At 38.7% G+C, this 144,179-nt stretch overlaps 4 protein-coding genes across 9 annotated transcripts; 1 reads left to right on the top strand and 3 right to left on the bottom strand.

Moving 5' to 3' along the window:
* Positions 1 to 53,655: 53,655 nt before the first annotated feature.
* Positions 53,656 to 121,667, bottom strand: LOC106050938 (uncharacterized). 4 transcript variants are annotated; one of them, XM_056032715.1, is made up of 22 exons: positions 121,483 to 121,667; positions 111,280 to 111,434; positions 110,599 to 110,734; positions 109,798 to 109,910; positions 108,959 to 109,118; positions 107,473 to 107,677; positions 105,557 to 105,747; positions 104,170 to 104,348; positions 103,876 to 104,065; positions 103,282 to 103,436; positions 96,031 to 96,210; positions 94,185 to 94,624; positions 92,621 to 92,883; positions 90,494 to 90,703; positions 84,604 to 84,758; positions 83,945 to 84,124; positions 62,972 to 63,065; positions 62,486 to 62,598; positions 59,758 to 60,030; positions 59,217 to 59,348; positions 58,081 to 58,505; positions 53,656 to 53,872 (listed from the first exon to the last, which is right to left on the bottom strand). In XM_056032715.1, exons 1-21 carry the CDS (start codon positions 121,487 to 121,489, stop codon positions 58,272 to 58,274), a joined length of 3,765 nt encoding a protein of 1,254 aa, XP_055888690.1. In that variant the 5' UTR covers positions 121,490 to 121,667; the 3' UTR covers positions 53,656 to 53,872; positions 58,081 to 58,271. The 4 variants fall into 4 exon arrangements, with proteins under 4 accessions (XP_055888690.1, XP_055888689.1, XP_055888692.1 ...); XM_056032714.1 differs by having other exon boundaries at positions 62,486 to 62,608; positions 62,973 to 63,065; XM_056032717.1 differs by lacking the exon at positions 58,081 to 58,505 and adding an exon at positions 57,418 to 57,434 and having other exon boundaries at positions 62,486 to 62,608; positions 62,973 to 63,065.
* On the top strand, positions 68,623 to 80,915 carry LOC129926786 (muscarinic acetylcholine receptor M2-like). Its single transcript, XM_056032718.1, has 2 exons — positions 68,623 to 68,775; positions 78,752 to 80,915. The coding sequence occupies exon 2, from the start codon at positions 79,017 to 79,019 to the stop codon at positions 80,322 to 80,324; it is 1,308 nt and encodes a 435-aa protein (XP_055888693.1). The 5' UTR covers positions 68,623 to 68,775; positions 78,752 to 79,016; the 3' UTR covers positions 80,325 to 80,915.
* A 1,430-nt stretch (positions 121,668 to 123,097) lies between the features above and the next one.
* Positions 123,098 to 143,801, bottom strand: LOC106050922 (organic cation transporter protein-like). Of its 3 annotated transcripts, XM_056034003.1 has the most exons (10): positions 143,454 to 143,797; positions 140,361 to 140,583; positions 138,945 to 139,048; positions 138,423 to 138,577; positions 132,211 to 132,379; positions 131,537 to 131,752; positions 130,272 to 130,498; positions 128,102 to 128,283; positions 125,957 to 126,108; positions 123,098 to 125,272 (listed from the first exon to the last, which is right to left on the bottom strand). In XM_056034003.1, the coding sequence occupies exons 1-10, from the start codon at positions 143,618 to 143,620 to the stop codon at positions 125,155 to 125,157; spliced, it is 1,713 nt and encodes a 570-aa protein (XP_055889978.1). In that variant the 5' UTR covers positions 143,621 to 143,797; the 3' UTR covers positions 123,098 to 125,154. The 3 variants fall into 3 exon arrangements, with proteins under 3 accessions (XP_055889978.1, XP_055889980.1, XP_055889979.1); XM_056034005.1 differs by lacking the exon at positions 131,537 to 131,752 and having other exon boundaries at positions 143,454 to 143,798; XM_056034004.1 differs by lacking the exons at positions 123,098 to 125,272; positions 125,957 to 126,108 and adding an exon at positions 127,400 to 127,475 and having other exon boundaries at positions 143,454 to 143,801.
* On the bottom strand, positions 133,499 to 137,225 carry LOC129926991 (uncharacterized). The gene is made up of 2 exons (XM_056034006.1): positions 134,096 to 137,225; positions 133,499 to 133,772 (listed from the first exon to the last, which is right to left on the bottom strand). The coding sequence occupies exon 1, from the start codon at positions 136,410 to 136,412 to the stop codon at positions 135,117 to 135,119; it is 1,296 nt and encodes a 431-aa protein (XP_055889981.1). The 5' UTR covers positions 136,413 to 137,225; the 3' UTR covers positions 133,499 to 133,772; positions 134,096 to 135,116.
* Positions 143,802 to 144,179: the final 378 nt, after the last annotated feature.

Raw genomic sequence — 144,179 nt, 5'->3', positions numbered from 1 at the left:
TACGACACTCAGTCCCAGCTCTACAAAAAAGTGTACGACATTCAGTCCCTGCTCTACAAAAAAGTGTACGACATTCAGTCCCAGCTGTACAAAAAAGTGTACGACACTCAGTCCCTGCTCTACAAAAAAGTGTACGACATTCAGTCCCAGCTGTACAAAAAAGTGTACGACATTCAGTCCCAGCTGTACAAAAAAGTGTACGACATTCAGTCCCAGCTGTACAAAAAAGTGTACGACACTCAGTCCCTGCTCTACAAAAAAGTGTACGACACTCAGTCCCTGCTCTACAAAAAAGTGTACGACACTCAGTCCCTGCTCTACAAAAAAGTGTACGACATTCAGTCCCTGCTCTACAAAAAAGTGTACGACACTCAGTCCCTGCTCTACAAAAAAGTGTACGACACTCAGTCCCTGCTCTACAAAAAAGTGTACGACATTCAGTCCCTACTCTACACAAAAGTGTACGACATTCAGTCCCTGCTCTACAAAAAAGTGTACGACACTCAGTCCCTGCTCTACACAAAAGTGTACGACACTCAGTCCCTGCTCTACAAAAAAGTGTACGACACTCAGTCCCAGCTCTACAAAAAAGTGTACGACATTCAGTCCCTGCTCTACAAAAAAGTGTACGACACTCAGTCCCTGCTCTACAAAAAAGTGTACGACACTCAGTCCCAGCTCTACAAAAAAGTGTACGACATTCAGTCCCTGCTCTACAAAAAAGTGTACGACACTCAGTCCCTGCTCTACAAAAAAGTGTACGACACTCAGTCCCAGCTCTACAAAAAAGTGTACGACATTCAGTCCCTGCTCTACAAAAAAGTGTACGACATTCAGTCCCTGCTCTACAAAAAAGTGTACGACATTCAGTCCCAGCTGTACAAAAAAGTGTACGACATTCAGTCCCTGCTCTACAAAAAAGTGTACGACACTCAGTCCCTGCTCTACAAAAAAGTGTACGACATTCAGTCCCAGCTGTACAAAAAAGTGTACGACATTCAGTCCCTGCTCTACAAAAAAGTGTACGACACTCAGTCCCAGCTGTACAAAAAAGTGTACGACATTCAGTCCCAGCTGTACAAAAAAGTGTACGACACTCAGTCCCTGCTCTACAAAAAAGTGTACGACATTCAGTCCCTGCTCTACAAAAAAGTGTACGACATTCAGTCCCTGCTCTACACAAAAGTGTACGACATTCAGTCCCTGCTCTACACAAAAGTGTACGACACTCAGTCCCAGCTGTACAAAAAAGTGTACGACATTCAGTCCCAGCTGTACAAAAAAGTGTACGACACTCAGTCCCTGCTCTACAAAAAAGTGTACGACATTCAGTCCCTGCTCTACAAAAAAGTGTACGACACTCAGTCCCAGCTGTACAAAAAAGTGTACGACATTCAGTCCCAGCTGTACAAAAAAGTGTACGACACTCAGTCCCAGCTGTACAAAAAAGTGTACGACATTCAGTCCCAGCTGTACAAAAAAGTGTACGACACTCAGTCCCAGCTGTACAAAAAAGTGTACGACATTCAGTCCCAGCTGTACAAAAAAGTGTACGACACTCAGTCCCTGCTCTACAAAAAAGTGTACGACATTCAGTCCCTGCTCTACAAAAAAGTGTACGACATTCAGTCCCTGCTCTACACAAAAGTGTACGACATTCAGTCCCTGCTCTACACAAAAGTGTACGACACTCAGTCCCAGCTGTACAAAAAAGTGTACGACATTCAGTCCCAGCTGTACAAAAAAGTGTACGACACTCAGTCCCTGCTCTACAAAAAAGTGTACGACATTCAGTCCCTGCTCTACACAAAAGTGTACGACACTCAGTCCCAGCTGTACAAAAAAGTGTACGACATTCAGTCCCAGCTGTACAAAAAAGTGTACGACACTCAGTCCCTGCTCTACAAAAAAGTGTACGACATTCAGTCCCTGCTCTACAAAAAAGTGTACGACATTCAGTCCCTGCTCTACACAAAAGTGTACGACATTCAGTCCCTGCTCTACACAAAAGTGTACGACACTCAGTCCCAGCTGTACAAAAAAGTGTACGACATTCAGTCCCAGCTGTACAAAAAAGTGTACGACACTCAGTCCCTGCTCTACAAAAAAGTGTACGACATTCAGTCCCTGCTCTACACAAAAGTGTACGACACTCAGTCCCTGCTCTACAAAAAAGTGTACGACATTCAGTCCCTGCTCTACACAAAAGTGTACGACATTCAGTCCCTGCTCTACACAAAAGTGTACGACATTCAGTCCCTGCTCTACAAAAAAGTGTACGACATTCAGTCCCTACTTTACAAAAAAGTGTACGACATTCAGTCCCTGCTCTACAAAAAAGTGTACGACATTCAGTCCCTGCTCTACAAAAAAGTGTACGACATTCAGTCCCTGCTCTACACAAAAGTGTACGACACTCAGTCCCTGCTCTACAAAAAAGTGTACGACATTCAGTCCCTGCTCTACAAAAAAGTGTACGACATTCAGTCCCTGCTCTACAAAAAAGTGTACGACATTCAGTCCCTACTTTACAAAAAAGTGTACGACATTCAGTCCCTGCTCTACAAAAAAGTGTACGACACTCAGTCCCTGCTCTACAAAAAAGTGTACGACACTCAGTCCCTGCTCTACAAAAAAGTGTACGACACTCAGTCCCTGCTCTACAAAAAAGTGTACGACACTCAGTCCCTGCTCTACAAAAAAGTGTACGAAATTCAGTCCCTGCTCTACAAAAAAGTGTACGACACTCAGTCCCAGCTGTACAAAAAAGTGTACGACATTCAGTCCCAGCTGTACAAAAAAGTGTACGACACTCAGTCCCTGCTCTACAAAAAAGTGTACGACATTCAGTCCCTGCTCTACAAAAAAGTGTACGACACTCAGTCCCAGCTGTACAAAAAAGTGTACGACATTCAGTCCCAGCTGTACAAAAAAGTGTACGACATTCAGTCCCAGCTGTACAAAAAAGTGTACGACACTCAGTCCCTGCTCTACAAAAAAGTGTACGACATTCAGTCCCTGCTCTACAAAAAAGTGTACGACACTCAGTCCCAGCTGTACAAAAAAGTGTACGACACTCAGTCCCAGCTGTACAAAAAAGTGTACGACATTCAGTCCCAGCTGTACAAAAAAGTGTACGACACTCAGTCCCTGCTCTACAAAAAAGTGTACGACATTCAGTCCCTGCTCTACAAAAAAGTGTACGACACTCAGTCCCAGCTGTACAAAAAAGTGTACGACATTCAGTCCCAGCTGTACAAAAAAGTGTACGACATTCAGTCCCAGCTGTACAAAAAAGTGTACGACACTCAGTCCCTGCTCTACAAAAAAGTGTACGACATTCAGTCCCTGCTCTACAAAAAAGTGTACGACACTCAGTCCCAGCTGTACAAAAAAGTGTACGACACTCAGTCCCAGCTGTACAAAAAAGTGTACGACATTCAGTCCCAGCTGTACAAAAAAGTGTACGACACTCAGTCCCTGCTCTACAAAAAAGTGTACGACATTCAGTCCCAGCTGTACAAAAAAGTGTACGACACTCAGTCCCTGCTCTACAAAAAAGTGTACGACATTCAGTCCCTGCTCTACAAAAAAGTGTACGACACTCAGTCCCTGCTCTACAAAAAAGTGTACGACACTCAGTCCCTGCTCTACAAAAAAGTGTACGACATTCAGTCCCTGCTCTACAAAAAAGTGTACGACACTCAGTCCCTGCTCTACAAAAAAGTGTACGACACTCAGTCCCTACTCTACAAAAAAGTGTACGACATTCAGTCCCTACTCTACACAAAAGTGTACGACATTCAGTCCCTGCTCTACAAAAAAGTGTACGACACTCAGTCCCTACTCTACAAAAAAGTGTACGACATTCAGTCCCTGCTCTACAAAAAAGTGTACGACACTCAGTCCCTGCTCTACAAAAAAGTGTACGACACTCAGTCCCTGCTCTACAAAAAAGTGTACGACATTCAGTCCCTGCTCTACAAAAAAGTGTACGACACTCAGTCCCTACTCTACAAAAAAGTGTACGACACTCAGTCCCTGCTCTACAAAAAAGTGTACGACACTCAGTCCCTGCTCTACAAAAAAGTGTACGACACTCAGTCCCTGCTCTACAAAAAAGTGTACGACACTCAGTCCCTGCTCTACAAAAAAGTGTACGACACTCAGTCCCTACTCTACAAAAAAGTGTACGACACTCAGTCCCTGCTCTACACAAAAGTGTACGACATTCAGTCCCTACTCTACACAAAAGTGTACGACACTCAGTCCCTACTCTACAAAAAAGTGTACGACATTCAGTCCCTGCTCTACACAAAAGTGTACGACATTCAGTCCCTACTCTACAAAAAAGTGTACGACACTCAGTCCCTACTCTACAAAAAAGTGTACGACACTCAGTCCCTGCTCTACAAAAAAGTGTACGACATTCAGTCCCTACTCTACAAAAAAGTGTACGACACTCAGTCCCTACTCTACAAAAAAGTGTACGACACTCAGTCCCTGCTCTACAAAAAAGTGTACGACACTCAGTCCCTGCTCTACAAAAAAGTGTACGACATTCAGTCCCTACTCTACAAAAAAGTGTACGACATTCAGTCCCTGCTCTACAAAAAAGTGTACGACACTCAGTCCCTGCTCTACAAAAAAGTGTACGACACTCAGTCCCTGCTCTACAAAAAAGTGTACGACACTCAGTCCCTGCTCTACAAAAAAGTGTACGACACTCAGTCCCTGCTCTACAAAAAAGTGTACGACACTCAGTCCCTGCTCTACAAAAAAGTGTACGACATTCAGTCCCTACTCTACAAAAAAGTGTACGACATTCAGTCCCTGCTCTACAAAAAAGTGTACGACACTCAGTCCCTGCTCTACAAAAAAGTGTACGACATTCAGTCCCAGCTGTACAAAAAAGTGTACGACACTCAGTCCCTGCTCTACAAAAAAGTGTACGACATTCAGTCCCTACTCTACACAAAAGTGTACGACATTCAGTCCCTGCTCTACAAAAAAGTGTACGACATTCAGTCCCTGCTCTACAAAAAAGTGTACGACATTCAGTCCCTGCTCTACACAAAAGTGTACGACATTCAGTCCCTGCTCTACAAAAAAGTGTACGACATTCAGTCCCTGCTCTACAAAAAAGTGTACGACACTCAGTCCCTGCTCTACAAAAAAGTGTACGACATTCAGTCCCTGCTCTACAAAAAAGTGTACGACACTCAGTCCCTGCTCTACAAAAAAGTGTACGACATTCAGTCCCTGCTCTACAAAAAAGTGTACGACATTCAGTCCCTGCTCTACAAAAAAGTGTACGACATTCAGTCCCTGCTCTACAAAAAAGTGTACGACACTCAGTCCCTGCTCTACAAAAAAGTGTACGACACTCAGTCCCTGCTCTACAAAAAAGTGTACGACATTCAGTCCCTGCTCTACAAAAAAGTGTACGACACTCAGTCCCTGCTCTACAAAAAAGTGTACGACATTCAGTCCCTGCTCTACCAAAAAATGTACGACATTCAGTCCCTGCTCTACAAAAAAGTGTACGACACTCAGTCCCTGCTCTACACAAAAGTGTACGACATTCAGTCCCTGCTCTACACAAAAGTGTACGACATTCAGTCCCTGCTCTACAAAAAAGTGTACGACACTCAGTCCCTGCTCTACAAAAAAGTGTACGACATTCAGTCCCTGCTCTACAAAAAAGTGTACGACACTCAGTCCCTGCTCTACACAAAAGTGTACGACATTCAGTCCCTGCTCTACAAAAAAGTGTACGACATTCAGTCCCTGCTCTACAAAAAAGTGTACGACATTCAGTCCCTGCTCTACACAAAAGTGTACGACATTCAGTCCCTACTCTACAAAAAAGTGTACGACATTCAGTCCCTGCTCTACAAAAAAGTGTACGACATTCAGTCCCTGCTCTACAAAAAAGTGTACGACATTCAGTCCCTACTTTACAAAAAAGTGTACGACATTCAGTCCCTGCTCTACAAAAAAGTGTACGACATTCAGTCCCTGCTCTATAAAAAAGTGTACGACATTCAGTCCCTGCTCTACAAAAAAGTGTACGACACTCAGTCCCTGCTCTACAAAAAAGTGTACGACATTCAGTCCCTGCTCTATAAAAAAGTGTACGACATTCAGTCCCTGCTCTATAAAAAAGTGTACGACATTCAGTCCCTGCTCTACAAAAAAGTGTACGACATTCAGTCCCTGCTCTACAAAAAAGTGTACGACATTCAGTCCCTACTCTACAAAAAAGTGTACGACATTCAGTCCCTGCTCTACAAAAAAGTGTACGACATTCAGTCCCTGCTCTATAAAAAAGTGTACGACATTCAGTCCCTGCTCTACACAAAAGTGTACGACATTCAGTCCCTACTCTACAAAAAAGTGTACGACATTCAGTCCCTGCTCTACAAAAAAGTGTACGACATTCAGTCCCTGCTCTATAAAAAAGTGTACGACATTCAGTCCCTGCTCTACAAAAAAGTGTACGACATTCAGTCCCTACTTTACAAAAAAGTGTACGACATTCAGTCCCTGCTCTACAAAAAAGTGTACGACATTCAGTCCCTGCTCTACACAAAAGTGTACGACATTCAGTCCCTGCTCTATAAAAAAGTGTACGACATTCAGTCCCTGCTCTACAAAAAAGTGTACGACATTCAGTCCCTGCTCTACACAAAAGTGTACGAAATTCAGTCCCTGCTCTAAAAAAAAAGTGTACGACATTCAGTCCCAGCTGTACAAAAAAGTGTACGACATTCAGTCCCAGCTGTACAAAAAAGTGTACGACATTCAGTCCCTGCTCTACACAAAAGTGTACGACATTCAGTCCCTGCTCTACACAAAAGTGTACGACATTCAGTCCCTGCTCTATAAAAAAGTGTACGACATTCAGTCCCTACTTTACAAAAAAGTGTACGACATTCAGTCCCTGCTCTACAAAAAAGTGTACGACATTCAGTCCCTGCTCTACACAAAAGTGTACGACATTCAGTCCCTGCTCTACAAAAAAGTGTAAGACATTCAGTCCCTGCTCTACAAAAAAGTGTACGACATTCAGTCCCTGCTCTACACAAAAGTGTACGAAATTCAGTCCCTGCTCTAAAAAAAAGTGTACGACATTCAGTCCCAGCTGTACAAAAAAGTGTACGACATTCAGTCCCAGCTGTACAAAAAAGTGTACGACACTCAGTCCCAGCTGTACAAAAAAGTGTACGACACTCAGTCCCTGCTCTACAAAAAAGTGTACGACACTCAGTCCCTGCTCTACAAAAAAGTGTACGACATTCAGTCCCAGCTGTACAAAAAAGTGTACGACATTCAGTCCCAGCTGTACAAAAAAGTGTACGACACTCAGTCCCAGCTGTACAAAAAAGTGTACGACACTCAGTCCCAGCTGTACCAAAAAATGTACGACATTCAGTCCCTGCTCTACAAAAAAGTGTACGACATTCAGTCCCTGCTCTACAAAAAAGTGTACGACATTCAGTCCCTGCTCTACAAAAAAGTGTACGACATTCAGTCCCTACTCTACAAAAAAGTGTACGACACTCAGTCCCTGCTCTACAAAAAAGTGTACGACATTCAGTCCCTGCTCTACAAAAAAGTGTACGACATTCAGTCCCTGCTCTACAAAAAAGTGTACGACACTCAGTGCCTGCTCTACACAAAAGTGTACGACATTCAGTCCCTGCTCTACAAAAAAGTGTACGACACTCAGTCCCTGCTCTACAAAAAAGTGTACGACATTCAGTCCCTGCTCTACAAAAAAGTGTACGACACTCAGTCCCTGCTCTACAAAAAAGTGTACGACATTCAGTCCCTGCTCTACAAAAAAGTGTACGACATTCAGTCCCTGCTCTACAAAAAAGTGTACGACACTCAGTCCCTGCTCTACAAAAAAGTGTACGACATTCAGTCCCTGCTCTACAAAAAAGTGTACGACATTCAGTCCCTGCTCTACAAAAAAGTGTACGACACTCAGTCCCTGCTCTACAAAAAAGTGTACGACACTCAGTCCCTGCTCTACAAAAAAGTGTACGACATTCAGTCCCTGCTCTACAAAAAAGTGTACGACACTCAGTCCCTGCTCTACAAAAAAGTGTACGACACTCAGTCCCTGCTCTACAAAAAAGTGTACGACACTCAGTCCCTGCTCTACAAAAAAGTGTACGACATTCAGTCCCTACTCTACACAAAAGTGTACGACACTCAGTCCCTGCTCTACAAAAAAGTGTACGACATTCAGTCCCTGCTCTACAAAAAAGTGTACGACACTCAGTCCCTGCTCTACAAAAAAGTGTACGACATTCAGTCCCTGCTCTACAAAAAAGTGTACGACACTCAGTCCCTGCTCTACAAAAAAGTGTACGACATTCAGTCCCTGCTCTACAAAAAAGTGTACGACACTCAGTCCCTGCTCTACAAAAAAGTGTACGACATTCAGTCCCTGCTCTACAAAAAAGTGTACGACATTCAGTCCCTGCTCTACACAAAAGTGTACGACATTCAGTCCCTGCTCTACAAAAAAGTGTACGACATTCAGTCCCTGCTCTACAAAAAAGTGTACGACATTCAGTCCCTGCTCTACACAAAAGTGTACGACATTCAGTCCCTACTCTACAAAAAAGTGTACGACATTCAGTCCCTGCTCTACAAAAAAGTGTACGACATTCAGTCCCTGCTCTACAAAAAAGTGTACGACATTCAGTCCCTACTTTACAAAAAAGTGTACGACATTCAGTCCCTGCTCTACAAAAAAGTGTACGACATTCAGTCCCTGCTCTATAAAAAAGTGTACGACATTCAGTCCCTGCTCTACAAAAAAGTGTACGACATTCAGTCCCTGCTCTACAAAAAAGTGTACGACATTCAGTCCCTGCTCTATAAAAAAGTGTACGACATTCAGTCCCTGCTCTACAAAAAAGTGTACGACATTCAGTCCCTGCTCTACAAAAAAGTGTACGACATTCAGTCCCTACTCTACAAAAAAGTGTACGACATTCAGTCCCTGCTCTACAAAAAAGTGTACGACATTCAGTCCCTGCTCTATAAAAAAGTGTACGACATTCAGTCCCTGCTCTACAAAAAAGTGTACGACATTCAGTCCCTGCTCTATAAAAAAGTGTACGACATTCAGTCCCTGCTCTACAAAAAAGTGTACGACACTCAGTCCCTGCTCTACAAAAAAGTGTACGACATTCAGTCCCTGCTCTATAAAAAAGTGTACGACATTCAGTCCCTGCTCTACAAAAAAGTGTACGACACTCAGTCCCTGCTCTACAAAAAAGTGTACGACATTCAGTCCCTGCTCTATAAAAAAGTGTACGACATTCAGTCCCTGCTCTACAAAAAAGTGTACGACATTCAGTCCCTGCTCTACAAAAAAGTGTACGACATTCAGTCCCTACTCTACAAAAAAGTGTACGACATTCAGTCCCTGCTCTACAAAAAAGTGTACGACATTCAGTCCCTACTTTACAAAAAAGTGTACGACATTCAGTCCCTGCTCTACAAAAAAGTGTACGACATTCAGTCCCTGCTCTACACAAAAGTGTACGACATTCAGTCCCTGCTCTATAAAAAAGTGTACGACATTCAGTCCCTGCTCTACAAAAAAGTGTACGACATTCAGTCCCTGCTCTACACAAAAGTGTACGAAATTCAGTCCCTGCTCTAAAAAAAAAGTGTACGACATTCAGTCCCAGCTGTACAAAAAAGTGTACGACATTCAGTCCCAGCTGTACAAAAAAGTGTACGACATTCAGTCCCTGCTCTACACAAAAGTGTACGACATTCAGTCCCTGCTCTACACAAAAGTGTACGACATTCAGTCCCTGCTCTATAAAAAAGTGTACGACATTCAGTCCCTACTTTACAAAAAAGTGTACGACATTCAGTCCCTGCTCTACAAAAAAGTGTACGACATTCAGTCCCTGCTCTACACAAAAGTGTACGACATTCAGTCCCTGCTCTACAAAAAAGTGTAAGACATTCAGTCCCTGCTCTACAAAAAAGTGTACGACATTCAGTCCCTGCTCTACACAAAAGTGTACGAAATTCAGTCCCTGCTCTAAAAAAAAAGTGTACGACATTCAGTCCCAGCTGTACAAAAAAGTGTACGACATTCAGTCCCAGCTGTACAAAAAAGTGTACGACACTCAGTCCCAGCTGTACAAAAAAGTGTACGACACTCAGTCCCTGCTCTACAAAAAAGTGTACGACACTCAGTCCCTGCTCTACAAAAAAGTGTACGACATTCAGTCCCAGCTGTACAAAAAAGTGTACGACATTCAGTCCCAGCTGTACAAAAAAGTGTACGACACTCAGTCCCAGCTGTACAAAAAAGTGTACGACACTCAGTCCCAGCTGTACCAAAAAATGTACGACATTCAGTCCCTGCTCTACAAAAAAGTGTACGACATTCAGTCCCTGCTCTACAAAAAAGTGTACGACATTCAGTCCCTGCTCTACAAAAAAGTGTACGACATTCAGTCCCTGCTCTACAAAAAAGTGTACGACATTCAGTACCTGCTCTACAAAAAAGTGTACGACATTCAGTCCCTGCTCTACAAAAAAGTGTACGACATTCAGTCCCAGCTGTACAAAAAAGTGTACGACACTCAGTCTTAGCTGTACAAAAAAGTGTACGACACTCAGTCCCAGCTGTACAAAAAAATGTACGACATTCAGTCCCTGCTCTACACAAAAGTGTACGACATTCAGTCCCTGCTCTACACAAAAGTGTACGACATTCAGTCCCTGCTCTACAAAAAAGTGTACGACACTCAGTCCCTGCTCTACAAAAAAGTGTACGACATTCAGTCCCTACTCTACACAAAAGTGTACGACATTCAGTCCCTACTCTACAAAAAAGTGTACGACATTCAGTCCCTACTCTACAAAAAAGTGTACGACATTCAGTCCCTGCTCTACAAAAAAGTGTACGACATTCAGTCCCTACTCTACAAAAAAGTGTACGACATTCAGTCCCTACTCTACAAAAAAGTGTACGACATTCAGTCCCTGCTCTATAAAAAAGTGTACGACATTCAGTCCCTACTCTACAAAAAAGTGTACGACATTCAGTCCCTGCTCTATAAAAAAGTGTACGACATTCAGTCCCTACTCTACAAAAAAGTGTACGACATTCAGTCCCTGCTCTATAAAAAAGTGTACGACATTCAGTCCCTGCTCTACACAAAAGTGTACGACATTCAGTCCCTGCTCTACAAAAAAGTGTACGACATTCAGTCCCTGCTCTACACAAAAGTGTACGACACTCAGTCCCTGCTCTACAAAAAAGTGTACGACATTCAGTCCCTACTCTACAAAAAAGTGTACGACATTCAGTCCCTGCTCTACAAAAAAGTGTACGACATTCAGTCCCTACTCTACAAAAAAGTGTACGACATTCAGTCCCTGCTCTACAAAAAAGTGTACGACATTCAGTCCCTGCTCTACAAAAAAGTGTACGACATTCAGTCCCTGCTCTACAAAAAAGTGTACGACATTTTGTCCCTGCTCTACAAAAAAGTCTACGACATTCAGTCCCTGCTCTACAAAAAAGTGTACGACATTCAGTCCCTACTCTACACAAAAGTGTACGACATTCAGTCCCTGCTCTACACAAAAGTGTACGACATTCAGTCCCTGCTCTACAAAAAAGTGTACGACATTCAGTACCTGCTCTACAAAAAAGTGTACGACATTCAGTCCCTGCTCTACACAAAAGTGTACGACATTCAGTCCCTACTCTACAAAAAAGTGTACGACATTCAGTCCCTGCTCTACAAAAAAGTGTACGACATTCAGTCCCTGCTCTACAAAAAAGTGTACGACATTCAGTCCCTGCTCTACACAAAAGTGTACGACACTCAGTCCCTGCTCTACAAAAAAGTGTACGACACTCAGTCCCTGCTCTACAAAAAAGTGTACGACATTCAGTCCCTGCTCTACAAAAAAGTGTACGACATTCAGTCCCTGCTCTACACAAAAGTGTACGACATTCAGTCCCTGCTCTACAAAAAAGTGTACGACATTCAGTCCCTGCTCTACAAAAAAGTGTACGACATTCAGTCCCTGCTCTACACAAAAGTGTACGACATTCAGTCCCTGCTCTACAAAAAAGTGTACGACATTCAGTCCCTACTCTACACAAAAGTGTACGACACTCAGTCCCTGCTCTACAAAAAAGTGTACGACATTCAGTCCCTGCTCTACAAAAAAGTGTACGAAATTCAGTCCCTGCTCTAAAAAAAATGTGTACGACATTCAGTCCCAGCTGTACAAAAAAGTGTACGACATTCAGTCCCAGCTGTACAAAAAAGTGTACGACATTCAGTCCCTGCTCTACACAAAAGTGTACGACATTCAGTCCCTGCTCTACACAAAAGTGTACGACATTCAGTCCCTGCTCTATAAAAAAGTGTACGACATTCAGTCCCTACTTTACAAAAAAGTGTACGACATTCAGTCCCTGCTCTACAAAAAAGTGTACGACATTCAGTCCCTGCTCTACACAAAAGTGTACGACATTCAGTCCCTGCTCTACAAAAAAGTGTAAGACATTCAGTCCCTGCTCTACAAAAAAGTGTACGACATTCAGTCCCTGCTCTACACAAAAGTGTAAGAAATTCAGTCCCTGCTCTACAAAAAAGTGTACGACATTCAGTCCCAGCTGTACAAAAAAGTGTACGACACTCAGTCCCAGCTGTACAAAAAAGTGTACGACACTCAGTCCCAGCTGTACAAAAAAGTGTACGACACTCAGTCCCAGCTGTACCAAAAAATGTACGACATTCAGTCCCTGCTCTACAAAAAAGTGTACGACATTCAGTCCCTGCTCTACAAAAAAGTGTACGACATTCAGTACCTGCTCTACAAAAAAGTGTACGACATTCAGTCCCTGCTCTACAAAAAAGTGTACGACATTCAGTCCCAGCTGTACAAAAAAGTGTACGACACTCAGTCTTAGCTGTACAAAAAAGTGTACGACACTCAGTCCCAGCTGTACAAAAAAATGTACGACATTCAGTCCCTGCTCTACACAAAAGTGTACGACATTCAGTCCCTGCTCTACACAAAAGTGTACGACATTCAGTCCCTGCTCTACAAAAAAGTGTACGACACTCAGTCCCTGCTCTACAAAAAAGTGTACGACATTCAGTCCCAGCTGTACAAAAAGTGTACGACATTCAGTCCCTGCTCTACAAAAAAGTGTACGACATTCAGTCCCTGCTCTACAAAAAAGTGTACGACATTCAGTCCCTGCTCTACACAAAAGTGTACGACATTCAGTCCCTGCTCTACAAAAAAGTGTACGACACTCAGTCCCTACTCTACAAAAAAGTGTACGACATTCAGTCCCAGCTGTACAAAAAAGTGTACGACACTCAGTCCCTGCTCTACACAAAAGTGTACGACATTCAGTCCCTGCTCTACAAAAAAGTGTACGACATTCAGTCCCAGCTGTACAAAAAAGTGTACAACATTCAGTCCCTGCTCTACAAAAAAGTGTTACACACTCAGTCCCTGCTCTACAAAAAAGTGTACGACATTCAGTCCCAGCTGTACAAAAAAGTGTACGACATTCAGTCCCAGCTGTACAAAAAAGTGTACGACATTCAGTCCCAGCTGTACAAAAAAGTGTACAACATTCAGTCCCTGCTCTACAAAAAAGTGTTACACACTCAGTCCCTGCTCTACAAAAAAGTGTACGACACTCAGTCCCTGCTCTACAAAAAAGTGTACGACACTCAGTCCCTGCTCTACAAAAAAGTGTACGACATTCAGTCCCAGCTGTACAAAAAAGTGTACGACATTCAGTCCCAGCTGTACAAAAAAGTGTACAACATTCAGTCCCTGCTCTACAAAAAAGTGTTACACACTCAGTCCCTGCTCTACACAAAAGTGTACGACACTCAGTCCCTACTCTACAAAAAAGTGTACGACACTCAGTCCCTGCTCTACAAAAAAGTGTACGACACTCAGTCCCTACTCTACAAAAAAGTGTACGACATTCAGTCCCTGCTCTACAAAAAAGTGTACGACATTCAGTCCCTACTCTACACAAAAGTGTACGACATTCAGTCCCAGCTGTACAAAAAAGTGTACAACATTCAGTCCCTGCTCTACAAAAAAGTGTTACACACTCAGTCCCTGCTCTACACAAAAGTGTACGACACTCAGTCCCTACTCTACAAAAAAGTGTACGACATTCAGTCCCTACTCTACAAAAAAGTGTACAACATTCAGTCCCTACTCTACAAAAAAGTGTACGACATTCAGTCCCTACTCTACAAAAAAGTGTACGACACTCAGTCCCTACTCTACAAAAAAGTGTACGACATTCAGTCCCTGCTCTACAAAAAAGTGTACGACATTCAGTCCCTACTCTACACAAAAGTGTACGACATTCAGTCCCAGCTGTACAAAAAAGTGTACAACATTCAGTCCCTGCTCTACAAAAAAGTGTTACACACTCAGTCCCTGCTCTACACAAAAGTGTACGACACTCAGTCCCTACTCTACAAAAAAGTGTACGACACTCAGTCCCTGCTCTACAAAAAAGTGTACGACATTCAGTCCCTGCTCTACAAAAAAGTGTACGACATTCAGTCCCTGCTCTACAAAAAAGTGTACGACATTCAGTCCCTGCTCTACAAAAAAGTGTTACACACTCAGTCCCTGCTCTACAAAAAAGTGTACGACATTCAGTCCCTGCTCTACAAAAAAGTGTACGACACTCAGTCCCAGCTCTACAAAAAAGTGTACGACACTCAGTCCCTGCTCTACAAAAAAGTGTACGACATTCAGTCCCTGCTCTACAAAAAAGTGTACGACACTCAGTCCCTGCTCTACAAAAAAGTGTACGACATTCAGTCCCTACTCTACAAAAAAGTGTACGACATTCAGTCCCTACTCTACAAAAAAGTGTACGACACTCAGTCCCTGCTCTACAAAAAAGTGTACGACACTCAGTCCCTGCTCTACAAAAAAGTGTACGACATTCAGTCCCTGCTCTACAAAAAAGTGTACGACACTCAGTCCCTACTCTACAAAAAAGTGTACGACACTCAGTCCCTGCTCTACAAAAAAGTGTACGACATTCAGTCCCTGCTCTACAAAAAAGTGTACGACACTCAGTCCCTGCTCTACAAAAAAGTGTACGACATTCAGTCCCTGCTCTACAAAAAAGTGTACGACATTCAGTCCCTGCTCTACAAAAAAGTGTACGACACTCAGTCCCTACTCTACAAAAAAGTGTACGACACTCAGTCCCTGCTCTACAAAAAAGTGTACGACACTCAGTCCCTGCTCTACACAAAAGTGTACGACATTCAGTCCCTGCTCTACAAAAAAGTGTACGACATTCAGTCCCTGCTCTACAAAAAAGTGTACGACACTCAGTCCCTGCTCTACACAAAAGTGTACGACATTCAGTCCCTGCTCTACACAAAAGTGTACGACATTCAGTCCCTGCTCTACACAAAAGTGTACGACATTCAGTCCCTGCTCTACAAAAAAGTGTACGACACTCAGTCCCTGCTCTACACAAAAGTGTACGACATTCAGTCCCTGCTCTACAAAAAAGTGTACGACACTCAGTCCCTGCTCTACAAAAAAGTGTAAGACATTCAGTCCCTGCTCTACACAAAAGTGTACGACATTCAGTCCCTGCTCTACACAAAAGTGTACGACATTCAGTCCCTGCTCTACACAAAAGTGTACGACATTCAGTCCCTGCTCTACAAAAAAGTGTACGACACTCAGTCCCTGCTCTACACAAAAGTGTACGACATTCAGTCCCTGCTCTACAAAAAAGTGTACGACACTCAGTCCCTGCTCTACAAAAAAGTGTACGACACTCAGTCCCTGCTCTACACAAAAGTGTACGACATTCAGTCCCTGCTCTACAAAAAAGTGTACGACATTCAGTCCCTGCTCTACACAAAAGTGTACGACATTCAGTCCCTGCTCTACACAAAAGTGTACGACATTCAGTCCCTGCTCTACAAAAAAGTGTACGACACTCAGTCCCTGCTCTACAAAAAAGTGTACGACATTCAGTCCCTGCTCTACACAAAAGTGTACGACACTCAGTCCCAGCTGTACAAAAAGTGTACGACATTCAGTCCCTGCTCTACAAAAAAGTGTACGACACTCAGTCCCTGCTCTACAAAAAAGTGTAAGACATTCAGTCCCTGCTCTACAAAAAAGTGTACGACACTCAGTCCCTACTCTACAAAAAAGTGTACGACACTCAGTCCCTGCTCTACAAAAAAGTGTTACACATTCAGTCCCTGCTCTACAAAAAAGTGTTACACATTCAGTCCCTGCTCTACAAAAAAGTGTACGACATTCAGTCCCAGCTGTACAAAAAAGTGTACAACATTCAGTCCCTGCTCTACAAAAAAGTGTTACACATTCAGTCCCTGCTCTACAAAAAAGTGTACGACACTCAGTCCCTACTCTACACAAAAGTGTACGACACTCAGTCCCTGCTCTACACAAAAGTGTACGACACTCAGTCCCTGCTCTACACAAAAGTGTACGACATTCAGTCCCTGCTCTACAAAAAAGTGTACGACATTCAGTCCCAGCTGTACAAAAAAGTGTACAACATTCAGTCCCTGCTCTACAAAAAAGTGTACGACATTCAGTCCCTGCTCTACAAAAAAGTGTACGACACTCAGTCCCTGCTCTACACAAAAGTGTACGACATTCAGTCCCTGCTCTACAAAAAAGTGTACGACACTCAGTCCCTGCTCTACAAAAAAGTGTACGACACTCAGTCCCTGCTCTACAAAAAAGTGTACGACATTCAGTCCCTGCTCTATAAAAAAGTGTACGACACTCAGTCCCTACTCTACACAAAAGTGTACGACACTCAGTCCCTGCTCTACAAAAAAGTGTACGACACTCAGTCCCTACTCTACACAAAAGTGTACGACACTCAGTCCCTGCTCTACAAAAAAGTGTACGACACTCAGTCCCTGCTCTACAAAAAAGTGTACGACATTCAGTCCCTACTCTACACAAAAGTGTACGACACTCAGTCCCTGCTCTACAAAAAAGTCTACGACACTCAGTCCCTGCTCTACAAAAAAGTGTACGACACTCAGTCCCTGCTCTACACAAAAGTGTACGACACTCAGTGCCTGCTCTACAAAAAAGTGTACGACATTCAGTCCCTACTCTACACAAAAGTGTACGACACTCAGTCCCTGCTCTACACAAAAGTGTACGACACTCAGTGCCTGCTCTACAAAAAAGTGTACGACACTCAGTCCCTGCTCTACAAAAAAGTGTACGACACTCAGTCCCTGCTCTACAAAAAAGTGTACGACACTCAGTCCCTGCTCTACAAAAAAGTGTACGACACTCAGTCCCTGCTCTACAAAAAAGTGTACGACACTCAGTCCCTGCTCTACACAAAAGTGTACGACACTCAGTCCCTGCTCTACAAAAAAGTGTACGACACTCAGTCCCTGCTCTACAAAAAAGTGTTACACATTCAGTCCCTGCTCTACAAAAAAGTGTACGACACTCAGTCCCTACTCTACACAAAAGTGTACGACACTCAGTCCCTGCTCTACAAAAAAGTGTTACACATTCAGTCCCTGCTCTACAAAAAAGTGTACGACACTCAGTCCCTACTCTACACAAAAGTGTACGACACTCAGTCCCTGCTCTACAAAAAAGTGTACGACACTCAGTCCCTGCTCTACAAAAAAGTGTACGACACTCAGTCCCTGCTCTACAAAAAAGTGTTACACATTCAGTCCCTGCTCTACAAAAAAGTGTACGACACTCAGTCCCTACTCTACACAAAAGTGTACGACACTCAGTCCCTGCTCTACAAAAAAGTGTACGACATTCAGTCCCTACTCTACACAAAAGTGTACGACATTCAGTCCCTGCTCTACAAAAAAGTGTACGACACTCAGTCCCTGCTCTACACAAAAGTGTACGACATTCAGTCCCAGCTCTACAAAAAAGTGTACGACACTCAGTCCCTGCTCTACAAAAAAGTGTACGACACTCAGTCCCTGCTCTACACAAAAGTGTACGACATTCAGTCCCTGCTCTACAAAAAAGTGTACGACACTCAGTCCCTACTCTACACAAAAGTGTACGACATTCAGTCCCTGCTCTACAAAAAAGTGTACGACACTCAGTCCCTGCTCTACAAAAAAGTGTACGACACTCAGTCCCTACTCTACACAAAAGTGTACGACACTCAGTCCCTGCTCTACAAAAAAGTGTACGACACTCAGTCCCTGCTCTACAAAAAAGTGTACGACATTCAGTCCCTACTCTACAAAAAAGTGTACGACACTCAGTCCCTGCTCTACAAAAAAGTGTACGACACTCAGTCCCTACTCTACACAAAAGTGTACGACATTCAGTCCCTACTCTACAAAAAAGTGTACGACATTCAGTCCCTACTCTACAAAAAAGTGTACGACATTCAGTCCCTACTCTACAAAAAAGTGTACGACACTCAGTCCCTACTCTACAAAAAAGTGTACGACACTCAGTCCCTGCTCTACAAAAAAGTGTACGACACTCAGTCCCTACTCTACACAAAAGTGTACGACACTCAGTCCCTGCTCTACAAAAAAGTGTACGACACTCAGTCCCTGCTCTACAAAAAAGTGTACGACACTCAGTCCCTGCTCTACAAAAAAGTGTTACACATTCAGTCCCTGCTCTACAAAAAAGTGTACGACACTCAGTCCCTACTCTACACAAAAGTGTACGACACTCAGTCCCTGCTCTACAAAAAAGTGTACGACATTCAGTCCCTACTCTACACAAAAGTGTACGACATTCAGTCCCTGCTCTACAAAAAAGTGTACGACACTCAGTCCCTGCTCTACACAAAAGTGTACGACATTCAGTCCCAGCTCTACAAAAAAGTGTACGACACTCAGTCCCTGCTCTACAAAAAAGTGTACGACACTCAGTCCCTGCTCTACACAAAAGTGTACGACATTCAGTCCCTGCTCTACAAAAAAGTGTACGACACTCAGTCCCTACTCTACACAAAAGTGTACGACATTCAGTCCCTGCTCTACAAAAAAGTGTACGACACTCAGTCCCTGCTCTACAAAAAAGTGTACGACACTCAGTCCCTACTCTACACAAAAGTGTACGACACTCAGTCCCTGCTCTACAAAAAAGTGTACGACACTCAGTCCCTGCTCTACAAAAAAGTGTACGACATTCAGTCCCTACTCTACAAAAAAGTGTACGACACTCAGTCCCTGCTCTACAAAAAAGTGTTACACATTCAGTCCCTGCTCTACAAAAAAGTGTTACACATTCAGTCCCTGCTCTACAAAAAAGTGTACGACATTCAGTCCCAGCTGTACAAAAAAGTGTACAACATTCAGTCCCTGCTCTACAAAAAAGTGTTACACATTCAGTCCCTGCTCTACAAAAAAGTGTACGACATTCAGTCCCTGCTCTACAAAAAAGTGTAGGACATTCAGTCCCTACTCTACACAAAAGTGTACGACATTCAGTCCCTGCTCTACAAAAAAGTCTACGACACTCAGTCCCTGCTCTACAAAAAAGTGTACGACACTCAGTCCCTGCTCTACAAAAAAGTGTACGACATTCAGTCCCTGCTCTACAAAAAAGTGTACGACACTCAGTCCCTGCTCTACAAAAAAGTGTACGACACTCAGTCCCTGCTCTACAAAAAAGTGTACGACATTCAGTCCCTGCTCTACACAAAAGTGTACGACATTCAGTCCCAGCTGTACAAAAAAGTGTACGACATTCAGTCCCTGCTCTACAAAAAAGTGTACGACACTCAGTCCCTGCTCTACAAAAAAGTGTACGACATTCAGTCCCTGCTCTACACAAAAGTGTACGACACTCAGTGCCTGCTCTACAAAAAAGTGTACGACACTCAGTCCCTGCTCTACACAAAAGTGTACGACATTCAGTCCCTACTCTACAAAAAAGTGTACGACATTCAGTCCCTGCTCTACACAAAAGTGTACGACATTCAGTCCCTGCTCTACACAAAAGTGTACGACATTCAGTCCCTGCTCTACAAAAAAGTGTACGACATTCAGTCCCTACTCTACAAAAAAGTGTACGACATTCAGTCCCTGCTCTACAAAAAAGTGTACGACACTCAGTCCCTACTCTACACAAAAGTGTACGACATTCAGTCCCTACTCTACACAAAAGTGTACGACATTCAGTCCCTGCTCTACAAAAAAGTGTACGACATTCAGTCCCTGCTCTACACAAAAGTGTACGACATTCAGTCCCTGCTCTACACAAAAGTGTACGACATTCAGTCCCTACTCTACACAAAAGTGTACGACATTCAGTCCCTGCTCTACAAAAAAGTGTACGACATTCAGTCCCTGCTCTACAAAAAAGTGTACGACATTCAGTCCCTGCTCTACAAAAAAGTGTACGACATTCAGTCCCTGCTCTACAAAAAAGTGTACGACACTCAGTCCCTGCTCTACAAAAAAGTGTACGACATTCAGTCCCTGCTCTACAAAAAAGTGTACGACATTCAGTCCCTGCTCTACACAAAAGTGTACGACATTCAGTCCCTACTCTACAAAAAAGTGTACGACACTCAGTCCCTGCTCTACAAAAAAGTGTACGACATTCAGTCCCTGCTCTACAAAAAAGTGTACGACATTCAGTCCCTGCTCTACAAAAAAGTGTACGACACTCAGTCCCTGCTCTACAAAAAAGTGTACGACATTCAGTCCCTGCTCTACAAAAAAGTGTACGACAGTCAGTCCCTGCTCTACAAAAAAGTGTACGACACTCAGTCCCTGCTCTACAAAAAAGTGTACGACATTCAGTCCCTGCTCTACAAAAAAGTGTACGACATTCAGTCCCTGCTCTACAAAAAAGTGTACGACAGTCAGTCCCTGCTCTACAAAAAAGTGTACGACACTCAGTCCCTGCTCTACAAAAAAGTGTACGACATTCAGTCCCTGCTCTACAAAAAAGTGTACGACATTCAGTCCCTGCTCTACAAAAAAGTGTACGACATTCAGTCCCTGCTCTACAAAAAAGTGTACGACATTTTGTCCCTGCTCTACAAAAAAGTGTACGACATTCAGTCCCTGCTCTACAAAAAAGTGTACGACACTCAGTCCCTGCTCTACAAAAAAGTGTACGACATTCAGTCCCTGCTCTACAAAAAAGTGTACGACATTCAGTTCCTGCTCTACAAAAAAGTGTACGACATTCAGTCCCTGCTCTACAAAAAAGTGTACGACATTCAGTCCCTGCTCTACACAAAAGTGTACGACATTCAGTCCCTGCTCTACACAAAAGTGTACGACATTCAGTCCCAGCTGTACAAAAAAGTGTACGACATTCAGTCCCAGCTGTACAAAAAAGTGTACGACATTCAGTCCCTGCTCTACAAAAAAGTGTACGACACTCAGTCTCTGCTCTACAAAAAAGTGTACGACATTCAGTCCCTGCTCTACAAAAAAGTGTACGACATTCAGTCCCTGCTCTACAAAAAAGTGTACGACATTCAGTCCCAGCTGTACAAAAAAGTGTACGACATTCAGTCCCAGCTGTACAAAAAAGTGTACGACACTCAGTCCCTGCTCTACAAAAAAGTGTACGACATTCAGTCCCAGCTGTACAAAAAAGTGTACGACATTCAGTCCCAGCTGTACAAAAAAGTGTACGACACTCAGTCCCAGCTGTACAAAAAAGTGTACGACACTCAGTCCCAGCTGTACAAAAAAGTGTACGACACTCAGTCCCAGCTGTACAAAAAAGTGTACGACATTCAGTCCCAGCTGTACAAAAAAGTGTACGACATTCAGTCCCTGCTCTACAAAAAAGTGTACGACATTCAGTCCCAGCTGTACAAAAAAGTGTACGACACTCAGTCCCAGCTGTACAAAAAAGTGTACGACACTCAGTCCCAGCTGTACAAAAAAGTGTACGACATTCAGTCCCTGCTCTACAAAAAAGTGTACGACACTCAGTCCCTGCTCTACAAAAAAGTGTACGACATTCAGTCCCTGCTCTACAAAAAAGTGTACGACATTCAGTCCCTGCTCTACAAAAAAGTGTACGACATTCAGTCCCAGCTGTACAAAAAAGTGTACGACATTCAGTCCCTGCTCTACAAAAAAGTGTACGACATTCAGTCCCTGCTCTACAAAAAAGTGTACGACATTCAGTCCCAGCTCTACAAAAAAGTGTACGACATTCAGTCCCTGCTCTACAAAAAAGTGTACGACATTCAGTCCCTGCTCTACAAAAAAGTGTACGACATTCAGTCCCTGCTCTACAAAAAAGTGTACGACATTCAGTCCCTGCTCTACAAAAAAGTGTACGACATTCAGTCCCAGCTCTACAAAAAAGTGTACGACATTCAGTCCCAGCTGTACAAAAAAGTGTACGACACTCAGTCCCAGCTGTACAAAAAAGTGTACGACATTCAGTCCCTGCTCTACAAAAAAGTGTACGACATTCAGTCCCAGCTGTACAAAAAAGTGTACGACATTCAGTCCCTGCTCTACAAAAAAGTGTACGACACTCAGTCCCTGCTCTACACAAAAGTGTACGACATTCAGTCCCTGCTCTACAAAAAAGTGTACGACACTCAGTCCCTGCTCTACAAAAAAGTGTACGACATTCAGTCCCAGCTGTAAAAAAAAGTGTACGACATTCAGTACCTGCTCTACAAAAAAGTGTACGACATTCAGTCCCTGCTCTACAAAAAAGTGTACGACACTCAGTCCCTGCTCTACAAAAAAGTGTACGACATTCAGTCCCTGCTCTACAAAAAAGTGTACGACATTCAGTCCCTGCTCTACAAAAAAGTGTACGACATTCAGTCCCTGCTCTACAAAAAAGTGTACGACATTCAGTCCCTGCTTTACAAAAAAGTGTACGACATTCAGTCCCAGCTGTACAAAAAAGTGTACGACATTCAGTCCCTGCTCTACAAAAAAGTGTACGACATTCAGTCCCTGCTCTACACAAAAGTGTACGACATTCAGTCCCTGCTCTACAAAAAAGTGTACGACATTCAGTCCCAGCTGTACAAAAAAGTGTACGACACTCAGTCCCTGCTCTACAAAAAAGTGTACGACATTCAGTCCCTGCTCTACAAAAAAGTGTACGACATTCAGTCCCTGCTCTATAAAAAAGTGTACGACATTCAGTCCCTGCTCTACACAAAAGTGTACGACATTCAGTTCCTGCTCTACACAAAAGTGTACGACATTCAGTCCCTGCTCTACACAAAAGTGTACGACATTCAGTCCCTGCTCTACAAAAAAGTGTACGACATTCAGTCCCTACTCTACACAAAAGTGTACGACATTCAGTCCCTACTCTACAAAAAAGTGTACGACACTCAGTCCCTACTCTACAAAAAAGTGTACGACACTCAGTCCCTACTCTACAAAAAAGTGTACGACACTCAGTCCCTGCTCTACAAAAAAGTGTACGACATTCAGTCCCTACTCTACAAAAAAGTGTACGACACTCAGTCCCTACTCTACAAAAAAGTGTACGACACTCAGTCCCTGCTCTACACAAAAGTGTACGACACTCAGTCCCAGCTGTACAAAAAAGTGTACGACACTCAGTCCCTACTCTACAAAAAAGTGTACGACACTCAGTCCCTACTCTACAAAAAAGTGTACGACACTCAGTCCCTGCTCTACAAAAAAGTGTACGACATTCAGTCCCTGCTCTACAAAAAAGTGTACGACACTCAGTCCCTGCTCTACACAAAAGTGTACGACACTCAGTCCCTGCTCTACACAAAAGTGTACGACATTCAGTCCCTGCTCTACAAAAAAGTGTACGACATTCAGTCCCTGCTCTACAAAAAAGTGTACGACATTCAGTCCCTGCTCTACAAAAAAGTGTACGACATTCAGTCCCTGCTCTACACAAAAGTGTACGACATTCAGTCCCTACTCTACAAAAAAGTGTACGACACTCAGTCCCTGCTCTACAAAAAAGTGTACGACATTCAGTCCCTGCTCTACACAAAAGTGTACGACATTCAGTCCCTGCTCTACAAAAAAGTGTACGACATTCAGTCCCTGCTCTACAAAAAAGTGTACGACACTCAGTCCCAGCTGTACAAAAAAGTGTACGACATTCAGTCCCTGCTCTACAAAAAAGTGTACGACATTCAGTCCCTGCTCTATAAAAAAGTGTACGACATTCAGTCCCTGCTCTACAAAAAAGTGTACGACATTCAGTCCCTGCTCTACAAAAAAGTGTACGACATTCAGTCCCTGCTCTACACAAAAGTGTACGACATTCAGTCCCTACTTTACAAAAAAGTGTACGACATTCAGTCCCTGCTCTACAAAAAAGTGTACGACATTCAGTCCCTACTTTACAAAAAAGTGTACGACACTCAGTCCCTGCTCTACAAAAAAGTGTACGACATTCAGTCCCTGCTCTACAAAAAAGTGTACGACATTCAGTCCCTACTTTACAAAAAAGTGTACGACATTCAGTCCCTGCTCTACAAAAAAGTGTACGACATTCAGTCCCTGCTCTACAAAAAAGTGTACGACATTCAGTCCCTGCTCTACAAAAAAGTGTACGACATTCAGTCCCTGCTCTACAAAAAAGTGTACGACATTCAGTCCCTGCTCTACAAAAAAGTGTACGACATTCAGTCCCTGCTCTACAAAAAAGTGTACGACATTCAGTCCCTACTTTACAAAAAAGTGTACGACACTCAGTCCCTGCTCTACACAAAAGTGTACGACATTCAGTCCCTACTTTACAAAAAAGTGTTCGACATTCAGTCCCTGCTCTACAAAAAAGTGTACGACATTCAGTCCCTACTTTACAAAAAAGTGTTCGACATTCAGTCCCTACTTTACAAAAAAGTGTACGACACTCAGTCCCTGCTCTACAAAAAAGTGTACGACACTCAGTCCCTGCTCTACAAAAAAGTGTACGACATTCAGTCCCTGCTCTACAAAAAAGTGTACGACACTCAGTCCCTGCTCTACAAAAAAGTGTACGACATTCAGTCCCTGCTCTACAAAAAAGTGTACGACATTCAGTCCCTGCTCTACACAAAAGTGTACGACATTCAGTCCCTGCTCTACAAAAAAGTGTACGACATTCAGTCCCTGCTCTACACAAAAGTGTACGACACTCAGTCCCTGCTCTACAAAAAAGTGTACGACACTCAGTCCCTGCTCTACAAAAAAGTGTACGACACTCAGTCCCTGCTCTACAAAAAAGTGTACGACATTCAGTCCCTGCTCTACAAAAAAGTGTACGACACTCAGTCCCTGCTCTACAAAAAAGTGTACGACATTCAGTCCCTGCTCTACAAAAAAGTGTACGACACTCAGTCCCTGCTCTACAAAAAAGTGTACGACATTCAGTCCCTGCTCTACAAAAAAGTGTACGACATTCAGTCCCTGCTCTACAAAAAAGTGTACGACATTCAGTCCCAGCTGTACAAAAAAGTGTACGACATTCAGTCCCTACTCTACAAAAAAGTGTACGACATTCAGTCCCTGCTCTACAAAAAAGTGTACGACATTCAGTCCCTGCTCTACAAAAAAGTGTACGACATTCAGTCCCTGCTCTACAAAAAAGTGTACGACATTCAGTCCCTGCTCTACAAAAAAGTGTACGACATTCAGTCCCTGCTCTACAAAAAAGTGTACGACATTCAGTCCCTGCTCTACACAAAAGTGTACGACATTCAGTCCCTGCTCTACAAAAAAGTGTACGACATTCAGTCCCAGCTGTACAAAAAAGTGTACGACATTCAGTCCCAGCTGTACAAAAAAGTGTACGACATTCAGTCCCTGCTCTACAAAAAAGTGTACGACATTCAGTCCCAGCTGTACAAAAAAGTGTACGACATTCAGTCCCAGCTGTACAAAAAAGTGTACGACATTCAGTCCCTGCTCTACAAAAAAGTGTACGACATTCAGTCCCAGCTGTACAAAAAAGTGTACGACACTCAGTCCCTGCTCTACAAAAAAGTGTACGACATTCAGTCCCTGCTCTACAAAAAAGTGTACGACATTCAGTCCCTGCTGTACAAAAAAGTGTACGACATTCAGTCCCAGCTGTACAAAAAAGTGTACGACATTCAGTCCCTGCTCTACAAAAAAGTGTACGACATTCAGTCCCTGCTCTACAAAAAAGTGTACGACATTCAGTCCCTGCTCTACAAAAAAGTGTACGACATTCAGTCCCTGCTCTACAAAAAAGTGTACGACATTCAGTCCCTGCTCTACAAAAAAGTGTACGACATTCAGTCCCTGCTCTATAAAAAAGTGTACGACATTCAGTCCCTGCTCTACAAAAAAGTGTACGACATTCAGTCCCTACTCTACAAAAAAGTGTACGACATTCAGTCCCTGCTCTACAAAAAAGTGTACGACATTCAGTCCCTGCTCTACAAAAAAGTGTACGACACTCAGTCCCTGCTCTACACAAAAGTGTACGACATTCAGTCCCTGCTCTACAAAAAAGTGTACGACATTCAGTCCCTGCTCTACAAAAAAGTGTACGACATTCAGTCCCTGCTCTACAAAAAAGTGTACGACATTCAGTCCCTGCTCTACAAAAAAGTGTACGACACTCAGTCCCTGCTCTACACAAAAGTGTACGACATTCAGTCCCTGCTCTACAAAAAAGTGTACGACATTCAGTCCCTGCTCTACAAAAAAGTGTACGACATTCAGTCCCTGCTCTACAAAAAAGTGTACGACATTCAGTCCCTGCTCTACAAAAAAGTGTACGACACTCAGTCCCTGCTCTACACAAAAGTGTACGACATTCAGTCCCTGCTCTACAAAAAAGTGTACGACATTCAGTCCCTGCTCTACAAAAAAGTGTACGACATTCAGTCCCTGCTCTACAAAAAAGTGTACGACACTCAGTCCCTGCTCTACAAAAAAGTGTACGACATTCAGTCCCTGCTCTACAAAAAAGTGTACGACATTCAGTCCCTGCTCTACAAAAAAGTGTACGACATTCAGTCCCAGCTGTACAAAAAAGTGTACGACATTCAGTCCCTACTCTACAAAAAAGTGTACGACATTCAGTCCCTGCTCTACAAAAAAGTGTACGACATTCAGTCCCTGCTCTACAAAAAAGTGTACGACATTCAGTCCCTGCTCTACAAAAAAGTGTACGACATTCAGTCCCTGCTCTACAAAAAAGTGTACGACATTCAGTCCCTGCTCTACAAAAAAGTGTACGACATTCAGTCCCTGCTCTACACAAAAGTGTACGACATTCAGTCCCTGCTCTACAAAAAAGTGTACGACATTCAGTCCCAGCTGTACAAAAAAGTGTACGACATTCAGTCCCAGCTGTACAAAAAAGTGTACGACATTCAGTCCCTGCTCTACAAAAAAGTGTACGACATTCAGTCCCAGCTGTACAAAAAAGTGTACGACATTCAGTCCCAGCTGTACAAAAAAGTGTACGACATTCAGTCCCTGCTCTACAAAAAAGTGTACGACATTCAGTCCCAGCTGTACAAAAAAGTGTACGACACTCAGTCCCTGCTCTACAAAAAAGTGTACGACACTCAGTCCCTGCTGTACAAAAAAGTGTACGACATTCAGTCCCAGCTGTACAAAAAAGTGTACGACATTCAGTCCCTGCTCTACAAAAAAGTGTACGACATTCAGTCCCTGCTCTACAAAAAAGTGTACGACATTCAGTCCCTGCTCTACAAAAAAGTGTACGACATTCAGTCCCTGCTCTACAAAAAAGTGTACGACATTCAGTCCCTGCTCTACAAAAAAGTGTACGACATTCAGTCCCTGCTCTATAAAAAAGTGTACGACATTCAGTCCCTGCTCTACACAAAAGTGTACGACATTCAGTTCCTGCTCTACACAAAAGTGTACGACATTCAGTCCCTGCTCTACACAAAAGTGTACGACATTCAGTCCCTACTCTACAAAAAAGTGTACGACATTCAGTCCCTACTCTACACAAAAGTGTACGACATTCAGTCCCTGCTCTACACAAAAGTGTACGACATTCAGTCCCTGCTCTACAAAAAAGTGTACGACATTCAGTCCCTGCTCTACAAAAAAGTGTACGACATTCAGTCCCTACTCTACACAAAAGTGTACGACATTCAGTCCCTGCTCTACAAAAAAGTGTACGACATTCAGTTCCTGCTCTACAAAAAAGTGTACGACATTCAGTCCCTGCTCTACAAAAAAGTGTACGACACTCAGTCCCTGCTCTACAAAAAAGTGTACGACACTCAGTCCCTGCTCTACACAAAAGTGTACGACACTCAGTCCCTACTCTACACAAAAGTGTACGACACTCAGTCCCTACTCTACACAAAAGTGTACGACATTCAGTCCCTGCTCTACAAAAAAGTGTACGACATTCAGTCCCTGCTCTACAAAAAAGTGTACGACATTCAGTCCCTGCTCTACAAAAAAGTGTACGACATTCAGTCCCTACTCTACACAAAAGTGTACGACATTCAGTCCCTGCTCTACAAAAAAGTGTACGACATTCAGTCCCTGCTCTACAAAAAAGTGTACGACATTCAGTCCCTGCTCTACAAAAAAGTGTACGACACTCAGTCCCTGCTCTACAAAAAAGTGTACGACATTCAGTCCCTGCTCTACAAAAAAGTGTACGACATTCAGTCCCTGCTCTACAAAAAAGTGTACGACACTCAGTCCCTGCTCTACAAAAAAGTGTACGACATTCAGTCCCTGCTCTACAAAAAAGTGTACGACATTCAGTCCCTGCTCTACAAAAAAGTGTACGACATTCAGTCCCTGCTCTACAAAAAAGTGTACGACACTCAGTCCCTGCTCTACAAAAAAGTGTACGACATTCAGTCCCTGCTCTACAAAAAAGTGTACGACATTCAGTCCCTGCTCTACACAAAAGTGTACGACATTCAGTCCCTGCTCTACAAAAAAGTGTACGACATTCAGTTCCTGCTCTACAAAAAAGTGTACGACATTCAGTCCCAGCTGTACAAAAAAGTGTACGACACTCAGTCCCTGCTCTACAAAAAAGTGTACGACATTCAGTCCCTGCTCTACACAAAAGTGTACGACATTCAGTCCCTGCTCTACAAAAAAGTGTACGACATTCAGTCCCTGCTCTACAAAAAAGTGTACGACATTCAGTCCCTGCTCTACAAAAAAGTGTACGACATTCAGTCCCTGCTCTACAAAAAAGTGTACGACATTCAGTCCCTGCTCTACAAAAAAGTGTACGACATTCAGTCCCAGCTGTACAAAAAAATGTACGACATTCAGTCCCTGCTCTACACAAAAGTGTACGACATTCAGTCCCAGCTGTACAAAAAAGTGTACGACACTCAGTCCCTGCTCTACAAAAAAGTGTACGACATTCAGTCCCTACTCTACACAAAAGTGTACGACATTCAGTCCCTGCTCTACAAAAAAGTGTACGACATTCAGTCCCTGCTCTACAAAAAAGTGTACGACATTCAGTCCCTGCTCTACAAAAAAGTGTACGACATTCAGTCCCTACTCTACACAAAAGTGTACGACATTCAGTCCCTGCTCTACAAAAAAGTGTACGACATTCAGTCCCTGCTCTACAAAAAAGTGTACGACATTCAGTCCCTGCTCTACAAAAAAGTGTACGACATTCAGTTCCTGCTCTACAAAAAAGTGTACGACATTCAGTCCCTACTCTACACAAAAGTGTACGACATTCAGTCCCTGCTCTACACAAAAGTGTACGACATTCAGTCCCTGCTCTACACAAAAGTGTACGACATTCAGTTCCTGCTCTACAAAAAAGTGTACGACATTCAGTCCCTGCTCTACAAAAAAGTGTACGACATTCAGTTCCTGCTCTACAAAAAAGTGTACGACATTCAGTCCCTACTCTACACAAAAGTGTACGACATTCAGTCCCTGCTCTACACAAAAGTGTACGACATTCAGTCCCTGCTCTACAAAAAAGTGTACGACATTCAGTCCCTGCTCTACAAAAAAGTGTACGACATTCAGTCCCTGCTCTACACAAAAGTGTACGACATTCAGTCCCTGCTCTACAAAAAAGTGTACGACATTCAGTCCCTGCTCTACACAAAAGTGTACGACATTCAGTCCCTGCTCTACACAAAAGTGTACGACATTCAGTCCCTGCTCTACAAAAAAGTGTACGACATTCAGTCCCTGCTCTACACAAAAGTGTACGACATTCAGTCCCTGCTCTACACAAAAGTGTACGACATTCAGTCCCTGCTCTACACAAAAGTGTACGACATTCAGTCCCTGCTCTACACAAAAGTGTACGACATTCAGTCCCTGCTCTACAAAAAAGTGTACGACATTCAGTCCCTGCTCTACACAAAAGTGTACGACATTCAGTCCCTGCTCTACAAAAAAGTGTACGACATTCAGTCCCTGCTCTACAAAAAAGTGTACGACATTCAGTCCCTGCTCTACAAAAAAGTGTACGACATTCAGTCCCTGCTCTACAAAAAAGTGTACGACATTCAGTCCCTGCTCTACAAAAAAGTGTACGACATTCAGTCCCTGCTCTACAAAAAAGTGTACGACATTCAGTCCCTGCTCTACACAAAAGTGTACGACATTCAGTCCCTACTCTACAAAAAAGTGTACGACATTCAGTCCCTGCTCTACAAAAAAGTGTACGACACTCAGTCCCTGCTGTACAAAAAAGTGTACGACACTCAGTCCCTGCTCTACAAAAAAGTGTACGACATTCAGTCCCTGCTCTACACAAAAGTGTACGACATTCAGTCCCTGCTCTACAAAAAAGTGTACGACATTCAGTCCCTGCTCTACACAAAAGTGTACGACATTCAGTCCCTGCTCTACACAAAAGTGTACGACATTCAGTCCCTGCTCTACACAAAAGTGTACGACATTCAGTCCCTGCTCTACAAAAAAGTGTACGACATTCAGTCCCTGCTCTACAAAAAAGTGTACGACATTCAGTCCCTGCTCTACACAAAAGTGTACGACATTCAGTCCCTGCTCTACAAAAAAGTGTACGACATTCAGTCCCTGCTCTACAAAAAAGTGTACGACATTCAGTCCCTGCTCTACAAAAAAGTGTACGACACTCAGTCCCAGCTGTACAAAAAAGTGTACGACATTCAGTCCCTGCTCTACACAAAAGTGTACGACATTCAGTCCCTGCTCTACAAAAAAGTGTACGACACTCAGTCCCTGCTGTACAAAAAAGTGTACGACATTCAGTCCCTACTCTACAAAAAAGTGAACGACATTCAGTCCCTGCTCTACAAAAAAGTGTACGACACTCAGTCCCTGCTGTACAAAAAAGTGTACGACACTCAGTCCCTGCTCTACACAAAAGTGTACGACATTCAGTCCCTGCTCTACAAAAAAGTGTACGACATTCAGTCCCTGCTCTACACAAAAGTGTACGACATTCAGTCCCTGCTCTACAAAAAAGTGTACGACATTCAGTCCCTGCTCTACACAAAAGTGTACGACATTCAGTCCCTGCTCTACACAAAAGTGTACGACATTCAGTCCCTGCTCTACAAAAAAGTGTACGACATTCAGTCCCTGCTCTACACAAAAGTGTACGACATTCAGTCCCTGCTCTACACAAAAGTGTACGACACTCAGTCCCTGCTCTACAAAAAAGTGTACGACACTCAGTCCCTGCTGTACAAAAAAGTGTACGACATTCAGTCCCTACTCTACAAAAAAGTGTACGACATTCAGTCCCTGCTCTACAAAAAAGTGTACGACACTCAGTCCCTGCTGTACAAAAAAGTGTACGACACTCAGTCCCTGCTCTACACAAAAGTGTACGACATTCAGTCCCTGCTCTACAAAAAAGTGTACGACATTCAGTCCCTGCTCTACACAAAAGTGTACGACATTCAGTCCCTGCTCTACAAAAAAGTGTACGACATTCAGTCCCTGCTCTACACAAAAGTGTACGACATTCAGTCCCTGCTCTACACAAAAGTGTACGACATTCAGTCCCTGCTCTACAAAAAAGTGTACGACATTCAGTCCCTGCTCTACACAAAAGTGTACGACATTCAGTCCCTGCTCTACAAAAAAGTGTACGACATTCAGTCCCTGCTCTACAAAAAAGTGTACGACACTCAGTCCCTGCTCTACAAAAAAGTGTACGACACTCAGTCCCTACTCTACACAAAAGTGTACGACATTCAGTCCCTACTCTACAAAAAAGTGTACGACATTCAGTCCCTGCTCTACAAAAAAGTGTACGACATTCAGTCCCAGCTCTACAAAAAAGTGTACGACATTCAGTCCCTGCTCTACAAAAAAGTGTACGACACTCAGTCCCTGCTCTACAAAAAAGTGTACGACACTCAGTCCCTGCTCTACAAAAAAGTGTACGACATTCAGTCCCTGCTCTACAAAAAAGTGTACGACATTCAGTCCCAGCTGTACAAAAAAGTGTACGACACTCAGTCCCTGCTCTACACAAAAGTGTACGACATTCAGTCCCTACTCTACACAAAAGTGTACGACATTCAGTCCCTACTCTACAAAAAAGTGTACGACATTCAGTCCCTGCTCTACAAAAAAGTGTACGACATTCAGTCCCTGCTCTACAAAAAAGTGTACGACACTCAGTCCCTGCTCTACAAAAAAGTGTACGACACTCAGTCCCTGCTCTACAAAAAAGTGTACGACACTCAGTCCCTGCTCTACAAAAAAGTGTACGACACTCAGTCCCTGCTCTACAAAAAAGTGTACGACACTCAGTCCCTGCTCTACAAAAAAGTGTACGACATTCAGTCCCTGCTCTACAAAAAAGTGTACGACACTCAGTCCCTGCTCTACAAAAAAGTGTACGACACTCAGTCCCAGCTGTACAAAAAAGTGTACGACACTCAGTCCCTGCTCTACAAAAAAGTGTACGACACTCAGTCCCTGCTCTACAAAAAAGTGTACGACACTCAGTCCCTGCTCTACAAAAAAGTGTACGACACTCAGTCCCAGCTGTACAAAAAAGTGTACGACACTCAGTCCCAGCTGTACAAAAAAGTGTACGACACTCAGTCCCTACTCTACAAAAAAGTGTACGACATTCAGTCCCTACTCTACAAAAAAGTGTACGACATTCAGTCCCTGCTCTACAAAAAAGTGTACGACATTCAGTCCCTACTCTACAAAAAAGTGTACGACATTCAGTCCCTGCTCTACAAAAAAGTGTACGACACTCAGTCCCTGCTCTACACAAAAGTGTACGACATTCAGTCCCTACTCTACAAAAAAGTGTACGACATTCAGTCCCTGCTCTACAAAAAAGTGTACGACACTCAGTCCCTGCTCTACACAAAAGTGTACGACACTCAGTCCCTGCTCTACAAAAAAGTGTACGACACTCAGTCCCAGCTCTACAAAAAAGTGTACGACATTCAGTCCCTGCTCTACAAAAAAGTGTACGACATTCAGTCCCTGCTCTACAAAAAAGTGTACGACATTCAGTCCCTGCTCTACAAAAAAGTGTACGACATTCAGTCCCTGCTCTACAAAAAAGTGTACGACATTCAGTCCCTGCTCTACAAAAAAGTGTACGACATTCAGTCCCTGCTCTACAAAAAAGTGTACGACATTCAGTCCCTGCTCTACAAAAAAGTGTACGACATTCAGTCCCTGCTGTACAAAAAAGTGTACGACACTCAGTCCCAGCTCTACAAAAAAGTGTACGACACTCAGTCCCTGCTCTACACAAAAGTGTACGACACTCAGTCCCAGCTGTACAAAAAAGTGTACGACATTCAGTCCCTGCTCTACAAAAAAGTGTACGACACTCAGTCCCAGCTGTACAAAAAAGTGTACGACATTCAGTCCCTGCTCTACAAAAAAGTGTACGACATTCAGTCCCTGCTCTACAAAAAAGTGTACGACACTCAGTCCCTGCTCTACAAAAAAGTGTACGACACTCAGTCCCAGCTGTACAAAAAAGTGTACGACATTCAGTCCCTGCTCTACAAAAAAGTGTACGACATTCAGTCCCTGCTCTACAAAAAAGTGTACGACATTCAGTCCCTGCTCTACAAAAAAGTGTACGACATTCAGTCCCTGCTCTACAAAAAAGTGTACGACATTCAGTCCCTGCTCTACAAAAAAGTGTACGACATTCAGTCCCTGCTCTACAAAAAAGTGTACGACACTCAGTCCCTGCTCTACAAAAAAGTGTACGACATTCAGTCCCTGCTCTACAAAAAAGTGTACGACATTCAGTCCCTGCTCTACACAAAAGTGTACGACATTCAGTCCCTACTCTACACAAAAGTGTACGACACTCAGTGCCTGCTCTACACAAAAGTGTACGACATTCAGTCCCTGCTCTACAAAAAAGTGTACGACATTCAGTCCCTGCTCTACAAAAAAGTGTACGACATTCAGTCCCAGCTGTACAAAAAAGTGTACGACATTCAGTCCCTGCTCTACAAAAAAGTGTACGACATTCAGTCCCAGCTGTACAAAAAAGTGTACGACATTCAGTCCCTGCTCTACAAAAAAGTGTACGACATTCAGTCCCAGCTGTACAAAAAAGTGTACGACATTCAGTCCCTGCTCTACAAAAAAGTGTACGACATTCAGTCCCTGCTCTACAAAAAAGTGTACGACACTCAGTCCCTGCTCTACAAAAAAGTGTACGACATTCAGTCCCTGCTCTACAAAAAAGTGTACGACATTCAGTCCCTGCTCTACAAAAAAGTGTACGACATTCAGTCCCTGCTCTACAAAAAAGTGTACGACATTCAGTCCCTGCTCTACAAAAAAGTGTACGACATTCAGTCCCTGCTCTACAAAAAAGTGTACGACATTCAGTCCCTGCTCTACAAAAAAGTGTACGACATTCAGTCCCTGCTCTACAAAAAAGTGTACGACACTCAGTCCCTGCTCTACAAAAAAGTGTACGACATTCAGTCCCTGCTCTACAAAAAAGTGTACGACACTCAGTCCCTGCTCTACAAAAAAGTGTACGACACTCAGTCCCTGCTCTACAAAAAAGTGTACGACATTCAGTCCCTACTCTACACAAAAGTGTACGACACTCAGTCCCTACTGTACAAAAAAGTGTACGACACTCAGTCCCTGCTCTACAAAAAAGTGTACGACATTCAGTCCCTGCTCTACACAAAAGTGTACGACACTCAGTCCCTACTGTACAAAAAAGTGTACGACACTCAGTCCCTGCTCTACAAAAAAGTGTACGACACTCAGTCCCTGCTCTACAAAAAAGTGTACGACACTCAGTCCCTGCTCTACAAAAAAGTGTACGACACTCAGTCCCTGCTCTACAAAAAAGTGTACGACATTCAGTCCCTACTGTACAAAAAAGTGTACGACACTCAGTCCCTGCTCTACACAAAAGTGTACGACACTCAGTCCCTACTGTACAAAAAAGTGTACGACACTCAGTCCCTGCTCTACAAAAAAGTGTACGACATTCAGTCCCTGCTCTACAAAAAAGTGTACGACACTCAGTCCCTGCTCTACAAAAAAGTGTACGACATTCAGTCCCTGCTCTATAAAAAAGTGTACGACATTCAGTCCCTACTCTACCAACAAGACTCCGCCATTAACCAGCTAATGGACTATATCTAACATTCTAGTTAGTTTTTTAACTTTATTTGACATGAGTGGCTAGACATTTACTACAATCTATTTTGAACATATTTGTAGCTTAGCTGTGCAGACTCTTAGCCATACATTTTCCCCCGCGTAGCTTCTATCCATCTCTAGTCAAGTTAGAATGCTATCAAAGTGAAGCCCATTGTCTGGTGAAACAGACCTTACAATGTGCTAATCAACATGGGACCGGCCTGGAGTAGAATGTAGAGATGAAGTCCAATGCAGTTCATAATTTTACCACAAGTTTGATAAATGTACCGCAGATAGTTTTAGAAAGACACGCTATGACACTTGTTCTTCTATTCCCAAATGTTGACATGGCTTGCTAGAAAAGGAGCAAATTTGGTTACAAAATTCAAGTAATCCTAGGAAATTGTCACAGTGAAGAGAACCAAACATTTCCTTATCTCCTCTGAAAGGTAAATCATGTTCTGTCTATGTAATTATGACATTCAAAACTGTTCCAGGAACGTTCTTCCAGTCCTGTCATTAGTTATTTCTCTGTTCTTCATGTCCTCGTATTGTTTGGGTGTTGCGTCAATCACAATTCCATCGCTGATATTTGTGTGAAGTAACTGCTCTTACATAATAGCATCAGCTTCATTATAGAAGAATTGGTTTTAAAAAAATATAACCCAGCTTGTTGACGTTACTTATTATAATTGAGTTGAGCAACAGTGATCTTTCACTATGGCGTCCTCCCCAATGTTTACGTAGTCACTTTATTTCCACATCACTCCCCATCTGACTCTTTCCTTTAGGCTCCATTATATGGACACCACATTTCTCCACACACTTTTTCTCCTTTCTACATTTCATTGCTTAAGGGGGGAATGGTAGTCAAAAAAAAGAAAAATTACCATCTTTAGAAAAAAAAAATCGATTTTTCAAAAACAGTTTATTTGGCTAGTTTAACCTCTTCTTAGCACATTCTGTTAAATAAATTTAGTTTAAAGTTACATTATTATTGTATAAAATGAGTTTTTGTGATGTGTGTTAGATGTAAATAATCTAAAATGTCTCCTTTTTAGGATAAAATATTGCATTTTTGGTCCTTAACAACAACTTTCTTTAAAGAACGTAAACGTCGTCAAAGTGTAAACAAAGAGCAGATTACTGTGATGAACTTTTAGTATGAACGTCTCTAGTTTAGTTCAAGTTTCTGTAGTCACTTTTCGATCCTATCAGCAAGCATTGTAAAGTAAGCTATCATAAAAACCTGGCCTTTACACATTCTCTATAACCGAACTGTCGTCTAACCGATATTCTACCAATCAATGGCCTTCTTACAATTATTGATGTAACGAATGTCTACCAATTAAATTTATCAATACAAATGCTCACCTGTAGGAATGAAAGGGTTATGGTCCTTGAACAAAGAGACGCGCTCAGGGTTCTTTGTCTTGGTAAAGTCTGAAGACTTTTGGTCGAGTCCAAGAGAAGGGGAAAAAGGGGAAGTTAGGTTTAGGAAGGCAGAACAAAAAAAAAAAAGTCTAAGTCATAACTTTCATTAAGCTCTTATAAAACTGCGGAACTCATTGTCATCAATTTTTTCCCCAAATCAAAATGTATTGATAGAATCGAACGGATTTGTTGTGTTATTGTTTTGAATTTATAAACTTTTTTTTTCTTTCATGGTAATCAAATTTCGAGATAAAACTTCAATAAATAAAATAGCATGTATTTGAGCTATACAGTTAGTCTAACACGAATATATCATTGTCTGGCCTAGGCTGGAAAATCTAACTTACCAGTGTACGGCTTGGGCTCTCAAAAACACACATACACACAGAGAGAGAGAGAGAGAGAGAGAGAATGAGAGAGCTTGATTAGAATAGAGCTTCTTGTGATATACAGCAGAATTTATCTTTTATAAATGACAGACGTTACTTCCTAAAAAGAAAATAATTACAGCCTACGCTGTCATTCTAGTGATATATGTGAATCAGTGACTTCAAAGTTATTTGTTTTACTGTCTTCTTTTTGGAAGTAACGTCTGCATTATATAAGAAGAAGGACTCTCAGGTGATCTGTATGTTTCTATATAAACCTAATAGTGTAATAAGCTTTGCTAATTGACATGTCGACAGGATCGCTATTGTTTTACGCATTTTACGCGCGTAAAGTTCTTAAATTGCCTTATTGTCAAACCGTGATTTCTAAACTGCGTCAAGTGTAACATACTTTGACACTACCGAATCCCTTCTTCCCACGCTAAGGAGCTGACAAACCACAAATGCCCCACCCTCTATCGATAATCTTTGAATCTTTCTTTTCTCATTTGGGAAAACTAGGCGAAGTATAGAATATTGGCGGAACTCAGTGGGATCCATTTAACATGGTTACAACATGATCTCATATTACATTGCGTCAAGAAAGTATACTAGCGAAACGGAAAACATAACAGATAGGTCACAAATCATTGACATAAAGCATTAGTTATATAAATAGATTTCATAGTGCTAAGTTTGGGGGGGGGGGGGTTCTGATTAAGACATACATTATGAAACACACACGTTTACTTGAAAACTAATTCTATTTCTGGAATATGGACTTTAAACAAGAATTAGATGAAATTATATTATCTCGAAATTAGTTTCGAGATAATAATAATATAATAATAATAAAAATCTTAATTATTCATAAGGAAATTTGTCTTTCAATGTGTGCATTACACCAGACCAAACAAAACATTATAACTATAGAAGACCAAAATATACATTCACACCAGACTCACTCATAATTTACATGCGAAAAGTTTATATCAGATAGTCTCTATTTAACGATTTGATTGCCACGGGAACAAAAGAGTTTTTGTGTCTGTTTGTCTTTGCTATCGGTGTCTTTTTGTGTCTTTTGTAATGGTAAAATCACAAAATCCTGACCCAAAGGGTGATTTTTAGCGGCCCCCGAAAGGGGAAAAGACGCTATTAGTTTTGTGTGAAATGTCTGTCCGTCTCTCTTCTGTCAGTCTGTCCGTTTAGATCTCGTAAACTAGAAAAGATAGTGAAAATCCGACATCATAATATTTTAGTCCATTCAAAGTTCTCAAGCAATGGCTACTTTTTTCTTTTCTAAAAGCTAAAAATATAATTTTTAAAATATCTTATGAGAGCAGTTTTTACATAAACATACACCACTTTTACAACTATTCACTATTAATAGTAAAAAAAACATGGGAGGCTGTTTAGTAGGGCAAACACTACAGCACCATATTTTTTAACACATTTATGCAAATGGTTTTAGACTTTTGTTAAAAATATTTTTTTTTAAATATGTGTTGCTACGTACTACTAACTACTACAGTTACCCAAAAATAATGTTTACTTTTTTTAAGAGAAAAAAATCTATTTAGTAATCATATAAGTTTGACATAATTTAAAATAACAATTAATAAGTAGGTTTTCATATTATCACTTGAACTGCAGTGCTTCAACTCGAAAGTAAAACACTTAACTAAAGGAATTTTTTTTTTACGGAAAGGTATATTTTCTTATTTTTGAGGATTTGAATAAGAGATTGACCCTTTACAAAAGAATTAGATCAATTAGATATCGTTATAAGACATCAGTTAGGCCAGGTTGGCATATAACTTCACATTCACTTTCACCTATCCTTTGGTCTGCTGGACCGCTGGGGCACAACACAAGATCTGTTAACCTTCTTTCTCCATTCTGCTCTGTCTTTTGTCTTTGACAGAATTTAATTCTGATGTTCTTTCTCAAAACATTGATACCTGCCTTTTTATTTGCCTTTTGTGGACCACTTCCAATTTTGAGTTTCTGTCTCCACACAAACTGTCTTTGTAACCTTGTTTATTTCTAGAATCTTTTTAGCTTTTTATAAATGTTTGTCACAAACATTTGCCCAAATGGTTTTGTTCTTTGACAATGACTTTACCAGCAGCATTTAGGATTCTATAAAGTTTATTTTTATTTTTAATGTTCAGATTGCCATACCTGGCAGTGATATTAAAACTTAAAATATTAAAAATATGAGATTGAAAAAAACAAAGCCAAGGTATTTTCGCTAACATTAAATCGTACATTTGCATTATTGAATAGATTAATAATTCTAACAGAGGTAGGGAAAAGGAAAAAAAAAAGCGATGGAAGGTGAAGGTTGGCCGAAGCAAAGAAAATCAGGATCGAAGAACAGAGTGTGTTAAAGTTTACAGGTTTAAAAGAATATTTTACTTATATATTGCAGGTCTAGGTGGCTTTTGCTTTGGCGGTAGAGGAGCCGGCCATTTTCCATGTGGCACGCTTTTCTTCAAGAGCTGAGGCCCATGTTTTCTCGATACCCATAGCTTTCTTGGTCACCGTCTCTCACCAACTAGTGCGGTCTAAGGCTATGTCTTCTCAATGGTCAGTATCAATACTGATACAGACCATTTACTTATTACAAACTTTTTATCCCGTATATATACAACTACAAACCATAGGGCTATTAGATATTAGGTCAATCTTTATTAACCTTCAGTTGTATACAGCAAAAGTAAATTGGTATAGTTTTCTGATCTTTACTTAATGGTAGAATTGTATTGGCTTGTAAACTAAATCTAAATCAATGACTAGTAGCAAGTTTACAAATAATTTTTATTTAGTTGCCATATGACTCTTTTTGACAATGACGTACGTACTAAGCCATGCCTGAGACAAGGGGTGATGTAGTCAAGACCTAAAGCCAAGCTCACATTTCAATGATTAGTGTCTCGTCATCAGTGAGCCATCAGGCCAGCAAACGCGTGGGTCCACTAGAGCTTGATGGGCATAGGTCTAGAACGTATTAAGTCCATGTTTATACTGACACTCCGCTGTTTATTCAGATTTGAGAACCCTTTTTTTTTATGAAACCAACCATGGGCTTGTTACTCCATCACTACTCTGCATTTAATAATATAGTGAATAGAAAGCAAATTATAACGTTCCAGCTTATATTTGGTAAACATTTAATGTTATAAGTTTAATGTAATATACTCTGAAAAAAAACTGCTTTTGACAAGTAACTAATAATTCATTATCTATATTATAAAGTAGAATGTGAGGGGTATGTATGTATGTATGTATGTTACTTATAGACATCAAAACCGCTTGACCAATCTTGATAAAACTAGGCAGGAATGTTCCTTGGGTACCAACTTAGACCTTAGTGAATGTATTGTAGCCCTAAAACAAATGTAAGACCCTCAAAAAAAAATAAAGTTGTCCGACTCTATTACAGCTATAGTATTTTATGGATCTAGGCCATGTCTACAATGTTGACATGAGAAAAGATAGAAAGGATTTAGACCTAGATCTAATTTTAAGAAATACACTTTGCGCAGATAGTTTTTTACTTTCACACATGAAAAGACAAAAGAAGATCCATTGATTTCATTATATAATAAAATTAACCTTCAATTTTGTGTTTCAAAAGCATTTTTTACATTAATTAGTTCCTTATATCTGTGATTACAGATTTCCTGACGAACATTCTTTCATTAGACTATTCCGTAATGAATCGCTTACTAAATATTAATTCGTTTAATTGTTTACTTTATAATCCCATCCCTAGATCTATAACTCTAATTCAATACTAAGATGATAAAACTTCTCTTAGCACAGATAGTTTTATACTTTAACACATAAACATATTAATTAAAGTCCATTCATTTCATATTTTGATCAAATAAACATTCAAATTTGGCTTTCTAAAGCTACATTAGTTTACGAAAGCTGCGAAGCCGAGTTAAAGGCCTAGATCTATATTCATTCATGAATCGCGTACTAAAAATTATTTCGTTTAATTGTTACGTTATAATCCCATCCCTAGATCTAAAACTCTAATTCAACACTAAGATGATAAGACTTCTCTTCGCACAGATAGTTTTATACTTTAACGCATAAAAAATTATTTCGTTTAATTGTTACGTTATAATCCCATCCCTAGATCTAAAACTCTAATTCAACACTAAGATGATAAAACTTCTCTTCGCACAGATAGTTTTATACTTTAACACATAAACATATTAATTAAAGTCCATTCACTTCATATTTTGATCAAATAAACATTCAAATTTGGTTTTCTAAAGCTACATTCGTTTACGAAAGCTGCGAAGCCGAGTTGAGATAGGCCTAGATCAGTGATTCCCAAAGTGGTCTATATAGACCCCCAGGGGTCTACGAGGACTTCCAGGGGGTCTACGGAGGTGAAAAAAAAAATTGGGGGTCTATGAACTGTGAATGGGGGTCTACGATACGGGATCTCATTTAAGCATGTCTAAACTATTTTATTTTTTAAATTTACTTTTAATTTGCTTATTTTTTTCTATATGAAAGTAATATTGTACATGGCAGAGTCTAAAAAGGACTGTAGAGGGTCCAGTGTTGGTTAATGGAAATTTGGCTTCATTTCGTCCTTGTGAAACAAGCAATTGCATTTGTGCTTTTTATGCAATAAAGTTTAAAGTTATGTCGCTATGAAACCATTATATCTGGAACATCATTTGAGACTACGCCAGCATGATAAAATATATTGAGATTTAAAATAGACTACGTTTTAACAATTTAAGTTCAGAAAAGAGCCACTGTAGAAAATTTTTTTTTTGCTTAAACATCATAAAAGAGAAGAGGTTTGTGAACATTTTACAGCACTTTACTTTATCAAACTCTAGAAAATTGCACACTATAGGCAAAAATATAGTTTGCCAGCCATTGAAACCTGTTTTACACAATCCTATATCTGATGTCATGAACAAAATTCCTCTAAGTAACACTACAGTTCCAAGTTGTAATAGTAATTGAGTAAGGACACTGGAAGGTTCTTATGTAATTGCTTGCAAATGACTTACTTCTAAAATTTAAAAAAAGCTGGACTAGTTAACCTTGCCCTATAATATAGTGTTATTACTATCATATTTTTCGTTATGTTATGAATCAAGAAATCTACAAAGAACTTTTTGATCAATAGCTCCGTCACACTGAAGTATGATAGTTGCCATAATGCTTATGCTTATGTGTGACAATATTTTGAGTTCTTGGGTGCTAATGTTCCAATTTTAAAACAAAACAAAAAAAAGCGGGAATCGGACATGTCTATGTAACAGACTTGTTTCATAAATTTCATGAGGTTAATTTGTAGCTACAATGTGATAACCTAAATTTTGTCTAAACAAAGTCATAATCTCAGTGTTTCTTGTGAGGATTCAATGAATGTAGCATGCATTGTACTGTAGGACGTTTCTTATTTTCCAAATTGAACTTAGTCAAACATCATCTAGTCGAGAAGGTATAACGTTAATCCTAAATTGAAGCTCAATATGAACATTTTAGTATCAATCGTTTCCACCAATAGGTTGTTTTTTTTATTTGTCAATTCATGTAATGCATATTAACCTTTTTTTTTGCTTCATTGAATAATCCTCAATGTATATAGATCTATATTCCATATCAAGAAAAAGAAAAACACATTTGAAATTAATGAATTTTCAAAAAAATTCAGGGGGTCTACCGAAAACTGGAAAGCATGGCAAGGGGTCTACGAGACAAAAAAGTTTGGGAACCACTGGCCTAGATCTATATTCATTCATGAATCGCGTACTAAATATTATTTCGTTTAATTGTTTACTTTATAATCCCATTCATTTAACAAAGCTATCGCTCTTTTCGTTTTTAATAGATAAGAATGTATCGACTTCGGGTAAACCCATTTTCGCAAAACTAATTTTATTTTCGTAGCGAAAGAGAAATAACGTGAAAGGATCATTAGCTACGTTTAACATACATCTAAATCCAATCCACTAGATTATTCAAAAGCATTTTTTACATAAATTAGTACTTTATATCTGTGACTACAGATTTCCTGGCGAACATTCTTTCATTAGGCATTACTATTACCAAATGGTTACACATTAACACATCTCTCTACTGAGTCTATTCCTAGGCCTAGGTCTAAAACTCTTATTGAACTCTAAGATGATAAAACTTCTTTTCGCAAAGATAGTTTTATGCTTTAACACATAAACATAGGCCTACTAATTATTGTCCATTCATTTCATATTTTAATCAAATTAACATTCAAATTTGTTTTTCTAAAGCATTTTTAATACATTCGTTCGCTGTTCGCTAAAGCTGCGTAGCCGTGTTGAGATAGGCCTATATTCATTCATGAAAAAAAGTTCACGCATGCTCAGCACAAAATGAACTCTATAAAAGCCAATTTTTAACTCTAGATTAGTGTAGATTTAAATCTATGTCTACCTCAAGATCTACTTTATACTTTATACACATGAGCATACAAAATTTAGTCTATTCATCTCAAATTTTAATCAAATATATGTAGGCCTACAAGCAAATGTTTTAATTTGAAAAAAAAATGGATTCAAGCCTATTAGCTATTTTGATTTGATAGCTTTATTCACACTATTTTTACATTGACACATTCGCTTTACTTATTACATTATTATTTCGTTTAATTGTTTACAAAACACTCTCAGTGACTATATCGACAGTAATGCGCAAATAAAGACCCGCGGGTCGCGGGTAACATATGTCTAGTTAGAATATAAAAGAGATCTGTCAAGAAAAAGAAGAGATTCATAAGAATCGTAACTCCGTAATGTTTGTGTATTGGGTGTGTATTGAGACATTAAATGTTTTAGATACTAAATTCAAACTTTGGCTCTCATTGATAAAACGTCCGACCTTGAACTATAAGGTGATGTGGTCCGGGAAATAACTAGAGGATAATGCACTAGGATTAAAACAAAACAGGACTTAGCGAAAACTATTCATAACACATAGGTATTTTGAAAAATAATTCTCCAGCGATTTTCAAGCTGTCAAGAAAGACTTCCAAGTGTGAAACGACTTGCTGACAATAGGGATGAGAAGGCGATCACTTTTTAGCGGTCCCCGAAAGGGGAAAAGACGCTATTAGTTTTGTGCGAAATGTCTGTCCGTCTGTCCGTCTGTCCGTCCGTCCCGTTTAGATCTCGTAAACTAGAAAAGATATTAAAAATCCGACATCACAATATTTTAGACCATAAAAAATTCTGATGCAACGGCTACTTTTTTTTTCCTGAAAGCGAAAAATCTAATTTTTAAAATCAGTTATGCAAGCATTTTTTTAAAGAGAAAAAGGTAATTAGTATGCATTATAAGTTAGACCTAATTTAAAACGAATAGTAATCTTATAAACTTCATTTTCTTGAATTTACGTAAGTGAGACCATACACCAAGTAAGTCTTTTCATAACAATTACATTATGTAAAGACCTGGAGAGGCTCGGCAAAGCTTAGCTTCCGAACCGAGGGTCCCGGGCTCGAATCCTGGTGAAGACTGGGATTTTCAACTTCGAAATCCTTGGGCGACCCTGAGTCTACCCAGCTCTAATGGGTACCTGACATTAGTTGGGGAAAAGCAAAGGCGGTTGGTCGTTGTGCTGGCTACATGACACCCTCGTTAACCGTAGGCCACAAAAACAGATGAACCTTACATCATCTGCCCTATAGACCACAAGGTCTGAAAGGGGAACTAATTAGGCCAGGTTCACATCTAACTTTGCATTCACTTGCACCCATCCTTTGATTTGCAGCACCATTGGGGCACTACACAAGATCTGTCAACCTTCTTTCTCCATTCTTATCTCTCATTTGTCTTTGATATAATTTCATTTGGATGTTCTTTCTGAAAATATTGAAGCCTGCCTGGGTTTACCACTTCGGGGGCCGATTTTAAGTTTGTGTTTCCACACAAACTGTCTTTGTAACCTTGTTATTTTTCATGATCTTCTATTAGTAAACTGAGCGTACCTTGTACTATTCAATTATAGGATTAATCAAACGATAACGATTTTTCTCGTAGGTTTTAAAACACTTCTCAATTTTCTCTTTGCAGCCACAAAGGGTCCAACCCTTGTAGAGGGCATCCGCAAGTTACATCTATTGTGTGTTAAATAAAACATGCTTTATAAATAGGCCTACAAGTAAATGAGATCACATTAGCAAGTAGTCTATTTCATTTCCCACACATTCAATAGTGTTTCTACTAAGAAAAAACAAACTGTAAAAGTAAAGGTTACTACACGAGCCTGATGTGTGTGTGTGTGTGGTAGGGGGAATAAGTTAAGTACCCCATTCAGATTTTACAATCTATAAGACAGATGATGTAAATGTGTCATGTGACCAGCACAACGATGAACTAAAGTCAAGTACCCAACAGAGTTGATGTCCTGAAAATCTCAAAATTAAAAAGCTAAATCTTCACTAAGATTCTAACCCAAGATCCCTCGTTTCGGAAGTAAACACTTTACCACTCAGCCACCAAGCCCCAGGGGAGGGGGACGAGGGAGGTCACTGGAAATTCTGACTTTGCTTTTGTCCTGTCATCTGTGTTCATGTTTGACTTGTCCTGTCATCTGTGTTCATGTTTGACTAGTCCTATTATCTGTGTTCATGTTTGACTTGTCCTATTATATGTGTTCATGTTTGACTAGTCCTATTATCTGTGTTCATGTTTGACTTGTCCTATTATATGTGTTCATGTTTGACTTGTCCTGTCATCTGTGTTCATGTTTGACTAGTCCTATTATCTGTGTTCATGTTTGACTTGTCCTATTATATAAGTTCATGTGTGACTAGTCCTATTATCTGTGTTCATGTTTGACTTGTCCTATTATATGTGTTCATGTTTGACTTGTCCTTTCATCTTTGTTCATGTTTGACTTGTCCTATCATCTTTGTTCATATTTGACTTGTCCTTTCATCTTTGTTCATGTTTAAAATATCCTATCATCTGTGTTCATGTTTGAAATGTCCTATCATCTGTGTTCATGTTTGAAATGTCTTTTCATCTGTGTTCATGTTTGAAATGTCCTATCATCTGTGTTCATGTTTGAAATGTCTTTTCATCTGTGTTCATGTTTGAAATGTCCTATCATCTGTGTTCATGTTTGAAATGTTCTATCATCTGTGTTCATGTTTGAAATGTCATATCATCTGTGTTCATGTTTGAAATGTCTTTTCATCTGTGTTCATGTTTGAAATGTCCTATCATCTGTGTTCATGTTTGAAATGTCTTTTCATCTGTGTTCATGTTTGAAATGTCCTATCATCTATGTTCATGTTTGAAATGTTCTATCATCTGTGTTCATGTTTGAAATGTCCTATCATCTGTGTTCATGTTTGAAATGTCCTTTCATCTGTGTTCATGTTTGAAATGTCCTTTCATATTTGTTCATGTTTGAAATGTCCTATCATCTGTGTTCATGTTTGACTTGTCCTATCATCTTTGTTCATATTTGACTTGTCCTTTCACTTTTGTTCATATTTGACTTGTCCTTTCATCTTTGTTCATGTTTAACTTGTGTTCATGTTTGAAATGTCCTATCATCTTTGTTCATGTTTGAAACGTCCTATCATCTGTGTTCATGTTTGACTTGTCCTATCATCTTAGTTCATGTTTGACTTGTTCTATCATCTGTGTTCATTTTTGACTTGGCCTTTCATCTTTGATCATGTTTGTTTTGTCTTATCATCTTTGTTCATGTTTGACTTGGCCTTTCATCTTTGTTCATGTTTAACTTGTGTTCATGTTTGAAATGTCCTATCATCTGTGTTCATTTTTGACTTGTCCTATCATCTTTGTTCATGTTTGACTGGTCCTATCATCTGTGTTCATGTTTGAATTGTCCTATCATCTGTGTTCATATTCTACTGCAAAGGCGGAGCGCCATTGAATCAATCAACTTGGTGAACTTGATATTCGATTGCCCCAAAGCCAAGCAGTGACAATCATAGATCTCTGATTCTACCAAGCAGTGACAGCCATTGATCTCTGATTCTACCTAACTACACTAATCATAATTATAAGATGTCTTCGTCTTCTTTGTCTACACTGTCTTTGTGTGCATCGTTTTAAGGTCAATGCTCTTTGCACCTTTCTGAAAGGGGGGGGGGGGGTAGGTGGAGAGGGAAAAGGGCAAAGCGTATGTAAAAAAGGTTAGACTTCAACAGGAAGTAAGACACACACACACACACACACAGATATATTGAGCCATTCAATGTTTTATATCGGGATATTACTTTACGTTCTTTACTAGGTTTAATAAGGGAAATATCTGTACGAGTCAAAACTTAAAATGACACCTAAATCCATGAGTCATTTCTACAGCTCTACATCTAAGTTGTAATGTCTAAAACAAGGGAACACATTCGTCAGTTCTGTCTCTGTAGAGATCCACACATGTAATGGACAAGATCAGATCTCAATGTTTCCCTGAGACATGCATTCACTGTGGAACATGGGAAGTAACAAGAGACCAAATCAGTTTATGTCAGACTATAAGGTTAGGTCTGGAAGTCTCTATAGTCGGCTAGAAGTTCCATCACACAGAGAAAACAAAATCAATTTTCAGAGATAGAAACAAAGAAACGCAAGGACATGTGAGAAGAAACAGGCACAGATACACGCACACACACACACAACGGAAAGAGATGGGAAGAGAATTGGAAAAGACAAGAAAGAAAGGAGAGTGCCAGAGAGAAGCGTGTTAGAAATAAAAGGAGAAAGAGAAAAGAAATAAGAGAGAAGAATGGCGAGAGAGAGACATGATACAAAGAAAAGAGAAATATTTGCATAAAGAGAAGAGAGATAGAGAGAGAGAAAAAAAAGAAAGATAAATAAGAGAAAGAGAAAAGAGACTGGTGAAAAAAAAAATAGAGATAGGGGAGAGAGAGGCGGAAAGAACGATAAGAGAAGAAAGCAAGAGAGAAAGGCACACAGAGAGTGTATTGACAAAAAGGTAGAGAGAATGATTACATAGGAAACAGTTCAATTACTGTACGAGAGTGCCCAGTAAATGACTCAACATTGTCAAGTACATCCTATGGTAGGCCTACAACAAGAAGTGTAACACATTGTCAAGTACATCCTATGGTAGACCTACAACAAGAAGTGTAACACATTGTCAAGTACATCCTATGGTAGACCTACAACTAGAAGTATAACACATTGTCAAGTACATCCTATGGTAGACCTACAACAAGAAGTATAACACATTGTCAAGTACATCCTATGGTAGACCTACAACAAGAAGTGTAACACATTGTCAAGTACATCCTATGGTAGACCTACTACAAGAAGTGTAACACATTGTCAAGTACATCCTATGGTAGGCTTACAACAAGAAGTATAACACATTGTCAAGTACATCCTATGGTAGGCCTACAACAAGAAGTATAACACATTGTCAAGTACATCCTATGGTAGACCTACAACAAGAAGTATAACACATTGTCAAGTACATCCTATGGTAGGCCTACAACAAGAAGTATAACACATTGTCAAGTACATCCTATGGTAGGCCTACTACAAGAAGTATAACACATTGTCAAGTACATCCTATGGTAGGCCTACTACAAGAAGTATAACACATTGTCAAGTACATCCTATGGTAGGCCTACTACAAGAAGTGTAACACATTGTCAAGTACATCCTATGGTAGGCCTACTACAAGAAGTATAACACATTGTCAAGTACATCCTATGGTAGGCCTACTACAAGAAGTGTAACACATTGTCAAGTACATCCTATGGTAGGCCTACTACAAGAAGTGTAACACATTGTCAAGTACATCCTATGGTAGGCCTACTACAAGAAGTGTAACACATTGTCAAGTACATCCTATGGTAGGCCTACTACAAGAAGTGTAACACATTGTCAAGTACATCCTATGGTAGGCCTACTACAAGAAGTGTAACACATTGTCAAGTACATCCTATGGTAGGCCTACTACAAGAAGTGTAACACATTGTCAAGTACATCCTATGGTAGGCCAACTACAAGAAGTATAACACATTGTCAAGTACATCCTATGGTAGACCTACAACAAGAAGTATAACACATTGTCAAGTACATCCTATGGTAGGCCTACTACAAGAAGTATAACACATTGTCAAGTACATCCTATGGTAGGCCTACAACAAGAAGTATAACACATTGTCAAGTACATCCTATGACCTATGGGAGTAGAGCAGTCACTTGCCACAAAGGTCAACAAGGTAGCAATAAGACTGTTTAGAAGTCCTCACGGGCAAGGTGTTGAAATTCTGATGCTAGAATATTATAACATATTTCTATTTAAATAAAACTCTCGATTGACAGTACCAACCCACCAAATGTTTGTCAGCTGTCATGACTTCATGCTACACTCACTATTAATATTTCCAAAAGTTGCGTTCATAATGAACATAGTTTAAAATGGCTGACTGCTCTTGTCATTTGTAGCCAGACAAAGATATGTTTAAGATGGCTAGCGTACTGCTCTTGTCATATATAGACAGATTGTTGACAAAGTTGTAAATAAAGCGCGAATGAATTCGTATTTCTCAGTCCATCGTGTCTCAAACAAAAGAGGTAAATTTAGTAGGCCTATTAATGCTCTCACTTGGGAAATTACGAAAGAAATAGATAATCTTCTTGATGACACCAACAGCATTACGTATATATGAAACAACATGGAGGTCAATGATAACAAGGTTAGGTCTGTGGGACACTCAAAGAACAAAGGCTGCTTTTGGATATTTTTCACGTTAGACACAGAACAACAGGGACAAAACCAATGAAGTCTTCTCGAATACAATCGCAATCAACAAACCGAACGCTCAAAGACACCTGCTCGGTGCCCGAGATATCTGCAGTTGCATTACCAAAACGCCCAGCTAATGCAATCTTCACTTATGTTCAAAGAACATTTCATATTTATCACTAAACTAAATATTATAATAACTTCAGTTATGTGCAAATGAAAAACATCGCCACGGCTAACAATACTCACATGCTACAGAATATTTGAGACACTTTATAGTGCTTACAGTTCGGACATGAACTACAAACTAGCCCATTCTACTTTATTACAATAGTAATACAATCCTTAAAACTGTACATCAGTTAAGTTGCTACTTAAAAGAAATTAATTGATTTGAAGGTGTAAAAAGTTGGCTAAAATTTGGCTACTCAGAATTCAGAGGGGTGCACCGTGCACTTAGCTTAGACTAGCATACTGCAACTGTACTTCAGTCACCAATGGAAGCAGAACTTGTTCAGTCGCTACTTAGATTTTATTTGATCCTATGATGCAGTTACATCGTTAGAATTCGACTACTGAGAATCCAGGGCTTATAGTACGAAATAATGGGAAAAAAAAACACGGTTCCGCCAAAACTTCCCTATCTCCAATTCGGTCCTTAATACTTCAGTCACCTGTGGAACACAACTTCTTCAGTAGCTACATAGATTTTAATTGATTTGATTGTGCAAAAACAATGGCTGAAATCTGGCTACTTAGAATCCAGGGGGGCGCAAGTACACTGAATTGATATGCACATCTATTAGAATTGTTATTTGATAATTGTGTTTCTAAATTCTCTCAAGAATTATAAATTGATAGAGTGAACAAATATAATCACATTCATTGTTACCAGTTTTTTTTAAACTTTCAAAAAAACGTTTTTGACAGACCAAAGAGCATTACACACGTAGGCGTTTACAAATCTTAAAATATTTATTGTATTTTATTTTTATATTGATTATGGATGGGAAGTAATACATCTGTCTTCTATTTTGCAAAGTTTTGTACTGATTACTTCCCTTACTCTACAACACTTTAAGTGAAAACACAATTTAGGTGTCAGATGTCAACAAAAATCTAATATATATTTACAGAAGTGAATACATGGCTGACATTATTTAGAGTTACCAGAGCAAAGGTAACAAAGATTAGCATAAGATACTTGCCAGAAAAACAAACTTAAATCTAGTATACAAAGAACAGTACCGTGAATACCACATTGCCAGCGATTAAATTATCATTGGTAACTTTCATGGATAATTAACAGGAAAAAAACATGTTTGGATTTATAGCTGTTTTTAAGATATAGTTAAATTTGTCGTATTTTTTGTCTAAAACCTCGCGGTTATGACTGAATATATATATTTTTTTTAAAAGGTTGTCAGCACGAAGTGATAACGGATATAAGCACTCCACTACCTATAAAATGCTTCCAATGGCATACATCTCAAAGACAACATATGGCTCAGATAGTGAGTCTGGCGGAACTGTTCTCACATACACCTGTAAACTTCAGTCAGGAAGAGCCAGTTTTCCTAGGCTGGCTACCCAGCTAGAAGGAATGCTTTAAATTTAAACATATGCTGTCTTAAAGCTTCACCCAAACATGGGAAAGGCTTCGGAAGTCAACCCTGACCCTTAGACAGTTTGCAGCATAAAGTGCTACACCCTGGCTGCGACCCCAAAATTATCGGTACATGCCGTTTTTTTGGACGCATCAGATGCGTGGAAAGTGAGGAACTGCTGTGTGCGCGACATCGTTCCGACGAGACATTGAACTCATTTCTATTAGATGATCCATAGTTATATATATATATCGTGAAATAAATTTTATATATATATCGTGAAATAAACTTTATATAACTTTATATATATATAGTGAAATAAACTTTATAGATTAAAAGAAATGAAAGGCATCAGCTACAAATCCATCGCAGGGCCGATATTACGCATAGGCAAATTAGGCAGCCGTTTAGGGCCTCCGATTGGTTTGCGCCACACACAGGACTCAAATCTAGTTTCACAACTAAACGTATCTCTCAGATCCTCGAAACTATCCACTAAAAGCAAATCCCCATTAGAATTTGATGAATTGAATATCACCAACTTGATTCCTGTAATCGTTAGAACTACTCTAGCTACAAAAGTACACTATAAAAGAATTAAAATAAATTCCCAGTTTATGTATTGAAACGAATCACAATGAATATAACCGACCAAGAGTTTTCTTTTTAATCTCTTTGTATTCCCTGGGATCTGCGTATATACATCTAGAGTGAACTGAGTTCTTATAAATCAGAAGTTTTAGGCCTAATGTTTATTTTGATGCCATTTGGTCTTGCAGGAGTTATTTTTAGCTTACCACGTGAGCTCGATGGCGTCGAGAAGAAAATGTTACGTTTTATCACGTCTACAAATCAAAGGATGACCACTTCAATTGTTGTAAGAAAAACGCTGGTCATGGGATTGTAACACCTTTCTTTCAATTCAAACCGACATATTTCCGCATTTTTATGGGTCAATTAAGATTCAGGATTCTAAAAAAAAAGTTCACATGTAGATATAAGTAAACAAAAAAAGTTCACATGTAGATATAAGTAAACAAAAAAAGTCTTCTTTTTAAAATCCATTCCTTTTTTTATGAAGAGAAGATTTCTCAATTTATTTATTTTTTGTTATTCTACACTATTGCAAGGAGTCTTCCTAGTGAGCTTTGCACAAGTGTTTCTATTTACAAAATGTTCATGTACTTCTATTTATTTCTTCAACTCTAGACAGAATACAAAGAAACATTCAAGTCGACGGCTGTAATTCAAGCTGAAGCCGTGTCCCAAATAAAAAGATGTAAGCCACATTTTATTTGAAGATGATTATGTTTTGAAAACAATATAACGGTCAAACCAGAGTTTTCACTGTGTGGCCATTTACTTAACAATTATTTTACCAAAGATGTACATTAACTGTCAAAGTTCTAGGAAAACCTTTTGAGCCATTTTCGAAATCCAAGTTCCACTTATGAATTCTGCAATCAAATAAGAGAAATTGTAAATACCCAATCAATCATCACAAACCACTTCCATAGTTAGGCTTTCGTTGGTTTGATTAAAGATGTACCAGTGAAAGAAACGTGACGTGACCCCCGCAGTTTCAAAAGTCAAGAGATAATTATAAACCAATAAAAAAAGAATAATAGTAAAAGGGAGGAAAAAGGGGGGCGGTCTAAAATGATTGCTGTGGCGTGAACAAAAATATTCCGAGTTGTCTTTCCTATTTCATGAACAGATACAAATAATGAAAAATAAAAATAAATAAAATAAATAGAGCAGACCTAATAAATGTAGTAATAATAATGTGAAAAGAGAAATATAACAGTAGGGAAAAACATATTTTTGTTTATTTTCTATCAACAATAGTAGATCTATTTATTGCATTGAAAGTGCGGACTATTTTCTACTACATCTGGCTGCGGGATTAAAATGTGATGGCGGTTTCCATGGATACATCCGTACACCACGAAGTTGATTAGGTAAGTCCCGGATAAAAAACTTGACTCTGGACGCAGGGCTGGCATTGACATATTTGATTAGTGTAGGCTGCAAATAGAAACACAAGGCTGGATTATTAGACACAAACAGTCCATGAGCTATATCGGTTTTATTGTTCTAAACATTTCTGTGATTACTTAAAAAAAAACTTTTTCTTTAAATTGTGAATGAAATAACAAAATGGCCACTAGGCATACGATAAAATAAATAAATAAACAAATGATCAAAGGCTTTAGTGATGCATTCATTATTTTTAAGATAAAAGATGAAAGAAAAACTATTGCAACAGAATAAGATGAAGCCAGTTATCATCATTTATGGGGGATGCACAGTGAGAAAACATAGATTTAGGTCAAAAATATCGATATTTTAAAATTAATTGATTTTAATAGTTTAAAATGTCTAGAATACGAATTCCCTATCAGAATACTAAAAAAAAAAAATACGTTTTATACATCAATTTTGTATTTTAAATGTAGATATATAAGCAAAATTTTGATGTTTTGGTGAAAAATCAACATTTTGTAAGCTATAGTTGATAAGCTAATGTACGCTCTCATCCCTAACAGATGGTATCGATACAAAGGTCTACTTTTCTAGTTCCCATTATGTGCATGGTTTCTCATTCTATAAATAAATAGTACTGCAATAAACTTTCAAAATACGTCACTACCTTTTTTCCCTATATCCTCATATACACACCCACAAAGCCATATTTACGCATGCGCACCATCAAAGCTTCACTGGTTACTGTACATACACGCATGCGCACTGAAAAAGCTTCCGTAACAACAAAGTATGCACGCATGCGCACATGACGTGAACCGGTCCTTCTTCTGTAAACTTCCATCACATCAACACTCGATTCATTATTGAAACTCAGAAATGCCAACAAAAGGTTATATGTTTGGAAAGAAAAAACTTTACTGTAAGCCCAGAGGACGACATGCTTCAAAGACAAATGCACAATTACAAAGGTAAGTCTAGATCTAGAGTTTGCTTTTTTTTTTATTTACTAGACAAGCGTGTGCTGACACATAAAATAATGAAACCTTGGCTCTTTGAGTTCGACAACGTGTTTATCCAATGAATCACATCTAGATTCTATAGACATTAAATAAATATCATGAAAATGATTGCAAACATAGAGATCTATCCTTTTATAGATCTAGTCTATATTAGGAGCATAGATCACATAAGAACTAGATAATCTCTAGAGATTAGATTATCATGTATGATGATGTATTGAACAGTATTGTAGGACTTCAACTTCAACTCAAGTCTTGGTCTTAGTTGTTTTTTTTAGATCTAGTACATATTGTTATATATAGATCTACATTACATGTAACATGTCTCTATACATTCTTTACTTTTTATGATAAATACAATATATGATTTCTAAAATGCATTATAAAATTTTAAATAATCTTCATGTTGTGATAGATGTGACGTGTACTTTCATACTATTGAATTTTTTTTTAAAGACCCTCTAATTTATTTTTTATTTGTTTGCAGCTCTGTTTTGGATACAACTGGATCTGAAGCAGCAACAACACAGCCTGCAAGTGCAGCTGAGCGAAAAATATCCCTAACTGCAGTTACTAACGCTGATAACACCAATAAGAGGCTGCCTGAAGATTTCATATACGTCATGATGAATTCAATGCAATTGACCACAATGGTCTCCTTGTTGTGCTGTCCACATTGCTTTGACAACAAATTAACTATGTGCATCACACGATCAAAAGGCATGGCTCATTTGATTAAAATCAAATGCCTAAATTGTGAAACATATTTGTGGTCCGACTGGACCTCAAAAAAAAGTAATGATGTTCATCTGGATATTAATGTCCGCGCTGTCGCTGCATTAAAAGAATCTGGAATCTCGCATTCTAAATTTGATAGGTTTTCTGGACTTATGAGTATGCCCTGCATGCACAGAAATACTTATAACAATCTAGCTAACATAGTCAATACTGCTATAATTGAAGCTGGTGACGAATGTATGATTAGGGCATCTGCTGTTGTGCATGGAAGAAACATTTCACAACCTCTAACTACAGATGAAAGAATAAGTTCAACAGGCTGTCCTGTTATTACAGTTTCTTTCGATGGGACTTGGCATAAAAGGGGCCACTCATCTCATTCAGGAATTGGCACAGTTATTGATTTTGATACTGGACTCGTCATCGACACCGAAGTCCTATCAAATTATTGCCATGTTTGTGATTCAAACTCTGCAGAACTAAACTTTGATGCCTCTAAGCATATGTGTCAAAAAAAAAACTTCAGTGGCTCAGCAAATGCAATGGAGGCCGCAGCAGCATCCAAAATCTTTTCGCGCTCTGTGGCATCCAGAAAACTTGTTTATGGCACGATGCTGTGTGATGGCGATAGTAAATCGCATTCATCTGCCATTACCAACTTAGGATATGATGTAGAAATCTTAAAAGAGGACTGCATTAACCACATCTCAAAAAGAATGTTTAATGCTTTGAACAATTTAAAAATGTCTAACAAAAAAGAACTAAATTATAGGCTTACAAAGCCAAAAATTGAAAAAATTACAAATTACTATTCCAAAGCTCTGCGCCAAAATGCTCCCGACATTCAAAAAATGAAGCTGGCTGTTATGGGCTCATTTTTTCATATGATGAGCTCAGACCTAGATCATAACCACAGGTTGTGTCCTGATGGCGCTACATCTTGGTGTCACTTTAAGAGATCAGAGGCACTAAAACAGCCATATAAAAAACACAACCAGACCATCACATCAGAAATAGGTAAACTGTTATTTCCTATAATGAAAAGACTAACAGACACAGATCTGTTATAAATATGTTCTAGAATGGGAACACAAAACGCCAATGAATCTTTTCATTCCCTCATTTGGCAAAGATGCCCCAAAACAGAATTCGCAACATTAAAAACGGTAAGGGCTGCGACATACCTTGCTGTTTTAGCCTTCAATAATGGACCTGTTGGCATCAGATCAGTTTTTGACATATTAGGCATTCCCTGGACACTAAAGAACATTTCTTCTAGTGAGAAAAAGCAAAATGTCAAACTACAGCTTGTTAGAAAAAGAAAATCAATCGCATTAGTGTCTAGGAGAAAAAACTTGAAAAAACGAAGAATTGAGCATGAGCACCGGGCAGAGGTTCTAGAAGGTCCAACCTATCAATCAGGCCATTTTAATGAATAGTTTTTTGTTTTTTTATTATCTATTATGTTGTTTTATGTAAATATTCCCTTTTTTTTCATTTTTATGGTTACAATAAATATTTTATATCATTTTAAAAACTTTAAATGCGTTTTTCTCAAAATGTATTTTTAGGTGCATGTTGTCCACAAGAATCTCAAAATCTTTAGTTCTGTATAAGTTAGACTAATAATTTTTCACATGTAGTTTATTGATAGTATATCATAGGTAATAGGCTGCAAAAATTTTCAATATGTATAATAAATTTCATAAAAAAATAAAAATAATGATGTGACCTCAGATGAAAAATGGGGTCGGAAAAAAATAAAAATTTTAAAAATTCATAAAAATTAAACCAGTAATAATTTTCAAAACAAAATTAGCCAGTTACCTATGGGATTCAAATATCTATCAGATGCAATCAAAAAATTAAAAAAATTTTGAGTACTTTAGAATATTTTAAGAATTTTGTAAATATTGTTTATTTTCAAGATGGCCGCCATTTCCATAGCAACCCAAAAGGCTACACTCATAAAATGTGTATGGTTACTCATGTCTCTATATGTTCTATCAAGTCATGCATAAAGCTTTTCTATTTATCTGTAAATTACAAAAATTGAAATTTCATTGTGCATCCCCCTTATGTTGAATAAAAAAAAGTGTTCTAAATGTAAAATGGTGAAAATGATTTCACTAGAGTTTCACTACTAGAGCTTGTAAAGCCACGTGACCTAATGGCTTGGTCCGTGTAAACGTTTGGACTCATTAGTAAAATTCTAAATTACACACACAGTAAAATTAGTTAATGACAATGTGACGTCGTGGTGGGAAATGTACTGTGGACAAACAACAACAAAACATGACCTTGAATAGGATTTAAAAAACAAGTAGACGATTCCATTTGGACTTGACCAATGAGAGACCTGGGTTTTGTCAGTCACCAATGTCCTACACTCTTCCCACATACATCAATTAAAAGCCTCGATGATCTCCTGAGAAGGTGTTAGTAGATTTCAACTACATGAACTAAGACAAACACAACTTCATTACGCACTCTAGAAACTCAAACTGTTCCAGTCAATGTTGAAGTTCTGCTCTTGGTTTCTTCATGCAAATGTCACAGATTTGAAGCAGTTTGGATAATCGGCACTCTCCTGTTTAGAGAAGTTCGAGATGTGCTCTCTGTATCCTAGCAGATTTGGTCCGAACAAGGTTGTGGTCAGTGGTTGTTGTCATAGACTTTGGTCAGTTAAAAATGCGTCGGTATCGGACGTAGTTCTCATATGTCATGGTTGTGTTGAGTCTCGGGAACTTGCCTCGACCAGGTAGGTCGTCTACAGGACTGGAGTCAAACTCTGCAAACTCTGGAGGCAGTGGAACCAGCTTGGACCAGAGTTGGAACTTGGCGTTGTTACGTCTAGTCGGCAAATACGATCTCGTGGGGTTATCCATTGGAGCGTATCCACTGACCAAAGTCACCTTGAACAGAATAACACGAAAATGGAGGTAGCGGATGAGAAAGGGAGAGAGAGGGAAAGAGAGACAGAAGAGAGTGAATATAAAAGAGACAGAGAAAGAAAGTGTGAAAAAGAACGAGCAAGAAATACAGAGAGTTAAAGAACGAGAGAGAGAGATAAAGAAATACAGAGAGATAAAGAAATACAGAGAGATAAAGAAATACAGGGAGATAAAGAAAGAAAGATAAAGAGATAAAGAAATACAGAGAGATAAAGAAAGAGAGAGATATAAAGAAATACTGGGTACAGAGAGATTTAAAAAAGAGAGAAAGAGGAAGTTAGGTAAGTAATAAAGTGAGATAAATACAAATAGCGACAAAATCAAACTATTTAATTTTACACAAAATACAAACAATATTGTATTAACTCTTTCATAAAAATTAAGTTTCAAATTACATCACCGAAACAAATGATTGAAATAGATATTTCCTTATCTACCAGTTTATATGTATTTGCTTATTCATACATTCTCATTTTACAAGATTTAATTTCAGCAAATCTGACACTCATTTCAATTTGCAGTCAAAGAAAACTAAAACTTAAATTTTGTATTGAGGACCAAGCCATTAGAACCTCAATAAACTTCGGACAATTTAATTCTTGAGCAAAATTGACATATTTAAAACCGAAACCACTAAATACTATCCAATCAAATTTCAGAATGTTATAATACCTGTACAGTGACACCTGGTGGAATATTTTTGGAATTCCCTTCAATGCCAATAGTAAGGTTTCCTCGAGAATCAATTTTAGCGACTGTAGGAAGTTGGATTGGAACTCTTTGACTTTTAGGTGGCTCGGCAGCCTTGACATTGTGAAACAAAATGCACGATTTTTATTTAAGATCATTTAAATGTATACATTGCCATTAAAAAAATGTACACATTAAGATTCAGAGGATTAAGACACAGTACAGTAAATATAAATACTTCAAATTTATATTCATTTTCTGATTCACACGCATCCAAACAAGACACATGCATCCAGACCCTTAAATACTTAGAATCATGGATATGCAGACACATTGTCACCAATATTACATACTAACACAGCTTTTAAAAATGAAGACTTGAGACTCTTAGCTGGCAGACTCCCATATACATCAGAAGACACTCAGATTCTACAATGACAAATCCACACACATATACACATATATATCACCCATCATCTCAGGCTTGATGTGAAGTTTTGATTGCAGGATAAAATGGACGTACCTGGAGCTCAGTTATTGGAGGCAAAGGTTTGATTTGATGGAGTGTGAACCCAGGACCAGGTTTGCCTGCCTCACCAATTTTATACTTTTGACTGTAAGGTACCTCTGATCCCGTCAAAGGAGGGTGATATGTCACTGGGCGCGGTTCCGGCTGACCCGACAGACGCGGGACGAGTGGCTTCTTGGGCGGAGATGGTGGTGGCGGGGGCGGTATCCAGGGCTTCAGTTTGAACAAAGGTGAAACATATGGCTTGCTCTGACCTGGAGGTGGCGCCTAGGCAGAAATACATACAAAGATATTTGCTATAACATTGAAAATGAATATTAATGCCTCATTCAAACAAAATGTCTTTACATTAATGTTGGTCAGTACTTGTCAACATATAGTAAACAAAACCCTGATTTAGGCCTATTCATTCCGTCGTATGATGGTCTCTATCACAACACCCAGAGTTCTCGACACATAGCTCTACTACGATATCACACTGACATGTACAGACGCCTACACTCAAGTCACACTGACATGTACAGACGCCTACTCTCAAGTCACACTGACATGTACAGACGCCTACACTCAAGTCACACTGACATGTACAGACGCCTACACTCAAGTCACACTGACATGTACAGACGCCTACACTCAAGTCACACTGACATGTACAGACGCCTACACTCAAGTCACACTGACATGTACAGACGCCTACACTCAAGTCACACTGACATGTACAGACGCCTACGCCTACACTCAAGATTATAAGGAGACAAAGACGACAGTTCAGAAAGAGAACTGTCACGTGGTGTTGACTTCAGTGTATGGATATGTAACTGTAGTTCAACCTCTACGCTTAGTACAAGTTCAAAGTTGGCCCTGTAAAACTTGCCAGACCAACACATACACACACACATTACATTAGATTGAGTAGTTTATTTGGGATTCAATAAGAAATCACTTTTAACTACAGGTCTGTATGCAATGAATAATGATACACTAAAATGTAACAAAAAATTAAATCAAATTGGTATTGACAGTGTTGTGACTACTCTTCCAACCACTCATTGGCAACTATAGAATATGTTCTTGAAACTAATATTGAACATTTAACATAATTCGTTTGGGTCAGAACCATTTGAACTGTTTACACATGAACTGTTTAAATTCAGAAAAATCTTTCAGTTTAAAAGAATATACAAAATGTATACAGATGTGAACTGAGAGCCACATGTAACTTGTTCAAGTACACATGAACTTAGGAATCAAGCAAAAAGCTGCTTTGCAACGGTAGCAAGTAAATTGTTACTTGGCAACGGTAGTAAGCAAATTGTTACTTGGCAACGGTAGCAAGTAAATTGTTACTTGGCAACGGTAGTAAGTAAATTGTTACTTGGCAACGGTAGCAAGTAAATTGTTACTTGGCAACGGTAGTAAGTAAATTGTTACTTGGCAACGGTAGAGAGTAAATTGTTACTTGGCAACGGTAGTAAGTAAATTGTTACTTGGCAACGGTAGCAAGTAAATTGTTACTTGGCAACGGTAGCAAGTAAATTGTTACTTGGCAACGGTAGTAAGTAAATTGTTACTTGGCAACGGTAGCAAGTAAATTGTTACTTGGCAACGGTAGAAAGTAAATTGTTACTTGGCAACGGTAGCAAGTAAATTGTTACTTGGCAAAGGCAGTAAGTAAATTGTTACTTGGCAACGGTAGCAAGTAAATTGTTACTTGGCAAAGGCAGTAAGTAAATTGTTACTTGGCAACGGTAGCAAGTAAATTGTTACTTGGCAACGGTAGTAAGTAAATTGTTACTTGGCAACGGTAGTAAGTAAATTGTTACTTGGCAACGGTAGTAAGTAAATTGTTACTTGGCAACGGTAGTAAGTAAATTGTTACTTGGCAAAGGCAGTAAGTAAATTGTTACTTGGCAAAGGTAGTAAGTAAATTGTTACTTGGCAACGGTAGTAAGTAAATTGTTACTTGGCAACGGTAGTAAGTAAATTGTTACTTGGCAAAGGCAGTAAGTAAATTGTTACTTGGTAACGGTAGCAAGTAAATTGTTACTTGGCAACGGTATTAAGTAAATTGTTACTTGGCAACGGTAGTAAATAAATTGTTACTTGGCAACGGTAGCAAGTAAATTGTTACTTGGCAACGGTAGTAAGTAAATTGTTACTTGGCAACGGTAGCAAGTAAATTGTTACTTGGCAACGGTAGCAAGTAAATTGTTACTTGGCAACGGTAGTAAGTAAATTGTTACTTGGCAACGGTAGCAAGTAAATTGTTACTTGGCAACGGTAGCAAGTAAATTGTTACTTGGCAACGGTAGCAATACGCAGATTACATGCTAGGCTAAAAAGAAGAACACCAAGCTGTAAACTAACTCTTATTTGGACGCTTTTAACTCAGTTTTCATTGATTAATAAAACTAGACCAAAAAAAACTCCATCATGATTAATTCAGCATTTTATATTTTTAAAGAATACAATCTATTGAAAGACTAACTCAAGAGTAAAACACCAACCAAGAGATCATTATATATCTACAAGACAGATCAAGTGATCAGTATTTAAGTTAGCTATTTATTCACTAGTCACCAGGACCGGATTTGAAAATATCGATGAACAATTTTTATTTGTGCCCCACAAAACCGTTGGCTCCTAAGCTACAGCTATAAGAAACTCCATGACTACTAATTACAGGCAACCAGAACGTAATAAACTAGAGTGTCTTTCTTACCCCTGTGTATTTTATTCGCGGTTTGGGTTTTTCATAAGTTTTGAGAGGTGGCAACTTCTTGTTGTATGGTGGCACATACTTCTTTGGGCTTGCCTGTGGTGTAGGTTCTGGAGCTGGCTCGGCAGGTGGACAAAAATGAAATGAAGATGTAGAATCAAGTGACAGGGTTAATCAAAATGTTGTCAAGCTAATCAGGTGTTTGTAATTATTCAAGATACTAAAACCAAATCAACACAAGTAACTTTTCACACTAGATGTTGACTAGCATAACATCATCTAGGCAAAAGAAACAGGCACAGCCTAACAGATTTTACTGGTGGATAACACGAAGAGTCTTCAAGCCAAAATAATAATCTCTTGTAGCTGCGTACTTTGTTTCGAAAGGACATTTTCTAATTTACCTATAGTTTGAAGTCACTAACGCCTGCCCCCTCCCTTCTCAATCAACAAACACTTGGACACACTCCTAAGTGAAGACATGAATACCTGTAGGAACTGTTTCCGGTTCTAGCTCTTCTTCAAACAGTGGCTCCAGTTTTTTCTTCTTTTTCTTTTTCTTCTTTTTTTTCTTTTTTACTTTCTGCCGAGGATGAAAACAAAAACGTCCGAGTAGTTTTAAAATCAACCATCACGTGACCATGTTTTCAACTTTCACTTTAAACTATTGCTACACTTAGAAAACAGTTTATCAGCCCACTGTACGTACATCTCACCATTTTCACAGGTCTATACACTTTTTTTGTGTGTTTAGTATATTAACTATTCTCTTAATATTAAAATGAAGAATCACAAAATTTTTCTTATCCTATTTTCTGAGTTTAATCTGCAATAGATCAGCGCTTGTGCCAACTTAATCATAAAGCACAGAGCCAGGCGTAAATCGATAGGCACTTGACAAGGTGACATAAATTATATCGTATGTCACTGCCAAGAGTGCTGAGTGCCAATTGAGGACACCGAGAGATGGAAAAAAAAAAAGATAAAAGTTTTTTTTTTCTTCTACAAATGCATTTATACCTGTCAACCATGACCTAGTTTATGGACTTCAGAGAAATCTGCATTTATTTTAGCACATTTAGCACTAAGTTTGTTTTGTTATGCAAGTTTAAGACGACCTTTTAGTACTGTAGATGACTAAGTCCTAGCCTGGAATAAAGGCGGGCAGTGTTTGAACTCGGTACTATCACGATGACTAGTCGGAGCGTTTGCTACACGAGCAGGCAACAGACCGTATGCTCCATCGGGATCTCCTGTGAGTCATTCAGCTTTACGTAGAGGCCTAAATGGTTGCTGGTTGATGAGCTTGTTGCGTCATCAGAGAGTGATCCTTGGAAACCTAAGTCATGTTTCAAACTTGTCTGTCTCACCTTGCAAATTAGTTCATACAAGAAACAAAAGATTTCTCCATGAGCAATGTCAAATGTAGGAATAGTTCAATAGGTGGTTACACTGAAGACGTGGGGGGTCCCGGCTTCGGTGAGCGGGACATGTGGTTCGCATGTCAGACGGTCGCCTTCTGTGCTGGGGGGGGGTTGTGTGTGTGTGTGTGTGTGTGGGCCCTCCCAGGCAGGTCAATACGGGCGCTGTGGAGACGCTCTCAGGAACTCCTACAAGGAATGCGATATCGACTTTCACAGCTGGGAAGTACTAGCTCTCGATCGCTCCTCATGGCGTGAGGCTGTGAGTCTCGGAGTCTCAAGATTTGAAGCAAGAAGAGTGGCCAGGGCGAAAGAGCGCCGAACCAACAAAAAGCTGAGAGAAGAAGCAGGCCTATCTGCAACTGACCTAACTTGCATCGATAAAGTTTGTATCAGTCATGTCATTAAATGGCGTGGGGCATCATGAACAAAATGGCAGGAGCACAAGTCAAATTTAAAAATAATCTTGCTACAAGAGACGAAAAAACATTGGCCAACGAGTTAAATGATTTCTATTGTCGCTTCGACACGAAAGATTTTAATTATCTAAGACTCAAAGCCCTTGAGGATGTCAATGTTAACAACTGTTTAGAATTAGCGATTACTAAAGAGCAAGTTTGTAACATTTTCAAAAACGTCAACCCAATGAAAGCTGGTGGGCCTGATGGAATAAAAGGGCGAATCTTAAAAGAATGTGCTGAACAACTAGCTGAACCTTTCCAAGATATTTTTTCTACTTCATTACTAAACCATGAGATACCACCTGTGTGGAAGTCATCTATAATTGTACCTGTGCCAAAGGTTTCCAAACCGAAGGAAATGAATGACTATAGACCTGTTTCACTTACTTCCATTGTGTCTAAATGTTTAGAAAAAATGGTTAAAATGTTTCTTCTGAATGATCTTTGTAATAAGTTAGACCCTTTACAATTCGCTTACCAAAAGGGTAAAGGTGTAGACGATGCCATCCTAAATATTTTAAACTGTGTCTACAAACATCTAGACTTACCGAACACTTATGTAAGATTGCTCTTTATGGATTTCTCATCAGCTTTTAACACTATACAACTTCATTTACTCATTGAAAAGATGAAAGCGTTGCAGATTAGTCCATACATAATACTATGGGCTAATGAATTTTTGACCCAGAGAGCTCAGAGGGTTAGGGTAAACAATGTTATATCTAATGAACGCATAGTGAACACAGGGGCGCCCCAGGGGGCTGTAACATCGCCATTGTGGTTCATTTTGTACACCAATGATTTTCAATCCGATAGTTCTTGTTGCTCCTTTACAAAATTCGCTGATGATGCGGCTCTTCTTGCCCTGCTCTCAGAGAGCTCAGACGTAAATGAGTATTTCAAAGAATTAGAACACATTGAAGAATACTGTAAAGATAATTTTTTATTATTAAATGTAAAAAAAAACCAAAGAAATGATAATCGATTTTCGTAGGGACAAGAAGGAAAATGATATTGTTTCTGCAGCTGGAGAGACTATTGAAATTGTGCAAACCTTTAAATACCTTGGTACTATCCTAGACAATAAACTAAATTTTACTGCAAATACTGATTATATCAGCAAAAAAGGGCAGCAAAGATTACGACTACTAAGAAAACTGTCCTCGTTTAATGTTAGCGAAAAGGCCTTGGCTATGTTTTATCACGCTCACATCAGCAATATTTTAAGTTTCAATATCACTGCCTGGTATGGCAATCTGAGCATTAAAAATAAAAATAAAGTTAATAGAATCCTAAATGCTGCTAGCAAAATCATTGGCAAAAAACAAACCCCATTTGGGAAGTGGTTTGAGACAAACATCTATAAAAAAGCTAACAAGATCCTCGAAATAAAGAATCACCCTTTGTGTCAGGATTTTGTGATTTTACCATCACAAAAAAGATACAAGACACCGATAGCAAAGACAAACAGACACAAACACTCTTTTGTTCCCCTGGCAATCAAATCATTAAATAAGAACAATCTGGTATAAACTTTGTCACATGTAAATTATGAGTGAGTCTGGTGTGAATGTACACTTTGGTTTCTTATAGTTATAATGTTTTTTGTTTGGTATAATGCACAAATTGTAAGACAAATTTCCTTACGGATAATAAAGATTATTATTATTATTATTATTATAGATCCAGACTGACAATAAAAAAGCATTTATAAAAAAAAAGCTGGGGAGGAACGACGTGAATTCGAACTCAGGCTTCTCAAGCCAACACGGTAACTATTCTGCTAGTGTAGTGCTTATGAACATGGAAGATTGTATAGTTATTTATTGTTTCTATAGTCTCGTCCTATTTTTCAGGTTTTTTTTTCTAAGACTCAGACAACGACCTATAAAGGGGACTAATTCAGCTTATACCACCACTTCAGTCAATTACAATTTCTTTCCCTTGTTCGAGATACCAAACAAAATAATTTATTACTAATAGTTAATTAACAATTTTTTTTATTGATTCTTGTCTTGTCAAATAAAAGAAATAATTGTTCAAAATCTCAGCTTGATCCGAGATTGGATGAGGGTGAAATCACGTGTAAAAATGTTTTCGAGACAGATAAACAGACAGAAAGTGAGTTGATATAAGCTTTGTAAATAAATAAAAAGCTGCACTATTCTAGCAGATTAAAGAGCGTCATTAGCGACATCTAGTGACCACAATGAAGACAACTGGGTAATGGTGTTGTTTATTTTACCTGTAGAGAAAATTAATTAGGTGATTGGCCGTAGGCTAACGAAGGTATAAATGTAGCTAGAGAGAAAGAGAGAGGGGAGTACGAGACAGAGAGAGGGGGGAGACAGAGAGAGACACACACAAACCAACACCAGAGAGAGAGTGAGAGAGACAAAAACACCCAAGAGAGGGAGGTGGGGAGGATAGAGAAACCACTCACAAATAAAACTTCTCTATTGGTGTCCGCATGTAACAGCGTAGCAGAGTCAACTTTCTATCATAACCGCTAGAGTTGTGGCACATAAAGGAAAAATGCGTTAGCTTAAAACGCAAGTCATATCTTGGTATTGGCTTTACAAAGACAAATGTGAAGTCACTTTGAAAGTTAATCTAGCTCATCCAATTCGTGATACCATTCAACAATTGTCTACATTTTCTTGCTAACAACACCTTTTAGAAAGTAAGTAATTTACCCCTTTCAAGCCTTGCCATCTATAGAGCAGAGGATATAAATGGCCTACGGTCAACGAGGGTGTAGTGTGTTAAGCACAACGACCAATCACTTTAGTATCCCAAAAATGTCAGGTACTCATTAGAGTTGGGGCTGGACTCGGAGGTGGGATTTAAGTCAAAATCCTAGTCTGTTACCGAGATTCGAATCCGAAACTAATCGGTTAGGATGCCAAACACTTGACCACTCAGCGGCCTTGTTCTAGACCTCTGTACTGATCGATGGAGGATTTTATATTGCTTTAATATAAGGTAGATTTTTATTAAACTAGTTCGCTTGCATCATTTTCAATGCATTTAATTTACATTTGTCTATCAATAGTTCAACGACGACTTCCAGTGATTCACGCTGCTCTAATTGCACGTTCATTATTTGAGTGCTTTTGTGAAATTGAATTTGTTTTTTAAAGAAGTGTTGTTGTTTATTTAAGTAGATACAAACTAAACGAGTTTAATCTTATCAACATCTAGAAAAGAAAGGGAAAGATTTGTTACAAATCTAATGAAGAAATGTAACCTTCATATTTCTTACAGTTCACAGTTTTTGCGATAAAATTTTCAATTTCTGCTATTAGCTTACACTTTCTCCATGGATGGCAATAAAACAAATGTTGATAGGTAATAACATGGACGTCTTTGATTTGATCCCAGCAGCCTTTGTACCAAGCTTATTTCAACTCTGTCTGCCTGGTCAAAAGTTTGAACATGTTTTTTTTTTCCCATTTCTAATTCTCGTATCACGTTGAAACTTTGCACAATTATACATTGAACCTGACAAGACATGAATCAATTAAAAAATTAAACAATTAGTTCATTAATTATATTTGACATCGAAATAAGGGTAATAAATGCTACTTGATGAAAGAAGTGGATGTATATATGGATCTAATCCCTTCCTTACGTTTTGACACGTTCCTTGTACCACTTCCACTTCTTGGATCTAGTTGAAATTTTGCGACAATTATTCATAGTCGATGACATTACACGATACAATACAAAATTTACCAATTAGTTTATCAATTAGTACTAATTGATTAATTTAGTTTTATAAAGCAGAAAGGGAGCTAGACCCTACCATTTTCAGATAAATGGCAGTAATTAGCGATTCTTTCCCTTTGTTTTTAAACTAGTAATATATTTTTCTTTTGCTTCAATTCTTTCTTGTGTTTGAATGACAAATAACTTAAGAATGTTTCGTTTATTTTATTATTCAAACATAAAGTCACTACGTCTCTATATACAATAACGAAATAAAATAAATTATTTCGTTCTTTGCAGTGTTATTAGAAAGGTCAACAAGTCTTAATGAACTTTTTAAAAAAACCTGCTGTCGGTAGTAAATAAACATTTATTATATTGGTAACCTACTTTGTACGATTTAAGTTTAAAATAAATGTTCTAACAACAATTAGTTCCATGACACAACGAGCGCATTAGTTCGCCTCAGTTAGTCTTCAAACGCAAGTCTGCAAATTAAGGGAAGCTTTCAGTTAGAGTTATCGACCTTATCTTTGTAAGATAGAGCGGAATGTAGGCGGGGAAAATGTTTCCTCTTTAGTTTATGTTCACTTGCACGTAATAGCAGACGACATAAAACAGAAGTCAATTTGTTTTCGGAGATTACTGCAAACAGAGGTGAAATGTTTATCTTGTATTTTAAAGCACATAAAATGTAATGGTAAGAACAATTTATAAATGTAATGATAGAATACTCTATCAATAGATATTGTATTTTGATTAGACAACATAATGATTAGAGGTATATAATATTGATTTCATTTGTAAATCTTTTAATGACTTTAATCAATAAGTAGTAAAGAGATTAAATTGTTATATACATTCCGTTGCTATTCCCAGAAATAGGCCTAAGCCGCTTTTTAAGAGAAAAATGTTTAAAGCTCACTTTACGGCGAAAAATAATGTTGATCATGGGCGTAGCCGGGGGGGGGGTTGGGGTTCAAACCCCCCCCCCCCCCGAAATGAAATCCACCCCCCTTGGGGGGGGGGGACGGAATTTAGTGAATGATTTTTTGCTTTCATTTTGTTTATTTTAGGTGAGATTTTAATACTAAACCATCAATTGCCCCAGCACAACCAATGGGGTTTTGAGCTTAAAACCCCTTACCAGGGGGTTTTGAGTTTAAAACCCCCTACCAGGGGGGTTCGAGTTTAAAAACCTCTACCAGGGGTTTTGAGTTTAAAACCCCCTACCAGGGGGGTTCGAGTTTAAAAACCCCTACCAGGGGTTTTGAGTTTAAAACCCCCTACTAGGGGTTTTGAGTTTTAAACCCCCTACTTGGGTTTTTTGCAGTTACCCCCCCCCTCTTCTATAAAACAAAACAAAACAAAAATGCAAACGAAAATCTCCTAATTCCAAGAGCACAGTTAAGGGAGATTTTGATTTTAAAACCCCCTCCAAAATTTACGATAAACCCCCTCTTCAATATAAAAAAAAAGTTAATTACGCACTCAAAATGTTATGAGCGTAGCTAAATGGGTTTTGCCTTAGTTTTTAGTTTAAACCCCACTTCAGCGGGGTTTGAAGATAAAAAATACCTCTTTAATAATAAAAACAAAGCAAATTATACATTCAAAATGTTTTGTGTGTAGTCAAAGGGGTTTTGAGATTAAACTCCCCTCCAGTGGAGTTTGAAGCTAAAAAGTACCTCTTCAATATAAATAAAAGCAAATTACTCACACTAAAATCTAAGAACGCAGCCAAAGGGGTTTTGAGTTTAAACCCCCCGCCAGGGGAGTTTGAGGCTAAAAAATACATCTTCAGTGTAAGAAAAAAAGCAAATTACGCACTCAAAATGCTATGAGCGTTGCCAAAAGGGGTTTTGAGTTTAAACCCCCATTCAGAGGGGTTTAAGACTAAGACTAAGACTGTTTTATTGATCCTTACGGAAATTTGTTGTGATTACAGTTAATGCTAAAATACCTCTTCAATATATAAAAAAAGCAAATTACACACTAAAATTATTTGAGCGTAGCCAATCCAATCGGGGGTTTTGAGTTTAAATCCCTCTTCTACAGATGGCGTTTGTTTAAAGTTGAAAACCCCTCCAGATGGTTTTGAGTCTAAGATCCCCCTACAGAGCATTTTGAGGTGGAAAACCCCCAACAGATGATTTTGACGATAAAACTTCTCTTTTGGATATAAAATCTAAAGCAAACTACAGTCACTTAATTCCAAGAGCGTATTCAAGAGTGGTTACACATTTTATCAGTGGCAGGGCTCCCTTAATAAACTGCAGTGAATAGTCATCTTCCGAAATTGATGGCTAAGACAGATTTTAGAAGTCCGTTATAGAGATCGGGTTTAAATCAAGGAAATCCTATGCCGATCTGGGAGTCGATTCCTTTAGTAAGATTGTGAGAGAGCTACGCATGAGGTTTGCGGAACATGTTCTCCGACAAAATGGATTACGCATAAGAAGAGTTGCAATGATATCCTAGTACAACTTGACGCCACTCATTCATTGAGGTCCTCATGGCAGGTGGGAAGAGGCTTTAGACATTACCAGTGACAGATTTTTATGGAAACAGCTTGACGTCAAATGCTCCGAAGGGCGCGGTAGGGTCTAAGTCAGTAAGAATAGCACATTAGGTTTTTGAAATAAAACTTTTTAATAGCAGGAAAATGCACTGTAGATACCTCAGAATATGCATTTTGTTGGCTTTCAATACCAGAAATAGTGCTCGGAGGCGGGGCTTCGCCCCGCGCTGGGGGAGCGCTGCGAGATCCCCTGTTGGCTTTCAATATCAGAAATAGTGCTTGGCGGCGGGGCTTCGCCCCGCGCCGGGAGAGCCCCTAGCGCTCCCCCAGACCCCCTTGCTAGTATTTTTCCACTAACTAATGGAAGAACCTATTCTATGGCACAATAAACGTCTTCCGAAAGAATGAAGAGTCAGAATGCAATAAAGATTATGTACACACACACACACACACACACATAAATACATATAAAAAGAAAATTTCGCTGTGGGGGGGGGGGGGTCGCGGGCCCCCCCCAAACCCCCCCCCCCGAAAAAAAATCCTGGCTACGCCCATGATGTTGATATTATATGAATAAGTTATGTAAGCTTTAAACAACACATTTTTTAACATAAAGTGTTAAAACGTTGTTAATTTTTACATTAACATAGGACAAGTTTTTGAAAGGGCGTATGTAAGTTATGGGGGCTTCTGATCAGTCTCTGGTTCGAATCTCGGTGGCATTTTTAAAGTCGGATTTTTAGGACAGCCCTGAGTCCACCCAACTATACTGGTTACGTGATATTAGTTGGTGAACCGTAAAAGTAAAGGCGTTAACCGTCGGCCATAGAAACAGATGATTTTTACATCATCGGTCCTATAGATCTGGGAGGGATACTATGTAATGTATAAGAGTGTTACAATAAAAGACATCAGAATGTGTTCCTGTTTTATCTTATTGGTAAATTTCATTTATTTGATTACTGTAGAAAATTTTACTAGACATAACTAGAACTTCACATACACTTGTACTCAAACACCCATATAGTTGAACATTACTAATTGATAGTGAAGTCAAGGTTTAAAAAAAAATCCATTTGATGAAAACAAATCTCAAAACTTTAAATATTGTTATCTACGACTGAAAATGTGTATCATTATTCTCTTTAAGATAAACGAGACTTAGTTCATCAAAGGGAATTGTAAAAAACATCAAATTCTTGGTTTTTATTCATGTCTGCTCCTAACCAAAGTCTGCGATCTGTTAATGTTTTTCCTAAACTCTGACCCAGTTTTGCTGAACTGAGCCCTTCATTTGAATGTATATACATTTCGGTTTATTGAAATATATATTTCCTTAATAATGTTTTTAGATGCTCCAACCTAGACATTGTTTAGTAATATTAAAGACGGAACATTATTTTTATGGTTTAGATCAAAATATAATAACATTCCAAACATGGTCAATAACGCTTTCCTCATTTTTAGCGGCCCCCGTAAGGGGAAAAAGCCTCTATTAGGTTTGTGCAAAATGTCCGTCTGTCCGTCTGTCACATTCAGATCTCGAAAACTAGAAGAGATATGAAAAATATTATTTCCTCATTAAATGCGGCTTGAAAAGTTTAGGTGCAACGGCTACTTTTGGTTTTCTAAAAGCAAACCGTTTAATTTATAAAATTAATTATGCAAGCGATTTTTTCATAAAAATACACCAATTCTAAAACAATTACGTAAATGTAAGGGAGGCAATGTTACAATATGCTAACAAAGATGGATGATTTCTTTGTATTTTCAGTATCACTAAGTCAAATATATTTATAAAATGTACAGGAAATGTTTACAACAAATATAAATAATAGTTAAAGATGTTTTTACTGGTCAACTAGCTACTAAAATAAAAAGAAAACATTTCTGTTTGTTTATAAAGGCTAATTATGCACTTTGTATGTAAATATCACGCACATTGTTTAAAATAGACTTTTTATGCAGCGACTTTCGTGCAGTAGCGTAACGTCAAACACCACATAGGGCTACACCAATTCCTTAAACTTTTTAAAAAAATCAGATTTTATTTATTTTCTGTTCAGTGCCCCCATCCGAATAAAAGAAGATTATTTTTGTGCGTTTTGTCTGTTGGTTCCATCTGTCCGTCAGGATTAGATTAACAAATAACACTAGAGGCTATTGTAAATCTGATTTAACCTTTAATTTTTCATTCAGAAATATTGCAATAGTTTTAAGTATCTATAAAAGATTGTTCCGGATGTTTTGTGAAAAACAAATCAGTGCCAATGAATATTTTTTGCTCTTCTAACTTATATTAGATTTTATTTCCATGCTTAAACGTTGCAAGAAACACATGATCTTTAATATATTGTTCCGTTTTTTTAATGTTAATGGCATATAAATGCTAAATAAAAATATCTATACTGATTTACATTTCATTAACTATAAAGCTGTTCGGATATTGTTTCATAAAAAATAAATTATGTCAAATGATTGTTTGAAATCGCATAATTGACTAATATTACACTTATATTCTTTGACACTACGTCACTATAGTTTATTTATCAATATCAATTGTTCCGAATTTTTAATTTAAAACAAATTTATGTCAAATAATTTTATTTGTTTTAAAAAATATCGACAATAGGTTATTAGGGATTTAAAAATAATAAAGTAATTTACTAGAAACGATTATTGAAAATCAATTTTTAGACTTATTTTACAGTTAATTTTCTTGCCAAAACATAATAAAAGTTGTTTAATCGGTAAAGAATGTTCCGGATTTTGTTTCGAAAAAGAAATCGACCTACATTACCTTAATTTTCTTACAAATCGTCGCCAAAAATGATCCGAATTTTATATGAAAAATCTAATAACGCTAATAAATGTTTAAAGTCCCTCTTCTAATAAATATAACAAAAAATTTTCTCATTTACGAAAATTGGTTGTTCCGGATTTTTTATGAAAAATAGTTTAACTCTATTTATGTAAAATCGCACTTCTCTCTTACACTACATTTAACTTTCTAGCTAAAACGTTAGAAAATCGAATTATCGTTAATATTATGCTCCGATTTTTAAGGAAAACAACTTCCTAACACCAAATTATGGTTTGAAAAAATCTCCATAACAGACCATCCCACAAATTTAATTAACGACATTAGATTGATCTGGAATTCTTATTTTCTCTCACTATAAATATATAAACATCCGGAACAATCTATTATAGAAACTTAAAACTAATGCGATGTTTAGGAAGGGAAATTAAATTTTAATCAGATTTTCAATAGCTTTTAGTCTTTTTTTTCCCTCGCTTTTAACATACGGACAGACAGACTGACAGACAAAACTAAAAAAAAGCGTCTTTAATCCTTATATATATATATATATATATATATATATATATATATATATATATTTATTTATATATATCATGGGCGTAGCCAGGATTTTTTTCGGGGGGGGTTGGGGGGGGGTGGAGTTTTCTCTCCCCCCCCCCACCCCACCCCCAGCGAATTTTTTTTTATATGCATTTATGTGTGTGTGCCTACATAATCTTTATTACATTCTGACCCTTCATTCTTTCGGAAGACGATTAATGTGCCCTAGAATAGGTTCTTCCATGAGTTAGTGGAAAAATTGTAGATTCCCCGCCATTACTAGCAATGGGGTCTGGGGGAGCGCTAGTAGCTCCCCCAGCGCGGGGCGAAGCCCCGCCGCCAAGCACTATTTCTGATATTGAAAGCCAACAAAATGCATATTCTGAGGTATCAACAGTGCATTTTCCTTCTATTAAAAATTTCTTTTTAAAATCCTAATGTGCTATTCTTACTGACTTAGATCCTCCCGCGCCGTTCGGCGCATTTGCCGTCAAGCTGTTTCCATAAAATTGTAGACTCCCCGACATTACTAGCAAGGGGGTCTGGGGGAGCTCCTAGCGCGCCGCCAAGCACTATTTCTGGTATTGAAAGCCAACATAATGAATATTCTGAGGTATCTACACTGCATTTTCCTGCTATTGAAAAGTTTTATTTTAAAAACCTAATGTGCTATTCTTACTGACTCAGACCCTCCCGCGCGTTCGGCGCATTTGCCGTCAAGCTGTTTCCATAAAAATCTGTCACTGGTAATGTCTGAAGCCTCTTCCCACCTGCCATGAGGACCTCCATGAATGAGTGGCGTCAAGTTGTACTAAGATATCATTGCAACTCTTCTTATGCGTAATTCATTTTGTCAGAGAACATGTCCCGCAAACCTCATGCGTCGCTCTCTCACAATCTTACTAAGGGGTCGACTACCAGTTCGGCATAGGATTTCCTTGATTTAGACCCGATCTCTATAATTGACTCCTAAAATCTGTCTTAGCTATCTTTGTTGAGCCACATTTAGTGTTTTTCAATTTCGGCAGATGACTATTCACTGCAGTTTATTAATGGAGCCCTGCCACTGGTAAAAATGTGTAACCTCTCTTGAATACGCTCTTGGAATTAAGTGAGTGTAGTTTGCTTTAGATTTTATATCGAAAAGAGAAGTTTTATCGTCAAAATAATCTGTTGGGTGTTTTCCACCTCAAAATGCTCTGTAGGGGGATCTTAAGCTCAAAACCATCTGTAGGGGTTTTAAACTTTAAAAAAAAGCCATCTGTAGAAGAGGGATTTAAACTCAAAACCCCCTATTGGATTCGCTACGCTGAAATAATTTTAGCGTGTAATTTGCTTTTTCTTATATTGAAGAGGTATTTTTAACATCAAACCCCTCTGAATGGGGGTTTAAACTCAAAACACTCATAGCATTTTGAGTGCGTAATTTGCTTTTTTTCTTACACTGATGTATTTTTTAGCCTCAAACCCCCCATGCGGGGGGTTTAAACTCAAAACCCCTTTGGCTACGCTCATAGATTTAAGAGTGAGTAATTTGCTTTTATTTATATTGAAGAGGTACTTTTTAGCTTCAAACTCCACTGGAGGGGAGTTTAAACTCAAAACTCCCTTTGACTACACTCATAACATTTTGAGTGTATAATTTGCTTTATTTTTAATATTAAAGAGGTATTTTTTACCTTCAAACCCCGCTGAAGTGGGATTTAAACTCAAAACTGAGTCAAAACCCATTTAGCTACGCTCATAACATTTTGAGTGCGTAATTAGTTTTTTTTTATGTTGAAGAGTGGGTTTATCGTTAATTTTAGAGGGGGTTTTAAAATCAAAATCTTTCTTAACTGTGCTCTTGGAATTAGGGGATTTTCGTTTGCATTTTTTTTTTGTTTTGTTTTATAGAAGAGGGGGAGTTAACTGCAAAAACCCCAGGTAGGGGGTTTAAAACTCAAAACCCCTGGTAGGGATTTTTAAACTCAAACCCCATGGTAGGTGTTTTTAAACTCGCACCCCTCTGGTAGGGGTTTTAAACTCAAAACCTCCTGGTAGGGGGATTTAAACTTAAAACCCCTTTGGTTGTGCTGGGGCAAGTGAAGGTTTAGTATTAAAATCTCACCAAAAATAAACAAAATCAAAGCAAAAAATCAATCACTAAATTCCGATTCCCCCCCACCCTGGTGGGGGGATCTCATTTCGGGGGGGTTTGAACCCCAACACCCCTCTTCCTGGCTACGCCCATGATATATATATATATATATATATTGAGTTTAAAAATCCCTACCAGGGGTTTTGAGTTTTAACCCCCCTACCTGGGGTTTTTGCAGTTAACTCCCCCTCTTCTATAAAACAAAACAAAAAAAAAATGCAAACGAAAATCCCCTGATTCCAAGAGCACAGTTAAGAGTCTAACTAGTCTAACTAGCCCATCAAATGAAATGCTAAAGAACAAACTCGGTGCATCAATGTCTATGAACCCTCTAGAAGCTGCACGTATAGAAGACATTTTTAGTCTAACTAGGACGTGTGACGTAATGGAATTTTTTTCCTTTGAAGTCATAGGAGTTAATTCTTTAAATGCTAAAACAACTCGGTATAGTAATGTATATTAAACCTCGTAATGTGACTCGCATTTTAAAAAGACATAATAGCTAGATTTAGATCTAATCTAGATTTTTTACACTAGATCTAGATTTTTTTTCTTACACTAGAGCTGGATTTTTAAAACTAGATTTAGATTTAAGTTCTAATTAAAATCAATATAGAATCTAGATCTAGAATTTCTTTGTCTAGTTTTGAATGTTTGTTGTTTTACATGTTTCGGATGTTCCTTCAGAGTTGTAGTCCAAACCTCCCGTCGGACGACGGGGGATGGAGCGGGCAGGGTTTGAACCTGGGACCATCGATGAATCCAAACGACAGTCCAGCGCGCAAACCGCACTACCAGACAGCCATGATTTAGACTAGATTAAGATCTATAATTTTAATTTCTAGGCTTAAAGTGTAGATTTTTATTTCTGAAATCTAGATTGTCAATATGTCAATATTGCAATGTTATAAAATACTAAAACTAATCTACTATTTTAATGTTTCATGTTGCAATTAGTCTATTAATTGATTATCTAGTGTTTTTTTAAATAAAAATCTTATCTAAATTACATCTACATTATCCCAAATATATATTTTAGATCTAGATCTAGTAGATATAGATATTGAGAGTGCTAAGTTAGAAGTTTAATTTAGGTAGATTTACATCCTCATTCTAGTTCCATTTAAATGAAAATGCTCAATACCAAAAGATTATCTAAAATCGTTCTTCTGACATATTGTACATATCCGGTAGTTGTCATTCCGAATTGTGTAGGTATATTATCAATAGTAGGCTATTAGTTTGTAACCAGTTTGTCATTAGATTAAGAGCAATGCCTGGTCGTGCGGTTAGCGCGCAGGACTGATTATCTCTACGGTCTCGGTTTCATACCCTGCTTGATGCCATACTCAGTCGACCAGCGAATATGCGGATCCGACAGGGATCCGTCTCCCACGGGGGCCGCCTCTGAGTTTGTGTGGCAACACAAACTCTCTTTGTGATCTTGTTTTTACTAAATTAACGCAGCCATGTTTTGTGTATGTAAATGATTATTTGGAGAGAAACCATTTTCCAATACAACTCAGTTTTCGAAATCTATAGTTTCACAGATGACTAGTTCATCTATAACTCACCAGGACTTTGATCTTAAACTGTCAGTATTTTTTTAAAACGCACAATCCAATTTTAGTTAATCATAGATAGAGAAGTTCAGGGAATCAATAAATACGTTGAGGCAGTAACCTCTTAACTGAACTTTAATGAGCTCAATAGATCTACTTCTGTCTTGCTACTCTAGTTTCCTCTCTTATAGTACAAATAGATAAGTTTGTTTATAGGTTAGCACAGCGTTCATGAAGTCAATAAGTCGGACGTTCTTAAAGGAATCGATATCATTTTACGTTTTTTTTTAAAGCAAGTGCTGTCTTTTTAAAAGCAATTTAAAAAAAAATGCTCCTGTCTGAATTCAAACTGGAGGCCGCAAAGATGGAAGGCCGACGTGCTAGCAACTAAACTATTCAAGTATATATAGAAATAGAAGGTCTTATAGAGTGTTGTTAGTTAAAAATGTTCAACGAACGACCAACTTCTCTACACAAGGCTTACCTCCCATAAGCTTAGTAATTTTGTTTATATAAAACAAAATTAATTAATCACGACTAATTGATGAACTAAGTGGTACATTTTGGATTAATTTATTGTGTTGTCATTGACACCGAATAAATGTGCCAAGTTGCAGCTTGATTCGAGAATGAGAAGCGAGAGAAATAGTGTGTCCACCCAAACAGACAGTGGGAGTGAGTTCAGATACAATTTGTAGCTAGTAGACAAATTCAAATCAAATCTACCAGAATTATGTTTCACGTTTATTGTTGATCTGATGGATTACAATGCTACGAAAAATGCTCAGAGCTATCTTATAAATGGATTGAAGATTTCATTCGACCACGGGGTAGGTCCAGGCTTATGTTTCACCATAAGATACTTTGATCAAGCTATAGATATATTTACGATAAAGATGTATCTTTTGCTTTTAAACAGTCAATGTACATAAATATTGCAAGCGAGTAATAACACTATATTATGACTTAGGCTACACAATTTAGTGAAAGTATAATGAAATACTTTTCTAAGTAACTTTGATAGTTTTCTTTAGTTAACTGTTTAATTTAAGATTAATCTTTATGAAGTTTTCTCATTTCTGTCAATAGATTGTAAGATGTTTAACATCCAGGCCACGCCTCCTTACATCAGCTTATGCAATGTGGACATCTGAAGGTTTAGAACAGTTAGGCAAAGCTGAGGACGGTCTTCAACCAGGTGCTTGAGTTTAGAATTACGTTTTCAATATTAACATTCAATCTCAAGTAAGAAGTTGGATATAACATTGAAATATAATGTTTAGTCCATTAAGATGCAAGCTTTGTCGTGACTGAAGACTTGTTTACCTTGACCTTAAAGTTCTACAATAATAGCATGGTGAATGTCAGCGATAGTGGTTGGCAAGGGGATACTTTATCTACGTCATCTATCATACTGGCCATATTGACCGCTATAATGTCTGCTTTAATCACCTTCGTCAACCTGTTGACCATTCTTGTCATCAGGAGGACGCCAAGTCTCCGGACGCTGTCCAACATGTACATCACCTCCCTGGCATTATCTGACCTGGTGGTGGGCTTGAGTCTCATTCCTCTCCTCCTCTTCTTTATCCCGTCCACCCGTGTCCAGCTGTTTGACCAGAACATCCAGTTTTGTGTCCTCGTCTTCGGCATCAACCTCGGGGTAGCCGTTGTGTCCAACATCAACATGACCCTGATCGCCGCTGACCGCTACATCTACATCACCCGACCGTATGTCTACAAGAGAGCAGTGAACAAGCCCTGCGTATTTATTCTCATGGCTTGCGCTTGGGTGTTCGGGGCGCTGTATGCCCTTCTTCCCCAGCTGATCCACAACCACGACGTTTACTCCTGCGACGCCACGTTGGTGATGCCCGTGTGGTATTTATTCTACACCAACCTGACAATGTACTCACTGCTGGTCATCACTGACCTTGTACTGTACTCACATATTCTTTACGTGGCACACAGACAAAGCAGAATAATAACAGTAGTAAACGCATCAAAAAATATACCAATAACTTCGCCTGTAACTTCACCGTCAGAACATCTCACTTCAAAGCCTGGGCAAAATACTGGTACAAATTTTTCAAACAGTGACCAAATAACACTATGTAAAACTGATGCTACATTATCAAATCAAACACATTCGTCAATGTTAAAAAAGGATGACATATTTAGCATTCACCATATTGCCAACGAAATGTGTATGGAGCACATTAAAGAAACATTTTTCACAAAACCTAGAACTATTTCCAAAAAGTCTCACGTGAATTCCCAGGCTTCGTCTTCAAGTCAATCCAAAAATATAGAAGTCCTCCAAGTCAGACGCCACGAACAGACGCTTAAGGGTGCGGACAAGCTGTCAACAAAACTAGGCAACAATCGCATGAAAAGCGTCAAATTTTTCATGACTGTGTTCGGAGCGTACTTTGTCTGCCTGACCCCCACCATCGTGTGTATGGGGCTGGACTACTACACCCCTGTCCCCAGGTTCTTATACAATATCTTCAACCTGCTGGCTCTGCTTAACTCCGGCATTAACTTCATCATCTACCTGACCCTCAACGCCAGGTTCAAGCTGGCTGTTCTGCGCTTCTTGGGCCTAGCCAATCGTAATGTCATCGATGTCACTGACTTAATGACAAACTTTGATGCATGATGTTGATGTTAAAATACGCCATTGCACACAAACAAGTTACCATAACATCCACATCCACACAGTTTTGTTTCATTTGTTGTAACAAATTTGGATGCCAATAAAATTAGGGAGGAACTTTAGCACAGCCAAGAGCACCACAGGAAAAGTACCGTTAGCTCTCGCTAACCGTCTATGTACAGCATGATTCCTACGTAGGTCCAGCGCGCAAATTTAAAAAGCTCAAAGCTCGGCATCCTTCTCTGTTTTTTTAAGGGGGTGGGTAACCAAGATGTAATACGCAAAAGGAGGTACTAGAAAACATTATAGTAGTGTCACAGTGTAGGTTATAAGAAACTGTGTGATTTTTTAAAGTGCTTCCGCCTGTACATAGGGACGATAGGGGCATGAGTGAAGATGACTACAAAAGAATGTAATGACTACATCAGTGAAGGCGTAAGAGTTACATTAGCTACATTCATGGAAGCGTAAGAATATATTCGTTTCATCGGTGGGAACATAAGATTATATTAGCTACATCAGTGGAAACATAAAATAATATAAGTTACATCAGTGGAAACATAAAATAATATTAGTTACATCAGTGGAAACATAAAATAATATAAGTTACATCAGTGGAAACATAAAATAATATTAGTTACATCAGTGGAAACATAAAATAATATAAGTTACATCAGTGGAAACATAAAATAATATAAGTTACATCAGTGGAAACATAAAATAATATTAGTTACATCAGTGGAAACATAAAATAATATAAGTTACATCAGTGGAAACATAAAATAATATTAGTTACATCAGTGGAAACATAAAATAATATAAGCTACATCAGTGGAAACATAAAATAATATTAGTTACATCAGTGGAAACATAAAATAATATAAGTTACATCAGTGGAAACATAAAATAATATTAGTTACATCAGTGGAAACATAAAATAATATAAGTTACATCAGTGGAAACATAAAATAATATTAGTTACATCAGTGGAAACATAAAATAATATAAGTTACATCAGTGGAAACATAAAATAATATAAGTTACATCAGTGGAAACATAAAATAATATTAGTTACATCAGTGGAAACATAAAATAATATAAGTTACATCAGTGGAAACATAAAATAATATTAGTTACATCAGTGGAAACATAAAATAATATAAGCTACATCAGTGGAAACATAAAATAATATTAGTTACATCAGTGGAAACATAAAATAATATTAGTTACATTAGTGGAAACATAAAATAATATTAGTTACATCAGTGGAAACATAAAATAATATTAGTTACATCAGTGGAAACATAAAATAATATTAGTTACATCAGTGGAAACATAAAATAATATTAGTTACATTAGTGGAAGCGTAATATTATATTAGCTACATCAGTGGAAACATAAAATAATATAAGTTACATCAGTGGAAACATAAAATAATATTAGTTACATTAGTGGAAACATAAAATAATATTAGTTACATTAGTGGAAGTGTAATATTATATTAGCTACATCAGTGGAAACATAAAATAATATAAGTTACATCAGTGGAAACATAAAATAATACAAGTTACATCAGTGGAAACATAAAATAATATAAGTTACATCAGTGGAAACATAAAATAATATAAGTTACATCAGTGGAAACATAAAATAATATAAGTTACATCAGTGGAAACATAAAATAATATTAGTTACATCAGTGGAAACATAAAATAATATAAGTTACATCAGTGGAAACATAAAATAATATTAGTTACATCAGTGGAAACATAAAATAATATAAGTTACATCAGTGGAAACATAAAATAATATTAGTTACATTAGTGGAAGCATAATATTATATTAGCTACATCAGTGGAAACATAAAATAATATAAGTTACATCAGTGGAAACATAAAATAATATAAGTTACATCAGTGGAAACATAAAATAATATTAGTTACATTAGTGGAAGTGTAATATTATATTAGCTACATCAGTGGAAACATAAAATAATATAAGTTACAACAGTGGAAGCGTAAAAATTATATTTGTTACATTAGTGAAGGCGTAAGATTATATTACCGTGGTGTAGCTAGCAATGCGCGGGTGGTGCGGGCCGCACGGGACATCAAGTGGTGGGGGGGGGCATGAAACTGAGGACCAACTTTCCTCAGTAAAACTACACATTTGTAAATACATAAATAAAAACAAACACATTTATTTGTTTATTTATTTTGTTATGTCCTATATCTTTTCTGAAATAAAATTAACTATAAGCTGTAGACCAGCTGGAATCAAATGTAAGCTGTAGACCAGCTGGAATCAAATGTAAGCTGTAGACCAGCTGGAATCAAATGTAAGCTGTAGACCAGCTGGAATCAAATTTTACAGATTTGTTTAAATCTCTTTGACACTTTTTTTTAAAGACTTACATGACGTTACTTCTTTGTGCAATGCACTGGTTATGGACACGTTGATAATGATGTGTTTTTTAAATTACTAATTAGTAATGATCAAATTTCTTTTGTGGACCAGCGGGGAGAGAAGGTTTTACAACCGCTCAGTAAACTCAACCCTGCTAGAGTCGGGATTCGAACTCAAGCGCCCTTGAAAGGTGACTAAGCCGTAACCAAGCGGTTTTAACCTGTCAGCCAAACATGACTTGCTTGGAGGGAACTTGAAGTTTGTGACTAGGCAACCATAATGACAGCAAAGCTCAAGATTTAAATAAGCAAGAGGGGAAAATGTAGAGAATCTTGGACATCATGCATTGTCTCTTAAAGCAGTATCTGGCACTCCGCGAATGAGTTGAAGAACAATTGGCAGTACAAGATCAAAGAAATCTCCTGGAGTGACATTACATGAGAGACCGAATACGTGCTTGTACCAAAACAAGAAAAACGAATTCATTGTAACAGAAGTGCTCACGAAAACAAAACAAAAATCCTACAGAAAGTATAATTCTCGATTATTTTCCACAGTACACCTAACATCAAAATTTTATAGTACATTGTCATGCAGAGCCTCAAAAACGTATTGGCCACTAGAAAAAATTGCCAGTCAAAAAAAGATGAAGATTTTCAATCACCACACAAGAAAGAGCTACTGATGGAAATACTTTCATTGGAACGTAGTGCTCATGAAATAATAACCCCATAAGAACAAATGTCATGATAAATATGAATTTTAGTCGCCTTCATTGAATCCTCAGATGTAAATCAATCTCAATGGTTCTACCAGCGACATAGACAAAAACGAATTTTGTCTGGGGGATTCATGTAATTGTCACAGTTTCTCCAGAAGTCTACGAGCTTCCAAAATACGTGAGATTTACTTGTATTATCTTTTATTGTAAAATTGATTTTTTGCGAAATAGCAATGCTTAAATAATGAATACACTTTATTTCGAAATCAAATTTTTTTCGCTGTTTTAAAACTTTGGATTTTTGGAGGGCATTATGAGGAACTGCCGCACAGGGCATAAAATACCCTAGCTGCGCCACTGTTATATTAGTTACATCAGTGGAAGCGTAAGATTATATTAGCTACATTAGTGAAGGCATTAGATTATATTAGTTTCATTATTGCAAGCGTAAGATTATATGTTGCATCAGACAATAATCCGAATGTCATAAACTTACTTTTCGATCTGGATTGTTGTCTAAAATGGCGACACCTGGCAACTCGTTTCCGGCAAGAAATGACATGGCGGCTCTTCCGTTTTTGTTTACTGGACAATCAACACTTTGATCTTTCCACACCAGCCAAGTGTTGACTGTACTCTCCCCTAGAATCATGACTGAAGCTTCTGATTTCAATGACTGGTTAAAGGAGAATAGAAAATAGACACAAGTCAGCACAATAGTTCTGAAGAGAAGGGGAAAAAATGTAAAAACATTTCATGTAAAAGTCAAGACATACATTGACTTGTGTAGATGTCAGCTGATTATAAAGTGATGCCAAAGTAAACCAAGACTAAGTAGGTCGACATTTAATTCAAGAAGTAGTGGCAGATAATGTCAAGGACAAGTGATATTAAGGTCAAGTGATGTCAAAGACTTGTTATATTAAGATCAAATAATGCCATAGGGTGTTGATGTTAACGTCACCTATTCAAGGTTAACCAAAGTGCCATTTAGAAAGAACAAAAAAAAAACGAATTGCCTTGTCCCATCAAAACATCATGCGCCCATTATTGCATGGTGAACTCTGGGATGTTATACAAATCAAGCCTCACTTGAGACTGCAGTTCGAGAGTTTTGAATGATTAAAATAGTTCAATACATACAGATGGCAGTACCTCTCCTATAGAAGCTACTAGAGACTTGGTTCCTGCACAGAAAATGTCTATCTCGCAGACACCAGGTGGCCCATACCAAACAATTTTGTTGGCTCTGTTGATGACACCTTTAAACTGACTGTAACTCTGTTCTCCTATGTCTAATAGAGTCCAACCTAACATACAAAAATAGAATGTATAACAAATTATATGCATTCTAGTATAAAATAAAGAACAACAACAATATTAGTTCTGGAAGATTAGAGTTTCGCCAATGTATTATGTAGGTTACACAACTTTTTATTCACGTATCCAGTGGATGACTAAGATTTCTTAACATGTAGTAACTTATTCGACTTTACTACCATAGTGTGATATAACAAGGTTACAAAGACAGTTTCTGTGGAAACACAAACTCAAAATCGGTCCCTGAAGTGGCCCACACAGGCAGGAAAAAAGGCAGGTTTCAATATTTTCAGAAGAATATCGGTATTAAATTCTATCAGAAGCACTGGCGGATCCAGGGGGCGATCCCCCCCCCCACTCTGCCGACCCCCCCTGTTTGCCGATTTGGGGGGGGGACGAATACCTCTACTGCCCTTCCTACCTAAACCCTTTGAGTGGGGGGGGGGGGCGGTCCGTTTTTATGGAGAAATCATAGTTTGTGAACAAAATTAATTGAATTAATATATAAATTTTATATTATGTCGCTCCCTTTCTGGTATTTTGGCCGATTCGGTGGGGTGAGGGGGGGGGAAGATTGCATGTACTGCCCTCCCCACTCTAGCCTTCTGAGTGCTGGGGGGGCGGTCCTATTTTTGTGGAGAATCATAGTTTGTGAATAAAATTAGTTGAATATCTATATAATATAAACTACGTATTGATATGTGACCCATTGTATATTATGTCGTACCACACTCTAATCTCAAATTGTATCATTAGTAAATTTTTTTTTGTATTATAGTTAAAAAATTACAAAATTTAAAAAATCTGTCATTAATATAATTTATATATACTATAAATTAAATTCTTATATCGAGTTGCCCCACCCCTATTCTTTAATGCCAAATGCAATCTTTAGCAGAAATTATTAAAGGAGCGAGGATTAATCGTTTTCACTCTACCGCCATTCCCATTTCCAGACAGAGTTTTTGTAATTTCACATGAATTTATCATAATTATTTTAAGAAAGACTTTGCATTGGAAAAGTTAGAATTCAAACGAAATTTTTCAGTATAAGAGTCATGATTGAGATGAGTTCCAAACTCAAATAATATTTTTATAGTCGCCTTTTCCCAGCCTTTACTCAATCTGATATTTTTCTACCTAAAAATTTTGGAACTATAACTCACAATTTATACTAGAGTTTTCTTGAATACTATTTATCGAATAAGGTTTTCTTTGGCGGCGATCCTCAAATCAAAAATCTAAATACGTGGGGTATCCTATCTTTTCAAGGAACAAATCGGTTTTATTTGCAATGTATTATGGGCCTATAAAGTCATATAAGAATATTTTTCAAGTACAACATTATTCGAAAGGTCCTTTTTTAATAGTATGAATAATGAGCTTTAGGTCAGGAGAATGCGTTTCTGCAGTGAAGAATGCAAGAAAACGCTTTTCGCGTCACGGCTTCGCCCCGAACTCCATTTATGAATAATGAGTTGTAGATGTCAGGAGAATGCGTTTCTGCAATGAAGAATGCAAGAAAACGCTTTTAGCGTCACGGCTTCGCCCAGATCTCCATTTATGAGTAATGAGTTGTAGATGTCAGGAGAATGCGTTTCTGCAATGAAGAATGCAAGAAAACGCTTTAGGCGTCGGGGCTTCGCCCCGAACTCCACTGATGACTAATGAGCTGTACTTGTCAGGAGAATGCGTTCCTGCAATGAAGAATGCAAGAAAACGCTTTTGGCGTCGGGGCTTCGCCCCGAACTCCACTGATGACTAATGAGCTGTACTTGTCAGGAGAATGCGTTCCTGCAATGAAGAATGCAAGAAAACGCTTTTGGCGTCGGGGCGAACTCCACTGATGACTAATGAGCTGTACTTGTCAGGAGAATGCGTTTCAGCAATGAAGAATGCAAGAAAACGCTTTTGGCGTCGGGGCTTCGCCCCGAACTCCATTGATGAATAGTGAGCTGTACTTGTCAGGAGAATGCGTTTCTGCAATGAAGAATGCAAGAAAACGCTTTTGATGTCAGGAGAATACGTTTTTGCAGTGAAAAAAGCAAGAAAACGCTTTTGGCGTCGGGGCTTCGCCCCGAACTCCACAAGACCCTTATAGCGCTGCCCCAGTTGTTTTGTTTTTCGCCGAAGGTTGAGAAATGCTGCTTTTTTATTCTCATATATATATATATATATATATATATGTGTGTGTGTGTGTGTGTGTGCTGTACGCACGTTTATGCGTAGGGTTAGGGTTTCCTTGGCGTTAGGGTTAGGGCCCAGTCCAAAGTTCTGGATCCGCTAGTGATCAGAAGTGATCCACCCAGGCAGGTAAAAAGGCAGGTTTAAATAATTTCAGAAAGAATATCATAATGAAATTCTATCAAAGGCAAATGACAGAGAAGAGTGGAGAAAGAAGGTTGACAGATCCTGTGTGGTGCTCCAGTGGTCTAGCAGACCAAGGGATAGGTGAAAGTGAATGTGAAGTTAGATGTGACCCTGGACTAACTGATGTCTTATAATGAGCATCTAATTGATGTAATTGTTTTGTAAAGGGTCAATCTCTTATTCAAAGCCTCAAGAAAAAAAAACATTTCCGTAAAAAAAAATTCCTTTAGTTCTGTGCCACATGGTGATTCCAGAACTCTGCAGTTCACGCAATAAACTACTTATTAATTGTTGTTTTAAATTATGTCCAACTTATTTGCATAGAAAATAGAGTTTTTTCTCTTTAAAAAAAGTAAACAGTTTTTTTTTGTAAATGTAGTATTTAGAATGGCTGGTCGTGCGGTTTGTGCGCTGGACTGTCGTTTGGATTTATCGATGGTCCCGGGTTCAAACCCTGCCCGCTCCCATCCCCCGTCGTCCTGCGGGAGGTTTGGACTAGTAAGTAAAAGTAAACTATCTTCAACTCTAAAGGAACATAGGAAACATGTCAAACATTTTACAACAAACATTTTACATAACTTAACAATACAGTTATACGGAATAATATTTTTTGATCAAAAATCCAAAACCATTTGCATAAATGTGTTGTAAAAATGGTAAATAACTATCTCCCTTACTTAAAAGCCTCCAGTGTTTGTTACTGTTAATAGTGAATAATTTAAAAAATGGTGTATTTTTTATAAAAAAACTGCTTGCATAATTGATTTTAAAAATAAGATTTTTCGCTTTCAGAAAAGAAAAAAGTAGCCGTATCATAAGAACTTTAAATGATCTAAAATATCATGAGGTCCGATTTTTCTTTTCTTTTCTATTTTCTGGGATATAAACCGGACGGACGTACGTACAGACGGAAAAATGGACAGAAGGCCACAAAAAACTAATAGCGTCTTTTCCCCTTTCGGGGGCCGTTAAAAAACAATGCAAATGGCTCCTGATATTATATACATTAGTACGCAAATTGAATTTTATTAAAAAAAATTATTTTATATGACACAGATATATAAACGTTTGTATAGAATTACATTCAAATGATGAAATGATAAAAACTTAGTTAACATCTCAATCGTAGTCCATGTCTAAATGACGAATTCCCCCTTCCACCACCACCACCAAACCTACACACACACACTCACACACAAACACAGCGACTGAATATGTGTTTGTCTTGCTGATCGAGATGTTTCTATACGAGTCTATGCTCGCCAATTCTGTGCTGGTCGTAAACCAAATAAAATAAACTCGATGCCCCCCTCCACTCAAACGAAAAAGCCCCCTCCACTCAAACGAAAACGCCCCCCAAAACAAGTAGGGGCCCTAAGCTATACCTTTTGTTGCCTACAGGTAAATCTATCACTAATCAGTTGTTACACTTCAATGAAGTCGATCTGTTTTCTTTGAATCAGCAGACATCTAGATAAAGATGTCATTGTTTTTTTTTAACAAAATGTCACCTGAGAAATATTACAATTGTAAAACATCTCAAATAAAATGCTTGTTGCCAAGAATGTTTAAATATAGAGCGAGTTGGCTTTTTTTTGTGTAAAACGATATAATTTACAAATTATATTTTATGGAAAAAAAAACAACAACTAAAATCCAATGAGTTTCTGAAACTGTTCAGCTGTCAGGATAGAAACATCTTGGGCGAGCTTTTGTAATGATCGGAGACAGTTTCCATAGCAACATATCTAATTATGTTTTCGAAATGTCATTCAAGTGATTCATCAATAAAAGAAATTTTTAAAAAGTAATCAAATTTGAATATAATTAGTAGAAAACGTTACCGCTTTTTTTTCCATGTGTATTTACTATTTTGTTCGGCGAACGATTGGCGTCTTCTTTGTAAAGTAATGATTCGATGGTTTTTGTTTTTATTCAACTAGATAGTCACCCCTAGTAGTGGAACAACCAAAAATTACAAAGCAGGCGGAGGAGAGAAATCCTGCATATATGCATAGCAATCGAAAGATAAAGACGCATAATTATTTTTTTAATAAGCATTACTTTTCTGAATACTTCCAATTAGTTCCAATGAGTTAGAAGTACTACTCACTATCCTGAAGTTGCTGCTAGTCACTCGATAAATAATATTTTATTGCTAACCTTGTTTCCATTATTGAACGAATGAACTGACAACCAAAGTAACAAGTTTGTTCTCCTTAGGAAGAATCTCCTAAATGACGCCTACATGACCCGAGGTGATACTGAGAAAGGACTTGAACCGAGACAATCGTCATAGAGGGCCTGAGCACTGACATGTTTGTACAACACCACACACACACCACACTTCATACACAACACCACACTTCATACACAACACCACACACACACCACACTTCATACACAACACCACACTTCATACACAACACCACACACACACCACACTTCATGCACAACACCACACTTCATACACAACACCACACACACACCACACTTCATACACTACTCATTTCGTTAGCCCCCATTCCCACATCAAACACTCCTTGTTGAAGTCCATGCAGAGCTTTATGTCCAAAATGTTTGATTGATTTGTAGTTTCTATTCACCTATAACGTTTCCACTCGTTTTCTGTAACCAACTCCTCTAGAGTTTCAATTAATGCCGTACAATGAATGCAATAAATCTAATAATTTTCCCATCGTATTATTTGAAGAGTCAAAGAGTGAAAAGAAATGATAAAGGTATTGTAATAGGAAAACACAAGATAGAAATTAAGCTTCATAAAATAGTGTATGTATTTAAAAACAAATGTATTGTTTTTCCTAAGAATACAATAAGGCTAATAATAAGATATCAAGTTACATTTTTTTCACCCTTTTTTTCTTTCTACCAAGGGTTCTCAAATAAAAGGAACATGCCGATTGTATTTTTAAATAGAGATAACATGGTCTACAGGAAGAGCTCAGTGTTTGACACGACTGCAAACCCAGTTTTTTTTAAGTGGCCAATTTAAGAGATAACAAACTAGTTCTTACATTAACATAATAGGGATAAGTTTATAAGATAGAACATTCATTAAACTTTTGAAAATGAAGGATTACTTTTTTAAAAGTCTATTGTACAGATACTTAAAATGAGTAAAGGAAAATTGTATAATGCTAATTGAATTAATGTTTTAATACTTTTTTGTTCTTTGAAGATAACACACAAACACATAATAACATTTTTTTTAAAATGGGTTTCTCTAAAACTAGAACTAACTACAAAAGTGCGAAGTGTCTAGATCTAGATTACTTTCTGGTATCTTCTGTCTAAGCCTTAAACAAACTGCAGAATTGTTAAGTGTCTAGATTACCTTCTGGTATCGTCTCTGTAGCGTCAAGCATTTCTACTTTTGCGTTGTGTGACTTCTCATTCCCGATAATAAAATCCTGGGGTAAGTAAATTTGGACGCCATTTTTGGCAGCTAGTTCAAGTATTTGTAGACCTGGCTCTACTCCATACTCATCGTACAAACGACTTTGTAATTCTAAGCCTTGGACTTTTAAGAAATAGTTCGCCAGTTCTAGTGGGAAAAAAAGATGAACATTTTTAGAGTGAAAGGCTAGTTTGAGAAGTTTGTGTATCATGTTTACACAGTTGTAGAAGTGGCTGACAAGTTTAAATGAGAAACATTGCATAAATGTTAGTGAGGAAAACGAGAAACATTATATAAAGGCAAACCAGAGCTAGTTTTTAAATGTCTAGATATAGAGTACAGCTTGTGTTTTCATGTTCAAATTAAATAACAGGAAATTGTGTAACACTCTAATACATGTTTATTTATTTTGTTATTTTATAAAACTTTTGATCAATTTGATCAAAATTAAAAGAACTAAGAATCATCTTTGTAATTAAAAAACAAAGGATCGAGCACACTATTCACCACACTACTCTGTTTAAAAGTGGGAACATGAATGGATGGTCGTTGAGAGAGCTTTGGACTATCAGAACGATGGTCCCAAGTTCAACATTCAACCGACAACTCTTGTCTCGAGGTCAACATTCAACCGACAACTCTTCTCTCGATTTCAACATTCAACCGACAACTCTTGTCTCGAGTTCAACATTCAACCCACTACTCTTGTCTCGAGGTCAACATTCAACCGACAACTCTTCTCTCGATTTCAACATTCAACCGACAACTCTTGTCTCGAGTTCAACATTCAACCCACTACTTTTGTCTCGAGGTCAACATTCAACCGACAACTCTTCTCTCGATTTCAACATTCAACCGACAACTCTTGTCTCGAGTTCAACATTCAACTCACAACACTTCTCTCGAGTTCAACATTCAACCGACAACTCTTGTCTCGAGTTCAACATTCAACCCACTACTCTTGTCTCGAGGTCAACATTCAACCCACTACTCTTGTCTCGAGTTCAACATTCAACCCACTACTCTTGTCTCGAGTTCAACATTCAACCCACTACTCTTGTCTCGAGTTCAACATTCAACCGACAACTCTTCTCTCGATTTCAACATTCAACCGACAACTCTTGTCTCGAGTTCAACATTCAACCCACTACTCTTGTCTCGAGGTCAACATTCAACCGACAACTCTTCTCTCGATTTCAACATTCAACCGACAACTCTTGTCTCGAGTTCAACATTCAACTCACAACACTTCTCTCGAGTTCAACATTCAACCGACAACTCTTGTCTCGAGTTCAACATTCAACCCACTACTCTTGTCTCGAGGTCAACATTCAACCGACAACTCTTCTCTCGATTTCAACATTCAACCGACAACTCTTGTCTCGAGTTCAACATTCAACTCACAACACTTCTCTCGAGTTCAACATTCAACCGACAACTCTTGTCTCGAGTTCAACATTCAACCCACTACTCTTGTCTCGAGGTCAACATTCAACCGACAACTCTTCTCTCGATTTCAACATTCAACCGACAACTCTTGTCTCGAGTTCAACATTCAACTCACAACATTTCTCTCGAGTTCAACATTCAACCCACTACTCTGGTACCGAGTTCAACATTCAACCCACTACTCTGGTACCGAGTTCAACATTCAACCCACTACTCTTGTCTCGAGGTCAACATTCAACCGACAACTCTTCTCTCGATTTCAACATTCAACCGACAACTCTTGTCACGAGTTCAACATTCAACTCACAACATTTCTCTCGAGGTCAACATTCAACCCACTACTCTGGTACCGAGTTCAACATTCAACCCACTACTCTGGTACCGAGTTCAAACATTGCCTGTTACCATCCTACGCCATCCAGCAAGAGGTTAGTTGCGTAATAATCTTCTCTGAAGAAACATCCAAAACTTGATTAAACAAATCAGAAAATAGAATAACAATAAAATAATTTGTGAGATTCTACATTCTCAAAACATTTCCCCTTCCCCCTCCTCTCTCCAGCATCCCCTAATCTGACTGCTGGATGGAAATGCAACTTGTACTGAACAACGTACCGCCTACAACAATCACTTCATTGACGTTGTTCAGGATGTCTTCTAAGAAGAACAATTTCTCAGCTGTTTCCAAGCCTCCAACAATGGCCAAGTAGGGCCTTTTGTCGTCACGCTCAAAGTCTTCCACCGCGATCATCTCTTTAGTGCAGGTCAAACCCAAGGCTTTCTGAGGAGCGTCGACACCTACGATGGAGCTGTGGGCCAAGTGACTGGATCCAAAAGCCTCATTGATATATACGTCACATAAACTGCTCAAGGATCGCCTGCAGTAAAAACAAATATAGTTGTGAATATATAAATGCATTTAAAGAATTAAGATAAAATAGGACTCAAATACATTTCTTCATGGAACTGTACCATTAAAAACAAAAAGAAGCCACAGAAAACGATGTGGAGACATCTCTAAAGAATGACATTGACTGTCATTGAAAGAGATACTATTCAATGCTAAAGACAGAGAGGAATGGAGAAAGACGGTCGACAGATCATGTCTGGTGCCTTAACAGTTCAACAAGGATAGGTGACACTAAGTCAAGCTGCTGCTGATTATGTAGTGTTAGAGTCACACACTAGTACACATTTAATATCAAACAACTGATAATAAAATGAACATATATCCAGATTTGATAGAGGGACTTCTTATGATCCAACAGTAACGCTGGGCAGGGCACGTATCCCGTATGGGAGACGAACGTATGCCAAAGGTAGTCTTTTTTGGTGAGCTAAAAGGTGGTCGACGTAACAGAGGTGCCCCAAGGAAACGGTTCAAAGACCAGCTTAGGCGTCAACTTACCTTAGCTGACATAGAAGAGAGGCTGCATGCGGCCTCGGAATGAGACAGCTGGAGGTCACTCACAAAAGCCGCGGGATACACATTTGAGACCAAAAGAAAATCCGCTGCCGAGGACAGACGCAGGCGGCGAAAAGAAAATCTTAATCGACTTGCTACGGACGATGGTTTTACTTGCCCTGGATGTGGCAAAATATGTAAGTCACAGCTGGGGCTGCGTTGCCACGGGAAATACTGCATTCCTCATTAATCACCAGATTTGAATACAGAACAGTTTCTCAAATAATGTCTCCCTTCCTCAACAAATAATTTGGTCATAAATACATGACTGCAAACAAACTTTTCTACAGAAGATTTCCTTTCAAAAAATATATTTACACTAGAGCTCTTCAAGTCAGAACTTCATGACACCTGGAACCAGGAACCAGCCAAGATTCTAGAAGTAGATAGAGTTCTAGACTAAATTATAAGAGTTCTAAATCACAAGTCTAGATCTAGTTCTAGATGGCTAAATAATGAAAGTACCTATAAAGATTTTCCAAGTATACGATGACCGCTGTCCGAATGGGTAGAATTGTTCATTCAAGGAGCTGACGGTGTCTAATTCTCGAGCTCCACACTCGTTTAGAGCTAAATTTTGTATATTTTTTTTTAAAGTTACATAATAAAGGTACTGTCTTAAAAATGTATTTTTTAAAAATGTTTTTCTTAATTGATGCTTTCATTACTCGAACAAACCTCTCACCATTATAAAAACGTTATGAAGAGCCTTACCTAAACTCCTGAATGTCTTCTGGTGTGCTCTTCACCCACTGACCATCTTTTCTTCCAAAACCTTCTTCCTCAGGATGAAACTGAACATTTTCTAGAAGTATGAAGGAACCAGGTGGCGCATCAGAACATTGTTTCTCTACTTCCGGACCGACGCAGTCAGATACAAAAATAACTTCCCTGTTTAGAAGAGTCTCAAGCTCCCAGGCCAGGGGTTTTAAGGAATACTTCAGATTAACTCGACCACCCGGATGGCCCATATGGCTGAGCAGAAGGACTTTTTCGGGGTTTTGCTGCAAAACGTACTCTATGGTAGGCAAGGCTGCTGACAACTTCCAGTGTTGGACGAGGCCTTCCTGGTGTAATGGCGCATCTAAGTCACACCTGATCATCACACGCTTCCCGGCCAAAAAACATTGACTCAACCTTAATTTGTCCATATCCTAAAAAGACAGACAAAAAACAAATAACAACCAAAAACAGACTGATAAATAAACAAATAACAACCTAAAAGAGACAGATAAATAAACAGAGGACAACCTAAAATGAATGGATAAATAAAAAAAATAACAACCTAAAAGAGACCGTGAAATAAACAAATAACAACCTAAAACAGACAGTTAAATAAACAAATAACAACCTAAAACAGACAAATAAACAAATAACAACCTAAAACAGACAAATAAACAAATAACAACCTAAAACAGACAAATAAACAAATAACAACCTAAAACAGACAAATAAACAAATAACAACCTAAAACAGACAAATAAACAAATAACAACCTAAAACAGACAAATAAACAAATAACAACCTAAAACAGACAAATAAACAAATAACAACCTAAAACAGACAAATAAACAAATAACAACCTAAAACAGACAAATAAACAAATAACAACCTAAAACAGACAAATAAACAAATAACAAGACATGAATGAAGAACAAAGAAGGGAATAAGGCTGAATGATATAAAAAGGTAAAGCAATGACATTTATGGATTGCAGCTCAGTTGGTGTATTATAGTGGTTCTCAAACTATGTCCCGCAAGAACATTCGGTCCGTGCTTTTCTTACCCTCCATATGTTTGTCCAAAGTGTCTAATGAAGCTGCAGACGATGGGCTCCATTGGACTTGTCCATTATCTGAGGTAAAACAGCCCATGACGACAGATATTTCGGACATTTCTATGCCCCTCGGCCGAAATAGTTAAAGCATGTCTGGTTGTTTGTATACTCTGCAGTCGTTCATAGTTCAACTATAATCATAATCTATAGATTGTGATGCCATAACTACAGCCAGCGGGACAAATGTGGCCCGCTATACGGTGCAATCCACACCTCTCAAAATATCGCATCGAAGCCGCAGAAACTCAGTTCCATTTGGACTTAATGATTTTATGCAGTGATGTAGCTTGGAACAAAAAGTAGGTCATGGACACACACACACACACACACGCAGACACCCAGGATAAACAAAAAACCTGGACAGGACTGGTCTATCACAAGAATCATCATAATAAACAGTGATTGTCTTACAGTCCCGAGTCTAAGGTAACTTTAAAGCGCAGAATGTCACGTGACCCCGCAGACCCTCTTGCGATCAATTTGTTTTTCGTCACATTTGGCCGAAGGTAAGCCGTTGAGCACCAAGTGTGCGTGTGGACACCACAAAACTTACAGTCTGAAATGTATTTTAAAGAGCTAGATGGATTTCGCTGACCAATTCTCCACTCCTAAACTCAACCACAGTGATAATTGTGACTGCTTGAATGTGTCCTTCATTTAAACAAAAGATTCACTTGAACACTTTCTGGTGATCCCAAGTCGCGAGACGTTGATTTCACTTACCCTTTGTATTGGTGCATCAGACAGCGCCTCAATCCCAGGTAACATTTTCCCTTCCAGAAGTTCAAGACTGGCGCCTCCTCCGGTACTCACGTGACTCACCAAATGTTCTGTGTTGAACTTTTTAGCGCATGTGGCCGTATCTCCACCACCTATAATAGTGACAGCCCCCATTCTGGTCACCTACAGTAGAAATACAGTATTAGCTGAGACAGAGACCTACAGTAGAAATACAGTATTAGCTGAGACAGAGACCTACAGTAGAAATACAGTATTAGCTGAGACAGAGACCTACAGTAGAAATACAGTATAGCTGAGACAGAGACCTACAGTAGAAATACAGTATTAGCTGAGACAGAGACCTATAGTAGAAATACATTTGTTGTTGAGTCACAGATTACCATAAAAATACAGTAGTAGTTGAGACAGAAAGAGATTAAAGTCAATGCAATTAAAATAAAACAATAAATTCCAAGTCATGACAGTCATCTAAACATAGCAGTGTAAGTGCAAGTGTAAGTGCAAGTGTAAGTGCAAGTATAAGTGTAAGTGTACGTGTACGTGTACGTGTAAGTGTAAGTACAAGTGTAAATGTAAGTGCAAGTGTAAGTGCAAGTGTAAATGCAAATGTAAGTGCACGTGTAAGTGTAAGTACAAGTGTACGTGTAAGTGCAAGTGTAAGTGTAAGTACAAGTGTACGTGTAAGTGTAAGTGCAAGTGTACGCGTAAGTGTAAGTGCAAGTGTACGTGTAAGTGTAAGTGCAAGTGTACGTGTAAGTGCAAGTGTAAGTGTAAATGTAAGTACAAGTGTAAGTGTAAGTGCAAGTGTACGTGTAAGTGTAAGTGCAAGTGTAAGTGCAAGTGTAAGTGCAAGTGTAAGTGCAAGTGTACGTGTAAGTGTAAGTGCAAGTACAAGTGTAAGTACAAGTGTAAGTGCAAGTGTACGTGTAAGTACAAGTGTAAGTGCAAGTGTAAGTGTAAGTGCAAGTACAAGTGTACATGCAAGTGTAAGTGCAAGTGTACGTGTAAGTGTAAGTGCAAGTGTACGTGTAAGTGTAAGTGCAAGTACAAGAGTACATGCAAGTGTAAGTGCAAGTGTATATGCAAGTGTAAGTGCAAGTGTACATGCAAGTGTACGTACAAGTGTACGTGTAAGTGTAAGTGCAAGTGTACGTGTAAGTGTAAGTGCAAGTGTACGTGTTGATTTGATTTGATTTGTTGATTTGAGGCACATCGGCACAATTTAGGCCATGTCGTGCCTGCAGTCCCTCAAGGACCACTCTCTCTCTAAACAACAAGGGCCAGATTCTATACAGTCATATAATTAAAATCAAGGTCTATTCACAGTTAAAATAGTAAAGGTAGTAAAAATTTAAATATTTGGTAAAAATCTAATGTAAATAGTGCATGTTCACAAATTCAGAAATCAGATCTTCGTAGATAGCCCCACTTCCCGAATAAAGCCCAGTACCTTCCCAGGGTCGACATTATTAAATAGTGTTTTTAGATTAGTGGCTCTAAAATATTTCGCCCTGACATCCTGGTATCTGGGGCAATCAACGAGGATATGTTCCACGGTGAGGCGAGAGTCACAGTACTCGCAAAGTGGGGGCTCCTCTCTCTTCAGTACAAAAGAGTGCGTGATGTAGGTGTGGCCAATCCTAAGTCTGGACATGGTTGTGCTACCACGCCTTGTCAGACCCTTAGATGTGGGCCGCCACTTGACATCCGCCACAATCTACCTGAGTTTACTGTGAGTCTCAGCCTCCCATCGGTTCTGCCACTCTCGATAGGTGGCAGAGGCAATACTTTGTCTCAGGTCCGAGTAGGGAATTTGGGTTCCTGACACCGCATGATTTAGGGCTCTCTTTGCTTCTCTGTCTGCGGCTTCGTTTCCCTCAATGCCAACATGGGAGGGGACCCAGATGAAGGTGACATCCCTACGGTCGGCTGTTATTAGGTCCAACAGCTTCAGGCTCTTATGTACCAATGGGATGTCAGTCTTCATCCGCCCCAAAGCTTGCAATGCAGATTTGGAGTCGGAGCAGATTATAAATTTACTCCTTTCTGATGCTTTTACGGCCATAAGTGCAAGCAATATTGCGTGCAATTCGGCCGTAAAGATGGAGCAGCCATCGGGGAGTCTACGGGAGATTGTTTTGTTCCGAAAGGAGCAGGCACACGCGACCTTTCCCTCCATTTTGGATCCGTCTGTGTAGATGGTGCCACAATCTCCGTAGCTCTCCTGCAGTTCCCTAAAGTGGACTTGTAGTATGCTTGGGTCTGTATGTTCTTTTTTGAAATTAAGGAGGGATAAATTTAATTTGGGTTTGTTCATTAGCCAAGGAGGATTCTGAGGGGTTTCTATTTTAGAGATTTGGTCAATGGGTGGGGTTAAATTTTGGATGGGTTCTCTCATTCGAAGGCCCAACGGCTGTATGACGTTAGGCCTTCGATTGTATAATTCTACCTCTGTGGGGTTAAATATGGAGTCAAAAGCAGGGTTCGTGGGGTTGGATTTTAGCTTGACTATATAATGCATTGCAAGCTTTTTCATTCTTATATCCATGGGGAGTTCTCCAGCCTCCACATGGAGACTTGGGATAGGTGATGTACGAAACGCGCCGAGACAGAGACGCAGGGCAGCATTTTGTATTGGTTCCAGTATTTTTAGGTACGACTTCCTTGCTGCTCCATATATTATGGATCCGTAGTCTAGCTTGGATCGAATTAGACTCCGATAGAGCAGCAGCAAGGTATCTCTGTCAGCTCCCCAGTCCGTATGGCTGAGTACTCTTAGTATGTTTAATGACTTTTGGCATTTCTTCTTAAGTTCCTTAATGTGGGGGAGAAAATTAAATTTGGAATCTAAGGTGAGGCCTAAAAATTTTGTAGTTTTCACGACAGGGATCTTCTTTTTGTGTATAAATAGTTCAGGGTCTGGGTGGAGTCCCCTTAGATTACAAAAATGCATACTAACTGTTTTGGAGTCTGAGAATTTGAAACCATTATAGTTTGCCCAACCCTGAATTTTGTTTAAACATAACTGTAATTTCCTTTCTAAGGTGTTCATGTTTTTCCCATAAGTAAGAATGACAAAGTCATCAACATACAAAGAGCACTCTATGCCAGGGGACAGCGCATTTATGATGCTATTTATTTTAATGTTGAACAGGGTGACTGACAGAATGCTGCCCTGGGGTACACCCATTTCCTGGTCATGAGTGTCAGAAGCGGAGTTGCCCACTCGAACCTGAAATTTTCGATCTTTCAGGAATTCCTCCACTAAACGGGGGAGGTGTCCCTTAAGCCCCATAAGCGCCAGGTCACGTAGAATGCCATGTTTCCAGGTTGTGTCATAGGCCTTTTCTATATCGAAGAATACAGCTACTAGATGTTCTCTTCTGAGTAATGCATTTCTAATATAAGCTTCCAGCCTTACCAGGTGGTCAGTTGTTGTCCGCCCCTGCCGGAATCCGTACTGGTAGTTTGAGATCACTTTATTCCTTTCCAGGTACCAGACCAGCCTACTGTTAATCATTCTTTCCATGGTTTTGCAGATGCAGCTTGTTAGTGCTATTGGTCGATAGTTAGCTGGGTCAGAGCCGTCTCTTCCCGGTTTAGGTATCGGTATAACTGTGGCTTTCCTCCAGCTCTTTGGGAAAGCGCCTGTTTGCCACACACAGTTATAGACCCCTAGTAGGACTGCCAATGAGGGTTAGGGAAGGTGCTTGAGGAACTGGTAATGGATTTCGTCTTCTCCAGGCGCTGTGTCATGTGACTTGTCCAGCGATTCCCTCAGTTCCTCAAGCGAGAACGGTTTGTTGTAGTCTTCATTGTTCTCTGACCTGAAATCAATGGGGTGTCTTTCCTCCCTGGTTTTGACTTTTTGGAACTCTGGCGTGTAGTGTGCAGTGGATGATTTTTCTGCTATTGAGGATGCAAGGCAGTCAGCTATTTCTCTGGGGGACGTGACAGTTCGTCCTTGGTTTTTCAAATGCCCTATTGCATTTGATTCTTTCCCTTTGATTCGCCTTACTGCCTTCCAAACCGCTCTAGCAGAAGTTTTGGCATCCAGACTGCCGACAAAACTTCTCCAGGAATTCCTTTTGGCTGACCGTATGGTTTGTCTAGCCTTTGCTCTAGCTATCCTGAATAGCTTTAGGTTTTCCTGGGAAGGATTCTTTATAAATGCAGCCAGTCGTTTTTTCCTATCACCAATAGCACTTTTGCAAGCTGTATCAAACCATGGTTTGCTAGGCCGTTTTGGATTTGCAGAGGTTAGGGGTACAACTTTCCTGGCTATACTTAGTAGCTTGCTAGCAAAGGTATCAGCTGGGTTCTGTTCATGGAGGATATTTTCTGTGATATCCTCAGAGCATCTTTTTTGGAATTGTTCCCAATCGGCCTTATTCAGTTTCCACCGCTGAGGTCGTCCCAATGAAGGGAGATTGTTAGTAATGATGATTGGAAAGTGATCACTTCCCCGTAGATCATTGCTAACTGACCATTTAAAATCGTCCAGAAGTCCGGGGACGCATACAGTGAGGTCAATGCATGTGAATGATCCAGTTCCTGGGTGCAAGTAGGTCGGTGATGCATCATTAAGTATGCATAAATCATGTTGGAGGAAGATATCCTCCAGCATACGACCTCTTGTGTCGGTATTGTTGGATCCCCACATGGTGTTATGGGCATTGAAATCCCCAAGGATTAAATAAGGCCGGGGGAGTTGTTTCAATAGGTCCTCCATGTCTGTTCGGTTTAATGGAGCGCCTGGTGGTAGATACAGGCTGCAGCAAGTGATAACCTTGTGAAGGGTTATCCTAGCTGCTACGGCCTGTAGTGTGGTCTGTAGTTCTACCCTCTCATGGGGGATGCTATCCTTCACAAGGATACAGACTCCACCTGATGCTCTCTCTGCATCCTCAACATTCTTGGTGTAAGCACGGTAGCTTCGGAAGCTGATGCAGTCTTTCAGAAATGTTTCCTGTAAGCAGACAGCTACAGGAGTCTCAGAGTCCATCAGTAGCTGCATTTCCTCGTAATTGGCCTTGAGGCCTCTACAATTCCACTGTACAATTCTGGAATCCATGGCTTATTCTAGCTGACCTACTTGGAGCTATTTGGCCTTGGGAGGCCCCCGGAGGGGTTTCCCTTTATTCCAGTGACCTTGGTATTTTTATTCTTGGGTTTGGATGGAGAGGAGGACAACCCCCTTTTGGGGGAAGTCTTTCTCTCTGGAGAGGGGAGATTCCTCTGGTTAGAGCGGAGGTTATTTCCTCCTCTCTCACCTCGGGCATCCTCTCCGCTTTGATTTCTCCCCTTAGGGAGTTGTTCAACCTCTAACTCGGTAGAGGTTGGGGTGTCTGGCTGGGTTCTCTGAGGAGAACCTGTGTCAGACATGATGTCTCCGGGTTCTCCCGGAGTATTGGTTTTGACATGCTGCTCAGTCTCCATGCTCTCATCAGCGAGCACAGAGAACCTGTTCTTTAGCATGACAACAGGGCTTTCTTGTTTCTTCAGAGGTGTGTTCTTTGGCGGTGTTTTCTTCTGAGTTGGGGGAGGAGGAGGGGGTGGTGGGGTCAATGTGTCCGTCTGTGTGGCTATGGATCTTCCTTTCTTAGCAACAGCCTGGGCGTAGGTCTTTGTCAAGCCGAATTGGCCCTTGGGTAGGGCCAGTACAGCCGATTTCGCCTGGCTAAAGGTACATCCGTTTCTTGCCTTGTACTCCTGCACGGCAACCTCCTGTTTCCACACAGGGCAGTCCTTGGAGTAGGCTGAGTGGCCAGCTTGACAGTTTGGGCATTTGAACTGGGCTGTGCAGCCCTTGTCCTCATGACCCTCTCCAGCACATCTGGCACACACAGTGTTCCTCTTGCAGACTGCCGCGCCGTGTCCATAACCCTGGCACTTGAAGCACCTCATGGGGTTAGGTATGTAGGGCCTCACTGGAACTCGTAGGTATCCTGCCTTCACATACTCTGGCGGTGTCCTAGTTCCGAATGTGAGGATAATAGTGGCGGTTTTGACCTCCTCACCCTCCCTGCGCCTGGTAATGCGCCGGGCATGGGTGACTCCTTCAATGCCCTCCACTATTTCCTTCTCGGAACATTCCAGTAGGTCCCTAGAGCTGATTACACCTCTGCTGGTGTTCAGACTCTTGTGTGGCATGACTTCCACTTGGAGATCACAGAGTCTTCTGCATCTTAAAAGCCCATCAGAGTGTGTCTTGCTGTCTACTTCTACAAGGAGTTCCATTGTTTTGTGTAGCTTAGACACACTCTTGGGCTCTCCCACTACTGACTTGAGTCCCTTATAGATAATAAAAGGGCTCAACTTGGTCAGGCTTTTTCCCTCCTCTGTGCATCTAACCACCAGAAATGATGGCCAGGTGGCACAGCTTTTTGGGACCTCCTCTTTTTTATCGTCAATTCGACGTTTCTTGCCCAGACATAGGTCTGGGGCAAGTAGTTTTGTGTGTGTTTTTTGGTCCATATATATTTTGGTTAATTCGGCACCTGTGCTCCCCACCCGCCATCGAGTCCAACAAGGGGACGGGCCATTCGGATGTCCAGAATGAGCCCGCCAGGGCTACACAGGTGCTATACTCAGTCAGCTGCTACATCGGACATGTGTCCGATACAGCAGCTCCCTGATTGACCCTCCAGCCACCGCCCTCCAGCATAGGTCGACGACCTATGCTGGTAGCTCGGCATGACCAGCCGGTTGACCCAGAGCGGGCCATCTGGGTCTCAGGTCTAGGGGAACTTGGAGCCAAAGTATTGTGTTGTTGTGGTTTATCCTCAGATAGCCACCACTCAAACACCAGGATCTCTTTATCCCCCCTTACCCGTCGCAGTCCACGGCAAACGGACTGGTCTAGGACGTAGTGAGAATTTAAAGTTAAGGAGACAGTGTGATGATCAATGAAGGCAGACTTAGGAAAAGAGGAGGCAGACACAATGATAGAAAAGAAGTAGGGCACTTTTGAGCTCCAAAAGTGCTAAGGAAAGAGGAGCGCAGTTTAACCAAGTGTACGTGTAAGTGCAAGTATAAGTGTAAGTGCAAGTGCAAGTGTACATGCAGTTGTAAGTGCAAATGTAAGTGCAAGTGTAGGTGTAAGTGCAAGTGTACGTGTAAGTGCAAGTGTAAGTGTAAGTGTAATTGCAAGTGCAAGTGTAAGTGCAAGTGTAAGTGTATGTGCAAGTGTAAGTACAAGTGTAAGTGCAAGTGTATAGTGGCCAGACCTACCTTCACCACAGCGTTCATCATGACCTTTGTGCCAGACCCAAACTTGGTCATTTCGAAAACTCCCGGAGGCCCGTTCCACACGAGTGTTTTGGCCCTTAAAATGACCTCAGAGAAGAGTTGGTTACTTTTCTCTCCGACATCCAATCCCATCATACCTTAGTCAGGAAATAGTAAAAGTAAATGTTAAAATATCATTATTTCTTTTCATTAATATAACACGACATTTGACAAACCTAGATATCCCCAGATATGTCCCATCCCGTTGCGGACTTTGAATGATTTAATAATGATTGATGGGACATTCTAGGCATTTATTATGTCTGAAACTTAGAATGGCTTGTGTCCATGTCTCGTGGAGAGTCGGAACAAACAAGTACATTACTTATAGTTGGATGCCTCCATGTTACCCAGAGACAGCATGCGATGAATCAAAGAAAATATTTCGAAACTAGTTATGAGTCTAGTCACGACTTCAATGGATCAAGGAGCCATTACTCCTGTACTTAAACACTGCTTGAAATTTCGGTCAGCAGAACATAATTTTGTTCAAAATTTAAATTATGAAAACCTAGTTAGTGCTATCGTTACACTGACCTTCAGGTATCCCATCCTCTACAGTACAAGTTTCAGTGTTGACATCTTCAGCTAGTTGGTCAGCTGCTAGGAAATCCACAGGAAAGTGAATCGCTACATTGTTGTTCTTGGCCTTTTCCATGATATTACTCACTATCCCTGCGCCATGCTCATCAAACAGGGAATTCCCGATAGACATGTTTTGTATGACCTTGGAGATAAGACAAGCTGTACAACTAACAGTGTCCTACGTGTCAATAAAAACATGTCACTAAAAGATAATTTGTTCTTTCGTTATCTAAGACCATAGCACACCTTCAAAAACGTGAAAGCCATTCCTCCAGCGATGATCATCTCATCCACCAGGTTTAAAAGATTTTCAATTAACAGAATCTTATCGGATACTTTGGCACCACCGAGAATAGCAAGTAGAGGTCTTTTCGGATTTTCCAAGACGTTAGCGAAGCTATGAACTTCTTGCTTCATCAGAAAACCTGAACAAGAGAAACAGCACACTGAGGGTAAGCTATTGAGCCTATGAAGAGAACTCCAATGACACGAGACGGATCATACAAATATTTGATAACTATGACTTAAACTTTACCTAAAACACATTAAGAAAATGTAAAGTTTACTTAGCACTGTCGAGGTAATGTAAAGTTTACCTAGAGTACGTTAAGGTAATGTAAAGTTTACCTACAGCACAATGAGGTAATGTAAAGTTTACCTACAGCACACCGAGGTAATGTAAAGTTTACCTACAGCACACCGAGGTAATTTAAAGTTTACCTAGAGTACGTTAAGGTAATGTAAAGTTTACCTAGAGTATGTTAAGGCAATGTAAAGTTTACCTACAGCACACCGAGGTAATGTAAAGTTTACCTACAGCACACCGAGGTAATTTAAAGTTTACCTAGAGTACGTTAAGGTAATGTAAAGTTTACCTAGAGTACGTTAAGTTAATGAAAAGTTTACCTAGAGTACGTTAAGTTAATGTAAAGTTTACCTAGAGTACGTTAAGTTAATGTAAAGTTTACCTAGAGGAAGAAGAGGTAATGTAAAGTTTACCTAGAGCAAGAAGAGGTAATGTAAAGTTTACCTAGAGCACGTTAAGGTAATGTAAAGTTTACCTAGAGCACGTTAAGGTAATGTAAAGTTTACCTAGAGTACGTTTAACGTTAAGGTAATGTAAAGTTTACCTAGAGCACGTTAAGGTAATGTAAAGTTTACCTAGAGCACGTAGAGGTAATGTAAAGTTTACCTAGAGCACGTTAAGGTAATGTAAAGTTTACCTAGAGCACGTTAAGGTAATGTAAAGTTTACCTAGAGCACGTTAAGGTAATGTAAAGTTTACCTAGAGCACGTTAAGGTAATGTAAAGTTTACCTAGAGCACGTAGAGGTAATGTAAAGTTTACCTAGAGCACGTTAAGGTAATGTAAAGTTTACCTAGAGCACGTAGAGGTAATGTAAAGTTTACCTAGAGCACGTAGAGGTAATGTAAAGTTTACCTAGAGCACGTTAAGGTAATGTAAAGTTTACCTAGAGTACGTTTAACGTTAAGGTAATGTAAAGTTTACCTAGAGCACGTAGAGGTAATGTAAAGTTTACCTAGAGCACGTAGAGGTAATGTAAAGTTTACCTAGAGCACGTTAAGGTAATGTAAAGTTTACCTAGAGCACGTTAAGGTAATGTAAAGTTTACCTAGAGCACGTAGAGGTAATGTACAACCAACCACGGAGCTGTGTGCCCGATGAGCTGTGCCAAAGGCATCGTTGACAAAGACATCCCCAAGGCTGCTCAGTGACTTACGGAAAGCTTCAACATCTTCAGGTTTAGCTTGGATCTTATTTCCAGATTCATCAAGACCTTGACCTTCTTCTTCAATGTGGAACCTAAAAGTGACGTGTGTTGAAATGTCGATGGTATAAAGACTACACACTTCAAGAGAAAACAAACACTATTCAGAAAAGATGTCTGATCAGTGGGATAAGTACTCCAAGGTTCGCATAACCAACAAGATGTTCATTATCTTAGAAACGATTGGTAAAACCAAATTCAATTCTTTCTTATTGTCAACTTCATTACTATAAACAACATTTGTGGTGTGCATCCTTAAAGCTTGGTGTCATGCATTTATAATGTATATATCCCTAGTATCACTTTATGGCAGCATTTGGAGACATTTTAGAAATTTAGTCTACAAACGTTTATGAGTCTACAGGATCTAGTCAGGAGTCCAAAGAATTCATCTAGGATACATAAGACGTCTTCAAAAGTTATTCAGGAGTAAATAAGAGTCAACAAAAGTCATTCAAGAGTCTACATAAGTCATTTAGGAATCTACAGGAATCATAAAGGCATCTTCAGAAGTTATTCAAGCGTAAACAAACAATAGTCTAAAAAACTAACTAAAAATTGTAGAACAAATCAGTTTTTTAACTTTATTTTAAACTATTTTGTTTTTACACTTCAAAGCATGTATCGCCATTTCGCAAAATGCCGGCCAGTTCGCGATATCGGCCGATTTCCGGCTTTGGTTGTAAAGTGTATAACAATAATAGATTTTAAAGTTCTATACAAGATATTTAGAATAATGGGAACAGGATATTCTAAGCACTATCTCTGTTAGGGTCGGCCCTACATATTGCGGGGCCCTATGCGAAACAGATTGCGAGGGGCCCAGTCTGGGTAGGGATAAGGATAATAAGTGAAAATTAAGATTTTTTTTGTTAGAAAATAAATTCGTCTTTGCATTTTATTCATACTTTACTTAGTACAAAATCCCGGTCACATTAACTTTACAAGCCATCTACAATAGATGGAAATTTTACAACAAAAAGACGATAAACATTCATATCTGCCTTTTAGATTTACTATCGGTCGACTAGCAAAATATCACTTAGATTTTTTTAAAGAGATCGAGATAGATTTAGATCTATATTTACATGCCAAAGAATATTACAGTAAATTAAGTAATAGAACTTCCTGTTTTGTTTAAAATTCGCCCTATTATTTTTATTAAATGAAAACTGACAATGCCGTTTTTTTTAATCGCGAGTAGGATTGACGTTTTCCAAATTGAACGACACCGCAAAATGACAATTTTTCTATTTTTTTAGGACATTGTTATGAGTTTTAAGGATATTTTAACAGTGAGATTTTCATGACTTTTTCGTATAATTTGCGATTTCAGGTGGCTGAGCGATAAAGCGATTGGCTTCCGAACTGGTTTCCGGGGTTCGAATCCTGCTGAAGACTGGGATTTTTAATTTCAGGATCTTCGGGCGCCTCTGAATCCACCCAGCTCTATTAGTAAAGGCGGTTAGTCATCGTGCTGGCCAAATGACACCCTCGTTAACCGTAGTCCACAGAAACAGATGACCTTTACATCATCTGCCCTATAGACCACAAGGTCTGAAAGGGGAGCTTTCTTTTTTTCCAGGAAAATCAAGAGGCCGCGGGAACCCTGTGATATAAGTTAAAACAATTTAATAATAAAATAAATTGTAATAATTGCAGTGCCCTAAGGCCGGCCCAGAAACTCTGTAATCAATGACTTATGCTGTACAAAAATGTGATTATCAGATAACTCAAGCAGAGTTCCTCCAAGCACAGACCTAAGGTTCTCTAGAAGGATAATACTTCCTTGGCGTGGCTCTCTACAGGCTGCTTCAACCTCAGGACCAACACAGTCTTCTAGGAATGTAACTGGCTTCTTCAAAAGTTTGTGTAGCTCTACGGCTACAGGTTTCAGTGAAAACTCTGCAACTTTCTGACCGTCTGGTCTGCCCAAGTGACTCATTAATATTATACACCTAGCCCCTGAAATGTAGCAATTATCGGTTGATTAAAAAAGTAACAATGAATCGTGATACATCCAATAAATCTGATCAATTAAAAGGTCACAAAATGTGCAATACTGCTAAAAAAATATACGATAGTTATGGAGACATAATACACTAAAATAAAGAGCAAGTTTAATGTAATTAATTATAATGCTATACTACTATGTATAGACTGACATTGGACTGACACAAGAGGCAACGCTTCATCTAAACTGTTGCGCCGTCTAGAAACCATCATAAAAAGGGCATCAAAAATTACACTCACAACATTCCCACATTTAAAGGAACTTTTTGAACAAAAGTGTCTAAGAAAAATCGAAAAAAAGACAACGACCACCCGCTTTATCAGAACTACGTCAGGTCGTCGCGAAGTGGGCGACTGCTGTCAATCAAAACAAGAACAGAGCGGTACAAAAACCCGTTCGTACCTTACTCGGTATGACTATATCAACGCCACTCGTTGATCGGGAAACATTAAAGAAAAGGACTAAGATGCCTGTGTGTAGTCGCTGAATGAACTTTTTATGTTGTGACTGTTGTATTTATGTGTATGTGTCTGCTGTGTTGTCTTTATATGAAAAAAAGAGTCCTTTTAATCACAACCAATTTCCATAAGGATGAATAAAGCAGTCTCAGTCTTAGTCTAAAACACTTATAAGAACAGACATTATATTAATATAGAATATAAATGAAACTAAACAAAATTACGATCTTTCTCTATTTATATTTATTGTCCAGAAACTACTTTCTTTCTCTCCCTCCCTCCCTCTCTCTCTCTCTCTCTCTCTCACACACACACACACACACGCACAGACACACTAATCACACTAATATTAGACTTTAAAAGTTTAACACAGGCCAAAAGTTTGATAAATAAAAGATTTCCATTGTAATTTCAGATTCCTTTTATTTCTGCTTACAAAAAAAATAGAATACTCTCATAAGTCAGTCTAGACATAGACAGCATTGATTCATTGCCTTTTTTGGCCCGCTCACTGACTCTTAGAGATACCAATAGGCGATAACAATGTTGCTATGACACAATGTTATGTCGTGCAGATCACAACCTGTACACCTGAAAAGTAAAACAACATCCGCCAATTGTGTTCCTTTTTTAAAATTTTCAATCTTATAATATAAGAAACATAGCGCCCCTTCCTGTTGCCCACGCTCTCCCACTTCTGCCATTACCAGTGACGTCTGTGGACTAAAGTAAGTGACCAGTGACGTCTGTGGACTAAAGTAAGTTAATGCTGACCTTTCTTCCTGATGTACTTTATGGTGGGCAGCGTGGCTTTGATTCTCTGATTGTTGGTGATCACGCCATCTTTCATTGGTACATTGTAGTCCACACGCATCAGTACTCGCTTACCTGACAACTGGCACTGGTCGAGGCAAAGTTTATCGGACATGCTCACCTGGTCAAGACATTAAACTATTACAATTTCTTTAGCAGCTAAATATTGATATCAATGACGAGTCTGACATGAGACTGACACTGGACTTTCACCAGACTGACACAATTTTACTTCTGAACTGACAATGAAATGACACCAAACTAATATAAAACTGACAATAAACTTTTATACAAGACTGACAGATGAGACATGACTGACACTGGACTGACACAGGACTGACAATAGACTGACACTGGACTGACACATGACTGACACAAGATTGAAAATAGAATGACAATGGCCTGACACTAGTCAGACATTTAAAGAAATGTTTCCTGAACATAAACTGATTTTTGTTTTTGATAATTTAAGAAAGAATTAATAAAGGCGTTTAGTTAGCTAATTGATCTATTAATTAATGGTGTAGTATATTAAATACATGAAATCATTACTGTATGTTCTTTTGAATGAAATCCGAGAAATAGATATAATCCTAGAATGGCTGCACCAAACCTTAACCAGCTGAGAAAACCAAATGAGTCATGAGTTCAAGGACTAGATTAACACTTGGACACGGGCAAGATGAAATTATCTTCATTTCTGAAAGCAACATCTGTAATTGATAAAAAAAACACAAACGAAGAAAAAAAAAAACAGAAATTTAACAACAACGACAAGAACTAAAAATAATAAATAATACTGCTTGTTTTTGTTTCTTTTCTTCCAGAGGTGGAGATGGATCAGACAGATTGTCTTCAGCAGACGTGACCAGTTCAGTTTCATCTTCGCTGACTCCCGTTACTTCTGTTACTTCTGTAAATGAGAGCGCCTCATCGTGTCACAACAAAGTATTTAGAAGCAAGAGTCAGCAGACGTGTACATTCAGCAGAACACCAGACGTATGACGTAAGAAGAGAGGACAGGAACGTTTAACTTTAAAATTATGAAAATGATTATTTTGGATTCACTCCAGTATGGGATCTTTCCACTAACATATATCTTATAACTTACACGTAGATTTTTCATTGTACACTTGCGGGAGTTGCGGGATATGACCCGCGGACCTTAGTTTGGGTATTACTATTCTAGTGGATGGATTTAAAGCTATGTGAAACATGACGAATGTTTCCTACACATTTTTTGTTAAAATTTTGCCACGAAAATGAAAATTGAGTGTGAATACGGATTTACCCGATTTGTTCTTTAGTAGAGATACTTTTGTTTTATATTGTTAGGGCTCTCTGGTTGTGGAAGAGACGCTCAACATACACCACGGTCTCCGCCAGGATCTAAGGAGCATTTATCAAGATTGGTCGAACGGTTTTGATTTTCATTCGGGACATACATGTATACATACATACACCTTACATTCAATTATATATATTAGATATGTTAAGCTTCTCTTGAGTTTCTTACATCTGTAGATTTAGTTATAAATTCATGACTAATTGAGTATTGAACTGGTAGCGCCTGAGATAAATCTTGTAAACTAACGACACACCTTTTTCTTCCTCCGCTTCTTTATCAGCAGCGTTTTCGTTGGCATCATCTTTTCTTTTGTTCTGAGTCTCAGAGTGTGAGACCAATTGTCGTCTGCTACTGGAACAGCGTTGGCTCTCCCTATAGGTCTGCAGTGTCTAATGAATAAACACAGTTCTCAATGGGAAACATAAACACGCCAGTATATGTCATTAGAATACACTATAACTATGTGCACATTCTACTGTAATAGTCTACAAAGTGTAAGAACACAGTGTGTTATAGTTTACAAAGTGTAAGAACACAGTGTGTTATAGTGTACAAAGTGTAAGAACACAGTGTGTTATAGTCTACAAAGTGTAAGAACACAGTGTGTTATAGTTTACAAAGTGTAAGAACACAGTGTGTTATAGTCTACAAAGTGTAAGAACACAGTGTGTTATAGTTTACAAAGTGTAAGAACACAGTGTGTTATAATCTACAAAGTGTAAGAACACAGTGGGTTATAATCTACAAAGTGTAAGAACACAGTGTGTTATGGTCTACAAAATCTATGAACACAAAGTGTTATATTCTACAAAGTGTAAGAACACATTGGGTTAAAGTCTGGAAAGTGTAAGAACACAGTGTTTATGGTCTACAAAATGTATGAACACAAAATGTTATAGTCTACAAAGTATAAGAACACAGTGGGTTACTTTACCGACAGGTCAGCATCGTCAAACTCTTCTGTCGAGTAGCGGTCATAGTGAGTATCCTCTTCCCTTTCATCGTCGCCATCGTCAGCAGTAGCTCTCTCATCATCTATCTCTGACTCTTCGTTCTCAAATGTGTCATTGTAGCTGAGCTGGTCAGAAGCTGAAATGAAATGGTGCTGACATTGTGGTATATGTTTCAATTATCTTTAGATCTATGTATTTGTACAATCTCTTTCATAAATACGCTCTTGGGAAGTTGGAATAAGGACTGTCAAATTAAGAAGCCACGCTGCGTGTTTAATAAAGCTTAAGGGACCGTGGTTTCTGACGAAACACGAGTAAAAGAAGAAAAATATACTTCTGTAACATTTTAAGAGGTACAACAATAAACATGACAAATTCTGATAGGATTTATACAAAACAAGATTACAAAGAGAGTTTGTGTTACACAAACTCAGAGGCGGCCCCCGTCGAAGTCGGATCCCTGTCGGATCTGCATATTCGCAAATAATATTCAAGAAGTGATTTAATTTTGATGTAAAATGTTTTACATGTTTAGGATGTTCCTTCAGAGTTGAAGATAATTACTTCCTAGTCCAAACCTCCCGCAGGACGACGGGGGATGGGAGCGGGCAGGGTTTGAACCCTGGACCATCCATAAATCTGAACGACAGTCTAGCGCGAAAACCGCACGACCAGGCAGCCATCCGATGGTCAAAAGTAATAATGTTTCAAAGATTCATTTGCCGTAAATTTAAATTTAAATTAAATTAAAAAATAGTAGATTAGTTTTAGTATATTAAAACATTACAATATTGATCAAAACGTTTGGAAATGAAAATCTACACTTTTTTTTTACACTTTAAGTTTAGAAATTGAAATTCTACATCTTAATCTAGTCTATTTTAGTCTAAACAAATTCTAGATATAGACTCTAAAATAATTTTAATTAGAATATAAATCCAGATCTAGATATACTGTAATAAAAATCTAGATCTAGTTTAAAAAATCTAGATTCGATCTAAATCAAGATATCATTCCTTTTTTAAACGCGAGTCACATAACGAGGCTTAATAAACATTACTATACCGAGTTCTTTTTTTCATTTCATTTGAAGAATTAATTCCATATAACGTCAGAGGAAAAAAAAATCACACTACGTCACACGGCCTAGCTAGACTAAAAATCGCCTTCATCGATACGAGCCATTTATCCGAGTGTTCATTGACTTTGGTGCACCGAGTGCGTTCTTTAAGCATTTCATTTAAAGAATTCATTCCATATGACGTCAAAGGAAAAAAAAACACTACGTCACACGGCCTAGCTAGAATAAAAATCGCCTTCATCATTACGAGCCATTTATCGAGTGTTCATAGACATTGGTGCACCGAGTGCGTTCTTTTAACATTTCTTTTAAAGAATTCATTCCATATGACGTCAAAGGAAAAAAAAACACTACGTCACACGGCCTAGCTAGAATAAAAATCGCCTTCATCATTACGAGCCATTTATCGAGTGTTTCTAGACATTGGTGCACCGAGTGCGTTCTTTTAACATTTCTTTTAAAGAATTCATTCCATATGACGTCAAAGGAAAAAAAAAACACTACGTCACACGGCCTAGCTAGACTAAAAATCGCCTTCATCGATACGAGCCATTTATCCGAGTGTTCATTGACTTTGGTGCACCGAGTGCGTTCTTTAAGCATTTCTTTTAAAGAATTCATTCCATATGACGTCAAAGGAAAAAAAAACACTACGTCACACGGCTTAGTTAGACTAAATATGTTTTTATTAATACAAGCAATTTTTCGAGGGTTAATAGACATTGGTGCACCAAGTGCGTTCTTTTAACATTACATTTAAAGAGTCCATTCATATGACGTCAAAGAAAAAAAATTCCATTACCTCACAATAGGCTTGTACCGGTACCATAAAAAAATGTCTTTATTTACACGGGATATTTAACGAGGGTTCATAGACATTGGTGCACTGAGTTCTAATAGAATTTATTTAAAAAGGATCAAAGCCGCATTGTTTTTGCGTTTTGTCTGTCAGTCGGTCTGTCCATCATCTTGATATAAAAAAAAACAACAACTAAAAGTTATTAAAAATTGATTAACCTTTATTCTACGTTTCAAAACATCGCAATAATTTTTAGGTATGAACACAATTGAAAAGTTTATATAATAGATTGTTCCGGATGTTTGTATAAATAGTAAAAGAAAAAGAGAATTTCAGATAAATGAAATACCGTTAATTAAATTTTTTGGATGGTCTCGTATAAAAATTAGATGTACTACAGCCATGTGGAGAGATTTTCATACCTTACTTTGGTGTTTGGATTCTGTTTTCTTTAAAAATCGGAACATAATATTAACGATAATTAGATTTTTTAATGTTTTAGGTAGAAAGTTAAATGTACTGTAAGAGAGTAGTGAGTTAAAATATTTTTCATAAAAATTCGTAAAAACATTATTTCGTAAATGAGAAGATTATTTGTTTATTAATTAGAAGAGGGAGTTCAAACAATTATTTGGCGTTAGTAGATTTTAAAATAAATTCGGAAATTTCTGGCGACGATTTATAAGAAACAAAATCCGGAACTTTCTTTATCGATTACAAAACTTCTATGTTATGTTTTAGCAAAAAAATTAAATGTCTAAAAAGTAATTTTCAGTAATCAATTCTAGTAAATTACTTTTTTTTAAAGCCCTGAACAACCTATTGTCGATATTTTTAAAATTTGTTTAAAGATGAAAATACGGAACAATTTGATATTGATAACCAAATTATAGTGACGCATTGTCAAATAATATAAGTATAATATTAGTAAATTATGCGATTTCAAACAATCATTAGGCATAATTCATGTTTTATAAAACAATATCCGGAACATTTTTACACTTAATGAAATATAAGTCAGTATAGAGATTTCGATTTAGCATTAATATGCTATATACATAAAAAACGGAACAACATATTATTGATTATGTGTTTTTTCAACGTTTAAGCATGGAAATTGAATGTAATATAAATTAGAAGAGCAAACAAACATTTGTTGGTGTGACAGGTGGGGAAATGTGATGTGTGTTTGGCGCGTTTTATGTCTAGGGGATGATTATTTTTAAAGCTATCACACACCAACCTATCAGCATATGAAACGGGAGCAGACACGCAACGAGACAAAGCAATGAAAGATAGATACAAAAGTTAAAAATGAAGAATATTTATTTACATAAATATACATATAAGAATAAAAAGGGGGAGGGTTTGCATCTACCTCTAGTATATTCTATGTTTAATCATCACTCTTGCACCTAATAAGAGAGTATGTCACTTTGTCCTCTGACTTAGCTGGTTGTCCTGTTGATGTCGCAGCTGGCTGTGTCCTGGCTTGAGGTTCTGCAGCTGGAGGTGGCGCTCTAGCGGATAGAGGGACGCCGGTGATATAGTTCTTGTGGAGTCTCAATCCCCAAAATCTAATATCTGTAGTGGGCACAGTAGGGCGGGTGGCCAGCTACCGTGGGCACAAGGTTACTGCGGGCAGAGCTGATCTGCCGTGGGCAGCGTAGTTGACAGGATATGTCCAGTGAGTTGCAGAGGGTTGGCGTAGCTATGACGTCTCGCACAGACCTGAGTCTATAGGGACGTCGCACCTAATAGCTTGACAGGTGGGCTGTCGAATAGGCGGGCAATGCCGATAGCGCCAAGTGGTAGAGTTGAGTAGATCTCAGTAGGCAAAGGCAGTGTTGAATAGCACTAAGCACAGATGCAGGTTAATAGATCGTTGATCCAATGAATAAATAGGCAGGTAAAGAGGCAATAGGCAGACACCTGAGGGAGGCTGCGGATAAATAAAGACAAGTTAGGACATGTCTCTCATACATCTTATCGATGCCCTCGACTGAGGTGCATTCGTCAGATTGGTGAAATTGCTTTAGAGCACAAAGGGGAGATGATGACAAATGGGATTTGGAAAATAGATGGCTGATAGTAGCAATATAAAATGTACATAAAAGGGAAAGTAATAATATAAAAATATACATAGAAAGGGGAAATAATAATCTCAAAGAAACAACACAGGTGGATAGAGAAAGAAGGGGGGGGGGAATGGGCGGTGGTCAGCGACCCAGATGGTTTGTTTACATATGAACGTGGGTCGAGAACAATGAAGCGTGCTTGAATGGAGAGGGTGTCCCTTCAAGCGGCGCAACTCTTCTTAGAGTAAAATGAGTACAGGGGAGACAATTCACTACAGGGGAGATAACTCGTATCTCTTTTCTAGACGCAGTATTAGTGCGCTAGTAAAATTATCACGGTTGTCAGCCGAGATAAAGGAAATAGACTAAGATGTACAAATATATACATGGTTGCATCAACGATCAATTGAGCAACGTAGCATTAATAGATTAATGCAATACATAAATAAATACATAGGACATGTTTATGTTTTCTACTTACGCCAGTGAGAAATACACAATGCACTAATTAAATATAAATGAACTAGGCAAAATACACATGATAAAATCCAATGGAAATATACACAAAGTAATTAAGATGGAACTTGTGATTAAGTTCGGCTTACCACCAGGTATTCCTCTAGGAGTGAGAATAAATGATATAGTCCAGACTCGATAACTCAGCTCGAATGAGAATGAAGGAGAGTCTGATTTGAGTTGGTTTACTTTATATAAGCCTGGAAAGTGCGGGCGGACACAGGAAATGCCCTAGGCTAAGATTTATCTTACACGTGGGTGGATTTGACTCGAGGTGGGAGCCGCACCTTGGAATATCACGCGGTGTGTTGACCAGGGTAATCTCTTAGATCAAAGAGAGACGTGAGAGAAGGGGGGGGGGGAGAAGGATTAGCTTGCATTCAAACCAAGGTGGTGTCAACCGCGACCGTCCTTCAGACATCCGGCGGGCAAGACAAAAGAGATTGTGTGTTTACCTTTCCCCGATCAAGGGCAGATAAATGAAAGGACGCGCTTTAGCTATCTCCAATGTGGTCAACTAAGTCTAGCCTGGAGCGGAAAAGGTGGTGCGGGTGGAGATTTTAGGGGTAGGATGGGGAAATAATTAAAATAAAATAAATAAATAATGAAAAATAATAATTAATGCTGTGATAAATTTGAGTGACTCTGACAGCGAGTTTTTGACTTGTCACAGTTGGGGTTGATTAGTTTTGCACAAAAAAATCCGGAACAATCAATTTTTAGATACTTAAAACTATTGAGATGTTACGGGAGGAAAATTAAAGTGTAAGTCAGATTTTCAATAGCTTTTAGAGTTCTAGTTTTTTTTAATCTAATCGTGACGGACAGACCGACCAACAGACAAAACGCACAAAAATAATCTTCTTTTATTTGGATGGGGGCACTAAAGAAAAAATAAATAAAATCTGATTTTTTAAAAAAGTTTAAGGAATTGGTTTAGCACCTTGTCATGTAGCGACGTTACGCTACTGCACGAAAATCGCTGCATAAAAAGTGCATTAAAAAAATGTGCGTGATATTTACATACAAAATGCATTATTAGCCTTTATAAACAAACAGAAATGTTTTCTTTTAATTTTAGCAGCTAGTTGACCAGAAAAAACATCGTTAACTATTATTTTTATTTTTTGTAAACATTTTCTGTACATTTTTAAAATATATTTGACTTAGTGATACTGAAAATACACAAAAATTGTCCATCCTTGTTGGCATATTGTAACAACATTGCCTCCCTTACATTTACGTAATTGTTTTAGATTTGGTGTATTTTTATGAAAAAATCGCTTGCATAATTAATTTTATAAATGAAACGGTTTGCTTTTAGAAAACCAAAAGTAGCCGTTGCACCTAAACTTTTTAAGCCGCATTTAATAATGAAATAATATTTTTCATATCTCTTCTAGTTTTCGAGATCTGAGTGTGACAGACGGACAGACAAACTAGCTAGGCCGTATGACGTAGTGTTTTTTTTCCTCTGACGTTATATGGAATTAATTCTTCAAATGAAATGAAAAAAGAACTCGGTATAGTAATGTTTATTAAGCCTCGTTATGTGACTTGCGTTTAAAAAAGGAATGATATCTTGATTTAGATCTAATCTAGATTTTTTAAACTATATCTAGATTTTTATTACAGTATATCTAGATCTGGATTTATATTCTAATTTCTAGATCTAGTTTAGACTAAAATAGACTAGATTAAGATGTAGAATTTCAATTTCTAAACTTAAAGTGTAAAAAAAAAAGTGTTGATTTTCATTTCCAAACGTTTTGATCAATATTGTAATGTTTTAATATACTAAAACTAATCTACTATTTTTTATTTAATTTAAATTTAAATTTACGGCAAATGAATCTTTGAAACATTATTACTTTTGACCATCGGATGGCTGCCTGGTCGTGCGGTTTTCGCGCTGGACTGTCGTTCAGATTTATGGATGGTCCAGGGTTCAAACCCTTCCCGCTCCCATCCCCCGTCGTCTTTCGGGAGGTTTGGACAAGGATGTAATTATTTTCAACTCTGAAGGAACATCCGAAACTTGTAAAACATTTTACATCAAAATTAAATCACCTCTTGAATATTATTTGCGAATATGCAGATCCGACAGGGATCCGACTTCGACGGGGGCCGCCTCTGAGTTTGTGTAACAGAAACTCTCTTTGTAATCTTGTTTAATAACATGTTTATAATCCACCAAAACAAGAACTGGCTTTAGATGTCAGAGAAACAATAACTTTAGACACTATCATAGCTGGAGATCTTAATGCCCATTCACCTTCCTGGGGCTATGATGACACTGATCAGTCTGGTAAAAAAGTTCATGACCTGTGCAATTCTACTAACCTTTTTCTTTTGCAAAATAAACAGTCTCCTCCTACTCTTCTGCATGCTAGCAATGGTTCACTATCACGACCAGATCTTTCTTTAGTCTCTGCTAATTTGGAATCTGTCATAACTTATCAAGTACTAGGCGATATTGGTAGTGACCACCTTCCAATATTACTGACTGCCACTCTTTCTAAAATGAACACCAAGACCACTAAAGAACCACGAAAGTGGTGCTATAGTAAGGCTAATTGGAAAGGATACGAGACAGCTGTCGACAATGCCCTTGAAAAAATCCATGTAGAGTCTAGCTCTGTCGATCTTGTGTACCGTCAAATAACAACAGCTATCCTGGGGATGGCTAAAAAGTTTATTCCTCGAACTTACCCTTGTAAAAAATTCAAAAACTTTTGGACGGCTGAAATCAACAAACTTGTTATGGCTCGGAGAAGGGCATACAAAAGGTCCAAAAGAACCCAAACAATCAAACACTCAGGCAGAAATACAACAAACTTAGCCTACTAGTCAAAACGTCTGTTAACAGGGAAAAACGAGAACGTTGGACCAACACCTGTGCAAGGTTTAACCTAAGGGATAGCTCTAAGGCTTGGAGTCTTCTGAGAAATCTCGAAAATGTTGGGCGTACGAAAACAGCAACCCCATTATCTTCACCGAGTGGGGTAACCATTTCATCGTAAAAGAAAATTGCCATGTTGTTGAACAAATATTTTGCTAAGATCAACAAGGCTGCCAAGAAGTCCCCAATGTCCAAAGCCATTGATAAAGCTCGCAAAGCTGATGAAAAAAAGACCGAAAGGAACCACAGACCGAAAGTGCTGAGGGAACGATGAACTCCCCATTCTCGATAGGCGAACTTAATGCTGCCATAAGGAAATGCCAGCTTAAAAAGGCTCCCGGGCCGGATGGTATCACCCCCGAAATGCTTAAGCATGTAGGGGGGAAAGGAAGGGCCGTGCTCTTGGCATTCGTAAATAGAACCTGGGCAGATGGTCATCTGCCCAGGGCCTGGAAACGTGCCACAATTATTCCTATACTAAAAAAGGGAAAAGATGCTTCCAGGCTACAGGCCCATCTCACTCACATCTTGTGTGGGAAAGATGGCTGAAAAAATGGTAAATGAGCGTCTGGTCTGGTACCTTGAGAGTGCCCGTCTTATAGCTCCAGAACAGGCTGGTTTCAGGGCTGGAATGTCCGCTAAAGACCAAGTCAACATCTTTGTGCAGAGCGTAGCAGATGGATTCCAAAGGACCGAAAGCACATACGCAGTCTTCATTGACTTAAAACAGGCATATGATAAAGTATGGCGGCCTGGTTTGCTTCATAAGATAAGAGCCGTGGTGGTGCGGGGACGGATATATTACTGGATTAGAGACTTCCTACAAGAGCGTACAATAAGAACAAGGATGTACGGAGAAGTCTCAGGGGAAATGACCCTCGAGCACGACCTCCCCCAGGGCTCCGTCCTGTCATGCGCCCTTTTCACGGCCTTCATAAATGACCTACCGGCTCAGCTAAAATGCCAAAAGCTGCTATATGCTGATGATATTGTCCTTCGGAAATCCGGAAGGAGCGCAACCTCTATACAAAAAGTGCTATAAGAAGACCTCCATACGCTCTGCTCATACACACAAAAATAAAATGGAGGCTAGAAATAAACACCTCCAAGACGGTCTATTCTCTGTTCACGCTCGGGACTGGCATTCTCGGGCAACCTTTCCAGCTCTCCCTCAACGGAGTCGCTCTCAGCATGGAAAAGCTACCCAAGTACCTTGGTGTAACTTTAGATCGCAAACTAAAAATGTGTGAGCACATCCAGGATGTTGTTAGAAAGGCCTCAGGGAAACTTTGCATTGTGCGGAAGCTGGCATCCCCGAAGTGGCGAGCCCGAGCAGACATGCTCCGATCCCTGTATTTAGGAGCAGTCCGATCACAGATAGACTACAGCCTACCTGTGCAAATTTATGGCTCTAGGACTGCTCTTGAACAACTTGATAAAATACAGTCCCAAGCACTAAGATTTGTCTGTGGAACCTTTAGGACAAGTACAGTAAATGCGGCTGAAATAATGGCTAATATAGGTCCACTAACCCTTAGGAGGGAAAGGTCAGTACTGACCTGCTATGAGCGGTATAAAAGGCTGGATGAATACCTCCCAGCTAGAAAACTAGTGGATGGTTGGAGATGCAGAAGACGTATCCAGATGCAGTCTTTTATGCATCATGCCACTAGACTATCTGATTAAGCTGGCCTCTCCACCAACCGACAAAACATTCAACGCTTTCATCCCCTTCCCCCTTGGTGTCGCCCAACAACCCCAGACATACGCTTGAAATTAGTAGACCCTAATGCCACTAAGCAAAGCCGTTCATCTAACGACCTTCAAATCCTAGCTCTGGAGACCATTAATACCTTCAAGCCCAGTGCTATTTTTGCATACACTGATGGGTCGGCATTAATAGATTCTGGAAGAGCAGGCTATGGAGCCTACATCGACTTTCTTGGCTCTTACACAGTCAAAATCTTTGGACCATGTGGTAGTGTTTGCAGTTTTGATGCGGAGACCATGGCAGTCTGTGAAGCCTTAAAGGTCATTGACTCTCAACTCGGCGAGGGACATTTGAGGGCAACACAGATTGTTGTGGTCACTGACTCAAAATCTGTACTACTGGCTTTGCAAAGCCCCGGACCATGGCCCTCCAATATCAACACTGTCATCATGGCTTCACATAACATCAAACAACGCTATGGCACCGCTGTAATAATGCAGCCCTCACCAGGGAGGGCAAATTCCACCCACTGATCAGGCTGTAAGCTTTCATCAAGCCCTGGCTATAATACAAAAAACAGAAATGGAAAAGTGGTTTGAGTGCTGGGACAAGTCCCAAAAAGCCCGTGGAGTCTGGGAGCGCATGAGGCGCCCTGACCGCACTTCCCCGTGGTGGAGGCTGTCCAGGCCTGAGCAAGCTAGTATAGCACAGTGCAGGACAGGCCACTGTCCACTGTTGGCTTATATTTCTCGCGGCTATGGCCGAATTTTGATTCAAGGTGCCCCCGCTGCGGGGAAGAAGAGGAAACCGTGCCTCATATTCTGTTTGACTGCCCCAGACTTGCTGATCTCCGTCTCGACAGGTCTGGGAAACCCAAAATTCTCGACCTGTATGGCGACATTTATGCACTACACAAGACAGCAGGGTTTCTCTCAAGGGCTTTTGCAAGAGAGGATTTGAGCCTCTCAAGCCCTCACTCAAATGGAGTTTGATGATGATGATGAATAACATTACTTAATCTTCAAATACTAATATCATCTACTGAGATCTACTCCTCTAGACTGGTCGATTAGTGTTTAACGCCCCACTGCACCAACCTGACATTTCCTCCTGTTTCCTGCATTCCTCATCAAACGCTCACTTGCAGACAGATGTCAATTCACAAGCCCGCCTAATGACTGAATGGGACGAAACAGGACTTGATCAGTAAGTGATTGAGACGAAATCTAGATCTACATTGTTTGGTAGAAAAATGGTGGTCCTTGTAAGTAGAACTTCCGCTATCGTCATTTCCTTTTGAAATTTTGACGTCATCAAACTTTGATGAGGAACTTTTTAGAACTGATAATTGCTCTACATTTATTTTCACGATACCTGTATACAAGTCAGAACTTCATGAAACCAGCAGAAACCTGGATCCAGGAACCTGGAGAGCTGATGTCAAAAATGGCTCTAACGATTTTCCTAGAAATTTAATATTGGAAATAATAATAAGGCTTGTTTTCGAATTGGAAGATTAACAAAGAATGCAGTATTTCCCATGGTACGCACCCCCAGCTGTGACCTATATATTTTGCCACATCCACGGCAAGCCAAGCCTTTGTCCCCCGGTGGTCGATTAAGATTTTCTTTTCAACGTCTGCGATGTCCTTGGCGGAGGATTTTCTTTTAGTCCCAAATGTGTATTATTATAGTTGAAGTGTAATAATGCAGGTTTTGTCTTTTATAAATGCTTTTCTTGTATTTTAAGTAGATAAAGAAATTAATAATGAATGACGTTTTGTAGCGAATGTTTGTTGTTTGCTCGGGGTAGGGTGCAGCTGTAATTCTACTAGTCGAAACAACCTTCTAATGTAATGTATTACTAGTGAGACCTTGTCTTTGATTCCGAAGATCAATTGTAAGTGCAGTAGTTCAGGTAATCCTGTCTGCACTCATCCATACATCTACCGAATAGAAGACATTGCCACTCATTGCACGTGACAGTCTGACCCAATTGTGACCTGCATATTTTGCCACACCTAATGCAGACAAAATCGTCGGTGGCTATTAAGTCATATTTTTGCTGCCTGCACCCATCTACGTCAAGGGATTTTGTTTGGGTCTCTAATGTGTGCCCCGCGATCTTCACGAGAGTTTTCCCATCTGTCTCTTAAGAGGCTATTTGCATCTATGCAAGGGATGACGAACTAGTGTCTTGAGTCTTGATAGCGCTTCCGGTGCGGACCTCTGTTAAGTTGTAATTTATTAAGCTTGTCATAAAAAGGTACTACACACTATTAGAACAGGCTCTGGATTGGACACCTAGACGGTGTTATTAATTTGTTATACACGAGCAAATGATTTATATGTCTGTATTAAGCTTACTGAAATATCAAAAAGGACAGCTGACTTGTGTAATATTTATTTATGTATTAATACTGGCAATGTCTTTGATTCTTAAAGTTAAGGATAAATTCAATGTTTCATTCGACAGCGCCAACACAGTTTCGACCTGTATAGTGTGCCACATCTGATTCAGACAAAGCCGTTGTTCGTTGGGGGGGGGGGGTCTATTTAAGTTTTCTTTGGGCCTCTGCTTCTCCTTCGTTCTTATTTTTATGTTTGAGTGTTCAGATGACTAGACCAATATATGAGATGAACTGCGCAGTGGTTTCCAAATCAGGGAGCTCTCCATATAGTTTTCTTTCTATTGAGGTGTTTTGGAGCCAGTGTGTTGTAAAAAGATCAGTTTTGGAGGACATGGTCAGCATTCTCTGGTGACACTCCACATGGAAAGCTCGCTAAAGATCCTCTTTGGAACGCGGTCGTCTCCTATGTGGGATAGGTGTCCGTGAGGGCGAAACAGAAATATCAATAAAAAAAAAGTTTAAAAACAAACATTTGTAAAGTCAATTTCTGCAAGTATTACTCGACAGTTTCTTTGTTTCAATGTTGACATAAGGAACTAAAACAACAACAACACATGACCAGTCAACACTTTCATCACAGTTCGTCTCTCCACCATAACAAATAGTAGAGGAAGACGTACAGAATTGAGTGAAATGTCGAAGTATCGTGACTGAGGACTGAGAACGTACTGTAGGAAGGCTTAGAATATTGACCACATGAGAAGAATTATTAATAAATACACTAATTTATCTAATGAGAAACAGTTCAGAAAATAAATTACTTGGTTTCAATTTCAAATCCTTTTTTAAAAACAAAGCTAATCTGAGGGGAACAAATGCGAACTTACAAAGATATGTCTCAATAATAGAAGTTATTTCCTTTATTCGATATCAAACAAAATATTAAATACCAATAATTAATTGTCTATACGGTTAGTTTTCTAATTGAATCATGTTTTCTTTGGTACAATGAATGATTGTATACATGTTTCAACGTGAGCCCCCGAGAATGACTGTGGGAGAACTAACGTGTACAATTATCTAAGGCAGTGATTCACAAAATGGGACTTCCAAGGGGTCTACAAAAGTGAAAAAATAAATTGGGGGTCTATGAGATGACAAGGGGGGTCTACGATAATGGATTTCATTTCAGCAGGTCGTAACTCTTATGTTCCCATCCAATTGATGTGATTATTTCCTACACCAGATCTATTCTTTGTACCTCAGTTAATCCCTTCTACATTTATCCTGTTATTCAAACAAAAATTGTTGTATTAAATTTCAATGCTTATTTAAATAGCTTAATTTGGTCTATTCTACATGTAGCTAATGTTTAACAAAAAGAAATGTAGACTGTACAGAGTTGCTTTTTTACACTGGTCTACACTGGCCTACAGTCTACACTGGTCTACGCTTGTCTTCAGTGGTCTACACTGGTCTACACCAATTGTGGAAAATTTCAACTTGATACAAACTTGGCAGAAATAACGTGCTCAAAAATGTGACCAGTGAGTTGCTATAAGGTTTGTAAACAACAAATAACAATAAGACATACAAACAGCGGTTCGCACAGCCCCGCTTTTTATACATTTTTGTCTACAATAGCATGTTAAATGTGTAAGAGAGATTTGAACCTGCACAATATATGAAAGAAGTCCACTGACAGAAGTCCACGTAGGACCCTGTAATACTAATTCTCGTTTTGTTAGTGTAGGTAGGACAAAGTATACAAACTGCCGGGTCATTAGAAGCCGAGTCTCTGGGCTCTTTTGGTATTTCTGTTTCTTTGGCAATTAGCGTCTCATGAGATTATGTATTCCACTTGCAACATTTGTTGTGACTAGAGAGACCAGTCCTTGACACACATACACTATCACAACTAAACTAGTAGAAGATGAAGTGTCGTCATTTTTTTAAAGAATAAAAAATTTTAACATTGGTCTACAAGAGTATTAAATATCTCAACTATAGATCTACTGTTTAACGCACACAGTTTTGTTAAGGCCAGACAAAATCTCGAATGAGGAACTGTGGCAGCCCATTGAAGTAGATATCTGTCAGTGATGCTAGAGATGGATAGGTCACACCCCTACGCAAACCTGCATCCAACATAACAAGACAAGCCCAAACCTGGAGCCCCCAAGAAAAGAAGAAGAGGGGACGGCCCAGGAATACATGGCGCCGCGTTTCGGAAGCAGATGGGCAAGACTTGGGGACAGTTGGAGAGATTCGCCCAGAACCGAGATGCCTGGAGGAAGCTGGTTGGTGACCTATTACCCAGAAGGGACCACAGGCAGAGATGATATGAGAGGACATTAATTAATTTTATTTTCAATTAATTAACCTTAAAAAATAAATTAGATCTAGACTTTCTTTTTTTTACTCGGTAAATTTCTTGTTTTCATTTACAGCTGCCATTAAAATGTGAACGTCCCTCTGATCGTCAGTATCTTCCATCATGTTCATCTCTTCAGACTTGTTCTTTGGTTGGGATTGTCTGGGAGAAAGAGGGAAAACAATAATGATTGCGAGCATTCATTTAGAATTAGACTAAAATTAAAAACTAAAAAGAGTCGAATCACCGCTAAGATAACCGGAGGCAGGGCCGGTCCTAGCAATTGAGGGGCCCTATGCTAAACTGATTGCGCGGGGCCTAGTCTGGGTGGGAATAAGGGGAATAAGTGAGAATTAAGATCCTGTATTGGAAAAAAAAAATTCGACTTTACATTTTATTCATTCTTTACTAAATACAAAATTGCGATCAAATTAACTTTACTTTACGAACTTTGCAACCTATGGCATATTTATATGCCATTGACTATAAAAGTAAATAAAGTTTTGGAACTTTCGGTTTAGGTGAAAACTCGTCCTATTATTACATTTTATTACATGAAAGCTGACAATGCCTTTTTTATCACACATGCTATAGTTGTTTTCCGAAATAAATGACACCCACAAATGACAATTTTGTCAATTTTTCTGGAGATTTTTGAGTTTTCAGGAGATTTTAATAAATGCAGGACATTTCCAGGAATTTTTCGTATATATTTTGCAATTTAATAATTACATAGAAATAGTGCGGGGCCTTAGAAAGCGCGGGGCCCACTGCGACCGCATAGGTTGCAGTGGCCTAAGACCGGCCCTGACAGGAGGTAATAATTGTACAATTAGCAAGTCTCACTTTCCAAGGTTCTTGGCATCCTTGAGTGTGTCTGGTAATGTTTGGTTGGCCGTCTCAGGAAGTAACAGAGCAAGTAGTCCAGCAATTATACTGGCTCCACCAAATATAAGTAGAGGTAGCACTACAGCCATGTCTCCAGAGATCACGTGACCCTGAAATCAAATATAAGTAGCACTACAGCCATGTCTCCAGAGATCACGTTACCCTGAAATCAAATATAAGTAGCACTACAGACGTGTCTCCAGAGATCACATGGCCCTGAAATCAAATATAAGTAACACTACAGCCATGTCTCCAGAGATCATTTGACCCTGAAATCAAATATAAGTAGCACTACAGCCATGTCTCCAGAGATCACATGGCCCTGAAATCAAATATAAGTAACACTACAGCCATGTCTCCAGAGATAACGTGACCCTGAAATCAAATATAAGTAGCACTACAGAAGTGTCTCCAGAAATCACGTGGCCCTGAAATCAAATATAAGTAACACTACAGGCGTGTCTCCAGAGATCACGTGGCCCTGAAATCAATTATAAGAAGCACTACAGATGTGTCTCCAGAGATCACGTGACCCTGAATTCAAATATAAGTAGCACTACAGAAGTGTCTCCAGAGATCACGTGACCCTGAAATCAAATATAAGTAGCACTACAGAAGTGTCTCCAGAAATCACGTGGCCCTGAAATCAAATATAAGTAACACTACAGGCGTGTCTCCAGAGATCACGTGGCCCTGAAATCAATTATAAGAAGCACTACAGATGTGTCTCCAGAGATCACGTGACCCTGAATTCAAATATAAGTAGCACTACAGGCGTGTCTCCAGAGATCATGTGACCCTGAAATCAAATATTAGTAGAGGTAGCACTACAGCCATGTCTCCAGAGATCACGTGGCCCTGAAATCAAATATAAGTAACACTACAGCCATGTCAGAAGAGATCACGTGGCCTTGAAATCAAATATAAGTAGCACTACTGCCATGTCTCCAGAGATCACGTGGCCCTGAAATCAAATAAAAATAGAGGTAGCACTACAGCCATGTCTCCAGAGATCACGTGGCCCTGAAATCAAATATAAGTAGAGGTAACACTACAGCCATGTCTCCAGAGATCACGTGGCCCTGAAATCAAATATAAGTAGAGGTAGCACTACAGCCATGTCTCCAGAGATCACGTGGCCTTGAAATCAAATATAAGTAGCACTACAGCCATGTCAGAAGAGATTACGTGGCCCTGAAATCAAATATAAGTAGAGGTAGCACTACAGCCATGTCTCCAGAGATCACGTGGCCTTGAAATCAAATATAAGTAACACTACAGCCATGTCAGAAGAGATTACGTGACCATGAAATCAAATATAAGTAGAGGTAGCACTACAGCCATGTCTCCAGAGATCACGTGGCCCTGAAATCAAATATAAGTAACACTACAGCCATGTCTCCAGAGATCAAGTGGCCCTGAAATCAAATATAAGTAGAGGTAGCACTACAGCCATGTCTCCAGAGATCACGTGGCCCTGAAATCAAATATAAGTAACACTACAGCCATGTCAGAAGAGATCACGTGACCATGAAATCAAATATAAGTAACACTACAGCCATGTCTCCAGAGATCACGTGGCCCTGAAATCAAATATAAGTAGCACTACAGCCATGTCTCCAGAGATTACGTGGCCCTGAAATCAAATATAAGTAACACTACAGCCATGTCTCCAGAGGTCACGTGGCCCTGAAATCAAATATCATTAACACTACAGCCATGTCAGAAGAGATCACGTGACCCTGAAATCAAATATAAGTAGCACTACAGATATCACGTGGTCGTGAAAGCAAATATCAAATATATCTTGCTCCAAACAATTAAAAATAAAATTAAGTTTGATTGCATCTGTCTACCTCAGCATAATCATATTATAAATGTACAAAGTTCGAGAAATCAAGATGTATTAGGAATATAAAGATGTACATCTTTGAATGAGTATTTCCGTTCATATGCTAAATATTAACTCTCTTAGTAGTGTATCTTAATTTTTTTCAACGGTCAAATTTTAAATCATAATAATTATACCTGGATACTAATTTAATTAAAGAAAAACCTTAGTGTATATTAATGTATTTAAACTATTGGATACATTGCATTTACCAGATCTGCAATATAAGGGGCAAGTATTCCTCCTATTCTTGCCATGACAGAACTGAGTCCAAGCCCAGAGTTCCTTATCACAGTAGGAAATAACTCGACAGTGTAAAAATAAATCACCGCAAAAGCCGCCGATGCTCCAAATTTACCAATCATAGACAAAGCCACGGTTAGCCAAGTTTCACCTGTAAACAATCATCACACAATAATCAATATTGTATTTGTACTTAGATAAACTTGTCCTCACAAAACCAGATGCACATAAACACATTGTTTTAGCACAATGCATTACCTCTATAACGGTGATTACAACAGATTTAAGCCGAATACAAGAATACAAGTCTCCCGTAGAACTAGTAACAGAATACTTGTTATGCTAACCCTAACCCTACCCTAACCCTAACAGATTAAGAAACGAATTAAGTAATTATGTTTACTAAGTTTATTAATAAAAAATATACTTTTCAGAACTCTTTAAAAAATGACATTGTCTGGACAATCTTGTTTGTCTTCTTGACCATCTGGCACCTCATGTTAATATTTTATAAGAGCATATTTAGTTGGCATTATTTTGTTTTTCATAAAACAAACAAGGTTACAAAAGACAGTTTGTGTGGAAACACAAACTCAAAATCGGCCCCCGAAGTGGTCCACCCAGGCAGGCTTCAATATTTTCAGAAAGAACATCCGAATGAAATTATATCAAAGACAAATTAGAGATAAAAATTGAGAAAGAAGGTTAACAGATCTTGTGTAGTGCCCCAACGGTCCCGCAGATCAAACGAAGGTGAAAGTGAATGAAAAAGTTAGATGTGAACCTGGCCTAACTAGTTCCCCTTTCAGACCTTGTGGTCTATAGGGCAGATGATGTAAAGTTCATTTGTTTTTGTGGCCTGCGATTAACGAGGGTGTCATGTGGCCAGCACAACGACCAACCGCCTTTACTTTTCCCCAACTAATTTCAGGTACCCATTAGAGCTGAGTGGACTCAGAGGCGCCCAAAGATTCCAAAGTTGAAAATCCCTGTCTTCACCAGGATTCGAACCCGCTTTACCGCTCAGCCACCGCGCCTCACCTGGCCTAACTGATGTCTTATAATTCATCTAATTGTTTTCAAAATGCCCACTGTGTGCTTTGCTATTGGTTTGCTAATAATGTTGAGGCAAATGAAGTTTACAAGATTACTATTCGTTTTAAATTAGGTTTAACTTATAATGCATATTAATTAGCTTTTTCTCTTTAAAAAACTGCTTGCATAACTGATTTTAAAAATTAGATTTTTCGCTTTCAGAAAAAAAAAGTAGCCGTTGCATCAGAACTTTGAATGGTCTAAAATATTGTGATGTCGGATTTTCAATATCTTTTCTAGTTTACGAGATCTAAACGGGACAGACGGACAGACATTTCGCACAAAACTAATAGCGTCTTTTCCCTTTTTGGGGGCCGCTAAAAATGAAATATTTCTATGCTGTAATCTATAATGTTTTGTCCAGATTTGTCATTTTTTAAAGTTTTAATTGCTTTAGTTTCTTCTATGCCCTACTTCACCAAATGACTGACCTTAACACGAAATGTTTAGTTCATGTTTAAAATTATTTTGTTTTACAAGTTTTCTATGGAAGAGCCTTAACATCATGCCATCAACACTGAAACTAATCTTTCAAGACATTGTGTCATAGTAGACGAGCTTCAAGCCGGCTATTACATGCTGTGATCTATTCTTAGTAAGCTGTGACTTATTTCTGATACACTGTCATATATCCCTGACATACTATTGTATATTGCTAGACAATCTATGATCCAACCCTGACAAACTAGGATCTATCCTTGATAATATATGATCCGACCCTAAAAATATGTGATCTATCCTGAAAAGCTGCTATCTTTGTTAATCTCTGATTTACCATGTCAAGCTGGGATCTATTTCTGATATTTTTTTCCTTGAAAATCTAAGATCTAACCCTAACAAGCTTATGCTTGACTAAGATCCAACCCTGACAAGCTGGGATATATCTATCAAGCCGTGATCCAATGCTCTTTGGCCACAAACCCTTCGCAGATGTATTTTTTTCTAAATACAAATGTGTCTGATAAACGAAGCTTAATTTCGAGATTGTTTTTTCCACTAACATTTTGTGCAACTCATCATTATGTTCAAATAAAGAAGGCTTACCTTCACCGCCATACATAACAGGAAACAGAGATAGTAAGCAAGCCACTCCGCCTAGTAACATGGAGCAACATTGGAGACGCCTCCTGCCAAAGCTGTCTAGGAACACTAAACAGACAAAGTAGGCAGCCACCTCGACCAAGGCAAAGAGAAAAAAATTTAAGTAAAGATTTCCAGTCAGGTTGCCAATATTTAAACTTAACCCGTAAAACACAACGCTGGCTACACACCTGGGGACAAAGAACAGTTATAGATGTTAATTTGTATTTGTGTGCTGTACAAAGAGATGTACACAATGGATGTTAATTTGTATTTGTGTGCTGTACAAAGACATGTACACAATGGATAAGTAAAAGATACTTTGATGCATTTGTATTCACGCTATATATACAAAAAAGAAACAAAGCGCTCCAGTCGCTTTATTTTCCATAATAAAGTAAATTCCCCTTTCAGACATTGTGATCTATAGAGAAGTTTATTATGGTGTGTGTGTGTGTGTGTGTGTTTCTATGGTGACAGTGAGAAGAAGTTAGCGATTGGTTGATGTCTACGCAGTGTGAAAGATGCAAGATAAATGGCACTGTCGTCACCGTTCTTAGGTAGGTCAGACGACTCATGATTGCCAGAGTGAAAAGAAGTGTTTTTATAGTGGGTTAGATTTTGTTATGAATACCATTTTTTTACTCAGCTTATATTAACTCACTCTGTCCGTTTGGTAAAAGTTTGTTCTTTGTACACGTTATAACAAAAAGGGAAACAAATCTTACAGCATATATATATATATATATATATATATATATATATATATATATATATATATATATCTTTAAATTTGGAGTTCTTCCCCTAAGAATTTTATATTTTGCTTGTCTACATCTAAATCTAGACTATATCTGTAAAAACATATTTTTCAGCTTTTGTTTGGAAGTGGCGAAAGCGTGCGATTTACCAAGGTATATATATCTTTAAATTTGGAGTTCTTCCCCTAAGAATTTTATATTTTGCTTGTCTACATCTAAATCTAGACTATATCTGTAAAAACATATTTTTCAGCTTTTGTTTGGAAGTGGCGAAAGCGTGCGATTTACAAATAAGCCTTGTCCGTCCTATTTAGCTCTTTGAATAGGGACCTTGGTTAAATCTATCAACAGTGTCCCCTATACTTCTTTGTCTCGTGTTTTTTTTTTTAAAGTTCTATTCTTCATTTCAAATGAACGCTTTATTGTCAGCTTTTTCCTTTCTATGCGAAATAAAAGCATTTAAATTACCAGTTTATAAAAATGGCCAAACAGCGAAAGAGTAATGTTCTATCAATAAATATATGCCAGATTTTTTCTCCATTACTTTCTAGTTTCACTTCTTGTAGGCTCAGAATCTTTTCCGAAACAGTGACGCCGTTCTCTTTAGCAAGGCGCCTAACAATAGCAGCAGCTTCCTTCACTCTTCCAGCATTGATGAGCCATCGAGGAGATTCGGGCAGAAACCTTGAAAATGTTACATAAAAAAAGATACAATTAGATGTAGCATAATGGGTATATGTACAACTAAATGAAGAAGTCTATCAGCGACTTAATTTGTCTACATAGATGTGAACATTTGTATGGACAAATATCTGCACCAAGCGACAAGAAAAACGCGTTAGTTGTAATATCGCCACTTTCGGTTTAACATTGTCTACTTATTTATTGCTCTCGATATTTACTATCTTTTCTCATCTTGTAAATTTAATTACATTGCTTACATCGTTTATAATATTACTTACATCGTTTATAAGATTACTTACATTGTTTATAAGATTACTTACATTGTTTATAAGATTACTTACATTGCTTACATCTTTTATAAGTTTAATAAGATTTTTTAATGCTCAAATGAGAAAACAAAAAAATTCAGTCTCATAATAACTGGCCACGTTAAATGAGTGATAAAGATTTGAACCTACACACTATATGAAAGAAGTAAAATGGTAGGACATGACAGTGCTATCTGTAGATGGTTCCACGTACGTATACCATAGCTGACACCAGTCATGAGGATTAATCCTAAACACCAGAAAAAGTTGACAACAATTCCAGCAAATTTACGTTTGGTAGGTCCGACAAGTTCCACTCCTAGAAAGAAAAAAGTGAAAACAGTTTTAGTGAGAGTTCAGTGAAAACGTATGAGACTGTCATAGCTCGGCTAGATTACAACAGCACGACTATTGGTTGCAAAGTTTTCTGAAACTTCAACTCTGATGGGTATGTTTTTTTGTTATTGTCGGCCATAGAAATAGATGACCTTTACATCATCTGGCATGTAGACCGCAAGGTCTGAAAGGGCAAACTTAAGATTTAGGCTACTAAAGGAATGTTTGCTAAATAGTAATGCCATAGAGATTTACTATAGGAATGTTTGTTAAATAGTAATGCCATAGAGATTTACTATAGGAATGTTTGTTAAATAGTAATGCCATAGAGATTTACTATAGGAATGTTTGTTAAATAGTAATGCCATAGAGATTTACTATAGGAATGTTTGCTAAATAGTAATGCCATAGAGATTTACTATAGGAATGTTTGCTAAATAGTAATGCCATAGAGATTTACTATAGGAATGTTTGCTAAATAGTAATGCCATAGAGATTTACTATAGGAATGTTTGCTAAATAGTAATGCCATAGAGATTTACTATAGGAATGTTTGCTAAATAGTAATGCCATAGAGATTTACTATAGGAATGTTTGCTAAATAGTAATGCCATAGAGATTTACTATAGGAATGTTTGCTAAATAGTAATGCCATAGAGATTTACTATATTAATGTTTGCTAAATAGTAATGCCATAGAGATTTACTATAGGAATGTTTGCTAAATAGTAATGCTATAGAGATTTACTATAGGAATGTTTGCTAAATAGTAATGCCATAGAGATTTACTATAGGAATGTTTGCTAAATAGTAATGCCATAGAGATTTACTATAGGAATGTTTGCTAAATAGTAATGCCATAGAGATTTACTATAGGAATGTTTGCTAAATAGTAATGCCATAGAGATTTACTATATTAATGTTTGCTAAATAGTAATGCCATAGAGATTTACTATAGGAATGTTTGCTAAATAGTAATGCCATAGAGATTTACTATAGGAATGTGTTAGCAGGTCAGGAGGCACTAGACCTTTTTCTGCTAAACAGATTTTATTTTTTTAACCGGTAGGTTGATGGTAACTCTACCGTGTGGGTCCGATCTGTGCACTCCAGTCTGCGACCAAAGGGCGGCCTTCGCCTGGGCGATCAGACCGCACAATTAAACTAAACTAACTAACTAAAAGTAAAACAGCCAACTAAAATTTATAAAATAAACTATATACACTTTATTTACATTGACACAAAAAACAGTAATAAAACAAATATACCCACTACAAAACAATAACTATAAACCACTCAAATAACCTAAATTCTAAATTACCCCAACACTAAACTACTAGCGGCAGAAAAGCAGACAGGCAGAACAGGAATTATAGCCTGCAATTACAAAAATTAAACAAACATAAAAAATATATAAAATAATCATTATAATATTAATGGAAATACTTTTAGAAACATAAGATAATAAAACATTGTATAGAACAGCAACAAGGAGATCATTAGAGATGGCTCGGGGGGGGGGGTTGTGACGCTATCCAGATTAATGGACCCTCCGGTTCCATCTCATAGACAATGGCTAACTAATTAGCCTGTGATGCACGGCACTAATCCGTTTACATCTTAACTTAATAAAACACATCTGAAAACAATAAATCTTAATTAGAAATAACTAAAGTAAAACAAACAATTCCTCAACTTACAGGCAGTCCACACAGAACAACACTAAATAAAAACTTTCTAAATCACTGCTTGGTCACACAGACCAGCTAATCAAGCACTGACCAGCGGTCAACACCGGAAAAAGGGACAAGACACTACATCATCCATTCTATTTATAGAGCCAGGTCATGACTCATACAAACTAACTTCTAAAGTAAAAGAGCTGGCGGGAGGCAGGCATGCACTCAGCACTAGCCTATAAAAGTAATTAAAATAAAATATACAAAATAGATAAAAATAGCTCAAACAGCGCCAGCTCACATTCACCCCCGCTCAAAACTTTTGCGTCCCCGCAAAACAATAATACTACAAAATTACAGTGCTATCACAATACACAACTTCAACATCTACATCAAGTTATAAAACCCATAAAACAATACCACTATCCATATCAGACAACCTAACTCTCTGGACTACCTACTCATGCACACTCTGAAAAATGCCATGTTGCCACACATGCAACAGGACACAATCATTCTGCCAATAAAATACTAAAGTGAGAATCGTCACATAAATGCATAAATCAAAGACATAGCAAGAAAAAAAGAAATACAGTGCATCAAAATACAGATATAGAAATAAAAAAAATATTATATACATTATATTTTACATACATATATTCAAAGAATCTTCAATTGACATCAGACATAGACAATGCAAAACATGTCTAGTCAGCAAATCTCAGTACAAGTATGCCACCTAGGCTAAGGGGAAACAAAACCACACAGGTTTGAAGGGGAAATGAAACCACACAGGCTTAAAGGGAATTGAAACCACAAAGGTTTGGCAGACCTAGTCACACAGACTTATCAAAACTACTCAGATTTCTACAAGGTCACACAGACCAACACAGAGCTACAGCCACAGGCTCAAATACATTCTCGGCGAACATAATGCATAAATATTATCAGTAGCAAATTTAGAAATAAAAACTCAAATGAAAAAAATACATCAAAGACATAGCAATATACACACAAAAAAAAGTCTAAGTAATAACAATAACTAAGAAAATGATAGAAATTTAAGAATTTTCGACTCCACACAGTTTCGAATAAATGTTTGAGCTAGGTTCTCAATATTTTCCAGTTTGTCTTTCGTACCGGTACATGTAGTGGTTAAGGCCTTTAGAGACGCCCATGTGCCAAATGAATCTGAACATACTTCTGGGATTACAGATAAATTTTTGCACGGCTGTATTAAAATTGGGCATTCTACGTCCACAGAGGCAGGTGCAAGACTGCCTTCTTGGTCAGAGTCGGTAACTTGATTTTCTGAGGTTACGGTATTTAACATATCTTCACCTCCAGTGGAATCGACTGCATTCACCATCGGTATGACCTTGGGTTCCACTGTTGGTAACGTCACTGTCTTGACAATGAAAACCGTAGATGGTTGTGATGGACTCTCTTCTGGTTGTTTAGGGGCAACCTGGATTATGTCAATGTTATCTTTGGGACAACTACTGGTCAGATGTCTCCAGCTTCCACAATTTTGACAACCTAAAGGTCGCTGAGCAGAGTGAGACTGACCCTTAATTTGCCTACGTGTCTTCTGGGACTTGCAGTCTCTGGCTAGATGGCCTGGCATACCACAGGAGTAGCACCTCCTGGATTTTCTCAGTGGTCTCAGGGTGCGAATACCACCAGACTTGAAACGTGATGACAATTTGGCTGTCAACTGATCCACTCGGTGGGATAAATTGGCCAACTGTTGACAAAAACTGTTGCTGATGTGGACCCCTTCTTCAGTCCACCTCATGGCTGTCTCTCTCAGGGAAACAAAAGACGTTTTAGGGTGCTCCCAGAGCTTTTCCCGCAGAAGGCGCCTTAGCAAATCATCACTTAGGTGGTTCACAAAGTGTTCTCTGAGAATTACATCCTCCTGCACCAACACTTGCTTGGATTGCAGCTTGCCTGCTAGTGCAACATATGCAGCTTGCAGACGAATGGAATAGGAGTGCACCGTTTCTCCGGGTTGCTGCCGCACTCCTATGAATTCCTCCATTACTATGGAGATGTTTCTTCTGTCTCCATACTCAGACCTAAGAATATCGACAATCTCTTCTGGACTGTCCCAGGAAACCTGAGGATGACACCTCAGTTCGTCTTTCACAGACTCTCCCAAGTGTGCATATAGGAGGTCACACTTGTCCTCTGGTCGTTGGAGATGTTGAAGTCGCCAACACCTCTCAATGCTTTGGAGGAAATCCTCCAATTCTCCAACTGGGCCGTCTCCATTGAACTTCCGGAGTGTTGCATCAGCACGAGGCACCATGACTACTGTCGTAGACTGCTGCATGCTTCCTGCTGCTACTGCTCCCTAACAATGCTGACCTAGTCCCCTAACACTAGTAGCCTCTACTGACCTAAAAGACCAACCTAATACCCATATCTAAAAATACTATACAACTCTAAATGCCCAAACCAACAAGCTCCTAAACACACCCTATAAAAACTCACTTCTAAGCCTTACATCTTAATTACCAAAAGAACAACAACTCATTACTGACCACAGCAAGAAAAATTAAACAAAACTCCTACAGCAAATTAAACTATCCATCTACCAACAACTTCCTATCAACCTACAACAAAATGAACTCTCTAACACTACTTCCTACCGATGCCAACCTAAAACTAATGCTACCCTATTCAATCCTAACACAAGCCCTAAAGAAGCCTAACAAAAACCTAAAAGAAACCTAACAACAACCTAATCTCAAAAAAACAATGTGCGTCTGATCACTCAAGCACAGATCCCACTTCTGACACCAGTTTTCTGTTAGCAGGTCAGGAGGCACTAGACCTTTTTCTGCTAAACAGATTTTATTTTTTTAACCGGTAGGTTGATGGTAACTCTACCGTGTGGGTCCGATCTGTGCACTCCAGTCTGCGACCAAAGGGCGGCCTTCGCCTGGGCGATCAGACCGCACAATTAAACTAAACTAACTAACTAAAAGTAAAACAGCCAACTAAAATTTATAAAATAAACTATATACACTTTATTTACATTGACACAAAAAAACAGTAATAAAACAAATATACCCACTACAAAACAATAACTATAAACCACTCAAATAACCTAAATTCTAAATTACCCCAACACTAAACTACTAGCGGCAGAAAAGCAGACAGGCAGAACAGGAATTATAGCCTGCAATTACAAAAATTAAACAAACATAAAAAATATATAAAATAATCATTATAATATTAATGGAAATACTTTTAGAAACATAAGATAATAAAACATTGTATAGAACAGCAACAAGGAGATCATTAGAGATGGCTCGGGGGGGGGGGTTGTGACGCTATCCAGATTAATGGACCCTCCGGTTCCATCTCATAGACAATGGCTAACTAATTAGCCTGTGATGCACGGCACTAATCCGTTTACATCTTAACTTAATAAAACACATCTGAAAACAATAAATCTTAATTAGAAATAACTAAAGTAAAACAAACAATTCCTCAACTTACAGGCAGTCCACACAGAACAACACTAAATAAAAACTTTCTAAATCACTGCTTGGTCACACAGACCAGCTAATCAAGCACTGACCAGCGGTCAACACCGGAAAAAGGGACAAGACACTACATCATCCATTCTATTTATAGAGCCAGGTCATGACTCATACAAACTAACTTCTAAAGTAAAAGAGCTGGCGGGAGGCAGGCATGCACTCAGCACTAGCCTATAAAAGTAATTAAAATAAAATATACAAAATAGATAAAAATAGCTCAAACAGCGCCAGCTCACAAATGTTTGCTAAATAGTAATGCCATAGAGATTTACTATAGGAATGTTTGCTAAATAGTAATGCCATAGAGATTTACTATAGGAATGTTTGCTAAATAGTAATGCCATAGAGATGTATGTTGCCTGTCACGAATACCTATGGTCACTAATTAGGTCTCGGCATACAGGTCAAGATAAATTAGATCGGAAATATCCAGACATATTTTTAAAACAACCTTCACCTTCCTTAAAATTTGTTTCAGTCTTTCCAATCACCGAGATCTAATCAGCTGACTGGTGAATGAACGATTAGTCCAGGTCTAGATAAGTCATTGATAACAGTGCTATGCAAGTTTAAGACTTCACAGCTCATGTGGAGAGCTCATTGAAAAATGCCATGCCCTCGTTCACCAAGGTCAAATGGGACACGTAAACGCCAGTAGACACACTAACGCCACAGTTGAGGTCAGCTATTACGCGAGGGTGTCAGACATTTTTCTGTTCAAATTAACGTACCCTAGCTATAAAGCCTAGTCTATTGAACTGGATGAACAAAATTATGCCGATAGATAGTACCTATAATGAAAGAGGTCATGACCATGCCTACGTCACAGAATGTTGTAAAGAAACGTAGAATGATGAATGGTAGGTACCAGTGGACAAAACCAGTGGACAATGAACAGCTGAACTGACCAACAACACTCAACATAAACACTTTCTTACGGCCAAACCTGAAAAAAAAAAAGAAAGGCGGCTGTTAAGAAAATTGCAGAACATTGAAGCCAGTGTTTCTCAAACTTTCATCCATCTTCGCCTCAACATTCTAGGGTTGCGCTCTACAGTTTGAGAAACACTGTTAAGATAAAAATATATTTAAATGAGATATTTGAAGTCCCAAAAAATACAATTTTCTAAATGATTTTATTAATGAAATTACCAGTGTCAATTGGTTGGTTTATGCTGCGAAATGGAAGTCTGTGCAGTAAAAGCTACATCATAATGTGAGCACGAAGAGCGAACAAATCAATGCACATCTAATATAGTTCAGAATCTTAAGTGTACCTACCTATCTATTTACCTACCTACCTACCTACCTACCTATCGGATAAAGATCCCCAGGTCAAAGAACCACCAAGCAATCCAGCCATCAGGGCCATGTTTGCATACGTTTTGTAAATGAGATCATCACAAACCAGATTCAACTAGGAACAGAGAAACAAGAGAAACAGATCATTTTTCATTCATTTTCTTTTCTTTTTGTTTTCTCTTTATTAAAGACAATAACTCCTAAAAAAATTACAGCGACTGTTTTTCTCTTAATAAACAATGAAACATATTTACACGGTTAACCCCTTCCTCCCCACGAAAAAAAAATCCTGGTTAAGCGAATGTATAGATCTACTACGCTTTATAATATACCAATGGCATGCCTTTAGATCTAGACTTAGAAGACAATGCGTAAAACTTTCCTGAACATTAATTTAATAATCTCTTGAATCAATAACTTCTCATATTAGGAAATTCCCGAACGCGATGGTCCTTTCAAAACCGATGTTGGATCTAGATCTAGACCTATTTCTATCGCCAAATTTATATTCATTTTATTTTTTACTTGAAAAATGATAACGGTCAAACTAGAGTTTTCCCCATGTGGTCAAAGAGCTAGTAATTCTTTTCTCAGCAATATACATTAACTGTTAAATTTCTAGAAAATTTGTTAGAACCACCCACCCTCCATGAAGGTCTGACTTGAATAGAGGCAGTGCTTTTTTTGTGACGGTACGCACCGGTACGGCGTACCGGCACATTTTCAATGTGAGGAAAAAAGTATTACTTTTCTTGCATTTTAACGTTTACTATTAATATATTAGTAGTTAAAAGTTAGACAATTCATCACTGAGTACCGGCACCTATTTTAGTCTTCTTAAAAAGTTTCTGAGACTGATTTAACACCGAAACAAAAAGTTTAATATTTTGTTTACTTGAATGTTAGTCAGCTCTCAAACACACAGACACAGTCTCAGAAAGTCGTTAATATGTTTTACCTTCTGTACCATAGAGACTACCATATTTGTTATGTGGAATATATCATAAATAAATATTCTTGTCAATAGCAAGGTTACAATAGGAAAAAGAAGCTAATAAAGTGTGATTCTTAAAAGATGTAAGCAACAGACTAATTGCCAATTTCAAAGAATTGATTATTTCACACGCATTTCCATGTCTCAGTCGATCATGTTAGAGTGGATTAGTTTTTCTGCTTATTAAGGAGATGTTTTTCATGGTCGAACGAGTTTTGGACCTTATTTCTTCTCTTACTCACATCATTTCTCTGAACAAATGATGCTAACCTATATGGTCTCTCACATTTATTATTGAAATTTAATAATTATTGTACATAGGGGGTGTAATATGCATTTGCTTCTCTCCCCCTCCATCAACTTGAAGCATTGGTTGAGTGGATGGGTGTGAATTTCGGTGTAAAAAATTTGAATGTAAATATATCCCACAAACCTCTGTGACAAATGTGGATGTAAATATTTCCTTGCTGTAAACCCATTTGTCACACTTTGTGGTCATGTTGCTCCAGTCTCTCTGTGTGACATCTTTGACAAACACTTCACATTGGGAGTACATGTTCTTCTGACTCAGCCATGGGATAGATTGATTGATGAGGTCAGCATGCCAGGGACCTTGGCTCGCGTACGTGTCATTGTCCAGTTCTGGAATGGCGCACCTTTGGATTGATTTCAAATATTGATAAAATCATGGTTTGAACAAATCATCAAAATCAACCCAAATCTTGTTATGATTTATTTGTGCTGTTCTGTTTAAAGGTTGGATAAGGGGTTAATTTAAACAACATCAAAAGGGAGGAATTCCCGAGATGAGCTATAAGTATCTAATCCACCCCCGCCCTAAATAAACGATGAAGTTTATAATCTCTCTCTCTATATATATATATGTATATATATCTCTATATATATATTATTCTCTTCATGGCTCAACAGTCTGGACACCACCAAGAAGTCATGGAAAGATCACTCTTTTATTTCTGCAAGTCGGACTAGTGTTACCCCAAGTAACTTTAGCGGCGAAAAAAAAGAGGGGTGGGGGGAGAACAAAAAATATTCACCCGTCACTAAATAGCAGGGCCGGACTTAACCATTGTGGACAGGTGGGCCATATGCGAAAAGGGTTTCATGGGGGCCAAGTTTGTATAGGGATACAGATATTAAGTGAAAATTAAGAGTTTGATTTAGAAAATAAATTCGTCTTTGCATTTTATTCATTCTAGTTTCTAAAAGTCGTTAAGTTTCTCATGTGCTCCTTCCGCCAATCCACAGCACATTGTGTAGCGATTGTCGTTAGTAGATACATTTATACAGTATATAAAGACCTTCGAGCATCGAGGAGGAGCCTCCTTTGTAGTAATTCACAATTCGCCTTTGCTTCTTCTCCTGTTAGTCAGATCAGTTCCGCCGTACAAATATCTAATCTATACCTGAAGGCTCTTTAGAGGCTAGTTGAGACGCAAGCCACTGGAAGCAACCGTAATGTTTTCATTGCCGGAAGTGGTTATGGAAATAAGCACGCCAGAAGAGTTTACACCCACAATAAGTGTTGAAAAATTATTTACCGTCCAATGTGTGTAATTACTCTATAAGATCAAAGTAGTCAACCGAATTACATCTCTAAATGATTCATCAGAGTTGTCAACCGAAATTAAGGTTATCAGACGTCCGCAAAAGGATGACATATCCTCATATTTTGGGATCGTGTCCTCTGTCCGGCAGATTTAGGTAAAAAATGTGACGTTGTGAGATTCATAACAAACGGCTATTCACATATGACTAGAGTAACACTAAATTTAGAAAGCCTTCAGGATAAAAGACTCAAAAGTAAAGTAGCAATTATACACAAACACTGAACCATAATCTTCAAATATAAAAACAAAATCTAATACAATACTCAGAAAGACACTAAGATAAAGGCACATTTCACATTCAATATTCTAGGACAAATTTGTACAAATGCTCCTTCTTCCCTAGCGCTATTAGAGCATGGAATGGGTTGCATGAGCTGGCTAGGAAAACCAGTGACTTGGTAGAATTTAGGTCATTGGTTAATTTGCATGACTGGTTGCATGACGCGTAGGACGTAATCATCTTCTTTTTTGAAGAGTTGGACAAGTTCACATACCTTGAAAGCATTAAAACAAATGATGTAGCGTGCCTGATTTAGGAAAGGCAGGGAGCATTTTCCAAAGGCTGCAGCCTATTAGGACAAGCCAAGCCATTTGACTCGAGACAAAAATACACCTTCTCAACACAATCGTCATCACAACGGCAACATATGCAAGTGAGACATAAAAGTCGTCTGTCAAAATTGAGAAAAGACCAAATGTGCCTCAACAAAAATGGCTGAGACGGATTTTGGGAGTCAGTTACACAGATCGGGTCTCAAACAAGGAAATCCTATGCCGAACTGGAAGAGTCGAACACTTAGTGAGGTTGTGACAGAGCATCGCATGGGGACATGTTCTCCGACAAAATGAATTACGCACACCAAGAGTTGCGATGACATGGAGGCCAATACGAGGAAAGCGCAAACAGGGACGTCCTCGTGTAACTTGGCGCCACACCTTCATGGAGAACCTCAGAACAGTGGACACCAGGTGGGAGGATACTTCAGACATTGCCAGTGACAGATATTTATGGAGACAGCTTGCCGCCCAATGCGCCGAACGGCGCGGGAGGACCTAAGTCTGTATTATATAAGATAAGATAAGATGAACGCTTCGGCCTATTATCCTCCTGGTTTAAGCTCATTCATAGAAAAAAAATGGATCGATAAGGTTTTTCTTTTTTTTCAATGACAGCCTCCGTCATGAACAGATGTTTGTCTATTCAAAAAGAAACCAAAGACTGAAACTTCTCTTTAAGATATTTGAGCAAGTATTTACTAAGCCAGGGTAGAACGCTAAAGTTGACAACATGTTCGTTGATCAATGTGGGAACAAAATAAATGAAAAGTTTCCAGTCGGAGGCATTTTTTGTTCTTACCAATAACAATCTGAACACAATTTCGCGAATGATGAACTTAGGCCAAGTGAAAAAGTATGAAATGATATAAATGTACTTTATAGAGTTGATAAACTTTAATAATAAAGTGTTTTTACAGCCAATGATTTACTTTGTAATCTTTGTTTGATGTGGTCTGGTAATCCTGACCAACATGCAGCTTTAAATAATCAAACTTGTCTTCCTGAGCGTTAAAATAAAAAGTGAAGTACCCCCCCCCCCCTTCCTTTTCATACCATGCGATCTTTGGGGCAGGTGACATAACGGTCAGACGTTTCTATATGGCCCACGGCACAACGAGCAACCACCGTAACGTTCCCTCAACAAATGTCAGGTACACATTAGAGTTTGGTGGACTCAGGGGCGCCCTAAAAATCCCTGTCTTCGCCAGAGTTTGAACCCAAGACCGCTTTACCACTTTGCCACCACGCCCCTCCCTGAGCTAAAAAAGTGAGCTGTGATGACCTTGCCAGCTACTCAAAGTAGGAAAGAGAAAATAACTTATCAATTATTACATGCTTACCTGTGTTCAGGTATGGACAGGGTGAAGACACTCACCAGCGTCTGAAAGGCAACAGGCACTGACACCAGACATATAAGAAAATAGATGCGCCTTTGGTAGGCTCCGAAGTCGCCAACGGCTGAGATGACGTCATCAAACTTCATTTTTTTAATAGTACTGTCTAACATTCAGTTATCCATCGTGTGGTGATTAGTACACAGCAGAAGTACAGCCCATCGCAGTGGTAAAAAAAAAAAAAAAAGGGAACATCTAGATCTAGGCCACGAAAGCCAACATCTAGGCCAAACACAACCACAGTTTTAAGTGACATTTAAACACCACGTGACAGAGGCTGGTGGTAACGCAACCATTAGGGAGACATCGTCGTTTATCTACACGACGTTATGCGATTTGCATCTGCTATTCTTTGGGCTATATTTAGCTCCAGGCACGTTTCCATCAGGTGGCACTACCGAAAGTGAAGCGTTACGCCTCTCTACAGGCCAGAAACACGCTCCGGGTTACTTCCAGTCTTCGACTATGCAATTGACCTATACAAAATTAGACAATACTTAATCATTTCGAGTTTACCTGATCTAAAAATTAAAAAAAACACAAAAAACAAACAAACAAACAAACAAAAAACAAAAACAGGTATTAAAACCATAAATATCTTTACATCCTTAATTTGATAATCCTTAATTTAAGAAATACAACACTGTCAACATTTAGAATGTTTAATCACTA

The sequence above is a fragment of the Biomphalaria glabrata genome, chromosome 6 (genome assembly GCF_947242115.1).
Source record: "Biomphalaria glabrata chromosome 6, xgBioGlab47.1, whole genome shotgun sequence".
Classification (NCBI taxonomy): Eukaryota; Metazoa; Mollusca; class Gastropoda; family Planorbidae; genus Biomphalaria; species Biomphalaria glabrata.
This window is presented reverse-complemented; position numbering and strand designations above follow the sequence as displayed.

Bases quoted from the DNA above. Each gene is read 5' to 3' on its own strand.
- LOC106050922 (XM_056034003.1), bottom strand. From the start codon at position 143,620: ATGTTAGACAGTACTATTAAAAAAATGAAGTTTGATGACGTCATCTCA. The intron at 139,049-140,360 runs GTTTGTGGGATA...CTCTGTTCCTAG, and splicing joins CATCCACATTTGTCACAGAG to TTGAATCTGGTTTGTGATGA. The intron at 128,284-130,271 runs GTAAGCCTTCTT...GATTGTTTACAG, and splicing joins TGTTATGTATGGCGGTGAAG to GTGAAACTTGGCTAACCGTG.
- LOC106050938 (XM_056032714.1), bottom strand. The intron at 109,119-109,797 runs GTATTATTTATT...TGTCTTGACCAG, and splicing joins AAAAGAAACAAAAACAAGCA to GTGAGCATGTCCGATAAACT. The intron at 84,125-84,603 runs GTACTGCCATCT...TCCTTTAACCAG, and splicing joins TAGTAGCTTCTATAGGAGAG to TCATTGAAATCAGAAGCTTC.
- LOC129926991 (XM_056034006.1), bottom strand. From the start codon at position 136,412: ATGCAGCAGTCTACGACAGTAGTCATGGTGCCTCGTGCTGATGCAACA.
- LOC129926786 (XM_056032718.1), top strand. From the start codon at position 79,017: ATGGTGAATGTCAGCGATAGTGGTTGGCAAGGGGATACTTTATCTACG.